This window comes from Lineus longissimus, chromosome 7 (genome assembly GCF_910592395.1).
Source record: "Lineus longissimus chromosome 7, tnLinLong1.2, whole genome shotgun sequence".
NCBI classification, from domain to species: Eukaryota; Metazoa; Nemertea; class Pilidiophora; order Heteronemertea; family Lineidae; genus Lineus; species Lineus longissimus.
This window is the reverse complement of record NC_088314.1, coordinates 20,673,667-20,796,667: the sequence shown is the minus strand read 5'-3', so window position 1 is coordinate 20,796,667 and position 123,001 is coordinate 20,673,667. Positions and strand designations below refer to the sequence as shown.

General features: G+C 42.3%; 7 protein-coding genes and 1 non-coding gene across 11 annotated transcripts; 4 read left to right on the top strand and 4 right to left on the bottom strand.

The window, feature by feature from the left end:
• The first annotated feature begins 1,079 nt into the window (after window positions 1-1,079).
• On the top strand, window positions 1,080-5,278 carry LOC135491341 (HAUS augmin-like complex subunit 7). Of its 3 annotated transcripts, none has more exons than XM_064777136.1 (10): window positions 1,080-1,140; window positions 1,776-1,882; window positions 2,122-2,198; window positions 2,484-2,545; window positions 2,925-3,043; window positions 3,381-3,557; window positions 3,787-3,886; window positions 4,105-4,314; window positions 4,540-4,642; window positions 4,838-5,278. In XM_064777136.1, exons 2-10 carry the CDS (start codon window positions 1,830-1,832, stop codon window positions 4,927-4,929), a joined length of 993 nt encoding a protein of 330 aa, XP_064633206.1. In that variant the 5' UTR covers window positions 1,080-1,140; window positions 1,776-1,829; the 3' UTR covers window positions 4,930-5,278. The 3 variants fall into 3 exon arrangements, with proteins under 3 accessions (XP_064633206.1, XP_064633205.1, XP_064633204.1); XM_064777135.1 differs by having other exon boundaries at window positions 1,086-1,219; XM_064777134.1 differs by lacking the exon at window positions 1,080-1,140 and adding an exon at window positions 1,231-1,379.
• A 344-nt stretch (window positions 5,279-5,622) lies between these two features.
• On the bottom strand, window positions 5,623-12,324 carry LOC135491333 (ankyrin-2-like). Its single transcript, XM_064777121.1, has 10 exons — window positions 12,173-12,324; window positions 11,584-11,764; window positions 10,213-11,443; window positions 9,790-9,972; window positions 9,483-9,617; window positions 8,948-9,224; window positions 7,608-8,596; window positions 7,052-7,353; window positions 6,669-6,908; window positions 5,623-6,355 (listed from the first exon to the last, which is right to left on the bottom strand). The coding sequence occupies exons 2-10, from the start codon at window positions 11,749-11,751 to the stop codon at window positions 6,122-6,124; spliced, it is 3,759 nt and encodes a 1,252-aa protein (XP_064633191.1). The 5' UTR covers window positions 11,752-11,764; window positions 12,173-12,324; the 3' UTR covers window positions 5,623-6,121.
• A 214-nt stretch (window positions 12,325-12,538) lies between these two features.
• Window positions 12,539-15,090, top strand: LOC135491322 (major facilitator superfamily domain-containing protein 3-like). The gene is made up of 5 exons (XM_064777101.1): window positions 12,539-12,637; window positions 12,985-13,721; window positions 13,928-14,075; window positions 14,278-14,378; window positions 14,664-15,090. The coding sequence occupies exons 2-5, from the start codon at window positions 12,992-12,994 to the stop codon at window positions 14,987-14,989; spliced, it is 1,305 nt and encodes a 434-aa protein (XP_064633171.1). The 5' UTR covers window positions 12,539-12,637; window positions 12,985-12,991; the 3' UTR covers window positions 14,990-15,090.
• A 9,299-nt stretch (window positions 15,091-24,389) lies between these two features.
• Window positions 24,390-24,463, top strand: Trnan-guu (transfer RNA asparagine (anticodon GUU)). Its single transcript has one exon. It is a non-coding gene; the product is annotated as a tRNA-Asn (tRNA).
• A 2,371-nt stretch (window positions 24,464-26,834) lies between these two features.
• Window positions 26,835-31,069, bottom strand: LOC135491072 (protein SPMIP1-like). The gene has a single exon (XM_064776718.1). It carries the CDS (start codon window positions 30,953-30,955, stop codon window positions 30,356-30,358), a length of 600 nt encoding a protein of 199 aa, XP_064632788.1. The 5' UTR covers window positions 30,956-31,069; the 3' UTR covers window positions 26,835-30,355.
• A 72-nt stretch (window positions 31,070-31,141) lies between these two features.
• Window positions 31,142-41,032, top strand: LOC135490826 (F-box/LRR-repeat protein 5-like). Its single transcript, XM_064776367.1, has 11 exons — window positions 31,142-31,230; window positions 31,976-32,196; window positions 32,399-32,516; window positions 32,966-33,113; window positions 33,345-33,539; window positions 33,747-33,919; window positions 34,173-34,286; window positions 34,675-34,757; window positions 35,075-36,751; window positions 37,143-37,387; window positions 39,460-41,032. The coding sequence occupies exons 1-10, from the start codon at window positions 31,147-31,149 to the stop codon at window positions 37,381-37,383; spliced, it is 3,054 nt and encodes a 1,017-aa protein (XP_064632437.1). The 5' UTR covers window positions 31,142-31,146; the 3' UTR covers window positions 37,384-37,387; window positions 39,460-41,032.
• Window positions 41,033-53,677: 12,645 nt separating this feature from the next.
• LOC135490783 (dual specificity tyrosine-phosphorylation-regulated kinase 2-like) lies at window positions 53,678-59,104 on the bottom strand. The gene has a single exon (XM_064776275.1). It carries the CDS (start codon window positions 58,918-58,920, stop codon window positions 57,226-57,228), a length of 1,695 nt encoding a protein of 564 aa, XP_064632345.1. The 5' UTR covers window positions 58,921-59,104; the 3' UTR covers window positions 53,678-57,225.
• A 2,901-nt stretch (window positions 59,105-62,005) lies between these two features.
• LOC135491233 (uncharacterized) lies at window positions 62,006-112,408 on the bottom strand. 2 transcript variants are annotated; one of them, XM_064776966.1, is made up of 14 exons: window positions 103,279-112,408; window positions 77,204-77,310; window positions 73,837-73,945; window positions 70,467-70,554; window positions 70,080-70,167; window positions 69,209-69,315; window positions 68,903-69,065; window positions 68,528-68,679; window positions 67,162-67,330; window positions 66,156-66,434; window positions 65,833-65,924; window positions 65,458-65,565; window positions 65,122-65,284; window positions 62,006-64,857 (listed from the first exon to the last, which is right to left on the bottom strand). In XM_064776966.1, the coding sequence occupies exons 1-14, from the start codon at window positions 108,546-108,548 to the stop codon at window positions 64,673-64,675; spliced, it is 7,080 nt and encodes a 2,359-aa protein (XP_064633036.1). In that variant the 5' UTR covers window positions 108,549-112,408; the 3' UTR covers window positions 62,006-64,672. The 2 variants fall into 2 exon arrangements, with proteins under 2 accessions (XP_064633036.1, XP_064633035.1); XM_064776965.1 differs by having other exon boundaries at window positions 68,513-68,679; window positions 103,279-112,407.
• Window positions 112,409-123,001: the final 10,593 nt, after the last annotated feature.

The window sequence follows — 123,001 nt, the reverse complement described above, 5'->3', positions numbered from 1 at the left end:
AAGCATTGCTGGTGTTTATTCATATCATCTCCTCGAACACCACTCGAGTACTTCTTGGGTGGTACCTGATACGAGACAACTAACTGAGCTGTAACTGACATGAAGTGCTGTTTGATAAGGGCACATGAGCTGTGTCCCTTTAGTTCGAAGGATGTGACACCTCACAGTGTCCAATGCAGCTCCTTGAGACAAAAAGACACTAATACATTCACAGGACTTTCAAACTGCTGTGAGCGTCCCTACAGCAGTATGGACAGTGAAGCGGACAACCCCATTGCTCCAGTGTTAGTCTTGGGGGTAACTGATTTGGCATTACCTGGTATGGGCAACTCGTCTTGCGAGGGTGCAGATCGTGTGTCCCTTGTACTTCGAAGGATGTGACATACGACGAGTGTCCAATGCAACTCCGCGCGAGAAAAAGACGCTAATACATTCCTAGGACATTTAAACTGCTGTGCTGGGGGCGTCCCTACAGAACAACGAATAGGAATAGCATGGGTGAAAACTCGATCTGTCTTCGATTTTTGGAACAACGCTGATAATCTGTAAATGTACTAGGACCCATCAACAGAATCTAAAAGCCGATCGCCGCATCTCGAAAACCTAAAAAAAATGGCCTCCACTCTTTGATCAAAATCACCTATTCATTTCATATAAAATATTTGCTATTTTCCTTTTTACCACCTCACTAAATTCCTCTAAAGTATAACATAGCGCAATTTGATTGAAAAATATTTAAAAACAAACAAATGTCAAGCCACCAAAGTTAGAGGGCCCCCATCAACATTTTCATCAGCAAATTCATCAACAGTTTACACTTTCCCCGATAGCAGACGATTTTAAATACCTGCACTTCAGTGGCGCCGGTGTGAATAAATCTACTTGTGTGAATGGTCAATGGCTCATAACGTCATGAAATAATTGCGTCACGAGGAAGGAAACAATGGGAATCACGTCCGACGTTGTAACTGTGGGTGCGGTGCGTCGTGAATGCAAGCTCGGCCAACGCGCGGCCCATCTGGAATGCGACAAACTGTACCGGAACCAGAATTGTCATGGGTCTGCACAAATTTTTTCAAATGGATATTTGAATTTTGTTTACACTTTATACATACCTAACCATTACACTCACTACGTTGTGTGAGTGATGAAATACATAAAGAATGTGTAACGATTACATGAAATCACAAAGTGACCGTGGCCGTACAGATCATGCAGGGTGCGCACCAATCCCTAGATCCTACCATTTAACGACAAAAACAACCAACGACGAAAAAAATCCAGTAAACATGTTTTCCCCTCCACTCAAAACCCCCGAAAGAACAGGCAAAGACATGAAGGAAACAAGACTTGCACATTCGTTTAAGAATCGGCTCTATGTATGTTCTCAAAAAGTTTCAATACATTTAATTTTTGCTTTCTAGAAAGTGTCGGAAACTGCTTCTTTTCAACGAATTTTTTTCATGTTTTCGTGAAAAACACTATTAAATACAGGATGTCCCAAAAGAAATGACTGCACTCTGTACTGTCACATTCCATGATTCATGTTCAAATTTAATATTTTCAGGAGCCTGTATGTCTCTTCTTTTCTCAGCGCAGGATTGCAAAGCCAGGAGTCCAGGACCTCGGCCTGTCGGTGTCTGGCTAGGTTTATTTTGAGCCGGCCATGGCCCATGCCAATCCACTGACTGACACTTGTGACAGTGACACTGACAGATGAGATTTCAGTGCCAGTGATGCATGTCGGGATTATGTCTGACTGGTTCTTTTTTCAGGATCTGGGTTGCCCGTACACAGAAGATGTTGATCCGTCCTGGATCACAGAGCTTATGTTCAAACCTGGAGAACAGAGAATGCGTCTTCTTCAGTGGCTTTTTGCGAGGTAAAGAATTTCAACTTGATTGAAGTGGTAGATGGCACTGCAATCCTGACGTTACAATCACAGCCAATCCAGATCTTGGAGAAAATTTTGTCTTGTGCAAGGGACGTGTCATCAAATTTGTCTGACGCATGACAAACTTTCTGAGCTTTTTTTGGCATTTGATGAGTTGGATACACTTCTTGAATCTTCCACAGGAGGGGAATTTGAAATATAAGGCTATTTTTATCATTATCTTGCAGGATTGACAGTCGACTCAACAACATGATTGAGGCACAATATTCATCCCATGAAGGAATCTCGGAATCGAGAATCAAAAGTATGAAGTCTTGAGTGCATGTTTATTTGCAATGTTTTTAATGATTAGTGATTGACATCTGACATGTCAGATGACCGGGGGGTGGAGGGCTGTCACTCCTGATGACATGTTTAGGGTGTTTGTTTCGGTCAGCGCAGCGAGACCCGGACAAGGGAAAATGGCCCCACCTCGTTCAATAAAGCCTAGCTATAAGCCGAGGGGATGATTTCAAAAGATACCTTCTGCACTAGGACAGAAATATTATTATACTGGCTATTCAAAGCAGCTTTATATGTTGTGTTTCAGGAATTCTGGTTGTTGCATCTACTTTGGGTTTGTGTCATAAGGACGACATCGACTTAATTCGGGTGAGTAAGGTCAAGCACACGCTGCTCATTGGAAACTTCCTATTCCCTTGGTGGGCCTCGTGCTGAACGGATGACTAGGTAAAGGCCTTACAAATGTCTTCATTGAAACTGCTATTATTCGGCTCAAACATTTCAATTCTCCACCATCGTGGGAAATCATTATCATGGCATTGATCTCGGCAACAGATACTCAACAGTACTGTTACATGTTTTCACAACCGTGCCCCTACGATATACATGTAGGTAGAAGAATTTACAATCTATATTTATAAGTGAGGATAGTCATTCACTTTATCTCTCGAATGTCCTGCCCTCAGACCTGTCTAAAGTATTTTCATCCCTGGAGATCTGTTATAAAATGTTTTCCTCTCATACTCAGGGTGTTGCATCAGTCTCCAAACAGACTGTGTTTATGGACCGCTTGCTAGACACAGTGTGCATCATGGACTCTGCTGCAGACCCACACACCAAAGCCATGCAGGACCCACGTGTTGTCAGGTAAGAATCGCACAACCCAGGCAGGTTTTGACATGCAAGAATCCCCCAAGTATGCCATGTATTATAATAAGAATGCCCTCCGCAAATATTGTCAGAATTGTTACTTGAAAAGGTAGGAAACAATGTTGATATTGTATCGTTCAACATTTCATCAGAGATTGTCGGTTCCTAGACTGCCAAATTGATAAGGAGGAGAAGTTACTTCTCATTGACAAATTCATTGACTTCTGAGCACACAAGGAGGATTGTGACATCACTTTTCCCCACCAAATTAAAAGTTGGTACCCACCAGGTCATGTACCCTCAATCAGTTGATGTGTTCCTTCTATCTTTCCAGTGATTCCATGTCCCTGAATGAACAGTTCATCAAAGATTGCCAGTTCATTGACTCACTGGCTGAGAAGGAGGATGTGACATCACTTTTTCCCGCCAAGTCGAATCTCTACCCACCTGACCTCGTCCGCATGATTGAGAAACAATGGAAGGAGAACGGCTACAAACCTGGAGATAAGAAGTAAGTACACGAGACACTTACTTTTTTTCTCTTGAAGGCCAATGTCAACGCAAACTCTCGTCCAGAACAGGCAGTGTTCATTCAATTTGACCTCATTAATCAGGACAAGAGGGGCTCTGTTGTACATTGTGATAGCATAAAATTTGCAACAGAATTGTTGTCTGCATGTCACTTTCAAACAGAAAAATCTGGAGAGAAAATGTTGAGATTGATGTGTGTTTTTTTGCAGCCTTCCGCTACCAGACATCAAACAGTTAGTGAAAGACGCCAACAGTGTTTCTCAGGATCTCGAACGAATGATTGAAATATTGGACCAATTGAAAAAGAAGGTGAGAAACTTGTTGATTTTATATCAATATCTGAATACCTTAAAATCTCTGTTTTACTGAAATGACCAAATGATCATCATATCTTCTGCATATGACATGCATTATATTGGCCATCTCAAGCCAAACTCTCATTTGTTGGCGGAGGGTAAAGAGTTCAGGTCAGTCCTGCTATCTGGTGGGAAGGATCTATACTACCCTAGGTTTTCATTCCCTTCCAGTTCCCCTACCCTACTGTTGACCCTCAAATGGATGAGAAAATGGGCCGGACGTTGAAACTCCTGCTGTCGGAACTATCGCAGTTGGTGACTGGCTTCTCGTATTGTTTTGAGAACGAGATGCATCATTGGTGTAACAAGTCTGCTCCTCAGCTCTCACAGCTCGGACCCGCGTTCAAGAGAGTCTGTGGCCTGCTCCAGATATTCACATCGGTAAGTTGTCAAATTAAAGGGGGACTATAGGTACGAGCCAGGTAGACCAGGTACTCTCTACCTATGATTCTATCAGGTCAGTGCATTAGCACTAGTCTTGCTTGTACAATATATGCAAGGGATATCTGGAAGACCTGGTTCCCTAAACCGTAATGTAATGCCTCCAAGAACCATGAACCTGTGACAGGTTATAGAAAGGAGGCCTAATCTGTTCATTTCTTACAGGTGCTACAAAGTCTCAGTACGGTGAGGGGAGGCTATGTTGCCATGTGTGGCAAAACCAGGGACGCTTTAAAGAATATGCCAACAGAAAAAAGTAACAATTTAGGTAAGGAGAGTTTTGACACTATGAATGTGCACAAAATGTTATCACTGATCACACAAATAGTGTGATTCAAACACATCGAATGAGTTGTGTCAATGACTTACTTTACATAACCCATTGGCACCCTCGAGCAGATTTGTACATCATTAAGAATGTTATGTTCATAATCTTACCTTAACCTCGTGTCTACTTTTGCAGCCAACATCAGCCAAGCCACGTGCGATACATTTCAAGATGTCATCAACATCCTTGACGAGACGATTATCAGAGGATCAGAAAGTTTGCCCTGAAAGGTCGTCAATTCAGCTGAACACTGCCATGAGTCCGGGGTCGAGTGAGAAACAGGCGTTTCTTTACTGTTTGACGAATTCTTAGGAATCGTTAAAACTGATAATAAAGGAATGGACAGTGACCTTTGAATATCTCTCTTTGAATATCAGTCATTTGAAAACTGTCATCATTGAATCTTCTCTTGAAATGAAGAGATGACATTATAAAGTGTTGTCAACCAAGGCAGTCACCGATGCCATGTCAACATGGTCACAGGACTAGGTTCTTGTATCACGAAATGTTGATATTTACATGTACTGTCTTGTGTAAATAGATTTGTATATAAACTTTGTATGTGCCAATAATCAGTGGTGATCAAAAATAAACATTTTCATTATGAATGACACTGTTGTTTCACTTTTTAGTTCAGGACTAAGGTAATCAACAATCTGGCATGCTAGTGGACGGATATCCGGATCCACTTCTAGTGACATATTGATCCGATTGAGAGGATGGCCTGCCATGTGCTGTCAAGCAAGTCATCCATCTTCACAATGCACGACATATACCTAGACGTAGGAGGTGTTATCCTCTAGAGACTAGGACCTGGATGTTCTCTAAATCCTCCATCAAGTTAAAGAAACGGTAGTGTCTCCGCATAAAGAAGAGATTGACACACTGTTATAAGAAAATAAACTTATTTATTCATCACATTTTAATCATAGTGGTACATGAAGTCGTTTATAAAAATAAGCTTGACCGTTTTTGTTCCGATTTCTGTCAACCATGCGATGCAGATTCAATGTCCTCCAAGGAGTAAAACATGTTAGGAAAGGATTTCTGTAACTCTCTATGGGACATATTAGAAACTATGAACAATAACATCAAAATGAGTACAAATACAAATAAATTACATGTTCATGGCACATTGGGGACTCCAGAAAGTGAACACAAGACTCAAATCTGAATGAGTGCCTCCCAACTAAATGTCTCTACCTGAGTGACAAACTCAATTCACCAAAATATCCTTGCTATGCTGTACATTGCTAATGCACTGCAGTACTTCTGATGCAATCGTTTAACAAATACTTTGCACACACAACACATTAATAGAGAGCTGGCTGCAACTTCGTAGCAGAGACCCCTATCAACCACTCAATGAATCTTAATCAGGCCCAATGGCTCCTGCATATCGTCTTACTTTATGTAAATTCAACCACTACCCTCAGCTGGCGCACCCTCTACAACTACCCCACTCGAGGCGGCTGCATCATAGTCATCCGTGCTAAACTCTTCCATGACCTTCATGCTGATACGACGTTGGAGACTCAGCCGACTCTTCACCGTTCGCCGCTGGTGTTTGTGCTTCCAAGACGCTTCGTATCCGACAAGCAGGCTTGTTAACTCGGCATTATGGGAGAATTCCGAAGCAGTTCGCCCTTCACCCTAGATGGACAGAAGATGGAAATAATGAGAAAAAATACAAACTAGCTATGCTAATTGTGTTCCGAATGTAACTCTGAATGGTTTCCTCCTTGTCTTCTCTACAAAACGAACGCTTCTCCAGATGCAGCACATATGGACAAATCTGTGCCATCGACACATTTGCCACCCTGTCCTACTTTTCTGATCTTGGAAACTCCAGGAGAGGCCTCACATTTTTTAACCAGTTCACAGTTTGAGCTTCAAGCACATACCCCCTGCTGTCTCACGACACAATGGGCCTTGGTCATTGTGTGTTGTCAACTGAAATATTTACCAGGGTGACTAGCATCGGGTCAATTCCGAGGTTGACCAGCTGTTTGACCACATCCATATTGTTCTCCTTCGCACTGAGATGGAGTGCCGACCAACCGCTGTCCAGCTGAGCGTTAATGTCGCAGCCCGCCTTGGCTAGGATGGCGATGACATCTCCGTGCGACTTGACGACTGCACAGTGGAGGGGGGTGTATCCACCAACCCCCCCTCGTGTCTCTTTGGCATCAAGCCAAGCACCAGCCTGAAATGTGTCAACGTAAAGTGGTGAATTATCATCATGTTTGTCAACCCATCAAGTGAAATCAATATCGATATGTCAAGCCCGAGGAAATCTTTTACGTTTAGGCTAATTAACTTTGTTTCACTCTGTGATTTCACACTCACCTCAATCAGCATCTTGACAATCGAAGAAAATCCCTTCTCCGCAGCGACATGGAGGGCAGTGAAGTCCGCTATAATGTCGTCACCGGTCTCATCATCATCCTGCGACAGCATCGCCTCTGCATTGACGTTACATCCTGCTTGAATGAGCTCCTCAACCATTTCCATCTCGCCACCTTTGACTGCCTGAATCAATGGTGTCATCAGTAAGTGTGTGCCGACATCAAAGTAGCACCCGGCCCCCATTAACGCGCGGAAAACACCAATGTTCCCCCTTGACACTGCCATGAAAAGAGCCGTTTCACCTGAAGAAGTAAAGTAGAGTCAGTTTTTAACAAATATCATAAATCCAGAAATATTCCCATCAATTTTCTTTCACAGTTTTTGTGAGACTACAATTTTTGCATACTTTTAATTGAGGCTTTTGACAACTTCGTAAAAGTCATTTCAATTAGGTTCTCATTTAACCGGCCACAAATTTTCTTGATATCTGCAATGCAAAAACGCAAAAATGCTTGATACAAATTGCTCGATTGACAATCTTTGCCTGACTGCTCACCTGCCGAGTTCTGTAGATTTGGGTCAGAATGACCCAGGAGGAACTGTGCCATATCATCATTTGAAGCGTTCCAGGCCGTGATATGAAGTGCTGTGACATTCTCAAGGTCATTGTTTGCCTCTAAACCACAGACTGCATTGAAATCACAACCAGCCTCCATAAGTTTCACTATAACGTCCTCATATCCCTTCCAGGCAGCGATATGAAGTGGGGTAGCATTCCGGAGTGTGAAATAGGATTTCACCCTTAAGTTTATATCGGCACCGCAATTGACAAGGTATGTCACAGTCTCAACCCTACCAAATGCAGCTGCGATATGCAGAGCACTCAACCCATTTATATCTAGATCATCAAGTTCACAACCGAATGTATTCACAAGTCTTAAGCAATCTGGATTCTCAGATTTGGCTATAGCTTGATGAGGGATCACCTCACCAATGAAATCTAATCCACTTTTCACATCAATCCCAGCCTGAATGAGAAGACGTAACAACGTTGGGCTCGGATGCATAGTCAGTGCGCCAGGGCCCCCAATATCTGCGCCATGTCTTAACAGCAGTTTAACCCTATTTTCATTTACAGAATCAGCTGCGTTCCTGAAAACCTCACACGCCACAGGTGTACCATCATCTGTGCGAGCACTCACATCGCAGCCGAGACGGATCAATTTCTTAAAGCACTCCAACGACTGATCTGCTGAGCCACGAGAGGCAAACCAAAGAGGTGACACATCGCGTGCGATACTGGATTCACCACTCGAGTATATCTCTGCGCCGAAATCGGCGAGTAGATCCACCATTTCTGTTTGTCCTTTATATGCAGCGTAATGAATCACGGTACCCTTCAGATAACGAGCGATCTCTCCGTTTGCCATGAGTTGGGCGCCGCGACGGATTAACACTTCAGCCGCACCCATTGCTTCAAAATAAAGAGCGAAATGGATCGGTGTTTCACCTCTTGTCGATTCAACGTTGATTTTGGCTCCAAACCTGAAATAACAAACCGATGCAATTCTTTCTCAATTGGTAAAGATGGCGGGATGATTTTTGCTATCATGGTCTCCTACCAGGCACTTACTCATTGCTTGTGACACTGGGCAGGACACTTTACTTTTAAAATTCTTACTTATTTTGAATAAGATTTCAGACCAAGATTTTTTGCACCTCATTGCAAGTTAACGAGTGGAAGCAAAAGACGTCATGAGAAACAGGAGTAGCTTGAGATAGACTCTCCATCTCTGGCCGAAGACGTCGGTAATTCTTATTGGTGACCAACCATAGAGGCACATGTAAACACACATAAAAAGATAACGCAACATTGACAATAATAACTGTAGATACCTCAAGAGATCTTTAACCTCTTGAACCTTGTTCAATTGGGCGGCCAGGTGCAGTGGCGTGAAGTCTCTCATGAACCGACCGTTTGGATCTGCCCCCTTCTCCAGCAGACGCCGCACCATCCTCACGTCTGAGTACTCGATGGCCAGAACGAGTGGTGTGAGTCTGTCCCGGTCTGCAACTCGGCCACTCTTCAGATTGACGTCTGCTCCGTGATCGATTAACATGTGAGCAACAACTTCATTGCCGTAAGTCAAGGCTGAATGGAGTGCTGTCAGACCTAGAGAGAGAAGAGTTGGGTCATTCTGTAGGCCATTTCACGATTGGTTGAAATTGGCTCGTAAAGTTAGTCAGTCTTTTGCTTCAAATTACTCTTCATGGTCAAGTGTTTTCTGATTTTGGCAAACTCGGTGTTCTAAGATATTTCATACTTTGACATTTTTGATGAGAGTATCTTTTGCAGGACAAACCTCGTCTGTGTATTGCAATGTGCATTTTCACTTCTGAACTTTGCTTCAAATGGCCACACTAAGTTCACCTTCATCATCTTGAATGTCAAGGTCACATCTCCTGGTATTGAGGAGAAGTCTTGTCGCCTGAATGAGTCCGTCTTCAGCTGTCCGCATCAGGGCCGTCATGTCATGGGTTTCGTCCTGTAAATTCACATCTGCGCCTGGAGAGAAATGGTAAAAATTGATAAGGAAATGCAATTCTACTTTCCTGTAGGGTTAAGTGTCTTTCTTGAGGAAATATAGATGGAACAACAGTGATCTGAGAGTTGCAGCGACAAACTTCTGATTATCAGCCTGGTGCACTAAAACATGTGAACTGAAAATCATGTTAACCTTTTTCGAGAAGGAACTTCATCAATTCGATGTTGGGACCTTCGACCGCCATCATTAGTGGAGTGATTCCCTCATTGGTCTGCGAATCCAGCGGCGTTCCAGCAACAGCCAGTATCTTGATCATGTCATTGCGATGATATCGTGAGACGTTATGCATGAGGGAGACATTAAGCTCTTCACCATCTGAAATTTAAAGCAAAGCGTATTAGTTTTCACTTGAACCTGATTCTTAAAGTTTTGCCAGAGGTTAGGACTTTTTGTCTTTGAGAGGGTAGAGGGGTTCAGAGAGATGACAAACTGTGTCTCTCGCGGCATCAAGTTATTTTGAGAGGATTTTTAATCGACCAAGTCACCAAGACAGGTCTTAATTACTTGATTCACCAAGAAAAGATCGGGAAATTCTCAGCAGATTTCTGTCCTTACCATTGAAGTTTATTTTGTGCCTGACGTCTGCTCCATACTTGATTAAAGCCTCCACAATCCTCGTCTGACCCAAGATGAGCGCGATATGTATCAGTGTGACCTCACGATGCAAATCACCATCCTTTTCTTCAAAAACAACTCGCTGATTCAACTGGATATTTGGATGCTGGATAAGCAGCAGAGCTATCTTTTCTAGTTCATGACTAATGGCATAGATCAACGGAGAAGAGGTCGAGCCATGAATACATTTATTGACACCAACGCGATCCTGCTTCAACAGAAACTCCACCATGTCTGTCCTTTTCAATATGACGGCACAAAGTAACGGTGTCAATCCAACGTTATTCTCTGCATTGATATCCGCATCATGTTTGAGAAGTAACTCCGCAATCTGGACGGAATTGTTTATCACAGCCAAATGAAGCGGACTCAAGTTTTCGTCTTTTTTCTTTTTCCAGCAAACGGTTGTCGGATTTGCATGATTCTTTAACAATATTTCTACACACTGCAGATGGCCTTTATGTACTGCAAAATGGAGAGGAGTTGCATCCCTCAAGGCATCTGCACCCTTCAAGAGCTTCCCCTTGTGGTTGACGGCAGATGCCACTGGCTCCACATCACAACCAGCTTCGCACAACGCAGCCACACAGGCTGATGAACCTTTCAGGACTGCGGCATGTAATGGGGTAAGACCTCCTGTAACCCTTTTCTCAACGCTGTAACCATTTCCTAATAGAATTTTCAAGACCTTTGAAGACCCATGTTTAGCTGCTGTGTAAAGAGCAGTAGCACCATTGTTAGCATAGACCTGTTTTATGATGTCCAGTTTGAGCAGGGTCGTCATCATAGCGTTGTTATCCACCATGGCAGTCAGATGTAACGGCGAGTAACCACCTAGAGTTTGCACGTTTAGGACAGCTTTGTCCAATAATAGGTCAAATGAGTCCACGTCATTGCGAAGTATTGCTATGTGTAGTGGCGTCAAGCCATTCAGGCTAGTACTAGAATCTATCAACAGGTGGGTCTCAGTGTCACAGCCGGCATTGAAGAGACATTCAAAGACTTCAGGCCTGCAGGCAAAGCTGACAGCCAAATGCAAACAGGATAGGTTGGTGTATTTGTTTGGTTTGTAGGCCATGTAGTTGACGTCTGCTCCTGCTTTGATGAGAAAGGTAACGACATCTAGGTTGCCCCTGGTGACTGCCAACTGGAGATATGACAGGCCTGTGCCCTGCGGAAGATAAGAACACAATATGAATGTTGTTAATTCAAGAATTTGCGATGTTTAAAAGGTTCCTTTGTTCAAGACTAGAAATTTGTAGATCAATTTGAGAATTTGTGATGTCTTTATGTTTCATGTTTCATACTTACTGGATGTGTGTAGTAAAGAGACTCATTCTTCCATTTTACTTTAACAGTTACTAAATCCTGTGACAGGATTGCAGCAGCGAGAGTGTCATCAGATGTCTTGTGTAAAGCAGCATCCAGATCACTAATGAATGCATCGAGAGAGAATGGAGGTCCGTCTTCAGCAGCCATGCTGGGTCAGTACCTGGAAGAGATGATAGAGGATAAAGTTTACTATTTGGCATCTTACTTAATCTAGACAAGTGAGCAATGATTTCATGACGTGTAATCATCCCCTCAAAGAAGTGAGGATAACAAAATCACAAAAATATACAGTGGAACCCTGGTAACACCACCACTCATGGGTCTAAGGTTGAATGGTCGCGTTACTGGGTAGGTCGCATTAGTGAAGTGTGAAAGCCCGGGGACAAAATGCATGATTAGGTTTTCCAGTGGTCTTGGTACCGGGGTGGTCGTGTTACCTGACTGGTCGTGTTACCCTGGACTATCGAAGATACCATACAGATGCCTGGTCAGGTGAATGAAAATTGAAAATACATGTATGAAAAAATGCTGCCAAAACTAATCTGCCAAGAAAACGCCTTCAAACTACCTCAACAAAGAAAGTAAACTGCCTAAGCTCCGTCCTATGCTTCTCCTTTGAACTTCATGTATCAACCATGTCAAGATCTGGGAGTGACATTTCGCAAAGCACGCAATATATCATGGTTGAAGGGCAGGTCACATTGCATTATCTTCAGCAATTTTGTCATTTGTTGACATTAGTGATGGTGTTGCAAAAATTACTTCCAATTCAAACTTAAGTCTTATAAACAGCTGAATAAGTATTAAAAGCAGTATCATAGAATATAAAATGACTTTATTTTGATAACTAATTAGTTGAATTAGGCAAAATTAAGCCATATAAATAAATATTTCAAGGTAGATTTAGTTCGACTACAAAAGTGTAGCGACATAACCGAAAATAGCAAAAAAATTAAATGTGGCAAATTTGCAGCTGATTTTTAGCAAATCTGTCCATTTTAAAACATCTTAAAGCAAAATATCTAGTGTAAAGGTAAAGGGCAAGTTTTAACGAATCCCTCAATACCAGTAATAACACTTTACAGTTTTAATTTCTTGTGACAATTGTGAATTAAAAGTGAAATTCTGATTTAGGTTTGAGTGCTGCCATCTGTTGGATATCAGTTAGACTAGCTAATTGGTTTCCCTGTCAGATTGGGTTTGCTAATTGGTTCAGCCAGTTGTTCTTCTGTTGCCCTTTTGGTGCTTTGTGGTGCCTTGTTGAAAATGAAAATAATTGTTTTAATAAAGAAGAAGGAGAAACTGTCTCACAGTGTCCCTCGGCCTTGCATAATTTTGAATAAACTGTCACTAACGAAATAATATCTTTTTGCATTGCAGGTCGAAGATGGTTCCATCCAAGAACATCCTCCTGTTGAGTTTCCTGTATTTTGTGCAAGGCATTCCATATGGCCTCCAATCTCGTTTTCTGCCAGTCTACCTCCGATCCAGCGGCATGTCGCTAACAAATCTGACATTTTTCAAACTCTTGTTGATACCTTGGTTATGTAAGGCTTTGTGGGCACCTTTTATTGACAAGTATGGGACCAAGCGTGAATGGTTAATCTGGAGTATGGCAGGGCTAGCCATGACGTGTGCTTTCGCATCCTACCTCTCCCAAGCAGAACTCATCGCCCTCAGTATCTTGTTATTCTTATTAAACTGCTTCACGGCGACACAGGACATCGCCGTTGACAGCATCGCTATTCAGATTCTCTCATCCAACCAACTCGGACAAGGCAATACGGCTCAAGTTGTGGGATACAAATTCGGTGCAATTATCGGAGGCGGCGTTCTATTATGGCTGGTGGACATTATTGGGTTGAAACTTTTATTTACGATGTTGACCTTGATTTATTTTCTCTCTGTTTTGTTTGTGTTCTCGTCACAGAGTTTAAAAGATGCAAGTGCCTTTACAAAGGCAAATTCTAATGCAGGACAAACAGAGAAAGATTCAGGAATGCAGGAAATGAAGGTGCTACAAGTGCAGGACATGTCATACTTTGGTATTCTTAGGGATGTCCTGAAACCACAGGGAACTAAATGGTTACTTGGATTCGTGCTCATCTATAAGTTAGGTGAGTTTAGACATTGTTGAGATCATCTTCTCTCCTCTATGTCTATCACAGACCTCATATGAGGTTTAGGCCTAAAGCATTTTTGTCACAGTTAATTCTGATACCTGTACTTCCTCATTGTATCCTGATATTGCTAGATTCGTTGTACGAGTGTGAAATATTACAAGTGGCACCAACTAATTGTCCATTCTTTTCTGTTTCTCCAGGTGAGCAGGGTGCCCTCAGTTCATTTCCACTCTACATGGTCGACCAGAACGTATCGTCTGCTGATATTGGGTTCTGGGTAGGAGTCCTCGGTCAGATCACGTCCATATTTGGCTCAGCTCTCGCTGGATTCCTCTTGTCCAAGTGCCAGTAAGTATTGGATATTTCAGTCATTAATCTTTAAAGTAGTGTGATTAAAATGGCAATGATGCATAGAGTTGCCTATAGGTAAATGCAGTAAAATCAAGATAGAAAGGTACATTTGAATGTTATTGGCTCAACAGGACATGTCAGCCTTTGTCCTCTGGGGGAAAATTGGTCTGAATCCAGCCTTCTCCTGCTCATTTTTCAGTGTTGCTGCACATTCGTTTCTGCAGCATCTCTTCCTCCTCCAGCTGATACCCCTGACTAGTATGTTTCTCCTTGTGTCATTCTGGAGACCCAGCTTCTTCTGTGAGTATCAAATTAGCTATGGTTAAGATTACAGATGTTACCAATTCTGGTGAACAAGACAATGAAAGACACCTCAACAGCCAGCCCAACAAATCCACTCCCTTGCTCAGTGAGAGTTAGAAAGTGCAATCTGTTGACTGGATTCAAATTCACTGGAGATTATATCTACAGCTTCACCATTGTCCATGATGATTGACTCTTCAGGACTGATGCTGTTCACATCCGATCTCGCAAGCTGGCCAATTTCCCTAAATTCTTATTAACTTCTTGTTATTTGTCTTCCAGTCCTCGGTGTCATCTGCATGAATGCTCTCCTCATAATCAGCGGCCTTGTCACCACGACGACCTTCACCTTCATGATGCAGTGCTCCCAGCATGCACCTGTCCAAATTCAAGGAACACACTACACGACACTAGCCACGTTAGAGGTTTTCGGAAAACTGACTTTTGCATCTTTATTAGGGCTATTAATAGATTTGTTTGGTTACAAAAGTATGTATCTATTTTTCATATTTATGTCTGTTGTCATTAATCCTTATTTGAAACAATGTCCAAACTTTTTAAAAGAAATTCATGAATTGAATACAAAATCTGATAATAAATCCAGGTGACAGGAGTTGAGCCTGCAAGAGGTACATTCCCAATCAGGTGCTGACTATTGATTGTGCATTATAAACATTGATTATTTAACATAAATACATTTATATGGGTTTGGTAGTCAATAAAATAGTCGTACTCTTCACTAGTGCAATCACTTGTTTCTCTAGTTACTGCTCAGTGGTGGAATTTATGCAGGTAGAGCATTGCCAGGTAGACTTGTTTGGGACAGGACTGGTTGTGACATTAGTGGGAGGACCAGTTTTGGACGTCTCCCATCTATTACAAGTTGGTTGTGCAATTGGCCAACAGACCGACCAGTTTAGGGTGTGCGGGACTGGTTTGACATTGGCAGTAGGACCTGTGTTCAGTCAAGGGGCATGGCAGAACTGGTTGTGACATTAGTGGGAGGACCAGTTTTGGACGTCTCCCATCTATTACAAGTTGGTTGTGCAATTGGCCAACAGACCGACCAGTTTAGGGTGTGCGGGACTGGTTTGACATTGGCGGTAGGACCTGTGTTCAGTCAAGGGGCATGGCAGAGCTGGTTGTGACATTAGTAGGAGGACCAGTTTTGGACATCCAGCATGTATTACAAGTTGGTTGTGCGATTGGCCAACAGACCGACCAGTTTAGGGTGTGCGGGACTGGTTTGACATTGGCGGTAGGTCTGCATGGTATGTTGGCTCTGACTCTGCTTGGCCAGGTCGTCGCCCAAGCATTCGCCCCCCCCCCCCCCACCCTTCTCGAAAATAAGCAATCTTTTTGATCCCTGCTCGAGCATCTGGGACCACATAACGCCATTGAATTCAGTTCAGCTGTGCCCAGGTGAGGCCACACACATTGAAAACCTGCCTCGTTGGTGCTGGATGGAAAGGGAATTTCGTCATCTCACAAACTTCTCATCTGTCTGTGTCTTTGTCTGTCTGGTGGTTTGTTTGTCTGGCAGTCTCGCTTTATTAAAACTACAAATTAGTATCAGCAGTGGCAAAAACCTGAACGAGACAATAACTGTAAAATCAGTCAGGAGCCGTTTGACCAAATGCTAGGTGTAACAATTTTCCATGTCCTGGGATAAAGTGTCGAGAATAAATGAATCTTCGGTGTTCATTGGCCGAGGTATTAGCTGACATGGGTCTCTATAGAACCACATCATAAACCGTCCCCATATAGTAGGGACGGATACTTTTCCCAGGAGGGACATTAAGACTGCTTCAACACCGTTTCGCACCCGTCCCTCTTTTAATGGTGTGAACTGGTGAATTTGATCAATCAAATTTACACCAATTAAACTCCCTGCTGCTGCAAGATAAATAATCCAGCGTTATTTGCTGCGTCTGTCACGACCCCCATCACCTTTCCATCACTTCTCAAGTTATCAGCCGCAGCCACACTGGCATGCAATGACAATATTAAAATAGAGGATTAAATGGACATTAATGCGCCAATTGTGCAAATTCCAATGACTTCGATTTTTCTTTTCAATTTACATTCAATGCGAAAATCAATGTCGTGAGCTGTGGGATTACAGATTATCATTTTAGTGAAAGTATAAATCCGCTTTTCGTCCCATTGTCAACGGTTTGGGGGTACTTGCATAATTATCATAATTTTGTCGTGACGTGGTACGTTAATCTGATGATGGGAAAGTCTTTTTCGTTGTCGTTGGAGACCTGGCCCACCGAAGTTGGGATAGGTTTTGAATCGAAAATTACGCTCCTCCTGTACGCAGCGGTTAAAACCTGTGATTGGCGAGGCTACACTCCTTCACAGTGGATGTCTGCAAGGTCGTATTTAGTAGATGAGATGAGTCTAATACTGTTTTCTGGAGGATGAATACTTGACCGACGCCTTTGCTTAGGGAGTGTAGGCCTACTGGATATAAATCAGACTGCCCAACATTACACTCCAGACGCAGTGGACTAGCCTCGTCCCGGATACGGCTCCCTAGAAGTAATGAGAAGAGATGAATGGTATGACGAAATGGACTGCCCCGGGAGTCTACCCGACATTGGGGAAACGTCACACTCCACGCACTGGCAACCTGCATGCACATACGGCATGAACACGCTGATGCATATTCTCAACAATTAAGAAGTTATTTCCAAGCAGAGGCACGTAACTTTATGAATTAACCATTGTTCAATTAATTAAGATTGATTCGCGATTGACTGAGGGGCGATTACAGGGAAGGGGTCGGGGTGGGGGGTTCGACCCCTTATCTAATTGGCCTGGTTTTCATGAAAGCCGCGCCGGTGCATGAGGTTTATGAAACTCAGCATGTAAATGGGGTTTCCATGAAAACCTTGCCGTGCGTGATTGATTTGCGCGGCGACCAATATGCACCACCAGCTAGCAGACGTTTGCAAAGATGACGTCACATCCTGTTGCCATTAACACCAAGTGGATTGCAAATTACCACAGTTATTATTTTTGTCATATAATGGTTATGCACGCAACATAGTTGTTCTGAAAGACGGTTTTTGCGGCCGATGTTGGTCACACGCGAAGAGTTTGAAGTCGATCAATGGCGTCGTCCGATGCCCTTTAATGTGTTTTTAAAGGATGATTAGGCGTATTTTGTCATTTGACTTTGAATATAATTGGGCCCAATTCCCAAATCATTATTCCAACCAGACACCTAACAAAGTTGGCAAATTGGCGTGAAATGGTGACTTTTGACGCTTGAAAGTTGGAAGAACCAGTTGGCGGACAGTAATCTAATGAGTTAAATACTGGAAAATCATTCGACGAGCCATTTCCGCTGGTCATCCGTTCCTAATATTAAGTGGTCGATCCCTTTTGCTGACGAAGCAACAATCCAAACTTGTGTCAGAAATTGGCGAAGATCTATAATTGGACCAACAGTAAATATACGTCAACGACCAGCGTACCCCTTTAACCGTCCAGGCACCAGTTGTTTTCAATATCCTCCGCCTCTCGATATAACGAAGAAGTATAAAAAGCCTGAAGCTTAGGATACTAACTGGTGTCATTTCGACATCATTTCTGGACGGATGTTGAAATCGAAGCCCGGCCCTGTGCACATCATCAATGCAATTTCAATCTCTCAGCAAAACCGAATATCATAATCACTTCGATTGTTGTTTTTCAATGTGATGTCTCTTTTGGCGCACGGAAATTACCCGAATGTTTGCTTAGCGACAACGCCGTTTCAGAGCTTAGAACACACTTCCATTGCAAATAGTGAATGCAAAATCAATTTGATTTCATGTTTGCGTGGAATTCCATTCTTCGGTACTATTGGTTCTCGGCCAGAGACTGCGATATATCGCATTGGTCCAGTTGGTGGTACATTATATGCCCGGGTTATGATGCTGATGACGTCGGAGCACCGATCAACTTTGCTGTGAAAACTTCTTCGCTTTCCTGAAGATTGGACCGGCCTAGTCGCCCGGAGTTCCAATTTGGAGTGACGCAATGGACTGCCCCGTACTTACGCCGCGCTCCCCTCTGCTGCCTTCGTGGGTCAGTTACTAGGAGTAACACTCCAAATCGCATGTCTGCACAGAGAACGGTGCAGAGCATCAATCACTTTCGATCGATTTCTTCCATAGAAATTAATAAACCCTCAGGCTTTGTCAGTCTAATCGGTGACGATTTTGGTTTGATGGCAAGACTCGGCCATTGAACGCTTAATTTCACCTGCTATAATAAACGGTAATAGTCCCGAAAACCATGGGGGGTCAGATTCTGTTTTGGTGGGTGTTTCTGTTGCGATGAAGAATCTGGTCCCCTAGACGGTGAATGAATTTCGCATTAGATTTGTCAAGATATGCTTACCCTTACGCAAACGTACGAGATCTGAACCTATCTAATCTCCCATTACAACTTTATCCTCGAACGAGGTCGAAGCGTATTAGAGCAATTAAAAAAACCTCTCCATATTTTCTAAATGGTCGTTTATGGAATCGATTAAGTTTGATGACTGGACAAACAGTTTCGACAAAGGTGGAAATGGACAAATCCAATAGTTTGTATTCATATCCCGTTCGGTCGAGAGCTATTATCGGATATTTTGATAGCATGCTGTTCCAGTAGTAAGGCACACACCCTTGATTATAAGTTTGCTAGTTTTTTACAAGAGGAAATAAGTCGTAGATGTGTCAAAAGGGGGCGTTGTTGTAATCGAAAATCATGTATCTCTCATCCTCCATTGACCTCTATAACTTTGATATCTTTGACCTCTTTGCCATCACCCGATTGTCACTTTTTCCTGTAGCCAATTGTGTACCTTTAAAGGCCCAAACCGTTCCCGCTCATTGTAATTCTGTGGCTCAAAGGTAAATTCATGTAGAAATTAACTTTGCCATAAGTGCATGCAGTTGTCATGACTGCAAATTTGCTGAAACTATCGGCATAAACAACATTGTTGAAATTAATGTTGAGAACGTACTAACACAACTGGACATTTGAACGAGCGGATTACACCTTTAAACGTCGGACTTTGTTTTCGTTTATTATTCTCATTTTTATATTAAAGATTGATCAGCGCGCTTTTTCACCAAGGTATGTACAGATAGCACACAACTGGCAGAGTTCTCTAATGGGAGAGCAGGAAATTTCCTGGCATTTCCAAGAGGGTGACATAAGCCGAATGATCGATTGATTACAACACTTCATTCATGATCAGACTCCGAGTGGCCCCCGCCAGTGGCACTCTCCACATGAAAATGTGCTTGTCCCTGTCAGCGCAGGACACGCCTGTACTTCAAAGTGGAGAGCGCATGTCGTCCAGAGACTCCTATACAGTCCATTTCGTCATCCTGATCGTCCTTCCTCTCGGGTGAGGAACGAGGCCGGTCCACTGCGTCCGGAGTGTAGTCCACGGCGCCAGCTGTTGATACATTGAAAAGGGATCAGAAGACTTTGTCTCAATGACTTGAACCTAAGTGAGGCTATGATAACATAAATTAATAACTCTATAAATGCGTCACTCCCGTCGGTTAACCCCTCGCCGCCTCCTTATTATACCCGTGGTGCGTCACTCTATCACGACATGGCGCTTGTGGTCACCTTTGACCTCATTGTTCGCCGTATCGATGTGATGAAACAAGAAGGAAAGGTGGAGTTCTCTGCACGTAGGGCCTACTCGATCAGTTTTGCACAAAGAGAATCTGGCTTAGACTTCTATGCAGTTGATTTCGTCGTCCTGATCGACTTTCCTCGATGTGGACGAGACACTACGTCCAGAGTGTAATCTGGCTTGGATGGAAACCGGTTGCCTTAATTAATGTTAATAGGTAGTAACTAACCATGGGTTAATCGCGTAAACAGTGGCGTTTCACATGCACATGGTCGCCTGGAAACCGAGGGCTCACATTGCGCGCCATGGCTGAAGACATAATAGAATGCGAATCCGACCCGGGTGTTCGTCTTTCATCGGAGAAGTCGCTGCACGCAGGAAAAACTATTGTAATCTACCAGGAAATAAACAAAATGTAAAATCTTTGATTGTATGAAGATGGTTTCAACTGCAATTATATTAGGTTGAGCTTCCTGAACTGTCGACCAAAACTTCAAGATGAAACATTTCTAATTGGACTGCCCGGGAGTATACTGCCGCTGAAATTTTCTGAATTAATCGTCGATTTTCATTGGGAGTCTTTTCGCCGGCATTGTAACAATAGAGTGCGGCCACCAGGGAGAGCAACAATGGTAATCATGGTCTTAAAGTTCAGGTGACATTTAATTAAAACCTATCAATCAATCAACATTAGTTGCCAGGCCGCATTCGATTTCATGAAACTTGATGAAATGAATTCATACCCGGATAATGAATGAATAAATAATTCCAGGGGTTATGAAGAGAGTCTGCTGGTATCCGACTGTTCACCGGCCATCAGGTGGAAGCACTGTCGGCGACTCATTTTGAGAAAACGACTATTTACCCACTCACGTATCAGGCACGTATGCTACCTCCAAACAAACAGTGAATGGTTATATTATTTATGCAAATAACAGCAAGGTCGCGCATCTAGTTTGTAGCAATGCTTTACCGGTATACCGGTACATCAATATCCAAAATAAGCAGTATTTCTGTGTATGCTCACATAGAAACAACCCATCATGGACACTCAGTCATCCATTGATACATTGGATATTTGCGACATTAGATATTGGTCCCGAACACTCTTGATGACGTGTCAAAGTGGAGCACACACCTTATCATTGTTGATAAGTTTATTCAAGAGTGAGCAATATTTACTGCGGTATCCATTAGCAGACGATCAATTCACTTCCGGTCCCGCGATTTAAATGGAAACAGCGCCTCGTGAACAATATGAAATGCATTAACATCGCCTGAGTTAATGTAATCAATAAAAAGAAAACCATTGGCATGGAAACCAATAAAACCTTTTGCGGGCCGCTACCATAAAGGGTGCTATCAAGGTAATGAAAAATTTCGCGCTTATTCCGGAAGTCAACAATAATGGCCGCCCTGATGGCCCTGACGGCCGGAAGTGACATTCCCATAGCCGCACGGAATGACGGAGTACTTCTCAGAAGAGTCCGCGATACCGCAGCGTCCGCCTCGGCAGCGTCCGCCTCGGCGCGGCCTTGGACGAATGGGCTCAGATTATCTGCGCTTGCCTCACTCTGTGTTTTGGTGAATTCAGTTTGTCAACAGAGCACGCAGCGTCGAACCATCTGTCTAGTACATGTTCTTTCAAGTTCAAGTGACCACCTGATGATAATGCTGCTTATAAAGTTATTGCAAACCCTTCACTGACCCCAAAATGGTTACAAAGACAACATATACTCAAAGTGAGCGCTTCCAGACGGTCCATATCGCAATTGACTAAAAGATGCTGAGTTCCGCTATCTCGATCTCGATCGCGGAAATCAGCCGGAAAGCAGAAGCTCTCTCATGCAGTTTCTCGACACGACGTCAAACAATTTGGAGACTTTGGGATGTGTATATAGTACTGTTTTACCACAGTATTTTCCACTGGGTGTGATTTTGTGTGTGTTTCTTTCAACGAATGCATACCACCCTAATCCAACTTGCCCTGAGGCACATTCATATCCCATTGAACCCAAGTTTGCACGACCGAAAGAAAAATAATCTCGGATATTTCCAAAATACACACTAAAAGGATTATATTTTCTAAGTAAATACTGATATTGAAATGTTTGCGTAAGGTCTCGGACTTTTGGTCTTACAAACTTGGCCCTTAGATTTTCAGAACTTGCTCTAAGAGAAATGGCTTCTTGTGTACTGACATGAGTGACTGTTGTTTTTGAACAAAAGAAATCAACAATGTGATCTTTGTTCTTCAATGAGACAAACGCCGCTTTTGTTCTTTGCTCTATCAAGCAACATTACGCCCCATATTACGCCCCATGTCAAGACTGAAGATCGGTACAACCCAATGTCCACAGCACTGTTAGCCAAAACGACCTTCGTTGCAATAGCTTTCAAATTCAAAATGCATTATAATAGTCAAATTTTGAGTAGGCCTGCTTGGCCTTTGAACAAAATAACGACAGATTCTTAGTTAGCCAGAACAGGCTAGCGCCAGACGAGCAGACAGGCAGGCCAAGAACCTTCGTCTGAACAACAACAAGCGGCACGAAACAAAATCGTCCCCAACACGAATGCCAACCTCACCCTGTTTTGAGCTGTCCTTTCCGCCAAGGGCATGTTTGGCCAGCGGTCTTTGACCCAACTTGGCCCGGGCGAGTGGGGCGAACGGGCGAACGAACTATACGGTCAAGTCGATTCGGTTCATGTTTCAAACGAAGGCGGGCAGGCTATTTCGTCCTTTCCATTTTAAACGTGTAGGCCTCTTGACAGAGCGGCTTCGGTTTAAGTCTTGATCATGTTTTGAGCGAAAAGTTTCGGAAATCTGCTATGTTCACACTCGCTTGTGAGAGTCGCTGACGGTATGTTTTGTCCTGACCACTTGAACATGTCCGTCCAGTCAGAGCGATGGTTTGCCCTTACCTGTCATGTCAAGTTAGTCTGTTCGTTTTCGCCCAGAACAGATTCAGAATTCGTCCAATTTCTCCCCACACCCTTCTTGAGTATCGGTCATAAAAGTAAAGGAAGTTATCGTTATTTTCCGGGCAGGCATTCAAAACGGTTACACCGGTGTAGAAGTTTAAAATGTCCTAGGATAAAATGTCCGGAAACAAAGGATTCTATTATGCGCTGAGCTATTGACAGCCATGGCCTCTATAGAACTATATGCCATAATCTGTTAGAATACAATAGGCCCGGACACTTTTTCCAGGGGGGACACTTTCTACTTTTACACCGGCACCTCAGCCCATGATTGACGTCATGGCGAACGCGTGGCTGGGTGCCACACAATGGCGATTTGAGGCTTGCTCGTGTGGTGGTCAAGGAGAGTATAGCAGGTGGACATGCCTCAAGAGGGTCGTTAAACAGATGACAATGATAAGCTGGGACAAGACAATCAAATCATTATGGGGTATCAGCATATTATGTGGGTCCGCTCATGCTGTGAGGACTGGACACTTTCAAAGAGACGACAACAATTGGTTCCATTTGATTCTAACGGGAAAAAGTCATGACAAAATCTGGTTGAGACATATGTGTGAGTGTTGTGACTGCTGTATACCTCTGTGTATGTCTTATAAAAAGTTCTCTGAATGGCATTCCCAAAAGCAAATGTCGTCCTCAAAATGCTGTCTTACGGACTTCTAAGTATAGGTTGTGATAACTGAATACGCAATATAACGTATCGTAAATCCCACGACACGCTTTGTGATTTCTATACAATAATTTCCAATTGAAGCAACGCCACCCGAAAGGATTTCTATTAAGATTGAGTGGGCCTATTTAATCCTGAGAGTAGGTCGGGTTATACCACACCAGGCCAAGGAACAACACTAGGACAAAAGTGTTTAAGTTGAATTTGGCTTAGATTGGAAGTATTATTTGCTCAAAGCCATGTAGGATACAATAAGGAAAGTGCAAAACTCATTTTAGCCTTGCGATATTTATAATCTTTTCTTATCGGTTTACATAGGCCCCAAAAGGCCTAAAAGCATACAGACATTTTGTACTAATTTCCGCAGACCTTTCGCAAACAGACATTCTACAGGCCTTGGTGTGTTGAATAAAGGACCCCTGAAAATCTTGTTGTGACTTGTTACCTGTCATTTCGCAACGTCACCCTGCAGTCAAATACTATGGGAAGATTATGCAGAACTGATTGACATAATTGCTCAGAAAATAACTCCGCAAATAACTGGTCGCTCATCAAGGAATGGTTGACACGAAGTAGTATTTTGTCCCCAAAATTGAAAGTTAAGTGTGTTGCAAATTACTATGTTAGATTATTCTTTAACACCCTGTACGCGCACTGTAGATATGGACGAGTAGAATAGCACTACACGCATGGCGGGTGTCGACCAGCTGTCTCTGTGGCGCAATCGGTTAGCGCGTTCGGCTGTTAACCGAAAGGTTGGTGGTTCAAGCCCACCCAGGGACGCATGATTTTTTTTGAAAGGTCGTTTTTATTTCATTACGAACACTCTAATTTTCTTTTTGTTTTTTTTTAGAAGTATTTTTATTACAATGAAGGGTTGGTTATTTTAACGAGACAGATTGAATCTAGTAAATAAATTCTGTACCGTTTGCACAAAGGCCTAAGATCCAAAATCTAAATTAAAAGTACATGTACGGGTATATGCCCAGGGTAATAGAGACTGGTGCATATCTCTTCAACAATCAATCCAGCGCATATAAACATAAATCTTCAAGTTTAAACCAAGGAGGATACCTTGAGTTTAAACGATTAAAATCCAGACAGTTCTGATATGTTTATCACCAAGATGGACATAAGCTGGTCAATTCGTGAATGTTAACCCTTTGTGAGTCAAGACACGGACTTCAAGTTAAAAATCCAGTCTATAGAAGTCGATGGTCATATATGGAATCATAAAACCAAACGCTTTCATATGTTTGACACACCCTGTAGAACGCACTTTCATATCTTGGTCAAAGTCAATACTTCGATATCTTTAATCGCAACTCTCCCAACATGTCCAGACAGTTATTGAGTTAAGACTGGAATGCCTTCTTGACGCGATCGGAGGAATAGTGGTCCCCGATTGTTTACATTCGGTAAACAACCCCTCATTATGTTCGCCCAGTAAATATATTGACAATTAACACTCCCAAGACGAGGTCACAATTGATCAGCCCTTAGACTCCTGTGCAGTCCATTTCGACATCCTGATATTCCTTCCCTGGGCGACAAGACGAGGCCGATCCACTGCGTCTAGAGTGTACCCGACGCTGAGCATATTTTCAAAAGCCTGATTGTGACTGCATGGAGAACAACTGAAAAGCTGTACAGTTATTCACCTCAAAACAGTTCTGACAAACATGAATCTTGATCCTTCATAAACGACGAGGTCACAACCAGTGCGACGAATATCCAGCTTCGTTGGATAGGTCAGGACACTTACAACCTTTGGTTGTGACTATATGTCGTGGACGATTCTGTGAAGCCATTTGCAGATTGTCACTCAAGGCCTCAGAGGGAGGACAATGTCACAATCTAGCCTACACCATGGCAGTCTTAGTTCAGTCACTTTGAGACGGTGGCTCGAACGCATCTCGACTAGTCTTCGCATGTGAAGTACAGCCAAACAAGGAGTTACGGACGGAGGAGACCCTCAAGCAGACCTCACATATTTTTACACATGTACCTCAAACGTACCCGGCCACTTTCCAAACGTCCCCAAGCACCACGTCCCCAATCGGAACATGTCTGGACATCTGTCTCCAGGGACGTAGAACCTGGGCCTTGTTGTAACTTAACTTTACAGAATATTCTTTATTTAGGATCTTATCTAAAATATTTAAACTTTAATTGCTCAGGCGAAGTACAGAATCAAAACCTGTATTTACACAGATCAGTAAGGTAAACTTAAGTGGAAGTGGTTGTGATAAGAGTTTAAGTATGTATAATGTAGGCATATAAAAGCACAGACAGTTCTGATCAATGGCTTAAATGAATGCAATATACCAAATTGAAGTACATGTTTCTTAAAGTGAAATAAAATACGGTTGTTCATAACAAGTTTTGATACTAACGCTGGCGCTAAGTCTAAGGAGATGACCACAAGTTAACTTCAACGCCAACGTTAGTGACAAAATTCGTTTTGAACAACCGGGCCGGCTCAACCTCGTTACACTCCCGGGGCAGTCCATTTCCTCATCCAAATCGGATCTCGCGACAGCGTCAGCTAACGTTGACGTTATCATATGGTTGGCGTTATCATTTGCCAAGATTGACCGAAACGCACCGATGTCCGCATTGCATGACATCAGGTTGTTCACCAAGCTTCCACAAGGACAATTTCACCTCAATCACATAAATCCAATGTGATTCCGTGCCTGATCCGTCCTGTAACACGAGACACGTGTCATCTAATGATATTCTCAACTTACAGAGACTTGTATTAATATTTTCGCAGAGGATGAATCAACAATCTCCCGGCTGGACAAAGGTTTGTCAACCGAGGGGACTATTTTGACAAACATTTTCGCGGATTCCATTGTTGTGTTTGTGAATATCATCTGGAAACTGATGACACGGCAGTCGGCGCTGGCAGGTGAACTCATGGAAAGGTGGGTTTGATGCGATCAGTGTAATCAGATGGAGATACGAATCAAGAGCCATTGTGTCTCGATACGACAACAATGGTGGAGTGACGTGACAGATTACGTATTGTGAGCTGTTCCGCTTCGTTCTGGTTTAGCGGAACGCAATGGAATCGGGTTGTGTTTATCACCTATAGACAAAGGGTGTGAGGGAACTAAAATCGAAATGAGCGAAGCAGAAAATAAACTTGGTTTCATGAAAATCTTGTATTGTGAAAGTGAGATCAAACTGTGGTACAAACAATTAATATTCTGTACAAAATTCATTTATAGATTTACAATGTGGTCCCATGGTTCGCTAGATTTGCATATATTCCCAACTCCAATCGATCAAAATACGATTACTTATTGGTGCGAGGTGCGATTAATGGTCTGTTGCATCAATGCTGAATTAAGCCTTAGAAAAATAATGGAGGTTAAGCAACAGTGCGGTTACGCTTCAGCAGACGCTAATGACATCATTATATCTGCAATTTTGCATTGACTTACTGTTGGTCACCTGATTGTGACATCATTAGCGTAGTGCTCGCGTAGGAGACCTTAACCTCACTAATATAGTAACCTTAACAATACAGGAACAACAATAGACAGCCATTAGCCTGCTGTTTGATACAAATGTCTTATTGAAAACAACTAATTGCAAATCTCCAAACCTTGTTTGTACATTTTGACAGTGTCTCTATCTAAAGCATAAAATACCAACACACAATCATAAATTATCATATATTATCATACGTTAATTAATTGACGTTTTTAAATTATTTACAATGACCAGTGAAGCCAAATTTGGACGGATGGCACTGATAAGTGGGTGAGAGTGATTTCATATTAAAAACACACCTCGACTTCATACAAACAGATTTACAAAACAATCTTAACAAATCTATTAAAGATTTGGACGTAACTAACGTTTTATGCATCTAACATTTCGTGGCGGCAATTTCCTTGGAGGTGGGGCATGGATTCCACTTAAAGAGTGCTAAGGATTCCAGCGCCGCTGTCCCAAAAGTCTGTGTGCGTTGAGTGTGCTGCACTTAGAGATGAATGGCTGTGTGCTCCCAGCTTCAAAGGAATACCTGCGACGATTTCTTTAATATTTTTAATTGTTTTTTGCTTGATGCGTAGCTACAGAATGTGTTATGTGTAGACCTTCTGATCCTGAACCAATGTATTCATCAAGAAGTGTCTAACCATTGACCCATTCCTTAGGTTACTTCCTACCTGATGTTTATATTCAAACATTTCATATTGTAATGACATCATGAATATACCATGTACAATGTACTTGCATACTGTATTCTTTGTTCAAACATACCCTGAATAGGTTCGAGTGACATACTATCAATATACACTCAGTCAAGCACATACATGTCGTCTGCCGGTTTTCGGATCGACCGGTTCAAACAACATTAAATATTCAGTTCGGGGGAAATACTTCGAAATACCACAATGACTCACGGACAGAAGTGCTTTTGATTTTTTTACACTGAGAGATAACCTGTGCTGTACTTGAGTTATAACTAGCGCTGAAGTTTTAAAGGTGGAGTCACAGAACTCAACGTGTCAGGGTGACGTCACGTCATTATGACGTCACTAATCACTGCTCTTTTGCCTTTTTGAGATTATTAATTTCTTCGGGGTACTGCACCTTTAAGAGCACCAGGCTAGTAAAACTCAAGATACCGTTATACTTGGCTCCCTCGTTCATCACAGACTGCCTGGAGAAGGGCGCGAAACGATACTTATACAAGGTGTTGCATAAAACATTTAGTAATTTAAAGTTTTGATGAATACAAACACATATTAATCTAGGATACCGTAAAAAATATTGATTTTTCAGCATATGCTATCTTTTCATCAATTTTTTTTTGTAAAGACTAACTTTATCAAAGTTGGACAGGTTTAATATAGTTCACAAATTTGACTTTGGTACAGGCCCAGTTGTTGACAACACAATACATGCGCACAAACATCAAAACAACGAAAACATGCAGTTCAGAAGAATCAGCAGTAGGCCTAATGTTCAAGGGCCAATAAGGCCGAAATAAAACAGCTGGCATGACATGATATGGACTATTTAACCCCCCCCCCCGCACAAAAAAAATATCAAAAATCAAAGCCTTGGCACACCAACTGCACAATCAGCTAATTAAATAATAAAAAGTGCGTACAATTCATCTGCAAATGTTTCAGTTTAAATGTTGAACATTTAAAGACTTTTACACACAAAGTTGTGTATAATTCTGTACACGTTTGCAAACCATTCTAAATCATACAACACTAATTACTCATGCGTTACACTCTAATTATTTACAGCGATGATTAAGTAACAAAAGCCATTTTTGGACGGATGGCACGGACAAGGGTTTGAGGGCGGTTTAATCAATCAATCAATCAATAATCAATCACTGATTGAATCAATATCAAAACCACAACTCGATTTCATTCAACAATTTACAAAATTCAAACCCGTGTTTCAGGATTTGAATCCGATGACAACAAAACGATCTATATATACATTAATGCCACCAGCAGACGATTCATTTTTTTAATTTGATCTTCTGCTGCGGCCTAAATCTCGTCTGGCAAGCATTCAAAACGGCTCAAAATGGAATAGCACTCAAAAAACAAGGCAAATTTCGTTCCAAATGAACAAAATTCACCCCGAGAATATCACAGAAAGGACGGTATTCCTCAAGATCATAAAGGAGTTCTCAAATGGGCCGACACTGGTTCATCCGGTGAAGTAGACATTTGACGGATATAATGTTGACAAAGAAGGCCTTTGAAAACAGCGAACAAGAGAGTTTCTGCAGGTCAAATCTCAGAAGCGCGTTCTGTCCTAGGTGCGCTCTTTTCCCCGCCAAAACAACGATGCAGCTTTGAAGCTGAACCGGCGCCTTTTACGCTTCGCCAAAAGGAGGGCGACTTCTCACATTTCGTGATGAAGTACAATACGTGTATAACACTGTTCTGACCCATATAACATAGATTGTTCATACTGTTTACTATTACCGTGCCCAATAGGGTGAGACGAATAATGCTCGGCTGATAATCCGATAGAAATGACGTATTTGTTCCTACCACTCAGTGCCCCCCCCCCCCCCCCGGGACACACACGATTTGTCTTAATGTGGAGGATAGCTGAAAATTATAAGCTAGGACGGCTATGGTAGACAATTTGCATCGGGGAACAGAGTGTAAAAATGATGTCAACCTATGATTACATAAGAGAGACACTAGCATCTAATAACATCAAAAGTTTTCCTGCTTCAGGTTTTATACATGTTGTAACCTAATTGTTCTTGATTGACAGGTGTGGTCTTCTCCCATGACATGATGTACTTTATAACAGGTGGCAATTTAATAAACGTGTTGCTAGGCAGCCGGTGTTGCAGCAAAGAATTTGTAAAGTCGTCCCAGGCTGAATAAACAGGGACAGAGTTTTAACCGAAGGACAAGTGTTGTTTGGGCTCCAACACTTTTAAGTTGTCGCCCGAAATCAGAGCAAATTCACGAAGTTATCTCACATATGAGACAGAGTCAGAAAGAAGACAAGACTTGAAGTAATGGTGCGACTCCTCTCACTTTTAATTCCTCTATGAAATGCTGATACGTCTTCACCAATGTCACATCGTTTGGAAATCCCTAGAAAATAATGTCCGGTTTACGGTTCCTCAGAGAAATACGTAAATTTTTCAGCTAAAAGTTAGTAACTTTGATTGACATGTAAATCAGGAATACCTGTTCTCGTGTAGAAGGTATCCGCTACAATTCGAGTGCGTCCATGCGTGGGTTTCTTGATCTCCTCTTTTCGGATCACGTCACTCAGCCTCCAGCCATATTCCCACGAACTGAGGATAGGAAACTCGTACTTATTTTCAGGGTTATATCCGTACCTATGGTGGAGATACTGGTACCGTCCCGTTCCATCCTTAGAGAAACCTTCATACAGAGATTTGCGTACCTTTGGTGTGACTGGCCTCATTTCCGTCAATAAGTTATCCGGGTCTCCTAATGCGTTAGCCTGTTCCGCTAAATTATCTGAGAAGTCCTTGATTGTACGGTGGTGTTGTTTAGCCTGTGGAATCTTTGGCAATTTTGCCGCAAGTTCTTCCGCGGGTTTCGAATGTTGCCCCTCAATCTTTTTCCGGAAGACTTGGTACTGTTTTGAGCCGCCGGTCTGGGCCTTGTCTGAGCCGTCCTGTCGTTTGTAGAACCACTGAAGACGAGTGTCCCGTTCTTTATTGTAAGATTCCTCAAGAAACTTTTGCTTTTGCGTATCCGCCGGATAATTTCGACCCGACATCGTGTGTATATGTTAAAACGTCCTGAATAAACTCCACTGGCAGTAGTTTTCGTTCAGTCCTGATTGTGACAAGTTCTGTACACACACTGGTTTCGCACGGCAATGGGACATCAACGTCGCCTGGGCAACGCTACGTCACAATCTCATTTTGGCGAGATCTCGCGACATCAGCGAGACAAGACATAATCAAGATGGCGCCGTATCCGGAAGAGTTGGACGTTTTCACAGTTCCTCACTCTCGTATGAAGGAACTTATCCATAAATATTGTGATATGGTCAGTGCTTATGAAACAGAAGATCCTAATCTTTCTATTAAGACCAAAACGAACGTGTGACTCGTCGTAGAACGGCCGCAATGTCGATTAGAAGATAAGCCCGCGGAAGTTGAGTCGTGACTGAACATCTTAATTTGTTCGTCATTCGTCATGATCATTTTTATTTACAGTCATTTTTTGACTTAGGCTCCATTTCATGTACTACATTACAATATATACGACAAGACTTGTCATTTGACTTTTCAGGCTGCTGCATATTTTGACTGGGATCTTTTCAGCTCCAGTTATGCTATGCTTTTGCAATAAATGAACAAGATGGGCGCTCTGTATAAATGTGTCACTTGACTTGCACTGTCAGCCGGTCGGTCGTCATGGACCACGTCCACAGAGACCAGACTCCACTCCACTCTCCAGCTAGGGCAGAGGCGGCGAGCCAGACCAAAGTGAGACCGATGAGAAATCAGAGACAGAGACAGCGTACCAAAGTCCAGAGTGGCCAGAGTGTGGCGGGCATGGCCGAGTGGGCAAGTCACAAGTCTGGTCTGGCTCGCTGCCTCTGCCCTAGCTGGAGAGTGGAGTGGAGTCTGGTCTCTGTGGATGTGGTCCACGACGACCGACCGGCTATGACTGTGACACTTACACTTGCAGAGTGTCCATCTTGTTCAATGACATGAGCTAACTAGCCCGGGCTTAGGATAGAATTGATCTTTGCAAGATTCTGCAAGTTGTTTCCCTTTCATTTCAGCTATCGCACACCAACTTTTCCAGTGGACACGAGTTCGGCAACCTTCTACAGAACCTTCACAACACATTCTCCGAGTTCAAAAATCATGAGGCGATTGAGAACCGTTACATCATGACGCAACTACGGAACAAACTTGATGCACTGTCGATACAGAATACGGCCGTCTGCAACTGTCATAAGGATAACCGATTGACAGAGATGATGAATATGTTCCGTGATGGGTACGTTATGAAATATGTTACACAATCAGTACCTTTCTTACATCATGCTACGAAACAATCCTGTGGGCAGGGCCAGTGATCAGCCTGAGGACTGGGGTCAGTGGCCACCAGGACCTCCTGGTGATGAGTGATGGCCTTTTAAATACGGAAAAGATGTAGGGTTCAAACTTTGTGTGATGTTGATGTATTTTCTCTCTTCTAGCTACTACTGGATGGACGACAAGACAATGAGGGAGAGGTTGAATTATGGCATCCAGTTGAAGGAGGCGCTCGAAGACTTCACCAAGGATTTTGTTCCACATATGAAAGAGGAGGAAGAAGTATGTATAGGTGGTGTCTTGGTTATGAAGGGCACCCTGATTTTGATCCTTGAAAATGAACAAGCTACGGATTTTGCAAAATAAATCAGTGTCAGTATTTCAATGTGTGATGCGAAAATGTGAAATGAGCTGGCCTGTGGTAATACTGCTTCCCAATCCTACTTTTATACAGCATGGCCAGAAACCCTTCCTGTTACATTGTGAAAGGCTGTACAGATCCAGGTTTAAGATTCAGATTAGAAGTTCTAGTTATCTGGACTGTTCTCCCTGTCTTCAGCATTGGCTCTGCACTGGGCTGTATCAGTCTCCAGGCATATTCCACCTTCATGGCAGAATGAGGATTTTTTGTATTCCGCTACCTTTGGGCTCAGGTTTATTGATCTAATGACTGTCTTTGACCATCTGGACTATGTAAAGCATTTAAAAATGCTATCTCGTTTCTTTTCCAGGTGTTCCAGCCGCTTCTGATGAAGTATTTTTCTTACGAAGAACTTCAGAATCTGCGAGAGAAGGTCATCAACGAACACACACGTAAACAGAATGAGAAGAAATATGTTTGGGATGAAAAGGAAGAGGTTGATGAAGACTATGAATCAGGTAAGATGAATCAGCGATGACTGAGTGATAAGGGAATGGATCCTTGGGAGGGACAATGGTGCCCCGTGTCCAAAATTGATCAAGTTGAGTGCAGCAGAGCAAAACTCTGTTATTCTCAGACTGACCTGCGTGTTTCAGCTCTATTCTTCAAATCCCCAGAACTTAAAAGTTGATGCTTTCACCAAATGCTATGAAGATGATCTTTTACCCTCATCAAACTATTCTTTCCAGAAAAGTCCAGTGAAAAAGAAGAAGTGCAGGAGAAGACATCAGTTCTCGATCTCCCACCAGAAATTACTATGAACATCTTCTCCCACTTGAGCCCGAAGGATCTTTGCCGGTGTGCCCAAGTCTGTTCCGCCTGGTCTGAGGTTGCAATGGATGGAAAGCTGTGGCAAGAAGTGTCGCCTGTCAGATGGGCACAAGGTTGGTTGATGAAAAATAGTCTCACTCATTGCTGAGAGATTTAGATTCCTGCTTGGCGTATCGGTGGTACAGCAGTAACAATCTGATGGCCTCCGTACATCTGTCACATAACAGAGGGTGAAATATGAAAAACAGGGAGTTGTTCATTTCTGATACCAGCTTATTAGATAGTAGTACACGTCATCTTATCATCTTACCAATTTCTAGGTGACTGGCGTTTCCATGTTGAAGATGAAGAAGATGATGATGATGATGATTCCAACGCTGCATTTGACGAGGATGAAGAGACTCGTTACGTCTGCTTGGACGAGGATCGCGACATTGATGAGTCTGAGAGTAGCGATGAATATAGTGAGAGTGAAAATGGGAATATATACTTGGTGAGAAACTGAGCTCTTAAGGCCTCCTCTGTGACAGTGACAATGATTGTTAAGTGCTTCCTCTTCTTCTGTCTTCCTTGATAACAGATCCAGGTCAATGAAAAGAAGGTATCATTCAATCAAGTGCAAAGCTTGCAAATTGGCAGTGGTACTGTTTTGCCTTGTCTAAATCATCGCTATCATTTCCTGCAACTATGAGTTTTGGCTCAGTTTTCATAGTCTTTGATATTCATGATGTTCCTTTCTCTTGCAGTTGAAGAGAGAGTCAAAGATGCTTCATTCCTTGGCCCGGTACATCTTACCCAGGGTGGGCTGGGGTGTGGAGAAACTCAATCTGGCCAACTCTAAGGCTCTTACTAACGCTCTAGTAAGTATCCATTCTCTAGCTTGGTACGTCTAACCAAGGTTGGGCTAGGCTTTAGTTTATAACCTTCATATTCTCTTTGCTCCATTCTCCGTAAAAGTACTTGTAATCACTTTAAGGTAAGGAATTGAAACCTCTCTGTTGGTATTGGTTGTTTTACCAAACTCTGTGATGAAGGCTTATGAGCTTTGCTGGACATGACAGAGTCTAAGAGGGCTGATTGGCGGGTTGTAGCTTGCTGATTGGCAGGTTGTAGCTTGCTGATTGGCAGGTTGTAGCTTGCTGATTGGCAGGTTGTAGCTTGATCAATCTCACTGGGAGTACTGCATTGTGGATCTTTGCCTGATTCTCTGCACGGATGACATTATATCTTATCTTATATCTTTTTCAGCTCTACAAGATGCTGTCTCATTGCCCGAACATAGAACATCTCCTCCTGACGCAGACAACCATCTCTGACAGCGCATTCAAAGGGTAAGAATCAGTGATTTAAAGAAGTCTTTTATAAAACACAACTGAGTAGGCTTATGTCTAGGTGACATTTCTATGTCTATGCTGTGACATCTTGCTCAGAGTCGTGGTATTTTCAGAGCTGGCCAATCGGAGCTAAAAATCTGAGCTGACCTCCAAATCACCTGATCCCACATTTGACTGAGCTGGTTGGTCCCCACATCTCGGTTCACACATCAGGGGGTCTTCCTTGAAATTCCCAGATGCCTTGATCCATCTGCCAACAAAGTTTGGTTCTTTGTTATCAGAATAATGTTGACATGCTCCCTTCTATTTTGCAGCCTCTTCAAGCATGCGACATGTACCAACCTGAAGACCCTCGTCCTCTCAGGTTGTGCCAACATCACCGACGTCACCCTCATCAGATTCGCAAACGCCACAACAAGAAATATCGAATCCGAAAACATGTTGCTGGATGAGGACAACACAGGGTCGGAGGATACTGGCAAAAATGATGAAGTGGTCCAAGATGGTCACAAAGAATTCTGGACGTTTCCTGAAGTTGATGATGATGCGCTTGGTTCAGGGTCTGAAGATTCTGGTGTCGTGTTTGAAGTCGGGACGGAGATTGAGGATGTTGCAAGTCACGAAGATGCCAACTGTTGTAGATTTGGTTGTGGATGCCGTGTTGGTTTGAGTCTTGGGACTAGACTGAAATTTGATAAAACTGTTGGTGTTGATATGGCTGAGTCAGGTGGTGTTGTCGATATTGGTACAGAAATATTGAGAGAAATCAGCCAAGTTCCTCTATTGTGTGATTCGGGTGTTAATCCTGGTGGAACCCGCGAGTATCCTGAATTCCCCGTTAAGAGACCGTTCATTCCTGATGCTGAATCCAAGCCCCCTGATTGGCCGTTGCTCGATTTGGAAGAGTGCGCTTCAACGTTCGTGAGGCAGAAAGATGGCGGATTACGACGCACCAGCAACTGTAATGACCCGCGTTGTTTCAAGTTTGAGGGAATGGTCGGCACCACTGAAGATGAGAAATGGATCAAGATTACAATGGAGGATGCGTATGTTGAAAACGCCCCACAAAACGTCGCAGGAGATCGCGACAAGGGCAATCTGACGTTTGAGATACCGGATGCCATATTTGTACATAATCACTATGAAATACCGAACGGGAATGGTGTTGATGAGTACGGGAGCAGTCCTGGTGCTATGGCAGCTCCAGGTGCTGATGTGTTAGGTGGGCCTGGTGCTATGGCAGCTCCAGGTGCTGATGTGCTAGGTGGGCCTGGTGCTATGGCAGCTCCAGGTGCTGATGTGTTGGGTGGGCCTGGTGCTATGGCAGCTCCAGGTGCTGATGTGCTAGGTGGGCCTGGTACTATGGCAGCTCCAGGTGCTGATGTGTTAGGTGGACCTGGTGCTATGGCAGCTCCAGGTACTGATGTGTTAGGTGGGCAGCCACCGGATAACTGTGATGATATGCGAGGTGCTAGCAATAAAGACAGTTCAAGAGGAAAGGTTGTGATTTGCCCAAAAGATGGCGCTGCGTGTGATGTAGTGAATTCGGAGGATGCTGTGTTTGTTGAGGCTAAAAATCCTGGTGATTTTCCGCTGTCCGTTTCTGTGGCGACTGATGGAATCTGCTGCAAAGTTCTTGAAGAGCTGCAAGCCCCGCAGTACGCTGCCAAACGCCGCACAGCACCAGCTGGTGGCCATGTTGATATACAGGAAAGTGTGGCAGCACAGCTGCATGAACCGGGGACACAACGAGATCCTCATGGTCACAATAACGCTTATCCGAACGATGTCCAGAATCATGTCACAACTGGACCTCGTTTGCTGAAACCAGCAAGACTATTCTCTGATGAGAAGCTAAAAAGGACGTTTGAACAAGATCCAATAAATACGGATCTCAGTTTTGGTTTTGAAATCTTGATGGCAAGGACCCCGAGGATGTTGGAACATCTCAATCTATCTGGCTGCTTTAGGATTACTGATGTTGGGCTAAGGTGCGTGTGAAGCATTCTTTATCTAAATTCATATTTATTGTTGTGAGGCAAGTTTCGTGTCATTGAAAAATCTGCTGTCTGGGTTGAAATCACTGCAACACTACTTCTCTGCCAGCAAACAGATATTTACAGGAGTAAAGCTGAAGAACGTGACAGTTGATATTATTATTGAATCTGTGGTACCATTAGAATTCAAATGGTGCTTTCAAAAGTGTAACATAATCCCAAAAGGAGGTTAAATGATGTCAAAACGATGACAATATCGAGAGTCTGTGTCACATCAATGCACCACCCCAGTGACAGTGGTGACCTAAACCTCCGTGGGCTACCGGCCTGACTGACATGAATAAGGTCTTCACTTAATGAGATCACCTCTCCTTTCTAACTTCAGGTCACTTGGAGAAGATAGCGGTCTCCCTAATCTCCGCTACCTGGACCTCAGTGGCTGCTCCAACGTCAGTGCTGCAGGCCTGACTGACTTGATCCAGCAATGTCCACTCCTTGAACATGACAAGTTCTACTATTGCGACAACATCACTGACGGACCGTTGGCTTCCTTGGCTAACGGATGCCAGAACTTGGCCTGTGCCAAGAGGGTCTGTTGCCGCTCGGGATTCTACTTGAATAATTAATAAGGTAAGAGACTATTGGGCTGCTGATTAGTACAGGAGTAGACTCTACCAATTCATTTTCAAGACAGCTATGTTTCTGCTGCCACCTATCACCAGACTATCACACTAGAGTTTGTTGACATGTTACCAAGCAGTATTGCCAGGCTGGGTGTTTGTGTACTGGTTGTACGTGTGTTTATAGCACCAGCGAGGATTGTAGGTTAAGGCTGAAAGGTTCCACGGCAAGATTTGACATAATCAGCTTTTGTTGGGTATTATAGATTGATGTAATGATTAGAGTGTTGGAAACTAGTATAGTCTGTCAAGAAATTGTTGGCTTGAAGAATGATGTGATAAGATGTGAATGTCAACTTACGGACTGTGTAGCCCACTCACTGAGGTAAAAAGTTCAAATGCAGGATCGGGGGGGGCACTCACTGAGGTAAAAAGTATTGGGAATCATAAGCTCAGCATCTTAACTTCCAACGACAGTCACAAATTGAATGAAGGTGTGAAATTAAAGAAGAGTCAATTCAACTCTTGTCTTGGGGTAACAGGGGTAAACATTTTCTGGACAGCCTATAGCATTACCAACAAGACCTTGTAATCGTAGGCCAAAATCTGACAGCTTATGATAAGAGCACAACACATTGGTATTATGTAGTCATTTGAATGACTCATATGGTCGTCTTAAAGCTTTTTTAATGACTTATTTAGGTATATATTCCGTGGAAAACTAATGAAAGAAATCTTGTATGTGGAGAATTTGACATGTTTATGACGGGTTGTGATTGAAGTGATGAGGTGTTTGTAGCTTGGCTTGTATTGTGGTCTTTATTAAACCAACCTTTTAGAAGCCGATTTGAATGCGTTTTATACTCAATGGTCTCTTTCTACTATATTACTAGTTTATTTTACTTGATGATCCAAATAATATAAAATGAAAGTTTTCACATCAGGGCGATGTCACGTATGATGTTTAGATAAACCAGTAGGTGAACTGAATTTATGACTTTTTATGCGAAGGTTATGGATTTTTGGCGATACCTTGACTGTGTCTGCCATTTGTAGGATTCCTGGAGACAAACTTGGTCAGATCTGACAATACAGTGTGGTATTTCAGGCTCATTTGTGCCACTTTGACTTGACAAGTGAAACCCTGTCCAACCCTGTCATGCCTGTTATCACTGACCCCCCCCCCTTTCAAGGTCTGTTTAATGCTCATTATTGCTGCTCAGTGGAGCCATGACGCTTAAAATTGGTAAATTCCTCCAGCACCGTTGGCCTTTGCAGTAATATGGCACTTTTGATTGCGGAACTTCTAATAAGTTGTTAAAACACCCGTTGGAGTGTTAAGCCTACGTCAGGATTGGGTATTATTCACGAAAACGAATTGTTGTTCCAAGACCTTCTGACGTCTTGCTGATTTGGTAGAATTACTAAAACTGTTATGCGATTCATTCCCGAAACTTGCTGAAGGGAGAAAAGTCTAATGGAGACTGATCAGCCAAGCAGTGCCAGCTTTTAGCCTTACTTGACTTAATTCATTGAGTTTATTCATTAACAAAAGTTTGGTAGTTACTAATAAATGTCCCCGATAGCTTGGTCATCCATTTGTGAATCGTCATACAGACTTGCATACAGTCCTAAATTGGTAATCTCTTCATAAATCGACAATCTTTCTCTCTGAGCACGTATTCTCTGAACTGAGGTGAGACCAAAAGTGGCAGGGATTTGTCTTTGACGGCTTATTTCCCTGTGATAGTGCTGGTTTCTCCTGCCAATAGACAGTGTCTTCAACTGCTTATTTCCCTGTGATAGTGCTGGTTTCTCCTGCCAATAGACAGTGTCTTCAACTGCTTATTTCCCTGTGATAGTGCTGGTTTCTCCTGCCAATAGACAGTGTCTTCAACTGCTTATTTCCCTGTGATAGTGCTGGTTTCTCCTGCCAATAGACAGTGTTTTCAACTAGCAATAGCATGTTGGTAAGAGTAAACAAAACAAGTGGGATAAAGACGTGTTGACTCTTAAAGAGACATGTCACATCTCGGTGTCTTGACGGCCGACTTTCTCTGACGTATTTCTGTCTCATTGCAGGTGTACCATGTATAAAGTCACAGCAAGATGTATCCTTTGACGTTAGACAGTTGAAGTGTTCTCACATGAGTGTGTCAGGGATGTCCGCCCCAGTGTAATCAGCAGCTCTACCACTTATACTGAAGATGGGGCCTGAAAGCCTCTGTGCAAGACAACATAATCAACACTTTGATAGCAATTCAAAATCATTTCAAGGAATTGATGCCTTGATAGGAGGTGTTGGTTGTCACTGCTGAGTGTGGAGCTAAGTTGTAGGCTTGGACCAAAGCTCCTAACTGATATTCTAGGAAACCCAAATGCCGGCTCCACCCAAGGCATGTTCAGTGGGGCAACCAATACCGACAGTGAGGGAGCCACTTCTCATCTAAAACACCTTGGATGAAACATTGAAATGAGATTTCGGCTGCTTTTTGACCGCTTCCATATTTTGTACCAACCCAGGTGGTTATGGCTGCTGATTTCTTGGGCTCCGCCATTCCTGACTCCATTCGTAATTAGCCTGAAGTGCCAGCTGCTAGTGTGTCCATGAGATGTCCAGACTCGACTATGGATTGGTTCCCTAGGACTGGTATGCAGCTAGCTCAGTTGTAACTCAGATAGGAATTAGTAATAAGTGTTCTGGCCAAACATGAGGCACAAAAGACTTGGAAGATTTTGAATAGGAAACATTTGTTATTTCTGTTGAAAGAACTGCTGTGGTTTTTAAGTACTAAAATTGATTTTGCAAGTCTTGATTTTCATTGTTAAAGATGAATATTCTATTATTTTCTGACTCTTTATTATCTCTGCTTGGATCTTTTGCTTGTATATTAATGAGTCTTTTATAACCCCTTCCCCCCCCCCAAGGATGACCCTGGGTGAAGTGAGGCCAAGAGAATCTCTGGCCAACTGTGGGAACTGGGGACCTATTGACTGATAGTCTAACACCCGAGACACGACACCACTGCAACTACTTAAGTATTCTGACATAAGTAGGCCCTTTTTAACTCAATGGAAAAGCATGCTAACCGTATCAGGACTCAACAGCATAAGTTATGGCTGTTAGTATAGTAATCATTGCTCTGTGGTTGGACCGGCAACGAATATTATTAAAGAGTGGAACAAATGTATGTATTATGTGAAGAGCTGTGGTATGTACAACAAGCAGTCAAGTGCTGTCCACAGTTACACACTGTTAACATCACCCTACCTACTAAACATTTGCGTAACTAATTGTGTCCGACCACGCATGTATATGTTGTAAAAAAGTCAACAAGATATCGTGTATTTAGTAAATATACAAGCATATAGCGCAAATTGTCAAGGCTTGTTATGAAAGATTGCCTCGAGGCTCACGTACTTTGCCGGCTTTGATTAACCAATCTGGAAGAACTTATTGGATGACAATCTTATATATAACCACAGAAAGCTGTCATGGATGTCCCTTATTCTACAAAGAAGAAATAATGTCAAAGTTTCTAAAATGTCTTTTTTGTGTGTTCTCCACATTATAGAATATTTGAACCATATTTGCGTTTGAATCGACTCCTAAAACGCCCAAAAGACGTTTCAGTTGTGTGCTTAATAAACCTGTGTATATCGACAATGTTGTTCTCTCGTTTGATTTGTGTCGTTTTATGGTGGTGGGTCTTCTTTGTTGAATCCTTATTGGCAAATATGGAGAGAGGAGAGAAAAAAATGTGCCCATTTTGAAAGGTGTGAACTCCCAAGCCCCCAGTCTGGCACTAGCAGGTGACATTCATAGGCTGGGCAATTCAAGATCATTTCATCTTTTTCTGAAGGTAACGGGTTGTGTATGAAACCTGTGGAGAGCTTTTAATAGTGACAGTTGTTATGAAGCACTTGGGTGCAGACGAGCTTTAATGGTAAAGCTGTTGACATGACCATTCATTGGAAAGATCCAAATGGACACTTTCTGATGGTACCGGTCGTAAACATGTTGACTTGACTATTCATTGGAAAGATCCTAATGGACACTTTCTGATGGTACCGGTCGTAAACATGTTGACTTGACTATTCATTGGAAAGCACTTGCTGCCATCAGATTCATGGATAAGTATATTTCTTCTATCTGTCCTCAAAAGGCCCTAACCTGAGATTCAGAGCCTATTCCTCCTTACCTCCGACCACAGTAATGCAGGCATGGTAATTAGGAGTATGTCACCGACACCGGTATAGGAGGATGAACATACCCCAGTCATTTTCAGGACAATATTCATCTGATAAGATGTTATTGGAATGTAAATGATGTGTATTTCTGTCACGAATCTGATGAGATTTGGTTTCTTCCCATCCATGGTGATATGAATAAAACATTGGTGGAAACAGTCAAGTATTGGATGCTGCTCAATCATGAGAAGGAGATTTGACGTCAAGGCAGTGGAGTAATAAATGCATACTGTTGACGGGTAATGTTCATGGCCATTGAAAGAAATATACTGATGAAAGCTAAGTGTGTGAGTTTCCCTATTTCATCATCAATGAAATGATGATTTAATCAAGCTTGTCAATGTGAAAGATTTTCTTTAAAAATTTGTCGACAAATACCAAGAAGGTATATTTTTAATTAATTTTTTTTTAATTTTGTGGTAGATCTATCGTCTTTCAGTTGTTCTGATCAAAAAAAATGTCTTTACATAAATTTTTTTTTCCAACAAAGTCTTGTGACTTTTTGACCTTTCTTAGAGAACATTGTAGACCGACCCCTCCCATGAAACGAAGCTGGGGGCCGGCTCACCTTTACTTGCTCTGATCGTTGTTCTGAAGGAAGTCCGCATGCCCTGACAAGTGTTAATATGGTTTCTTGGAACCAGAGTTGTCTTCCTCATTGGGTAGGGTGAGTTTCTTGGAACCAGAGTTGTCTTCCTCATTGGGTAGGGTGAGTTTCTTGGAACCAGAGTTGTCTTCCTCATTGGGTAGGGTGAGTTTCTTGGAACCAGAGTTGTCTTCCTCATTGGGTAGGGTGAGTTTCTTGGAACCAGAGTTGTCTTCCTCATTGGCTAGGGTGAGTTTCTTGGAACCAGAGTTGTCTTCCTCATTGGCTAGGGTGAGTTTCTTGGAACCAGAGTTGTCTTCCTCATTGGGTAGGGTGAGTTTCTTGGAATCAGAGTTGTCTTCCTCATTGGGTAGGGTGAGTTTCTTGGAACCAGAGTTGTCTTCCTCATTGGCTAGGGTGAGTTTCTTGGAACCAGAGTTGTCTTCCTCATTGGGTAGGGTGAGTTTCTTGGAACCAGAGTTGTCTTCCTCATTGGGTAGGGTGAGTTTCTTGGAACCAGAGTTGTCTTCCTCATTGGGTAGGGTGAGTTTCTTGGAACCAGAGTTGTCTTCCTCATTGGGTAGGGTGAGTTTCTTGGAATCAGAGTTGTCTTCCTCATTGGGTAGGGTGAGTTTCTTGGAACCAGAGTTGTCTTCCTCATTGGGTAGGGTGAGTTTCTTGGAACCAGAGTTGTCTTCCTCATTGGCTAGGGTGAGTTTCTTGGAACCAGAGTTGTCTTCCTCATTGGGTAGGGTGAGTTTCTTGGAATCAGAGTTGTCTTCCTCATTGGGTAGGGTGAGTTTCTTGGAACCAGAGTTGTCTTCCTCATTGGGTAGGGTGAGTTTCTTGGAACCAGAGTTGTCTTCCTCATTGGGTAGGGTGAGTTTCTTGGAACCAGAGTTGTCTTCCTCATTGGGTAGGGTGAGTTTCTTGGAACCAGAGTTGTCTTCCTCATTGGCTAGGGTGAGTTTCTTGGAACCAGAGTTGTCTTCCTCATTGGGTAGGGTGAGTTTCTTGGAACCAGAGTTGTCTTCCTCATTGGCTAGGGTGAGTTTCTTGGAACCAGAGTTGTCTTCCTCATTGGGTAGGGTGAGTTTCTTGGAACCAGAGTTGTCTTCCTCATTGGGTAGGGTGAGTTTCTTGGAACCAGAGTTGTCTTCCTCATTGGGTAGGGTGAGTTTCTTGGAACCAGAGTTGTCTTCCTCATTGGGTAGGGTGAGTTTCTTGGAACCAGAGTTGTCTTCCTCATTGGGCAGGGTGAGCATAAGACATCTACACCAGCCACTCCATGTCAACTCACACCATGTCTGGTTCAGTGCCGTTCTCCTAAGACTAAGAGCCCCTTGGATCCTCTTCCTGGTGGCCTCCAATGCAGAACTTTGAGCAAGGTCAACCATAACCACCCAGTCATTATCAACAAATCTACAACTATTGATCAGTCTATTGGTTATGTCTCCATGGTGTGTCATTTGGTTCCTCCATGGTGACCGTGGTTCTGACATCAGACTCAGAGTGATCTTAACTACAGAACACCATTGAGTACACACGTTGATGTAAGATCACACAAGGTATGACATCATTGGTAGATGACATTAGCAGTACAGCCAGGAACCCCAGTAACACGACCACTCATGGGACTGAGGTTGAATGGTCGCGTTACTGGGGTGGTCGCGTTCAAAATTGTGAAAAATGTTCAACAAATTTACAAAATTGAACCACTAAGTCAGATCATTAAATGCTATGCCTGTTGGGCACCCAGTAAAGAATTGTGGATTAATAATATCAGTATTAGTATTATGCTTTAGGGGTATTACTTCTGCTTGATGGATTTCATATTACTGATATTAAAGGCGGAGGCCTACCCCATTCATAATTGGCGCGCACAACCACAGTCCAACTCAAGGACTCGGTGATACTGGAGTTCTTCCAGGCTTGTTGGTCAGCAATCCTGAACACTTCATTCACTCTCTTCCCTGATTTTCATGTGACGATGCACCTTTAATAACTGTCCTATATCACAACCAATTTAAGCTTATGAATTTATCTATTCATGTTTTGTGACAAATCCGTTTTCAAACGGTTTGAAATCTTGATACCTTCACAAAAGCAATCAAGTAGTTGTCACAATCTATGGCCGCTGGCTGGTCTGGGTCACAAATGTCTCAGGTGTTCTTTCACATCCAGTCAGACCAGTGCATTCACTGGTATGTCTTTATCAAGGACAGTGTCTCTGGCATCTTGGCAGTTCTTTCTTTGGCAAGGACAGTACAAATAAAGAGTGAACAACACTTCTGACACGAACTGTACGTCTAATCAATCATCCAGCTCTTATCCTAATGAAAGCATTCCCAGCAGTCACAGCACCAAAACACTGCTGATCATGCAGATATGGGCGGCCACCAGTTCTGTTTTCATCTTTTAGCTCCGAGCACAAATTGATTCTGTTTCAAACAACATAGGGGTATAATAGTATTAGTATCCCGCAATTCTCATACCATGTCATATGTGATCAAATATTAAACTGTTTATTGATTCAAACATGAAAACAATGAGAAAATAATGATGGCGGCAGTTTTTTTCAATTTGTTCAAATACTGTTACAACTTATAATCAATTTGCGTTCGTTTATTTAGCTATTAATAATCGTTAGTAGGATGATTGAGATAATCTTGTTTTTGCAAAACAGTGTTGATTGATAAATGACAACGAGGATTTTTTTTAAATGAGGAGGTTGTTGATGACAGATGCAAAGGCAATGTCTGGTGATTGTGAGTGTGAAAGTTTTCTTCAGACTGTTGCAAGATAAGTGAGGATTATCAACTTGAAACAAAGAATGGGGACCTTTTCTTGCATAGGAATCGTAGCCAATCGTAGTATTCTGGTCCGGAGTGTTGTGAGGCTTGCTGGAATGACCAAAACACTTGTCTGATGACGTCACAACACAGTCCATGTGTGCAAAATTGATTAAGTAAAGCTATTACAGGAACTTGGTAAAGGAGACAATTGTGTTGAATGGTTGTTTGAAAGTGTTTGGGGAAGATGGTATGCTCTCATTATTGATGAAAACTGGGTCCACGATTTCTACCGGCTTGATGAGGTAAAAGACTGTACTAGGATTTGGTCCGACTTGGAATTGAACCCAGCACCCGGGACCTGACAGGTACTGATGTCCAGCACAGATATCAATAAGGACATCCCGCTACAATGTCGATCTTTTTAAGGTCGAACACGCATTGCACTCTCGTTACTCAAGCAAAAGGTACACGATTTAGTTGGCAATCACTGTGTCTCTCTTGGTGTTATAATGTCAACTTTCGTCTCCATGGTGTTAGATGGAAATGTTCAACAAAGCAACGCCGGTTTATTGAGAAATCGTAAGCAATGTGCGAAGGTTTGATGGCTTTCTTATGTACTTTATGCCACCACATCTCTCGCCTATATGAGCATTGCCAACCGCGAATTATTTATGTCAGTGTGTCTTCTAATGCATCCAGATAGTTCTATGACCTTTAATAGTCGCAACCAAGATTTCTACTGGGGGGTGGCAAGGGGGGGTGGGGATCATTTGCCAAGTTTTCTTGACGGCATTATCATATTCTGTGATATCTTGCATATTGCTTCACCTGAATTAATCATGAAGAGTGTCTCGTAAAACAATCCTGATTAGATTTTGCAGAAACCTTTATTAAGTGCACAAATGCAGTAATGGGATTAGACTTTACATTCAGTGTCACGATTGCACAGGCCAACTATCAGGTTGTCTTTCGGTCATTTAACAAATGTTCAAAGATCATTGCTAGCTTTGAGAATGTCCAAAAATAGCGACTGTTCAAATATTGTCTTAAAGTAATGAAGTCCAAGTTAATAAAATAGGACTTAATTTTGTAAGTTAACAATCGCTGTGTAATGAAACTGTGTATTTCAAAGCCCAAGGCCTAGTTGTCAACACATTACCCCACATCTCCATGGTGGAGACCATGTTGAGTCCTAGCTGCCTTCAAATATTGACAGTTTTCTGTTAGAAATCTTGAAGAAATCACTTAATATATGCTTGCTTGTCCAACAGGGCAAAAGATTTCCTTGGACTAAAACCAATACCGTTTCTGATCTAATACTGCCCTGAATCCTTGATCATTTCCGTGGATTAGGCTTTTGACTTGTGTTGATTTTGGCTTTGTCGACCGACATTCTTGATAGACTCGAAGTAACGATTAAGAAGATTTCTCACCAAACTCCAGGGCCTGGTTGTTAAAAGCCTGGTTCGTTAATCGCCAGCTAAGTTTTAGTGACCTTCATATGGAAGAAACATTTCAAAAGTTGGACATGTGCCTGGTAGCCGGATCATAATGGGCTTATTGTTATTAGGCATATTTTTGCAGACTAAGACTTCAACCCCATTTAATGAGTCCATTGGGTGATAATATGATAACCGCCAAGTAGTTGCAAGACCCTCGGGCCGTCAAACTCTTCCCCTATTGATTCCCAAGTAACGTTCATTACTCTGTCAAAACTCACGACTAGACGTTGCATCTTGGTGAAAGTATGCTCACATTTACAAAGAGCTTAGGTATGAATATTTGTGGCAAAAAGTCAATTATAATCTGTGTTGGGCTTTCAAATCCTGCTTCACGGGGCTCTGATTTGGGTGGATGTTTTCTCTTCTTGGGAGGGATTTAGACTTCACTCATGACCAGTCCTGAGTGGGAACACTGCAGACTAATTAGGTTTGTGGCTTAGATTCTAACACCAGTTCACCATCTTGCATTCTCCAAGCAGATTTGATTTCACCATTTCTTGTAGCACAATCCCTACATTGACATGATCACCTCCCGCTGCCAATAAAAGAAAGGTCATACATTTCATTGATTGGCCAATATAAATAGCGTCTGCCTCAATCGCCGCTCTGTTTACATTTGCTGGTGGTTGTAAATCCCTTCTGATCGATCGATGGATGAATATTTATGGTTGTCGTGATCAGATATTTGTGTATCGACATTCGCCGTTACGATGGGATGGCTGGTGCCCTAGGATGACGTCATCATCATGCTTATCTGATTTGCGAGATGAAAACGAAACATTTGTTTCTGTAACATTGTTTTGTTTTCTTTATTAGAGCAAAATAGATCGTCATTATGCGTAATGGAAATGAATGGCTGCCGTCCTGATGTATTATTCATCGTTTATGTTTATCATGTGATGGTTCTCGTTCTAAATCAAGTTATTTCTCTGAGCAGTCAGGATGATCAAATGTCATTGGTTTCCTCAACGTGACATGGAGGCTTATGACTCTGGTGCTCAAACAGCAAATGGTAAAGTGACTTGTTCACCTCCACCTTTTATAACCGAGATGGTGGTTTAACCATAGAGTTCTTCCGGGCTTGAGGCGGCATCATCTTCTTCCTTGGTCGGTGGATGTCAGGGATTTGGCGGTAGCCCTCAGGTCCTCCGATGGGTTAGGTATGGCATTACAAGCTCATACCTCAGCATTTCATTGATAGCACCCTCTGTAAGCTACTCTTTTGTAAAGGTGGAACTGTTTTCTGGAGTGTATAAGGAGTGGCACAAAGCGCTCAGATTATAGTGATAGCATATGGTTTGAAACATTTTTCTGGTATTTTCCTGGTACCTAAACTTTTTCTACAATGCTCCACTAGGCCTAGGTGATAGGCCAATGAATGGTTTCAACTGTGGGTTTAACACTTCAGCAAAATATAGTAACAGCCAATCAATTATTCCATGAATGTGAACAGCTAGATTGGCTAAAAATAGGAATAAATGGCTCCTCAGGAGTGCTCGAGGGATCGAAAATTGTCAATATTGTCAGCTGTTGGTACTGAACGAGTCAGGAAGGAAAAAAGCCAGCCGACCTGGTATATGAATTGAGAGTATTTGTATGTCAGTCTGCACAACATCATTGATTACATTCAGAAGGTATCAGAAATATTCAAATTTAGCTTAAATTTAAGTTTGAACCACGGACCACTAGACTGCTAACTTAGAGTCTGAGCCACACATCTACCAGACCGCAGAGACTGGGTTAATGAAGCTTTGATCTGGTCAGAGTGGTCATTATTGATCATTCTTCATCCCTGTATTGATTGGATGATTGTGCATGCACACATCACTTCCTTTGAGAGTCGTCCTTGCCCTCATCTTCCATCAAGAGAGGTTTCCTCGGGACATATCACGTACATCCAGTTTCCGTAATCAGATTATGTCTCTTGTTGATGCGTCTTGTAATTGGTCATGTATCAGCCGGGGAGGGGATGTGCTAACTACTCCAGGGGGAGACGAGAGACTAGAATAGAATGGAAGCAACACCAATGCTTCGACCAGGTCATTCTCCACCGTGCTTCAAACAAAATTCAGCAGTTCAAGTCGCCAATTAGCTGGTCTTGTCTTGCCGTTGAATGATTAATGTCTGTGACTACTCTATTATTCTGAATGAATGGTGATTGGCAAAGTCAGCTGGCCAGATGATGCTTCATAAACCCTTAGCTGATGTGGCTTCTAAAGGGCATATACATTTATAGTGGTCCTACAGTTCTTCAACATCAGTGAAAATCACTGCAGACGAATGACCTCCCTTGAAAAGGCACGAGGACACCTTTAGAAGCTATCAATGTGATGTTATGATGAAGAATGATACCATATGCTCCCCCTTTTCCCCATCATGCTTGCATTTACAAACATTATGGTCCCCACCCTTGCAATCCCTATATTCTACCATTAAGCCAACAAATGCTTCATCCAACAGCTAGCTATCTTCAGATGGTTGGAAAATTTGGAAAATATTTGGCTTTAGGTTGTGAGGCATTCACCTGCATGAAAACATCTTGTTCAGTAATGAGGCATATATCATATTTCCCAAGATCCCACAAAATCAATTTCATAGTATTAAGTAAGCACCAAATTAATTTCAAAGGTAAAAGCCAACCAGGTTATTTCCGTTATAAGATTAAGAAAGTGACGTGTCGCTTTCACCTTGTCAACATCTCAAAGCCAACGGTGGCATTCTGATTTCCAAGTCCAACGCAGCGTTTCCGTCGGTAGCCTTATTGCTCAAGGATTATGCGACCATGTCATACTCACCATGGAAATCTTACAAGATAACAGAGAATAGTCGGCGTACCTTACCAGTAACAAAACTCGTCTCTATGACAACCTAACTGTCAAAGAATTTTTCCCTGAATACGGAGGACGTTGCTGGGTGTCTCTTTTGGTTGCATGTTTCATCAAGATGAAAGGGAATACATACTTTCCTTTTTACATGGCATAGTAAGATAATGGGTTTAACCCACCGGACCGGGACAATATTAATTTACCATACCTCACGTAAAGGAAAAAGAGCTAATACTTGGATTTGGCCATTACAATCCACATTCCCCGCACACTCACACCCAGGTGGAAGGTGAATGAACAGGAACACTGGTTGGTATGGTAGAATTATGCCATCAGCCTGTAAGTCATTTGTTGATGTGGCCTGGGGTCCAGGACATGACGGGCAATAAATCTATACCAAGTGCTGTACATTTCACTTAGCTTCCACCTGAGGGCGAGCTTGGGGGTAATGTTGATTGGTGAAATCAGCCTAATCTGTGTGGTACACCAAGCCACACGTCGCAGTGAAGGCTCTCATGGTCATCAGCCTACAGAACAACTTTGCCCTTTACATCTTGTAAACACCACACGAACGTCTCATGAAATTCTTGTGACACGCCCCGGGAATACATCAGTCATCTGATGTGGTTAATGGAAGCTGAGCTGGATGCACTTTTGTCGGCAAGCAGCCGCGGTGTCGTTAGTCAGCGTCTACTGATGGAGGAGTATGGTTGGCTCTTAGCATTTTGGTTGGCTCTAACAATTAGCATTTTGCCAGTCTCGTGGTCAGGCAGACTCCTCCTTTAAGAGAAGACTGTCAGTTCTTGCCTATAGTTCCCCTTTCAGTAGCCTCGCCTTAAAAAGGTTAAGGGTTTATGGGCATACTTATCAAATTCCATCTGATAACACTTTTATCAAATTGGATTTGATAGGTATTAAATGAAAGTAAAGAACTTTATTGAATTTTGGACAAATCAATATATGACACATGTGGGACCAGCCAGTCTTATAACTGTGTACTTATAGAAATGGTAAATCTATTGGGAGGCTTGTACTTTAGAGGTGGGCCACTGCCACTGTTAACCCTTAATGTAGGAAAGGGCACTTTTGGGATGATTTTGATAAATCTATGATCAAATTATCATCTGGAGTTAATGCCAGGCTTGTGGTGATGACAGTTACTGTTTGTTGCAGGCTTAAACTGTGCCTTGTCTGAAAAGGGGTTAAGCCAATCTTCTTCCAATATCGTCTGGCTGTCTCGGACACCTATCAATACATTAGCACTTGACTGTACCTTCATGGCGGTGGCATCTCTCATACTAGTTGCAATCTAGACTTGATTATAGCCGATAATGATGGTCATCACGTCAATATGATGGAGTCATTATAGCCATCCAATCATGGTATGCCAGAGAGAGTATGTATTACCACTGAATACAGACATCAGTGAAGACATCAGTGAAGACATCAGTGAAGACATCAGTGAAGACATCATACTCGAAAATGTGAAGCGTTTCTTGACTTGCTTATTTCCATTTCGCTACCCTCACTACTGAGATTTAATGGTTCATGAATTGGATTTAAAAAGGGTGGTTAGAAGGAAGGGGTACGGTCAGCAAAATGGCCAAAAACAGATTTGTCACGTTTTGTGATGAACTCATGAAGCCCTTCTGCCCGTTGTGCAGTGACTAGTCAGTCACATCTTTATTCGCTTCAGCGTCCCAGGCCTGATTAAAAACATATTGCAATATCCCACGGCAGACGGAGTAGCTTATCAAATATTGATTGGTTGATGTAGCCACAGCTGCTCCATTAGGCGGCCATCTGCAATCCAGAGTGGTCGACTCGCCACAGACAGCAACAAGATGATTGAGACGCCAACAGAAATGGTGGCGGAGATTGATTTTTCATGTTCGGAGGGTGTACTCTTAGGATCTCAATTGTACTTTACTCAGATCAAACTCCGGCTTTACATTGAATACATGTCGTCACTAGTCCTTCATGGTTCACATGTTACTTGTCACCGAGACGTATTTCCAAGAAGAACACATGAATCTCATCTGAGACGTTTCGATTGCTGAAGTGTTTACAAACAGCAAGCTAGTTTATTGCATACATGTCTTTCACTCAATATTCTGCCTCCAGACCCATTTTGTCACGAAAGAGTTCAACCCGACTCCAGCCACATTAGATTAATACATGGCAGTGGTGGTTGGCGTCCAGGCACTCAGACCAGGCAGAAAGTAACTCTGAGTTGTCTATTGCAGAGTGAATATCAGCTGAAGAGCAGTGGCTCAGAGAGGTTTCTACAGTAGTCAAAACAAGAGTGATGCCAATCTGGACAACCGCAATGGTTCGCTCTGTTGGCACAAGATTTGAATGTGGGTCAGTACTTTAACAGATGTACTCAGCCTTTAAACCTTCAACCTGCTATTGGATGTTTCAAGCTATGTATTTCCAAAGCAACTGAGAAGTTAAGGTAACCTTGATAGATAGATTCCTATTGATTGTAAAGCTTATTTTACCTGAACATGCCTCGCCTTGAGTTGCTAGAAATAATCAATCTTTGTGGAGAAATGAGCCTAATTAGCGATAACTATGTGTTGATGGTTGTAAATAAATCATGAGGTATTTACGAGGGCTTGCCGCGAGAAATGCAAGATGTCTATAGTTTTGCATAGGCGTAACCAGGGGGAAATGTTTTAAATTTACCGTGAAAAGCCCTCCTGAATCCTGAATCCATGGCTTGGAATGATAATCAGCTTGAAGAGTGAGAGGTCAAAGTGAAGAGATATGAGGCACCCCCAAAGACAAAGTCACATCCAAAATCTCTCCACCTTAACAGTTGACTCTTCCAGCTGGTTATCATTCTACATCACAGATGTAGGATGTGACTTTGTCTTAAGTCTGAGACTATCATCAAAGTTCCTGAGACACTCTCACCCAATCTAAGTATCTCTCGAAGTTCAATCCGTAGATGACCCCCACCAATCTATGAACTTGCTACACTGATCAACAGGTATGTGAGATTAGCATTTTTCTCAGCTGAACAAGGATATCTATCAGAGTATTCAGGTGGGAAGGATTGGCAAGCGGTCATTCCACTCTCCAGCATGAGAGATATTGCAATGGTCCTGGTGTGAGGGCGCTTTCATTGGTCTGATTTGCCCAGAGACCTCTTCCCCTGGACGCCTTCTCTTCATGGTATCGAGCACAGGATATAACTGGGTGGCAGCTGCTTTCCCCGGGTAATTTAGCAGGTGCAATACTGCTGGTAAGTATAATGAATGCATAAGGTGTGGTGTAACAGGCTATTAGGGAAACAAGCTGTTCTCTATTTCCCAGTCATTTGCATGATTGGTAGCACTGCCTGGATGCTCAGCATACAGGATGGGGGTACCACCCTGTCTCTTTAGTATTGGACTTATATGCACCTGACAACCGGAGACAGGTTATGGAGAGAACCGGAGACAGGTTATGGAGAGACACATGCCGTCTCTTTGACAGATTGAAGCATTGGACACGATGTCTCTTGTTGGACAGATTGTGACACTGAGTGCATTGTCCTCGGAGGTGACATTGTCCCTGGGGCAAAAAGCTCAAGGACAATTTCGTCTCCGAGGAGCAGGACTCAGGGTGGACAGCATGAATAGGTGGTCGAGGGTCACTGCTGCGTGGCAGCCTGCAGCTCTTCCCAGGGCGTTATGGTCATGTGTTGCCAGTGGACCACTCCTCCTAACTGCCTTGTGCTCCCCTCGGAGGCCCACTGATGCTCGCTGTGTGTTGGTATGAGGAACAACCCTGTCCCTTGCATATTGGACAAATCGTATCACAGATGTTCAGAGGCACATTCCTGAGAGAAAGACACAATACTATTCCAATCACATTCAAATGTTTGTGTTGTACAAAACCCTAACGTTACTTGGGTAGGGATCCCTACGTTCTTAGCCTTCTCAAAGTATCTCAGTTGTTGACTTGGAGGGTTAATCAACAGAACCCCAGATATATATTTGGATATCAATCTTCCCCAATCGATTCCCAAGATAGGAACACAATACCATAACCACTTCAAGCTGTTGTGGGTTTGTTCATGTGACATTTATCAATATCTAATGATTCCATTGAACAATGTTGAATGATGGGCTGCCTCCAGGGACGGACAGCTGTGCGGTATAACACTAGGTGGTGGTTCTGACTGGATGTCCAGCACGGCAAAGTGCATTCTAGAAGACATTCAAGCTTGACTAAAGGCACAACAAGTTTGGCTAATATAGAACCCACTAGCTGAACACCCTCTCTTTCAAGGGATTAGACGGCAATTTCCATATAAAATCACACTCAAACAAACTCTGACAACAAAAGTTTTCAATGTTCATTTCACTTTATATAGAAAATTACTTTAATCAAGGGATTAGACGGCAATTTCCATATAAAATCACACACAATTTATAAAACGTCCACATTTACGTGCAGGCATCAGAAAACAACAGGAGATAAGGCAGTCCTTAAAAAGTTGAAGAAAAACTAATTCTGTAATTTTTCTTTCCTCCTCACCCCTCGGGTTACCATGGTTACATCTAACAAACAATTCTTTAAGAAAAGCCTTACTTTATAGTCGTTTGTGGAAATCTAGTTTTGAGTCACTAAACAATATTTACAAAAGCAAAATCACAGTGAGTCTCAGAATATATACAACATACAATTTTTCTTCTTTTTTTTCTATAACACACAGTATCAGATAAGCTGCTTTGTTGCAGGACTTTTAGACGACAAAGACAACTATTTCGAAATCTGCAACTAAATCTGTTCCAACGTCACTTTCATCAAAATAACACTAAATCTGTAGTGCGAAGACTTCACTCTAGACGTTACACCACAAAGTATTGAGTATCGGATTCTCCCCACAATATCAGAAACAGAAGATGGAACTGTGGCCCAAAAAGCCTGCAACAATAACTTTCCAAGTGCCCTGTATCTGCCACAGGGTTCAATGTCCACACCAGCCCACCTCACACATGGGATCTACTTGTTGGTCCAATTTCACATATATTTACAAAATACTTACTCAAAATAAATAAACAGACATCTTTAACTCCCCCTTGACTAAGAGTCTGACTTTTGTACAAAATAGCCAGTGATCAAAGAACAAGGGGTTAACTCAAGACAACTGGACTTGAGAACACTACCGAGGTCACTGTCACCATGGTAACCATTTCCATAAATAAATCTCACTTGTTTACATGTACCAGCAACAGATAACAATAAAGGAGGGTTCTTGTCTGTCAGATATCTGGTTGCCAGGGACAACATTATAGTGGTGGTGGTTCCTGCAGGCGACAAAATGATTATGGGTGTACACTGTCATCAGTGGTAAGGGAAGTTGGCATGATAAGCATTTTGGACATTGATTAGATAGCCGAGATTGGCATGAAATGACCCATGTCCTGGATAATCAATACAAGTACACAGCCAGTTGGACTCCCCGATATCAAATCTTCAACCTCATCAACAGCATCTGACTAATCCCAGCAACATACAATAAGTCATCAATCAGGATTGAAAACCCTGCAAGCTTGCCTATATTGATGTTAATAAAGACCATCAAGGAGAGACTCCCCTTACAATTGTAATTACTGTATTATAGTGTGATGGTTAGCTTCAAGCTGTACTAAATGACTTTCAAAAACAAATAAATAAGTTAAAATTCATTCATAATAACTTAAACCAGAACATCAACAAGGGTCCCTGAGTTTACTCCTATGATGATACAAGTACGACTTGCTGACCAATTGATGATGATGATTCAACTGACAGACTCCACAAGTGTTAGGCCTCAAAGTGGCTTGGGTTACCAATGAAAGGAGTCATGAGTTTTAAACCATTTCTTTTCCCGAGATTAATCTCACCATAGGAGTAAACCACAGAGACGACTCAAACATTTCGTCCAGGCTAGCACAAGTTGTAAAATGTTTAGCTTCAACACACATCAGTCACATCTGTTGACTTTTCAAAATAAATTAAAAGCATAACAAGAAATAACTTAGCAACGGAGCGGAATTCACATACCGGTACATTCAACTGGAGTGGTAACAACATTAGTATCCATGGTAACAAATGGACTCCTCAACTGCACTGCCTGGCCAACATCAGTCAAAAGCTTATCAATTATTCATAAAGTGCTCTGCAATAACATGTATTGTATGCCATGGACATACAATACATGTTCAATAAACATATCGAAAAGTCTACATATTCTAATCTAATTCTTAGCCATCATAAAAAAACTGAATTTTTTTCATGGATTCTTTTTGTGGAAAAAATTGTTGGAAGTTATTGCAACCACAACTTTCTTTCTGTATAAAGTGCAATGAGGTCTCACAGCAGACTACTGCCTTACTGTCAATAGAGATTAACAGGAGAACGACAATATACTTTACCCAACTTTGTAGCTTAAAAATCAATAGTTTGTCTCGGCTGGGCACATCAGGTGTGAATAACATCTCACTCAAAGTAACAGTTCGTTCTGTTAGTTTTTACCATGGATACCGATTACTGCTATTTATAACAAGGTCTCCAGGTTTTACTCAAACTAGCTTCTGTTGGACAAGACAAGATGGGAGCTGGAGACTTGGGAGTTGTCCACCTCACCAACAATCAACCAACATAAACGCTTCACTTTCAACTGTAAACCACAACAATTGAGTGAATGTCCATTTGAAAAGTTCTCACCAGTGCAGCCAACTGCACATAAAAAACATACTAAGCCTACATTGTAGGCCATAAAGACTCAAGTTCAACAAGTTTTGTTTGATAGACCAGCAGCAAAACAGTCCCAAGTTTTCAGAAACTGAAGCCCTGTTCAGATGTTCCTCAGACATCCAGGCAGGCTGATCTGAAAATGCCGACAGATGCCAGTGTGGGCAACTGCTTTTACCAAGTAAATGCCCCCCCCCCATCTCATTAAGATCTTCGAATGCAAACTCCTTGCACAAATAAACACACTCTAATCTAACCCATTACATAAAATGACCACAACTAACTCAAGCCAATCGGTCAGGACGGCAGAAATCGCAAAACGTTAAAATGCAAATTTTGGTACCTTTCCGTTTTCTAATCGATTGACAATTCAGAACCGGTGCAAATATTAGGAAAACTAAAAAGCACTCACTATACAATGTCACATCATTCATCAGTAGACTAAAACAAGTATTGTGAACTAAAATGTCATTTGTGTATTCATAAATAGTGATCTTCATAATTTATGAGTACCGTCACAATTATGATATGAAACCATGAAGCATGCAACATCAGAGTCCAAGACAAGTTTGAAATCCAGCTTCACTGTTTTAACCCCTTAGATTGGGAGCGCACGGATCACATGCATTAAAGCTACAGAAAAGCCAGTGAAGTGCACGTAGCTCATTTGCAGACTAGTAGTAAACATTATGATATCGCCACTGGGTTTGATATGAATTCATTCTGACCACCAAGTAGCACACACAAACACTAAAACAATAGATTGCAAACTTGATACTGTAATGTTTCCTCAGAGAATTTCAGAATAATCCACGATGCCTCCTGCACGTCTTTGTGCGATATCAGAACTTGGCACATAGTGCATAGCGTCTGAGAAGCCGACATCGATGTATCCCATTTTGTGATTCACTTGTAAGCCAAAATTGTTTAGGCACCACACATGTTCATGTATCCATGCCAATTCTTTAACACAAAAATATAACTTACAAGGAGCAATTTGTCATGATTCCGATTTCTTATGTTTATCAATATTTTAACATCACAGATAGTAACATTAACACAGTGCATTTCATTTTTTAATTGGTCATTTTTGAACATCACATGGACGGCGTAAGGATTTGGTCTCCACATAAAACTGTCCCTGACAGTCAGAATTATATTGTGGATCCTATCTTAGGCAATGTGGTGCGAGTGTTTAGTGCTGGCACTTCATCAACAGCCATCTGATTGGTCTTGCCACTTCCTGGGTTGATCTTGTTGTAGGCACGGTTACCTGACGTTCGCCGATTGATTGCAGACGCATCGTTCTCGTTCGGTGGCGGCTTAGGCAAGCGGCGTCGCAGCCAGGCATGGCGGAGAGCCTGACCAGGTGACATACGCGTTGCTGGATCCCAGTCAAGACAACGCCGCATGAAATCTAAGAATAACGGATCATCGCATCCCTTGAGGCCGGTCACCATTTCTTTGGAGCCGGGCGGGCCACGTGTCTTGCCTCGTCTCGATCGTCCGGGGCCCAAGACAGTGCTGCCATCAGGTAGAGTAGTAACAGTACAATATCGTGGATATCCTTTCGAGCTGACGAAGTTCCTGGCACGTTTTGATTGGTCCAACAGTTTCTGCGATGGCATGCCAAGTAACTCGATCACACAGGCCAACTGGTCGCCCTCGTCTTCTCCAGGAAACAAGGGGTAACCAGTCAGCAATTCGGCAAGAATACACCCCAAACTCCACATATCAATAGGCATACCATATTTGGCACCGAGAATCACTTCAGGAGCTCGATAGAATCGAGACTGGATATAAGTGTAGATCCGCTGATGTTCGTAACAACTGGAGCCAAAGTCAATGACTTTTATTCCACTGCGACCTTGCTGTTTTAATAGAATGTTCTCGGGCTTGAGATCACAATGAATGATTCGGTTCTTATTGAGAGCGTCCAGACACTGTAATATGGAATGAGCAAACTTCCTCACGAGCTGAAGACTGAATCCTTGGAATTTGTTCTTCTTAATCAGTTCATAGAGATTCATACTAAGTAATTCAAATGTTATACATATATGATTCCTGAATACGAAGTGTTCCGTGATATGAATGATATTATGTGTATTGTCTTTGTCCTGTTTTTTCAAATGTTCTAATATCCTGATTTCCTCCTGCGCCTGTCGATGAAACCGCTTCTCATTTCGAACCATTTTCAACGCTACGTGTGTATTTGTCCTATGATCATACGCCTTAACGACCTGGCCGAAACTACCCTTTCCAATCACCTTTAGAACTTCGTAACGATATGAAATATGGTCATGAGGAATATGGACGTATGAACCTTGTTCATCATCGTATCCATTATTATTTGGTCCTCCGATTACACCCTGTCGTTTCTTGGCATTGTGTCCAACAAAATAGATCTGCGGATAGTTGAAGATCTCGTGATGCTCAAACGATGAGAGTTTATGCATATATTGTTTCATTGCCGTCTCAGGACTAACGGCCGATGACCTTTTCCCAGAATTTTTGTACAAACTGCCAGCACTCGAGCTGGGACGGACTGCAGGCAAAGCTTGTTTTGTGTTTTCACTGGATTGTTGTTGTTGATGGGCGCCATCTTGGTTTTCTCTGTGGTGATGGCTACTGTCCCGATGTTTGCCGTCTTCATACAGTTGTTGCACCTTTACGGAGCCGTGATTGCTGAGATGGGGTGCATGCTGTCCCCCTCCCACTGTCTGGCTTGTCAGGGGAGGGAGATGGGTCGACGGAGGGGCCTCCAGGCTGTACAGATTATCTCCCGTGGTGGTTGTCCCCACGAGAGATCGAGTTCGTTGGACTGGCAAGGGCTTGACACGGGTGGTCATTATTTTCTACGCTAAACTCACCCTCCTCGGTTCCATGCGAACCTTTATCCGTTTTAAATCTCCTCTACGATATATCCATGTAATGATTATGGGACAGATTGATGACATTGGTCCCCAAATAGGACGATATTGGCCAAAATAAACGGAAAATTTCAGCTCGGTTTGTTGGTGTTTTTCCGAGGCTGCATAATGAACCCGTTGCCAGGCCGAGACACGTCATAGATGACGTCAGAGGGAACCACCGCCTAAACATTAGCCAATCAAAATGCTCAATTTCGATTGCGTTGTTCTTTTGTTTGCAGGCGACAACGAGCACCTGTCGACATTCTCGTTACCAAACCCAAACATTTCAAATACGAACAAAAATGTACGTTGAATGTACAGAAGATGCAATAGGTCAACAAAGGGCGACGGGATTGAATGAAGTGCTAAAAATAACTCTGCTCTTCCAGACGGGAAGACTATGACACTTGCACAGTGCATTATCTCAATTGGAAACCCATATCTCACCAAAATGAAGTGTTAAAAATAGATTTAAAGGGCCTGTACAGGCGTGAATGATACGCGCCTTTGGGATTATACGGCCAAATTCTTTATCACTCAACAGGTACCGAAGACATGTCTAGACAACTACACCTCAAACAAAGTATCTTCTTAGGCCTTTATATCATTGCAAAATATCACAAAAGCATATTACATATAGGCCACTGCATGATAGACTTGGTAACTGGCTAGCAAGAAACGTGGAGACAATGTTGATGGGGGTCCTAGTTCAAATCTGTTTGGAGGCCATGCTTTGAAATGGCCCCCAATTAAATGATAATTCATGAATTATCAAAGGCATAAAGGATGAGGTATGATCAGAGTTAGCTCTCTGTGTAATGGTGAACTGGAGGAACAACCCGTTTTGAAGACAGGTCATACTGATCTTCTCTCCAGAGTACACAAGTGTTTCTTCAGGGTCTGACAGGTCTTCCCTCTATGCACCATCCAACGACGGAGTCTGTCGTGTCCCATTATGAATTTGTCTCTACAAGATCGATGTGCCATGTAATCTGTACACGGTGTACCTTGTCTCGACGAGATGTGACATGATCCAGGTTGTCCTTCTTTATGTAGCTGTCCATCTGACGGAGGAGAGCAGGGGTCTTGATCATGAAAATCAGAGAGATTTTTATGTGTCAAATTGACCAACTTATGTCTGTTAGTCACACACTCACCGAAGACAGTCACAACCCTGGAGGAGACACTACAAATTGTATTTTGCTTCATCATCGGAGACTGACCCATAGATTACCAGCTCAAAGTCAGCAAGTAGGATCTGATATGTTTAACCAGTCAACACTCAATATAAGAACATGGTTGATCGAATTCTCCGTCTCATCCTAGAATCGTGCAATGTAGATCCGACACAACAGCTCGACCCTGCTACAGAGAAGACAGTTATAATGTATGTCTTCGATCTTCAGATTGAGTCTTGTGTGTTTGAAAGATTCTTGTGCTTATTGGCAACTGACTCCCACCTTCCCGATATTATTGTGTTGTAGCCTGACTATCATTGTGACAATTAGGTTACAGTCTGGTCTACCTGAGGGTGAGACACCTCGACGTGACCACAGAGAAGACAGTTCACAGCCTTGCTGCCACAGAGACAACCTGGGAATGCAGGACCCCATACAATAGTTGTGTATTATCAACGAATGTGGTAAATGGTTTGGTTAGGGTTAGCTACATAATCATCAACAAAGGAACTCGGCGACTCTATTCACTTTAACAAAAGGACCGATTCCGGGGGACTTGCATCTCATTTACACTGGGACTACTAGTTATTTTCCTCACTAAGAGGTGGCAGCATAGACCATTGACCTGCAACGCACCTGCTACGTATGTGGGGTTAACACCATGGATGTAATGCCGAGAGAATTTGCACAGTATATAAGGATCTCGATGGGTAGTATAGTAATAAGATAAACCACAGATTAAACCAGGTTCATATTTGCTTTGACTCAATAAATGACGGATCTGAGGGAGCTGGTTCAGGGGTTCTAGCTGTAAATCGTCCCCCGCCCTAAAAACGGGCGATATTTTAAATTTTTCGTAATTGCCTAGTTCCATTTTCTTAGCTCAGATGGCAGCACCTGACAGTGACGAATAATTTTTAAAATGTGACAGTTGTCATACGGATTCACCGTGGCTGCTGGGAAGGACCATGTTCTTCAGAAGTGACATTTGCCAATGAGACACCAGACTGATCAGACCAGCCTGGCCCTTCCCTCAAATGGATGTTCCTTTTCGCTAACTGGTGCGCCTTGTCCCCAATGGTGTGTCATTGCTCTGATTCTACATTGTACCCCATGTCTCTTCTGGATGTGCCCTCCCCCTTCATAGCGCGCCATGTTGCTACAGAATGTACCAATACTTTTTGCTGGATGTACCATGCCCCTTTACTAGGTAGGCGTACACTCGATGTGTACTCTCCCAAGGTTGTGCACCTTGTTTCTACAGAGCTCTTGGCGATGGTGTATTTTGGGGAACAACCCATTTTGAAGACAGATCAGTGCAAGCTCTGGGCGATGGTGTATTGGGGACACAACCCATCTTGAAGACAGATCAGTGCTCACTCAGGGTGATGGTGTATTGGGGGAACAACCCATCTTGAAGACAGATCAGTGCTAGCTCTGGGCGATGGTGTACAGTTCATCTTGATGATATATTGGTCTCACTAGCCAGTAGGGTGGACACATCAGGGGATGTCGTCAAACATCCATCAGGCAGCCTTGGAAGAGCCAGGGTCCAGCACGGGGCATCAGGGGTATTCCAGTTGATAGCCAGCCTTGCCTACCCAGGACAGTCTACTTTTGTCTGCTCAACATCGCCCAGATGTTTTGTTGTCAACTTGGTGCCAGTGAAATATGATGCTGATATTGGGAGATCTCAGTGATTCAGTAGGCGGCTATACAATTGAGAAGTGTACGCTTTACTATAGAATTTACCACAGTAAACTGGGCACCGAGTTTTGGTAGGCATTCTAGCACAGACAACCACCATGTGGTACTTGAGAAACAAACAACACCAAACAAATACATCAGCAAACAAAATGCTTTATTTTCTATGAAAGCATCAAGATTGTACACAAAATTTGATTGTAAATTATTAACACCATTGCTTCAATTCTTGATCGGTTTGGGCCATTCTTCCTATACATCTTCCACCTAACATCCCCAAGTTGCTGAAATGGTACGACCCATACATGTGAACCACATGCTTTCTGCAAGCCTTATACTTTCCCAAGAGGGGTTACAGCTGGGAAAGGTAACAGTATGGCAGCTGTCAATCAAATTGGTTTCTAATTGTCCATTTCAACAAGTTAAGGATAGGAAGCTTACACACATACAAAGCGACAGAAATGGCAAATCCAAAAACTGAATACAAAAGAAACTAACATGAACGCGGTCATCATCTGCTGACTAAACAACTTGTGACATTTTATCAACCTGGGCCCAGTTGCTCAATCTGCGTCAGAAACAAAGGTTCAACTATGCACTGTCTCCTTTACTAAATATCATTTCTTTCACAGCAGCAGCATTGGGACGTAATTCCAAAGTTACTGCCAACACAAATTCAACCACACTTGCTATAGTCCAGACTTGGGAAGAGTCTACACTCACTAGGCCATAGGCCCCAAGGTACGGGCGAACACCTTCCTTCAAGAGCGGATTACGTGCGCTGCACATGAAGCTGGGTAGCCGACATAATCAACCAATCAGGATTCGTTGTAACACGTATCAGCGAAGATTTAGTATTCCACGTTTTACTCACTTGTTTTTTTACAATTTACAATTTTAACATTTGATTCAGCATATTTTAATTTTTGCTCCAGGTAAGGTAAAGTAGCACAATTACACCCCTACACTGTAGAAAACAGTCAGCAGTGCACCTTAATGCACATCGGCTATAATTGTACCACTTTACCTACCTGTTTACCAATTAGCACAAAGAACCTATAGTCGGTACTAAATTGACAAGCTTATCATTATGACTAAAGAATGGAGAGAGGAACACAATAATTACAAACCGCCGACTGACAGAAGGCCCAAGTTCAGCCAAAAGCAACAGGAGACGATGTACCGACTACGTAGAGAGCACGGCCATCTAGAGAAATACCTTCATAGGACAAGCATAACTCACAGGGTCAAAGATCACACAACTGGGTCAAGGTCATGATCAACTGTGCATCAAAGGTCAAGGTCAACTCCTTCAAATGGAATGCGAAGTGACCAACTCCTCACAAATATTAATCATCGCGCACTTATAACTACTCAAGAAAATGTGCTCACCATTTCTCTAATAACGTGAAGCCTCAATATTGTTAACCGTTCAAAACTCCTTTGAGGACTTTGAATCAGAACGGTGGTCACCAGAAGTTAGAACATAATTAGTTACACCTTTGCATGAGTAAGTATCTCTTGGCCATAGCTTGGTGACACGTGTACTCCCATGCAACAGGTGGACATATGGTGCCCGACCCCTGTTGACCTGGTTTGATTCAAAGGCCTCAAAGGAGTATCTTGGAGAAACATTGAATTTATTCCACTTAAGCAGAAAACAAATTCAGTGGACATTGAATGTCCTGCCATCACAGAACCAACGTTCGTCCATTTGCCTGTGTCTGGGTCCCTAAGAAGCGAATGGTGTCCAATGAATAAACATGTGGTAATATATAATAAAGCCAGATCTAACTGGTCACATGATTGACATGTGACATAGATAATGGTGGTGTTTATATATAAATGCTACATGTGACTTAAATGAGATGATGACATTGATACATTATGAAAATATGACAACATTACGCAATCAAAATCATAATTTTGGTAACTGTTTCTTGGAAATGTTGTAACTCAATATACAGATGATGAAATAGTGACACTTCGGTTAAGTATGCATGCAAAGATGAACCAAGACTGATATTTAGACAAAGACATGCATGTGCATATCATATGCAGTATTGAGAGAGCCACGAGGGGTAACCAGCATTCAGAGTGTTCCCCTCTGCCAGTAAGCTACAGCGTACCGCCATGGCTGACGTCCAAGCAGAGATCAAGGTTGTAACGACCCCCCCTTTCTGTCAAATGAACAAAAGACACAGTTTACTGTACACACTTTATTTTCGTGCTGCAAAATTTCACCAAAAAGCAAACTCGATTTCTCGACCAATAGTCTTTCAATGGTGTTTTGAACTTCAAGCCAAAAATGAGCGAAAAGACAGCTAATGAATTGAAAATAAAGATTGTACAATATTGGTGCTAATGGGTTGTCAGTATCGATGAAGAATCATTTGTTAGTGTTCGTACAACCAGCGTTAAAACACCTGGCAAGATGAACGAACACATGTCGTTACACAAATCCCCGTAAAATGCCTCATTATTCAACCATTTACAACATAATCATTCATATCATATGAACAAAAGTAAGACTTTTCTCAAATCTGCCACAAAAAGTAAGCTCCCCATCAGAAATATTCCATGATATTCCTTCCATTATTTCCAAAATATTGTCCTCGCTTAGACTACAAATGCATTTATCGTAGAAACACTTCACAATGGGTCTTCCTGGAGAAACTAATGTCAAATTCCACAAAAAATTTCAACCAAATTTTTCTGTTGCAAATTCGCGAAAAGTCACAAATGTCAAAAGTGTCCCGCTAAACGAAATGCCAAAGTGTATTCGAATCCTCCATGTTCGATGGTGGTTATGAGCTCAACCACGGGTGGTGGAGGCAGTCCTCAGCAGTGGCTCGCTTGGCGGGATCGAAGCACAACATAGGCTCAAGAAAGTCTGCGAACGACTGGGCTTTTTCTGTCGGCCATTCGTACTTCTCGCAGAGGACCGACATCATATCCCACGGCTTCAGCTTGGTGATGCGCCGCAGCTCACCTGGAATAGAAACACCAATAATGAACAATGGAAACCTGATGTCTTTCCTACAAGACTTCAAGATCAGGGAGGTGATAGTGCTCAAAGCAAAAAATCCCTGAGATTGTATCTAACTTGCAAAAATATACCCTCCAAAATGCTTATTTTAGGTCAGATTCAGGTCAAGTTCTACAGAGTACTGATGGATGAATCTTTTGATTTCTGCTGTCAAAGTCAACTCTTTTGAAGAGAAGAAACAATGGAAATCCTTCAAAACTTTCTCACCTCGTTTGTTGAAGAATTCTCTATAATATTTCCCCGACATGGCAATGTGTTTCGGGATGGGTCCCATTAATTCGATAATATGAGCTAAATGGTCCTCATCACGACTGTAATCCTCGCCAGAATGAGGCTCAAATAGGTAATCACCCGTCGCGAGTTCAAATGCCTGAAAATGATAACACATCAGCCATTACAACAGAATGATTTAACCAAATGTCTACTGCTGACCAGAGGAGGGCCTGACCGGTGGAGTTGTACACATATTCTTTACTTCTGACTCCAAGTTACACTGCTGCATCTTTAAACTATGTTTATACCCTGCCTGTCGCTAGTACTTACCATACAAGCTGTGCTCCATATATCGGCCGGTGGGCCATAGCCAGCACCAATAAGAACCTCCAGACAACGGTACTGGCGTGTCTGGATGTCTTCAGTGAAATGGTGATGCTGAAAATGGGAGGAAAGATTGCGATCACGAAAAGTTGAAACGAGTATCACCATCGCTGGAGATTTCACAAATGTCATGTTAAAGGGGAGTGTGTTGGCAGGGTAGATGGCTCTTATCCCAGTTCACAACATTACATACAGATGTCTCTGCCATGAAATCCGTTCTCTTTTCATACAAGTGGATCAGTGAGTTCCATGTGAACCAAAACCGAGGTGAGAGGCGCTCATGTTTTCACTGTGCCTCTCCTCATCATCAGGAGCACTTACCGTCCAGCAAGCATTGCCCAAGTCTGCAATCTTCACGATCATATCATCACCAGTCAAAGGGTTCACTCGCTTCTCCTCAGCTTCAGGTGAATCTGAAACAAATGTGACAATTAGAAACGAGATGGTCAACCATCTCCAGAGTCGTAATCATTTGAAGCTTAAAACGACAGCATGATGGATAACCCCTTAACTGTCTCAACAAGACTTGTTCATTGAGCCTTGACAGAGAATACCAAGTGCCCTAGTCCAAGGTGAGACTGGTCCAAGGATCAAAGACAGAATGTGTCATTACTGGTCCACCAGGGATCATCATCTTGACATACCCGGGGAGTCTTCAGACTTGTCGCCGTCTTCATGTGGTGGTGGTGCCTCCTTTGATCCCTCGTCCATCTCACACTCCTTCTCCTGGTTATCACCCTGAGATTCATCGTGACCGTTACACAGCGCCTCCTCTTGAGCATCCTCAGAAGCGTCAATGAGTGACGAGTTATTTTTAACAAAGTCTTTTATTTCACCACTCGCGTTCTCGGCAGTTTTCGCGGCGTTGGTCTCGTTTCGTTTGTCTGTCTTCTCTGGGTCGTCTTCCGTCTCATTTTGATCTTCTGCAAAAACAATGGACTCGATATATGAGGTCAGTTCCACGACCAAATGCTAGAAAGCTCTCAGTGACCACGTTCTGATGGTACCATTGGTAAACCTATTGACATGACCTCTCAGTGACCACTTTCTGATGGTACCATTTGTAAACCTATTGACATGACCATTCATTGGAAAGCTCTCAGTGACCACGTTCTGATGGTACCATTGGCAAACCTATTGACATGACCCTTCATTGGAAAGCTCTCAGTGACCTCTTTCTGATGGTACCATTGGCAAACCTATTGACATGACCATTCATTGGAAAGCTCTCAGTGACCTCTTTCTGATGGTACCATTTGTAAACCTATTGACATGACCATTCATTGGAAAGCTCTCAGTGACCACGTTCTGATGGTACCATTGGCAAACCTATTGACATGACCCTTCATTGGAAAGCTCTCAGTGACCTCTTTCTGATGGTACCATTTGTAAACCTATTGACATGACCATTCATTGGAAAGCTCTCAGTGACCTCTTTCTGATGGTACCATTGGCAAACCTATTGACATGACCATTCATTAGAAAACTCTCAGCGACCACTTTCTGATGGTACCATTTGTAAACCTATTGACATGACCATTCATTGGAAAGCTCTCGATGAGCACTTTCTGATGGTACCATTTGCATCATATTTAGGGGCGAATATTCAGCTTTCTTTCGGAAACATCTCAACCTGATATTCAAACTCACCAAGCTGATTACTATTGTGTTCCTCCTCATTCTCCTGCTGCCTGTTATTGACTGGTTTATTCTCGACGCTGGGCGTGCCGGCCTCGCTGGCACTGCACTCCTCCTCCTCATCATCATTCCCTTGGTTTAATTGACCCTCACTACCCGACTGGCTCATGCGCTTGAGTGCCTGCAAACATAGGTCACGAAAAACGAAAATAAATATCCAACAACTCATGCAGACGGCACTATTGCCCACACTTTCTCCCAAACTAAGGTGTGTGGAGGCAATATTTGAAGAGAAGTTCATCATAACAACCTTCTGAACAAAATATCTTCTATTTGATCAAATATCTTGCGGGGTTGAGCAGACGACAAAAACCATGTGTTGCTTTCAAACTGTGCTCAAGAGCTTTTACTGAAAACGCTATTTACAGATTTTAGAGAACTGCACATGGAATTGTTTGCTTCTCATTAAACTCTTTTATCTTTTAAAGTGCTTTCATTTTTTTACTTTAATGAAAAAAAAATTAGAAAAAATTAGAAAAGTCAAAAAACAGTTGCTCGTGCAGGCAAGTATATTTTAAAGACTACTAGCTAAAAGAGTTATATTTGCAACCAAAGAATCAAATTCAAAAGAAAATAGTGAAGAAATGTTGCAAATAATTGAAAGTTGCCAAGTGAACCCAAGGTTTGAACAAGAAACTGCATTCATATTTGTCCTCCACCTTTATACCCAAAATCAATATCTCACCACCAATATCGCAGAAAATGCAATAACTGACTTGTTACTTGACTTAAAATAACACCTTTATTGGAGTAACACCACATCTCTGAATAGGCACCAAGCTACCGGAAAAATCCTAATACGATATTTCCCACTGGTTATCTGATACTGGAGTGCCTGAGAAAACCAGATACGACCATTTTTTTAGACTTAATCACTCTGGATGACATGTTCTTGTCAACTCATTGCCGTGGCTTGAGCTGATTAGACAAGTTGAAATAGGATTTCTGAAGTAGACAGCTAGGTCCAAAACCCGCCAAGGCTGTAATGATCGGATAGGATCTAACATTGGTAGCCAAGTGGTGGTACCCCTGTCCAAAGTTCCCCATTAGTGTTACTGATGACATCATGGAACCAGGTTACATTGTGAGGTGTTTAGTTGGTTTTGTCAAGAAGCATTTTTGAGCGGATTATGACACATGTCTGTCCCTAAGAAAGATAACAGTCAGATGACTGTAGCTCCACCTGGTTGACACACAAGGCAACTAGAATGCCAGGCGTCCAACCACTGCTCCATATTTGTGAGCATTGGTGCCCTGTGCGTACCCTTACCAACAAAATAAAAGATAGGTTGCCGATACATACATCATCATCACCAACCTTTTCTTGTTCCTCACGCTCCAGCTCCTGTAGATCTTGCACCTGCTTCTCCAGCAGCTCCTGTTGACGCTTCATCTTCTTCTTTAACTTCTTCTTCTTGTTCTTGGACATTTTGGAAGGATCTGGAGGCTTCTCTTTTGGCGCGGTACTCACTGGAAAGAAAGGAAATACACATCAAGTCTCCTCCAATTTGTCTCTTGCCACAAGTCTCAAGTTTCAGCTGAAGACTTCAAGCCTCAAACGAGCAAATGAGCCAAGGCAATAAGTCGAAATTCTATTCTTTGAAAAGATCTTGTCACTTGCACAAAAATGCCTCTAAAATGCTTATTTTTGGACCAATTTTTCAAACATTTCAGTGTCCCGATGATAGCATACCTGCAGATCCTGGAAGTTTCATGCCCATCTTCTGCCACTCAACAGCATCATTGGCCAGCTTCCGAACATGGTTCTCATCAACGCACATCAAGATATTCTCTGGTTTGATATCCGTGTGGATGATCTTGCATTTTGTGTGCAGGTACGCCAGTCCCTCCAGGACCTGAAATGGAAAGTAAATCACTGTCAAAGAGTGCCAACACCCCTTGCTGTCTGTCTTCATGGATCAGCCTCGGAACACTCTTATCCTAAGATAAAGCCTGCGCTAACTGAACACTGAGACCAATCAAATAAGTTAGTACTCACCTGTCTGATGATTGACTTGACATTCTTGATAGGGATGCCTTGATAATTGGACCGAATGATCAACTTGAGTAAATTATTACCTAACACTTCAAACACCATGCATACATCTGACGAATCGTTAAGGAAACCTACGAAATCTTCTTCATCAATCAATCATGGATGATAATGACGCATTAAGAGTTTCAGCAGGTGGTCAGGACCGATTTCCACACACCTGCAAATGCTGGAACGGTTGTTCCAGGTCGGCTGAGTCAGAATGCCCCAGACACCACCCACTTCAAGGTATTGGAGAGTTCAAGGCAGTTTCAACTGGCATCTGCCACAGACTGGCTTCCCCAACAGGTCTACAACTTCATCCTAACTCATACAAAACATATTCAGATAGATGTTCCCGATATCAATGCTCATTTTTAGGTACCAACCCAAACCTTATGCCAATGATTTACCTCCCAAAGAAATTACTCTCCTGCCATTAGAGACATTACCAGCGAATCTGTGAACGACACAGTTATTTCCTCTAACCATCGATCACACCCATAAAGTTACTGAACCAAAAAACAACATTGCATCAATATTTTTCAACTTTGAGGAAAAAGCTATCTTTGTGCAAAAAACATCACCAATGACGCACTCTAGCTGATTAATTCATCGCTACGGAATGACTAAGGAAGTCACGCACATGTCTGGCGAGTTAAATGACTCGCATTTGGGGGGCGATTTGTGGAAGATCAATACAAGGAAATGCATGATTGGTCAGCCGGTTTGTCTTGAGCAACAGTTCCCTACAGCCGTACCGGGACATCTACTGGACATCTAAACTGAGACAAACATACCCAGTCACGTCAAATAACTAATTCAAGCTAAAGGATACGAAGTCCATTGATGCCGGAAATCTTGAAATCGTCTAAGAGTTGCACGGTCTTCTCTCGATGAGGGTCCTCCGCGTCACTCTCTCGAACCTGCCAACGAAAACAAACTCGTCATCAGAGAAGAATTTTAAACTATCAGCGCACTCTCCATCTTTCCATGTTTGTTCTTGTGAGCTTTCATTATCTGCCAACAGGTAGAGCTATAATGACCTAAAGGTTATCACACCTGCCTAACGAGCAGTAGGACCGGGGCCATCAGGCTATAAACCGTGGGTGATGACGTCTGGCATGGTCAGCAGGATGGCAATCTCCATCAGCATTTACGTCAGATTAGTCGGGTATTTTTCTGGCTCCTGGATCTGCCCTATAGACTGATAATGTATACTTACACATCTAAGTAACTTGATTTCATCTAAAGCGGTTTCTGTGTAATGTTGGGCACTTTTAACGACCTTCAATGCCACAAATCTTTTGGCTCTGAAAAATACAAACACATTTGTGGATGAGTTGAATGATGGTGATAGAAGGATGAGCATGGACATATTGTGTCCATTTTGAAGAATATCATTGCGTCCCATACGAAAGTAAAAGTTTAGCAGTCTCCATCATCAAATCAGGAGAACCTGCTATCTTGCAACCCATGACCTTAGACAGATATATCCCTGTGAGGTGATGTAGGTTATTACCGATCGAATCATCTCCAGAGTCCATTAGCCCAAACATTCGCCATCTTTACGAGGAGATTCCAAGAAATATTCCACACAGCGTCTAGACATCAGTGTTATTGCCAGCAAGGGATGGCAATATCATGATTGCGTGATTCAGGACCAGTCGGAGAATAAACACAATTAAGGCGTCTGCGCTCATCACGTTGTTGCTACATGTACTTCAAGGGCTCTACCTCAAGGAGGGCTGCTGCGATCAGCGATGATCAAATGAATTTCCCCAAACTTATGGAAGAAAACGGCAGAGCAAAGAGTGTAGAATATGATGGATGTCTGGTACAACCATTGATTGCCCAGAACACTCATCAATCAAACAAAAACAACATTTCCCGACACAAATTATTCACCACTTCATCACAGCCAACATGCTGTCATGTCCGTATAAAAAACACATCATCTCTTTGTGTAAAGAAGAGCGCATTCCTCTTTCTACGCTTTCTGCCTGCTTGGATATAATCTCTTCTGATTGGACAAGAACTTAGCCAACCAAACAAGCAGATCAGTCAGGCGGAATTTCATAACGCGGAAATCTCCAGAGTGAAAACATGTTATTCCGTTAAAAGGCTTTTTGTAATGTTGATCACTCTGTCGGTCGGTTTCTAGTTTCAGTGCAAATACGCCAGTCTGCAGCAATATGATATGTGATGAAAAAACATCCAGGAACCTGTCTGTTGTCGTTGTGGTCGACAATGATTTTGTCACCAGTACAACCGAGGGCACCCAGCCACTTTGGTCAGTTGAGGGGGGATATTTCTACCATGTCCCTCTCATCTGCCACCTTAGACGAGGGGTATCACCCAACAGTAAAGGAGAATACCTTGAATGACCACAAGGATTGTATATATTCACAATGATAGTATCTATATTTAGTAAATCCCCTCCCCTCGTGGCTTCCATCAGCTTCAGTAACGTAACACCATTGACATACAAAGCCAATGGTTCCTCAAATCATGTGGACACCCATCTTAACATATCCGCCACTGACGGCTTTTCATGGCAAGCCCCTCATCATAACATACCCTCTGAGAGTCGTTCAGATGATATTATCCTCACTTAAAAGTTGCCTTATAGGCTAAGACTCCATTCAGAATGGTCTCATGTTTTCCTCTGGAGAATGTCATGATACCCTGGTTAAGAGTCTGATGATAGTCTTCTTGTATCAGCAGGCTCAGCCATAAGGGAACACTCAGAATAGATACAACAGACTTTACATTCCTTTACGACATGTAAGAGGTCAGAGATCAGACTATGATATGCATGTAAGACACAGGTGCTGTGGCCCTGAAGCACCCAGCAAGGGACCCCATGGGTCAGAAGAACCGTATGAGAATCGTCAGTACGACAGTATCACCATCAAACCAACAACAGCAACACGCCTCACTGGAAACAAGTCGATTATTCTTCCTATTTTGAAGTAACAAGATCAAAGCGATCATAATTTGTTTCCCCTAATTAGATCATGTTTTGATTGAATTCTGATTGGCTTGGGAGTTGCTGGCTAATTAAACTATCATGGTGAGTTGATGAATTGATTTCATTGTTTGAGATGATGAATTGATTTCCTTATAGTTGTAATACCAAAGGTGAATTTAATCGCCATGAACATGGAGCAGATATCTGGCAGCTAGCTTCCGATGACACGGCTTAGAGTAGACCTGTTGTTGCCACAGATGCTAGCATCAGACACCATGAACATGGAGCAGATATCTGGCAGCTAGCTTCCGATGACACGGCTTAGAGTAGACCTGTTGTTGCCACAGATGCTAGCATCAGACACCATGAACATGGAGCAGATATCTGGCAGCTAGCTTTAGATGACACGGCTTAGAGTAGACCTGTTGTTGCCACAGATGCTAGCATCAGACACCAAGAAAGTCAGGTGCCGTGGCCAGCTTCCCTCTGGTGTATCAAATCCACAACGTGAACAGTGCCTCCATCTCATGGTGGCCATGGGTACTAATACAGTCAGGAATAGAAGATGACTCATTGTCAGAGCGGGTATGGTTTGGGGTCAGTTTGCTGACCTTCTTTGCACCCAGTGACTTAGCCATCCCTACCTCTGGACTAATGACGACCGTCAGTCCTGTGTTTATAGTGACTGAATCTGTATTTACTAGTCGGTAAAGAAAACCATCGAAATTTGAACTCCAAGCGACTCAAACTAGAAATAATTCTTTATATCTGTCTCTGCTGTTTGCCTCTCTGCAAACAGCTGACTTCTTCCTTGCTTACTTCCACCATCATTCTTCATGAGGTGTACATAATCACCATTCAGCCATCCAGGAAATACGAGAGATTTTCCCCGGAAGCATTTTTGTTTTTGTTCCACGACTTCAAAGGGGTCGTTATTGGTGATCAGTCTTTGCTTGACTCGGGTAAGCCATGTGTTGAGCGAATCAATTTCAGAAGGAAATTGTGAAGCTGATCACTTGGCTTTGCTGCTTGTGGCGTGGAAAAAAGTCGGCACAATTCAGCAGATTGTGATTTATAGAGTTAGGACCCCCCAAGAAAGTTGAATGTAGTCAATGCATGAACATCATACTTCACAGACTGACCCAGTCAATTACTATTGCTGATCTTTTTCGAACACAAAAGGTAGATGAGTGCTTTGATATCAAAGTTCCAGGACCATTAACATCTAACAGTTGCACAGGCCCTCTGAGAGTGTCTTCCTTGAGATAAGACACTGACATTTGATGACATGAACAATGGGTGGAGATCACAGACAACGCCTGAAATGTCAGAGGGCCACACGGCCGATACATCAATAATCCAGTCGGGAGCCATTGAGATTAATAGATGTAAAGAAGAATCCAAGCAGGGCGTATACTGAAACGATATCTTCTTTGATGAACCGGTAGCCGACACAAACTTCATCATCTACACAAAGACGAGAGCGTCTGGAATTAACGACCATTTTTCAGTCTATAATGTAGTGGGTGGTTTTGCATGGCGTCAGATTATGGCCCATTTGGAAAGCGCTTCAAAAAGAAGCCAACGAAAAAGAATGACTTGATCACTGTTGTTTACTTACTGAAGGTCCCAACATAACCAGACTGTAGAGAAGTGTCCCCATCCTAGCTTTCTTACTACATGATATCTGTTGTTGAATAATGCTCCAATCTTCACTGGATGGTACCCGCCTGCAAAGACAAAAGAAACATATCTCAGCACATAAACCAATCAAGACAATCTATTTGAGGATGAAATAAAGTGCTTCATTAAGTTAAGAACAGGTGACCAAGGGTGACACTATTTATAGTATTGTTACTGTCTAAAATCCTCAGCATAAGGAGTGTATCTGAACACTCCAACCTTAATACATTTCACCAAAACATGTCACTTAACTATTCAAGTTGCATCCCCACGTCCATTACATACTTGTTACTCTGGATAAGTAGGCCATTTGTAAGCAAGGAACACTGTGATAACAGGTCGTTAGAAGGTTGCCACGGTCTGGGAAGTAGTTAAGATGTTCTCTGACAATGGGAGGGACGGGAATACGACAGACTCCTTCCCATGGCTTGCTGGAAGGTCAGAGCCATGAGCACAGAGAGATCCATGACCAGCTATTGGACTCGGCAGGCCAGAGCCATGAGCACAGAGAGATCCATGACCAGCTATTGGACTCGGCAGGCCAGAGCCATGAGCACAGAGAGATCCATGACCAGCTATTGGACTCGGCAGGCCAGAGCCATGAGCACAGAGAGATCCATGACCAGCTAGGGGTGTTATATATCTCCATATTGGACTCGGCAGGCCAGAGCCATGAGCACAGAGAGATCCATGACCAGCGAGGGGTGTTATATATCTCCATATTGGACTCGGCAGGCCAGAGCCATGAGCACAGAGGAGTCCGCAGAAGGTGATTCCCTGGCCGGGATTGAGACAGGCAGGTCTGAGTTTTGAGCCCTGATGATCAGTCTGTGAAATTGAACAAGCAAACTTTCTATCAAATGTTTGGCATTTCAACCACTATGCAACAGGGCTTTCACTTTCATACACTGGCAATCAAACCGGACGTAATCTAATGTGAAGCAAAGTACCACGAATGTACCAATGGTACCTCCCCAGCCATCACCAGACCACTCCATCCCCAAGGAGACCACCACTCCACTCACAATACATCATTTATGAGTCTGAATATGAGATACGATATCTTATTCACATGAAGATGTAGCCTACCATCTCTATTGCACTTTAATGGCCCTTTAGATGATTCTTTCCTTCTGACAGATGAGACAATGCACCAAAGCTGCTTCAGTCTGAGGAGGCCTCAATGACAAGGTGGAGGTTGAATAAACCCTGGGCAAGATATGAGACAATGCACCAAAGCTGCTTTAGTCTGAGGAGGCCTCAATGACAAGGTGGAGGTTGAATAAACCCTGGGCAAGATATGAGACAATGCACCAAAGCTGCTTTAGTCTGAGGAGGCCTCAATGACAAGGTGGAGGTCATATAAACCCTTGGCAAGACTTCAGCCTAACCTTAAGTTCATCAGAGTCAAGAGAGCTTGCAGAAACCCTACACATGTGCCAGTCATCAGTGTCATCTAAGGTTCTGACTACTGCCGTATAAACCCTTGGCAAGACTTCAGCCCAACCTTAAGTTCATCAGAGTCAAGAGAGCTTGCAGAAACCCTACACATGTGCCAGTCATCAGTGTCATCTAAGGTTCTGACTACTGCCGTATAAACCCTGGGCAAGACTTCAGCCCAACCTTAAGTTCATCAGAGTCAAGAGAGCTTGCAGAAACCCTACACATGTGCCAGTCATCAGTGTCATCTAAGGTTCTGACTACTGCCGTATAAACCCTTGGCAAGACTTCAGCCCAACCGTAAGTTCATCAGAGTCAAGAGAGCTTGCAGAAACCCTACACATGTGCCAGTCATCAGTGTCATCTAAGGTTCTGACTACTGCCGTATAAACCCTTGGCAAGACTTCAGCCCAACCGTAAGTTCATCAGAGTCAAGAGAGCTTGCAGAAACCGTGACAACTGCCGTGAGCAAGTACACCGTCAAATTATGATCATCAGAACATCACAAACTTTGAAATGACTACTTTGCTCCCTCCTGATTATTCTGCCTGATTTGCGAGAGACGTGCTCCGAGCGATTGTCTCGTATAGCATCCTTTCCCTGACAAGCAGACGATCTTCTGACCAAGTAACCCATTCATGTCTACAGGCTGCTCAAAACTTAAATCATGATTTGAATGCTACCCTGAGAACGTGCTCTTTCACGGATGGTCATGTGGAAAGGTTTGGAAATGATCACTTGGGTAGAAGGCACAAGCCTGCTGGCCTGGGTGCACAGAAGTGTGAGTCCATTTCAAGCATGTTTGAAGATCTATTGAGGAAATGTCGGAATCCACATTTTGACCACAAAACACATTAACAGCTTATCTTCACAAAGAAACCATCAACATGCCGAGGTAAACCACATCTGATTAATGTTCTCAACCTCATCCAATAAGCACATTCTTTCCGATATCTCAAATTCCGTCATTTTATATTTCATATGAAATCTTAGCAAATTTGCCAAATATGGCGATAGTTGTCATATTCGGAATGCTGCCCTAAAGCGCAGATTTTCTCTGTGTTCTGTTCCAACACAGGTTGGCTGGATCAGTGCATGCTTTGACCTACAATACTTTGTCCTTCCACATAGACCGTCATCGCTTATTTCGGAAAATAGGGAAACTAAATCGATGCAACAGTCTCGGAAGCATTTCTTAATGATTATCATCTTCTCTGAAGATGTTGGGCTCTCCGAGGTGAGTGTTGTGTGTCTGGTAATTTTCTCTCTGATATCATCAAACTCGCCTGAAACGTCTTGATGAATCAGTTCGTAATTAATTGCTTTCTTGCAAGGCTTGGGAGACCACATCTAAACACATTGCCTTAACCCTCCTGCCTTGCTGTCCCTATTGATTCTGCCTGCCGACCCCACCCAGGAATTATACCTTATTGAAATATATTAGCAGTGATGCCAATACATGTCAATCTGTCAATATCAATATAATCAATGCATGACTAAGAGGTGATCACTATTGTATCTATGTCGAGCTTCAAAATGTTCTCAAAGGTTTCTGAGAGAGGGATTGATGCTCGAAGAAAGACCAACAACCATTGAGATGTTGCCAGGCCTGGAGCTAGCTTGGGATCAAAGAACCTCCACCAGCCAGCAAATCAACCAACATCAAGTTTCAGGTTACCCTAGGGAGGGCATTTGCCCCCTCCCCTCAACTAACGCCTTCTCTGCATTGATTTTCAGCACTTGGCTAACAAGAGGAGATCACAGGTGTTTGTGTCTGCTCATCACTCCTGCTGCCCGATGTCAGCCAATGACGTCTTGTGAAGAGAATCCTCTCTGTTCTCCAGTGAAACTGCTGATGGCCTTACCTTTACAGTAGTCTTTGGGATCCTCCTGCTCGTCATCATCAGAACCAAGGATCTCTTCCTCTTCATCATCATAATGTGTGCTCTCACTGTGTTTAGGGGGCTCAGACCTATAATGAAAGAAATGAGAGATTCCTTGAATATGTGCGAGAATTTGAGCCAGAAAACATTCAAAATATCTCACAGAGAGCATTTACATGATGAGAGACCGCATTCAGGTAGCAAGTCTCTCGAAAAAATACTCGGTGATGAATCTGCAAAACAGATATGAAACCTAAATCAGCAAAATCAAAAGATAGTTTAAATGTACATCATAAGTCATTTGGAATTCTGAATCAAAAGCAGTAAATGTCTTCACAAAGTCAATGTATCGATCATGCAATCAGTGGATACTCAAATTTTGGCAATCGAACCAATTGTGTGGTTGTGGGTGGTAGTGTTTTGATAGTCCTTGTTTTGACCATGACAACCTCACGAATATCACATTCCTTCTCACGATCACTCTGATCAACATATAGCCCCGCATTAGCTTCCCCCACCCTGTAATTATGATCTCCCTCCAAGGAACATCAGGTCCATCCCCCCATATTTCCTGACCCAAGATGGCTCACATTAGCGATATCAACACCCTACTTGACCTTTGGGAATGGCCACAAGAGATGACTCAAAATGACCTTGTGTCGCTTTATCAGGTAACAGCAGTGATTGAGCTAATCCACTGAGAGTCATTGGTTTCATCTCCTGCAAGCTGATTGGATTCACAGTGCAACATGTTCGAAGAGAACTGATCATGAATCGTACCAAAGAAAGGAAAGGCAAATTCTTATATATTGAGGAGTGCACTTACCCACTCTCCCCAGCCACGAAGCAGCAAGACCAGCAATGAGTACACCAATATTGATAGGTCTTTGAAGAAGGTATTGATTGAAATAGATACCACCTGTTCCCATTAACTAGAATCCATGTCTATTTTTTACCACCCATTTGTTCCCATGCACAGGTAGACTCCATGCATTGGAGGGGTTTGTGGTTAGTACATGGAATCTGAAACCATTAATGATTCATTTCATCAGGTGAAATCAACAACATTCTGCTTGGCTGTTTTTTGATGCAGACAACAAAACCACTCGAGTGTGATTTCCAATAGAGCTGAAGTGATTGGTATTTAGCTATGGAACCCATCTGATTGGAGGTCAAGGGGATGTCGAGGGCCAAAGACAAATCACAAGTGTATTCTCCTCACTCTGACTGAAATCAAACCAGGGATCTTTTACAATAGTAGGCCTATTGTTGTTAAGGCTGCCCAATCCTGTGGCACTTTCATTGTTTCATGTCCTTGGACCTTAGACACCACACACAAAAGGAACCTTTGTTTGGCTTATTGGACTTTCCCATTGGTTGTATCAGCAAACATGTTACCGAGACAATGGAAACAATGCCACACGCTCACTGCTCACAAACAAACAGCCTGTGGACTGGGCTTATGGCAATAAGGTGCCTGAAGGAATGAACAAAGCCAATGAACAAGGTGTCAAGGAACACAATGGCCTCTGACCAGTCAAAGACAAAGATATAGAACTTGGTGGAGAGGGCAGATATACACTAAACACATCCCTTAGAACTGAGTACACACAATCGTACCAATCTGAAGTATAAGCTAAGTACAAATACGCTGATGGAGCCAGGTCAGCCTTGAACTAGGCTTGGGAGACCTTGGCCAAGGAACTAGGCTTGGGAGACCTTGGCCAAGGAACTAGGCTTGGGAGACCTTGGCCAAGGAACTAGGCTTGGGAGACCTTGGCCAAGGAACTAGGCTTGGGAGACCTTCGCCAAGGAACTAGGCTTGGGAGACCTTCGCCAAGGAACTGGTTGATAAGGGAGAGGCACTACTAGGTAGGACCAGGTCAGCCTTGAACTAGGCTTGGGAGACCTTGGCCAAGGCACTGGTTGATAAGGGAGAGGCACTACTAGGTAGGACCAGGTCAGCCTTGAACTAGGCTTGGGAGACCTTGGCCAAGGAACTGGTTGATAAGGGAGAGGCACTACCAGGTAGGACCAGGTCAGCCTTGAACTAGGCTTGGGAGACCTTGGCCAAGGGGAGAGGCACTACTAGGTAGGACCAGGTCAGCCTTGAACTAGGCTTGGGAGACCTTGGCCAAGGGGAGAGGCACTACTAGGTAGGACCAGGTCAGCCTTGAACTAGGCTTGGGAGACCTTGGCCAAGGGGAGAGGCACTACTAGGTAGGCCAACTCCTCAGTAGCATGAAGCAAGTAGAGAAACCAGTGATGGGGTATGATGATGTTACACCTTGGAATCTGACACCATAACTGATTCACATCTGCCTTGGTTATGCAGCAAGTGCAACTCAATATCGAGAAGCAAATTGTCTGCGTAGTATGCAAAAGCACCATCCACTAATCTAAGCACTTAGGCATCAAGTAGTACAAAGAAGTCGACCTATACAACTTCACCAAAGCACAGGTAACAAATTACAAACCACCTGTAGTTCTGATGTCAGACAGATACATAGAAAAGCAACAGAAAAACACTGAGACTTAGCATTGTTTCTTCAAGGAGCATCCGGCTCTGCAAGGTCATGCAGCCATGTCCCAGACACGGCAGTAGCAATGCTGATGGAAGATTGGTGGACGGTAATTTGACGGACGTGCAGAGATGCCATCACAGCCAAAGACGCCAGTTAGGACATTGAAATGGCAGTAACGGCCGAATAAAGATCAAATGTATGATTCCTGATCGGTGAAGATGGCTGATACAGGATGCATGATAACTTTGATGGGGACATGTGCTATGACTTTCACCTACCTTTGTGCCTTCCCACCCCGATACTCATGAAAATATCTTGGTCGTTCGAAAATAGGATCCCTAACATGCTTGCCTCTCCAGTCCTTAGAATTGGCGAAAAGTCTTGTGCGATAATTATATCTTGATGGGATGTACGTGAAGTAATCGATTTTGTCATTATCCTCTAACAACAGTCGCCCTCTATTGGTACTTTTATTATGAATTGGGTCCTTATTGTTGCCGTTACTGTATGAAATGTAGCGAGGTTTGTTGTCCAGACTGGTTGCAGTCTTATAACTGTTTAAACCCAGCACTGATGGGTATAGTTTTGATCCCATGGCGACAGGGCTTGTCAGTGATCTTGTGTAAGGTCTTGGTATTTTGGACTTATATCCAGAATCCAATGGTTTTGATCCCGAACGATAAGAATCCGACCGTGGTTTCAACGAGCTAGTCCCAGATCCATAATTTGAACCAGATCCAGAAGCATAGTTTGAGCCGGATCCAGTACCATAGTTAACGGATCCAGAGCCGTAGTTAACAGATCCAGTACCATAGTTAATGGATCCAGTACCGTAGTTGGAGCCGGATCTGGATCCAGGATCAAAAGCTGAGCCAGATGTGTAGGCTGAAGATCTGAAAGTAGGTACAGACCCACGAGAGGCTGTTGATGGTGACACTCCTGACTTGTATCCTATGTAGGAATCATCCAGATGGTACTGACTTCGCGACATCACCAATCAGAAACACCCTCGGAAGGCAAGCTTCAGCAGACGCAGAGTGCTTGCTATAGCTTGTGCTCAGTTGGCGAGCTGTCCGGAATCAACTTTTGATCTTGGTGACTCATGCACAAAGTTAGCGTTATCTAACTTTATTTATCAACAGATCCAGCTAAATTCAACCATGACATAGTGGAGTTACTCATAGAGATGTCCTGCCTTCTGATAATCCAACAGAGTCGAAAACCGAAAAGCCGGATACTACCAGTCAGTAACTAGAGCCTCAAACTATATTCAGTAGAAGCTGAACTCAAGAGAAACACAAGCCATTCCTAAAGACATCCTTCGTGCTGTAATCCTCGAAAATCATGAAAGTGAGTGCTAGTTCCAGCAAGTGCACACAACAGGTTGAATACGATTGCGCATTACCTCTGCGCTTCAGGCTGGCAGCTGGCTTTAGCTATAGATCAAGTGAAGATTCATGCTATCAGTACTCCGCGTAGTGTTGCTATACTTGCCGTAGATCAAGTACGAAAATAGCTAACAGACCTAGCTAACTGAACATCATCTGAAGAATCCAGAGGTGCTAGCCTCAATATTGGCGGGCTCAGGTATATACCGGTGAGATTTAATGTTACCACTTGCATTAACTAGGATCAAACATCATCGAATACTTGCATCAGAATAATCTATCCTCTCAACTTGTTACCTTGACTCAGTATCAAGTATCATCATAACATACCAGCAAGGCAGTTTATACTGACAAAATAGGCCCGAGAATCATTGTTCCAATCATGATTCACTAACCAAATCAAAATTGGCATCTAACTATGTCAGTGTGTTAATACCCCAAGGAAAAAGTTGGCTAGCCAAATATGTTTACCACTTGTGGACTGTAATTTCTCTAGGACATGAGAAGGATGTGGACAGAATGGAAAGTTGTTTATGTCAGGTGTCCAATTTGATTGTCACTCAAGTGTACCCTCGTTGTTGGTGACACAGTCCTAAGATGAGAATATGAATAGAAATTCCTTTGACCAGGACAATATGCATACTCGAAATCCCAATACCTGGATCCTGACTAGTTTGGCCTATCCACTCTATATCCTCACTGTCACTCCATTCATACTCAGGAGAGGCAAGCACGGTATCCAATCGGTAGGCCCGTCAATAATAACGAAAAGAACTCTGAACTAATCTACGTGTTGCAAGACGAACTCATACAAGATGACTGATAACTCTTGTGAGAAAAGCATGCACGGGAAATAGTATTCGTTAACAAACAACAATGCGCTATTTTCACCTATACTGGGTTCCCTCCTGATGATGTTTCTGTCCACCTTAATGAACAGTTAACAAAATGCATCATCTATGCATTTGTAGTGAATATGTTCGTAACGTAAGGGTGAACCACACTTCGATAGGTAGTTTCCCCTGAAGACATCCGAAGGTTGCAGCTGCCTATTGGTATTCTACTGTACGGTGCAAGGAAGGTTTATCATGCAGCGCAGGTCTAGACTCTTGTGGTTACGAATACAGATGTCTCCACAGAGAGATGCATCAGGGTAAGTGTTCTTATACTTCAGGGAAAGTGTTCGTCCCAATTAGTTTGGACAACTTGAGACGTACCAACAGTTGATGAATATAGCATTCCTTTGACGTTGACGCAACAGGTAACCATAACTGTCCTTGTGAAGTTGATGTATTCAATACTGATGCAAGATCCAACTGATGTACTCCGTGAGGTATTCAACAGTCGATGTGAGGTCCATGATGCTCTTACAGGTGCAACTGATGTATTCAACAGTAAATGGACTAATCGATGTAGAGTGCAACTGATGTGCAAAGAAACACATCCAAATCAGACGAACATCCAAGTCAGGACACTAAACTCGACAGGGAAATTTGTCGCACCAGAGAGGGTCCTTCTCGACTGAACACTTCTAGCCTTTGAGGAGATACTCCTTTACCCCCCTGAGGCACCATAGACAAGATTATAGGCCCTAACTTGCAAGAATCAAGGGGGAAAAAGGCCTTAAAATCACTTTCTGTGATCTTTATGGTAAGACCATTACTTGAGGCGTGAAACGTGTCAAGGGCCTTTACATGGTCATTTAGAATTATCTTATTAAAGGCTTGAGTAGTGGGTAATAATGTTTATTCAGCTCCTTGGTTGAGCACACAAGTCATAGGGGGCTTAGGCCCTTGAAGAGCTAGGCTTACCTTTGATTCTTCCTAACAACAAATATAATGCTGCCTTGACAGGATTTTGGCACAACAAATACTGACATTGGAAGATTAAGACGGACTATGGCAAAAGATCACTAAGTCCTTCTAACCATCCAAAATGAAGCCATTTCAACTTCAGCATTTAGTCATCCAAACGACACTAAAGAAACGTGATGATATCCTCAAAGTAACAAGTTGTGTACGGCAAAATTCCAAAAGGCAGAAAACCGTCAAATTCAGCATTGATTCCAAACGTTACAGATGAATTCCTGAACGAAACAGGCTGCTGATATCAACCTAAACATAGAAGGCAAGTTCCAGGCAGGAACGAATGCAATGGATGACGGAAAGCAGTTTCACCATCAGTATACACTGAGTGCACACTCACTACATTACTATTCTATGCCACTGCTGACCGAAATCGGCCGTTCATTTGGCGGGACAACAATAACAGCTCTAATTACACTAACGACCAGCACTGAACATTATTATTACAAGGCAGTGGAAACCTTAATTTGTGTACAGATAATGATAACATTCGATCAAATTAGCGTGTAGTAAAAATATTTGGTCAAATTAATGCATACTTGCGTCACTTAGACTCAGCCTTGTAAACTTATCCAACAATTCCTACAATTAAAGTTCATTTTCTTTCTCCCCAAACCTAAGTTTGTGTTATATTCCACCCAAGTCAACAAAACATATTCACAGGCACACTGCATTATTATTTTCCTGCCAGGTTTTGGGAGGGGTGGGGGGCTGATGACATATCCCTGAAAAAAAGGCATCGTCTTTAAGGCCACACTACCTTGAGATCTGAGAGACTGTGTAAGACTTCCTGCGATGAAAGCAACATGGATTCACGACTCCTTCCAAGAGATAACGGACACAAAACATCTTGACCCAAGGTACATTCCAAACATTTTGTGACGCAATTGGCACTCAGCTCCGACTCAAAATCTATGCCAAGTTCGGGGACCTGGATCGCGGGTCTGTAAATCGGTTCCTATCCCAAGGAATACGAAATAACAGCAACAGGTGAACACAGTTTAAAATCAAATTTTTAATGAAATCGTAAAAAATTTGTTGGCCCCGCGGGGAACAGTCCGTGTATCGTTTCTAATGGCCACACTTTGATCCGTTCTCGAACACTGGCCACATGGCTGGGTCAATAATGACACTATGCACGATTCTGATTGATCGACTAATATTGAATGTTTCTGCCCCTGGGCCAACAGATGGGCAAACATAACATATTGGTAAAGTGCTCATCATCACATCTCATAACTCTCACTGAAACTGATTAAAGCCAAGCGGTGTCCGTCTAACATTGGACATCTATAATTTGAATTTGAATATATCAGTTGTGTTCAAAGATGTTAGAAACCGACACAAGATGGTAAAGTACACTGTGACATCTCTATCAGCAAACAGCAATATCAGAGAACTGGAACATAATTGGCCCTGAACACCAAACCAAAGGGATAAACACTCAATGTTATGTCGACAAGTGGAGACAGTACAATACACAACAGATGGTTACAGCCATAGATCAACATAATGAGGAATCAATCAACATAATGAGGAATTGATCGAGAATGAAAAGATAACCGAACTGTCATTCATCATCGGGCCAAATCTGTCTCGGACGAATGGTTTGACGTCAGAGTGTCTTCCTGATGAGGCGGGTACATTGATGAAGCATGCCGAGGAATGGTGTAGTCTAGTGGGTGAGGAGGTGGAGAGACAGGATCAAGACATTGTAGGTTCAATACCTGATACTAATGCAGTGTTTAGGGCCTTTGGCTTGCAACTTTGTATGACCCCCCTACTGGAACCAAACCTTGGCTGCTACATCAGAAGATGAAGATCGAGTGGGGGTGGGAGGTCTTCATGCACATGTACAGCAGTCGATTTAGACAAACAGCTGTAAACTGTGTTCATTTGGACGTTATTTATAGCCAAAATCACCTGCTATCTGTCTACGATCAATCAAGGCAGACATGGAACAAGGACTGTTTCAGACCTCTCTTAATATATTTATCACCAAGATCAGCAGATAAATCTTGATTGAAAGGCTGGCAGGGGGCTTTTAGTCACCACTTCCCTGGAACCATTTTAGTGACAATATCACGTGAGATAAACACTGACAGCAACTCAGTGTAACTTAATCTGGCTGCACTGAAGGTTCTCAATTCACAGCCTTAATAATCTCATACCAACAACTCCCAAATCCTACAAGTTCAAACTCAAACTCATTTCAAAGCTGTTGAGCATACCTCCCAAATCCAACAAGTAGCAACTGTTAACTCATCTCCAGCTCATGTCCGCAGTATATTAGCTGTTTATTGATTTTCCTATCAGACCCAGGTATCCTGTACGCCTTGGTTATATGGATACAGCGCTGCATTGCCATAAATCCCAGCAGGATGACGCACCACGGGAAGATAACCGCACAGTAATCACAAAACTTGCTAATGGAATTGGATGGAACTGCAGAGAATGTCCACACGCTAGAACTAGCGGTAGTCCTAGTATTAGCTTAGAGTATTGACAACGAGCGGACGTTTTAAAAACAGTAACATCCAATATCATACCATCAACAATATCAACTTACCCCGTACTCGCCGTGGTTCGTTGGGCCTTCCTCGGTTGACGACGTACACAGAATACATCCCATAGTCGCTGCAAGCCCTCGCTCATTATAACCAAATTAGCCATGGGCACATCGGGGCAAAAGATCCAAGAGTTTTGTCTTTGAAACCCAACTCATAGTCACTAAAGATGAACTGGGAACCACTGAAGTTAACATCATGGCTTTTTTCATATTTTGTTGTGAAGTAGTTTCTGTTCTACGCAAACCTACCGCATGGTAAAACCTTTCCTATCTGTTTTGATGATACCTTGTATCAAACACGGTTCATATGTTACAAACACATAGCGTTTGCTTTCATAGCCCAAAGCACCGTCTCGAAGAATGTTTTTATCCGCAAGAGAGTTATTGTTTCTGAAAATAATCAACCCACAAGGTATGTCTTAGATAGTATCCACATCATGGTCATCTGGCATTCTCTACATCGATTAGATCTTACTCAGACCATCTGCAGGAAAACCTTTAAAACTTAAAGTTCACAGAAACATCTACAAGTTATCCAAGCAGAAAGGCACAAGATAAGCCACTATCTGTCCAAAAATGTGAACGTGTGGTCCCTAGATCCACTGCAATAAAGCCTTTCGAGATGACCAATCCAAGGGTTTGAGATTCAAAACAGAAGCCAGAGAAGATATCCTCAAGAGAAAGGCTGTCAACGAAGGTTTCATTCTTGGACGTGTTCTCCTACTGGGCTGCATATGACATACCTCCCAATCCCAATCCTGCACACAATACGTTTAGAGGCCAAGCCTTTCAACGCCGACTGAAAACTGAGCTCACCTACGCTCCCTCTCCTACCAGAATCATCTTTGTAAACAGTCCCCAGTCAAATTTTTTTGTTATGTCAACTGAGCCTACTGCTGCGAGTGATGTTAATCAACGTGAAAGGTCAAGGCACGATTTGTCAATAACGTCCTACGGAGCAGGGGAAACTACTCCCTTCAAAAGATCATCAAAGGGAGGTTTTTACCAATGGACGTTTATATTGACGACGTGATCAATATTTTAAAAGGAAATAACGTGTTTGTCAACGGGGCACATTTGTGGTCTTTCAGAGAGGGAACAACCTTGAAACGCCTTCTGAAGGACATCAAAGTCGACGTTCTTTACCAGTTCACATGAGATTTATGTTGATGATATCACTCTACTGAATCCATAACGCCACAAGAAGATCCCTTCAATGGTGAATACAGAACAAAACTGACAACTAAAAACCTCAAAACTCTCAGTGAATTCTCCAATAATTCCAGTGGATTCTCTGAATTATCTCCAGGAATGTCCACCCTCTTCTAAAGTGGCCCATCCTCCTTCAAGGAAGTTCCCTTCAGGTGGCTTCCTTCCAATAGGAAACATGAAGATCAACTTCCTGACACTATCAATCGAGGAATATTTCGATATCTAGGGCGGGCTGTATCTGGAAGCCACAAAATCCATACTAGATCCTATGATCAATCATCCATGTGACACGCTCGATACGCCAATGACTGGATGAAGGTCAATGAAACATCAAGGTCATCACATCCGAACCAGACGAGAACCAAAATTGTGAAATGCTACAAGGCCGTCATTGGCTCAGAATGGTGCACGCAAGTCTACATGACTTAGCCAGTCAGATATAGAACAACCTACCACCATGAACCATAAAGGTGGCCATAGATCAATCAAAACATTCAGATTCAGAGTTCAATCGAAGCAGAGTCAATAAGCAAACGGTCATCAGATGAACTGTTCATGCCAGTTCTGAATCTGTTCATGCCAGGATGGGCAGCCTTCAAGGATACACAACCTGTAAGCGTGGCCATAAATTGATTGCGAGTTCAACCATTCACCATTCAATCAGCTAATAGAACCCAGACGAACCTTACAACCGGATATGAACGCAGATTCCACTGTTGAATGGAAGAAAGAAGTTATGATGGTATGTTGATTGGAACACTGCATCAATCATGACAACAGGAGACCAAATCAAAGACTGACAGAACGGTTTCCTCTAATACACTCCCATGTCATCTAGGTACTCCTCCTCGAGTTCCTGGATTGCCACGGTCAGGGTGCCAACTCAGCCTGGCTGTACTTTGAATCATTGCCACATCTCTTCGCATGAAGATCATCAATATTCCACTCTTGCCGAAACCAGAGTAACTCGGTTAGCATCAGATCCCCATACTACAGCAGTTGTTTTCACATGAGGTTTTGGTGCATGGCATCATCACTTAGAAAGACATGCCTGGTTTCAATATCGTGGTGAACAGACTAGTCAAGGGTGGAACAACTCGACTCTTTCTGAATCCGTGCTCCAGGTGTTGGAGTAACAAGCCAAGTTATTGGGCCTGCTTCTGGTGAGAATGACATCACATCAAACTCAACACGCAATAACATCATTTTGATATGATTTTTACAGAAGGAGACCTGATAGCTCGGCGTAGGCTGGCCACTCCACCAACAGGAGAACTGACTGATCCATTATCAACAATTCCTTTAACCATCCATGAATGAATATCGACAGTATCCCCAACACACCGACATAGCCCAGTCTTGCCCATCTTTCAATCCATGGAAACGATTCACAATCTCACACCAGAGGAAGAGAGACAAGATCAGGTCGAATCGGATTTCATAATCTGGCAAATAACAAACATCAATTGCTCAAGACGCACTGCACTTCATACCTATTTCACCAGGAAAAAGCCAAATACAACCACAAAGCTGAGCAACGAGGACAGCAATGATGGTGTCTTCTTCAAATTAATCTAATGATGAGATACGTCCGATGAGCAGAATACTATTAGCAGTCCTAATCGAATTCCAGCAATAACTTCAGCTGGGTCACTCACATGCGACACAGCAATCAATGTGCAGCCCAATGAAAATGAGACAGGTTCACTTCTTACATGCTCTAAACTCTTGATCAACCAAGCATTGAGAATGAGAAATCGGCCAACCTATCAATCAGCCAAACCCATCAATCAATTAACTCATCAATCAATCGATCAATCACGCAGATAATGAAGACGTCTGTTGTCCAAAATAACCGACATCAACCTGAGGTGCAGAATTTAAGAAATTTCCCCTTTTTGAAGAATCTACCAAAACACTGCCTGCAATTATTCAAACTGGTGTCAACCTTTCCAAAGGTGACACTCATCTTTACTAGGGTGTATATGGGTCCAAACTCGGACAAAATTGACATCTCATCTATCCATTACTCTCCAGAGTGGTAATATTTCAATCCAACTTGTTGAAAGATGTTCGTATTATGAACGGAACCAGCTTCTCCTCTTTCCTAAAAGACGCTGAATCGTAAGAAATTCAAAATCAGCTCTGTAACGAAAGTTCATCTCAAGTTACATAATCCTGTCAATACAGAGTTGTTTGTTTCCAAGAATGCTTCGAAGCACGTCAACAGCTTGCACATGGTAGCATGGAAACAGGCACAGAGATCCCTACCCCATCACCAGGCTGAACCTTATGGTGAGAAAATAATCATGGAGCAAAAACACGCAGCAGAACGATCAGAAATTCTCCAAGTAGTGATTGAATAGTGCGAAAAACTCATCGAGCGACGATATCAGGTGACAGCTATTCACTTAGCGATATGAACATCCAAATTTAGCAGAATTCTATCCACATAATGGTGTCTGTCGCAGATGGGGACCAAGTTTCGGAAGCAAGTGGGATGAGGAGATGTTTATGGGGGTACAATGACCTTTCATAGTGAGAAGACACGCCATTGCTGTAATCAGAGGCGGCTTGACGTCAATACTCTGACGAGAATAGGACCTAGTTACTGGTTGTCAGAGACATGTTATGGTTGTTCAACACAAGTTTGGCTACAGTACTAATGCTGGCGATAACTTGATGTGATCTTCTTCAGTTAAGTTCAGTGCCGTGAACATTTTAAGGCTTAGAGCATAAATAATTAGACAAATCTCAGACATGCTCGTGACATTTGAGCCATAAACTACTGCTTGTCAGTTTCATGCACCCTGGTAGTGTGATCAAGAACCACACCAGTCTATTCTATAACCACACCAGTAATGCTTACTAATAGCTCAAGTCAAATGCAATCTATACAGCTAAGGTTTTTAGTCGACTAAATGTGCACACATGAAAAAACTTTTATAAGCTCTCAATTTGTCAGCATTAGGAGCAACACAAAATCGGTTTGACATTAATACGCTCCCTTTTCACCCACTCAATCTCAGCACCGATGCATTTTCCTTTTTAAGACGCAGTGCTAATGGTACTGATAATAATGATTTATCTTGCAACTTTTCTAATGGGAATCGCCGAGTTTGTGACACTATCACCAACACATCACTGCTTACATTTACAAATCTTAGCCAAGAGTGAGCTATGTTTTATAATGCGAGGTACCTTGTGACTATTTCTAATGGATGTCTTAGCTACGCTGGCTTATTCGTTAAATCTGTCACCTTGCATCTTAAAAGCCGTGAATAAGCCAGAACAAAGCTTTTGAACGCCATGAAATAGTTTTAACGCTTACTTGATATAGCACAAGTAAAGTGATACAACCTTGGACCAGAGTCATGATTTACAACAAGGAAAAGGAAGCCAGCTATTATGCCCAATCACACCAGCAGATTCTGCAGAAAACAAAGAAGCATTAAATGAAACTGAGTTTCTGGGTGGACATGATGCGTAGCAAGTCAGGATCAGGTGAATGGAGACAGAACAGTGATTTCTAACAGAGAATGGTATAAGAAGACACCCATCTTGTAATCTGTCAAAGGTAATCGCTCTAGTAGAATGCGCGGAGAAAGAAACAGTAGGAGATACCACCAATGTTAATACTGTTTGACGGGTGTTTGACTCAAGGACAACATGCCTTTCCTTCTATACGTTGCTAAGATGCTGGAGCCAAGTGTCGCCCAACATCTCCACGATCCTAAGACACCAATACTTATGACTCAAATATAATCCTCCTTTCACGAATTAGAGCTCATAATCAGATTGCACACTCATCATGGCTCTATTCACCACCAGCGCTAACACCCAAAATATAATTCCCCGCCAAAATTGCTATTGATCTGCTCAGTCGTATTGAGAAGTTTCTCTTTCTATGGTGAGGTTAATGAGGTTCTTGTCGAGTATTATAAGAAGTGACGCGGTGGGCCACCGCTATGGCGCAGAAGGCCACCTGCCAAGATCTTAATGACGAATGACGGCAAAATGTTCTATCCCATAATACTCATAGAACGAACATGCTTATTATGTGTTTTTTCTATCTGGTTGCCCGCATAACCATTGCATACATCAGTGATGGAGAAGACAAGTTGATTTTCTAGACTATCATTGAGGGGGAAACACCCAATACCGTGTTACACGAAATACATGTTAAAACAATTTGTCACATAAATGATGTAACGTCAACAACACAGCAAGGCAAGACCTGGTCCTCAAACCATGTGTCGTCACATAGATGATGTAACGTCAACAACACAGCAAGGCAAGACCTGGTCCTCCAACCATGTGTCGTCACATAGATGATGTAACGTCAACAACACAGCAAGGCAAGACCTGGTCCTCCAACCATGTGTCGTCACATAGATGATGTAACGTCAACAACACAGCAAGGCAAGACCTGGTCCTCCAACCATGTGTCTTGGTTCATGATTTTCTAGAGGAGTACAATACAAGTAAGGTCAATGTTTCTGCTGACATCACAATCCCATAGACAATCAGATATGGTACGCCATTGCTATTCATTGTCAATCAAGTGATTAGAGGATTGGGGATTAGATTTGCTGGCATTCATTCTCTCTGATTGTCTATGTGATTCAATGGAGCAACAATACACACATTCAATAGACCTCATTGATCATTTGGTCCACAATAATTCTGCACACTGCCCATAGACACTGTGAGCTGCTAAATAGTATTTCATTTTCTGACATTTTTCTTATGAAAGTTTGCTTAGGAGAGTTTAGAATGACCGGATAAAACGGGAAGGCAGGAACAGGCTCTCGTTCATAAATCTGAGCAGCGTCAATCAACAAATGTCATGTCAGATGAAGACAATTCTGTAGCATTTCTTACACAACATTTCAGTTGAAGTGCTCGCTGGATTCCTTTGTCTGTATTATGACAGGAACACTTTAAAATTTGACTCCATATCGAAATGAAGTCAATTGTCGCGTAGTCAAATTTCCATCAATTATTCTATTGAATGGCACTAATCGCCAAACTTCTAGACAGTCGTTGATCGATATGACATTCCATTATCTCTTTAGTTCCAGGAGTCGATATCGATAGCCTGTGATCAGGAGAAATCCATACGAGAAGATGGCCAAAGACTTTCACATTATCAGGGATTTGAAATGGGCCCGGGCTTGATATTCACTTGTTCTTAGTCATCATGGCGAAGGCTGAAGAATGGGTCACAAAGTCTTTGATGATAAGAAGAGAAGTTGAGGTTGATAGTCTATCAACAAACCCAACTATACACTTTAACCCTTTCAGCAGAACTCAGAGGCGCTGCACACAAACCTGAGAAAACCTGACAGAGATGATTCAGGCATGCAAGGCAACGAGACCTGCCTAATGTCTTATGCCACTCATGAGTATTGAACCACCAACCTGCTGATCAGTAGTCATGGACCACTGCAGTCCTTACCCATCACAGGAACCATCTCATTTCCTTCCAGCATGTACCATGAGGCAGGAGACACAGTTTGGTGAAGAGCTCTTTGTCATCATTTGGTCAGCAATAATGACCCGACTACCAGAAGGCAAGTTTCGCCTGATTGTATTCAGTTGGTTGAACCGGCTTATTTCCCCAGGCACTTGGTCAACAATCATGTCTGGACCAGAAGCAAAGGTCTGCTGTTGATGGCAGGTCAATCAGCCGCACCATCCATCAGTAGTCCTCACTACCAGTTGCTTGTCGGGAACCCATTACAAACGATTGCTTGCCGGGTACCTATTACAAGAGGTAAAGAATGGTTGCTTACCCATTACAAGTAGAATGCCAATCTCCGCATGGCACACAGTAAAACGAACCTCGACGATTGACGTAATAGATACGATCCATAACACCGAACAGATCAAACCTCAAAGAAGGAAGAAGAACTTTTCCACATCTGATATACTCCTCATCTGAATCTCCTTGGCACATGGTGACAACATCTTCTAAGTTAGGTCCTCGTGAAAGGTTTACTTGATCCAGTCAGTCACAGAAATATTCTAAAATGGACATGATGAACAGTTTGGAACAGTTTCTCCAGTCAGTATATTAGACATGTAGATCTGACTCTTTCCTAATCGCAAGCTCAATGTTTGTGCAAAACCGGATATCATGTTATGACCAGCAGATATGATTCGTCTTAATCTCTGACGAGGTCCCTCTCCCAAAATACTTGGCCCGATGAGGAGAAATGTGTGTGAACTCAATGAAACTGATGTAGAATTCCATCTGCGATTTTTTACGCAGGAATGTACAGAACACAACAACACAATCAGTACCTTAGAAACCTTACGGTTGATTGACCGAGACAAGATAGCTACTTCTCACCAACATATCTCAATGGCAATACACACTAGTTGGTATCCCTATATCGAATTTTGAAAGTAGCATCTTAACTAAACAACGAATTGATACTTCATATCGGTTGACATATAGCTGTAAAGTTAAAGTCTGCTTTCTTAAACACTTCCTCATGGACAGGTGCTTTCTCAAGGCCTTTGTCATGAGGCGTTCTGGGAAATGTTAAGGAACTGCTTCTTAGTGCTCACTTGAACATAAATTTAACAAAAATTTGAACCCATGACCACTTAGTTAAGAATCCAGCATTCTAACCACTATGCCACTGCACTCCCTCAAACAGAACTATTTTGAAGTAAATACTGAAATCGTTTGAATCGAAGCAGCCAAGTTTTAAGGTTGTCATTCAACCAAACGTCCAATCCGTCTTGAAACATATCCTTGAACAGAAATTGATGTAAGGACGAAAAGAACACACAGATGATTGCAGTTCCATCAAACCATGGCACAAACTGATCAATTCCAGGCTTGGAGAATAACCTTGAATGATGTGACGGGCGTAAGGAGTGAAAGAAACCAGATACAACCAGCTACTCCATAGTTCTTTTCTTCCCACTGGAAGGAATACCTATGAATTCCAACGATACATTTTAATAGGAACTGACTTCAACATATTTCCATGCTTCAAGTAGCCTAAGTATGCTAAGAATAACTTAACACCTTTCCATGCATATACCCCCAGGGAAAAGGAGTTTTCATTACTGCTTTACCAGTTTGCAAGAATATCGAGGCTCCCAGCAAATCCTAAAATAAATCAGCATCATTTATTGATATTAGTGCTGATATTTTCTACAATATACCGTCTGTTAAACGCTACGGGGATATCACCGGTAGATAAGATGTCGAACACGCTGGAACAGGATGCCAAAACATACGGCCGGCAACATAAACAGTTTTATACACCAAGAATTACTAAGTCCAGAAATGATGAAAAGATCTCCAGCCAAATTTTCCTGCTTGATTTATCACGAGCAGGAGCAAGGCCAGGCTGTCAGGTGAAGCCAAATATTTAGGCAGGATGAAATTAAAAGCGTGATGTATGAGGTTTGCAAGACCGGTTTACCTTCAAAAGTGTAAGCTGAAGGTACAATGTACATTGCAGCAAACAATTTCCTCAATCAATCACTTGTTAGCTTATTTCAACAAACTCAGTCATTTCAACAAACTCAGTTGACTGGTCTGCACCAGCCAACCCGCACAGTTGACTGGTCTGCACCAGCCAACCCGCACAGTTGACTGGTCTGCACCAGCCAACCCGGTCATGCGCACCCCTCTCAAACCATGCCACGTCTTCTTTAGTCCCCACCATTGCATTCGACCACAGGTTGAAATCAAACGCTTGTAAATGAGTCACAATACATGGTAATCCATGAAAGGAATGGGCAACTACACCTCCTAGCATAACCTTTACATCATGACCATCTGCTTTTGAAAGCAGCTCCAGTCATACCTTACCACATACTGGGACAATCGAAATTAAACCTGAAGCATATTTCATGTGAAAAAGTCAGTTTTTTGGAATTTTTGGAGAAGAAGTCTGGCTGTGTCATTTCACAAACCAGACATACTTCAAGACAAGAAAGAAGAATGCCTCTCTATTACCAGTATCACTTTCCCTTCCTTAGAAAGCTAATACTTCATTTGAAAGCCCCTACCAGCAAATTATATTAGCCTCACACTGCTCAATTTCCTGACAAAGCAGCCGTTGTTTTTCAGCAGGAATGAGTGAGAACAAAGATCTGGGGTAAGAAAAACTATCACCTCACAGCTTTCCGAACAAAAGTGTGAAATTTCCGTATTTTGAAAATTCTGAAGCGAGGACATTTTCTTAGCAGAAAGAACATTTCAACATGACTCTTCATGTAATATTTATGTACCCTGCCAAAGACAATCCCGGTGAACAAGTTTGCAAAGCTTTGAAACTGTTCTTCAACATCAACAATTTTTAACAATAAATGAAATGAGAGATATTTCAAGAATCACAGATTCTTCAAAAGCGACTTCAAACTTCACTGCAACCTCATTTAAAAAGAAGCAGATTCTCAAACTACCCGAAATAGTTTTCAAGATTACCATAAGGCCATATTGTCAAATCCTTTTCCTGATTGTCACATTTTGTCGATTTAAAGACAACTATATTTCAAGAGTCATCAATTTCGATACGCTTTGAAGCCTCATTCTTTAAGACCGAACTTGCCATCAGCAAATTTCAAGATTATTTCGAGATTTTTTCAATTCAATTACTCAGTGGAATTGAAGGAAGTCTTATTTATATCAGTATCCATGGCAACAATCGCTAGATCAATTTCTCGAGCGTAGAAATCTTGGCAAGTCTTTGAGACTTTTTTGGACCTTATGACAAATGCTTTAAAAATATCCCGATGCGCTATACTGATTATATCATTTCTAAATAGCAAAGAGCATAATGAGGCGTATTTAACGATAATGAGTAACAAGAACTCACAACTCAATTAGTATGTAAATATGGCATATGACTTCTCAATCATTCGCTCCAGCGAAAGTGAAATATCTTGCCATTTCGAGTTTGGAAATTTTAGCAGAAGCGATACTTTACCACTGGTGGTGCCACCTACAGTGAGTCTGATGAACACAATCTACTCTAGCTGATGGGATTAGTACTTACCTGAAATTAAAAAGATGGAGAATATCGATTAGTTAATTGTAGAATGGGAAGAAAAAACACAAGATAGGACCATAATACATCTGAAAAGTCACAAGCAGGTTTATTACTTGACTAAGGATGACGAGAGTGAAAAGTGAAACGTCACAAGTGGCCCATTCATTGGACATGACTTGTTCGTGACAACGTAAACTCAATGTCAACCAGGCCACTTTAACTTGCACTGACATCGACAGTCTATTTCTGCAGGATTCACAGACAGTGAGGAGCAGAAGACCACAAACTCAAGAACATAGCATATGGAATCAGACCCCACATCTCCCGTGCAGCAGTCCCCCTTGACCCGCCATACCATGCCTTCCCTTTCATTAGGAGCTCAATTCTGCATCAAACCCATTTCTGGTGAATTCAGCATTTTTTCCAAAGATTCATTTCAATTCCAGGATGAGATATTTGTCTCCACGCCGAATACCAACTCTTGATAAAGTGATTGGATCATGAATGCAATTCTAGACGGATATCGAACAACGACGACAAAAAAACGGTGCATGATTGATCGGTGACGCTGTACGCCAGTCTCGGATGGTCATGTGACTAATGATGGATAGAAACGGCCGCGGCAGATGCTGTCAATCAACCAATATTGACTGGTCCCAGAAGGAGCTTTCAATTGGTTCTCGATCAGACGTCAACGGTAACCCTTTCAAGGCACACTTCAGGAGACACAAGATCGATAGCAGACATGACGCGCTCCAGGCTGATTTGATCAAGCAACATTATTAAAGGGAGAACAGTACATTACTACCATACCGGTACAGCGGGTTGGCCTCTTGTGTCATAATTCAACAGACATTTGTGACGGCTGACATCAAGACACCTATCGCTCGATCTGATATGATTTTGACCCCACTTATATCTGAAGAAGGAGTCTCAGGAGCTCTGATGTAGAGGGCACATCAGATCTTAAACCTCTACCAGTATGAGTAAATGACAAGTTCCTCATAACTGAAGAGATATCATCTCAGAGGTAATGCACAGTAAACTGACTCTTGGCATCAGATGCGAGTAGTTGATAGGTGTCAGCACCTTCTTCCTTGTGATACCTATCAACAGGTAGGCCCCAAGCTACTTAATTATGATCTCACTGACATCTGTAGATGTGTCTTCAAAGCACATTCTTTGACCTTTTGACTCTAATATGGAAGGAATATTTAGGACCTCTCAGTCAGGAACCAACACCGCAACACCATGCACTTTTTTCAGAACTGGCGATCCGTGAACATTTTGGTAAGAGTCCAACCAACTTGCCTCGCTCATCTATCACCTCTGATATGCCTTTCCTAAAGTCTCATCTCAAGCTACCAACACAATTTCTTTCACTGAAGATAAGATCCAAATCAGATGAGAAATGTCTTCTGCTGAGTGATTTCTCCCGCAGGAAACGCTTCTTAGAAAAGATCATCATTCAAATAAGCTCGCATGCATTCCAAATTGAGGTTTTCTTGCAGGAAATCATGTCAAGCTCAGGAAAGACTCAGTACATGAGTTTTGGAGTTGACAATGGAACAGCTGCCACAAACTCTGTGCACGATGAGCATGAAAGTTGGGGGAGAAGATTGCTGTCCTCAATTCTACCTTCACCTCTTGCAAGACTGAACATTGGTCATATTCCCTTCCGCCTAGCACCTAAGAATGACGGATTATCTCCCCTTACCACAAATTACTCCTTGTCACTAATAAATCATGATGATTCTAACCATTCTAACCACTTAGTCGACATTGATGAAAATTTGGTGCATGATTAACGAGCCAAGCTGTCGGTGGTTGCCTTTGATCTCAGCGGTAGAAGCAACCTGCCATCTACTTCATGCCCCAAAGGAGACGGTCTACCGCTATTATCAATATCAGTTACCTGTGCTTGATTAGATACAGTCTCTTTCATCTTATGGGGGCAGCCACCCGTACTAATTTCTCTGCAACATTCGGTCTTAACAATCTCACTCTCAGCAAAATGTGGAGAAGGAGGGATGGCAGTGGCTCCTGACCAAGATGATCCAATGTCATTATCGAGATCAGTTACATATGCATGATAGGATACAGTTTCTTTTTATATTCTGGTGGCAGTCATCCATAGTAAATTCTCGGCTACATTCGGTCATTTGTGAACATGGCTGGCATGACCTTTCAACACAAGCTCAAGCCAATACAGTACCCATTACAATTTTCCAGAGTGGACATGCTCTCAGCTTCATTTATAATACACCCACTTGGAAAAGGTGGAAGGGAGGTATTTGCAGGACATTCATGAGAGCACACACCAAATTTTGATGTGTATGTAAACTGGTACACTCGAATGAGACCACAATGAGGATGGACCGATCAAATCGGGATGTGGTTTTTAGGAGTGCATGTAAACGCTCCTATTATCATTATTATCGGCATTACTGTAAAACCATTACTGCAATATTTCTAGACAGCAAGGGAGTCAATGAAAGAATAACATATCAGAACATAGGAACATTACTATTCACACTGAATAAACAAACCATTAGCCAGATACCAGACGATAATGATGGCACACCAAATGATTTTTCGCTGGAGAGATGAGCTCAAAACCCGATACCCAATAATGCCCAAATCCTGAAATAACATGTCGTCGCTGAAGCATTGGTGATGACTACCCCACAAAACCACCGACCCATTATCCTGTATTAACACAGAGACGAAGGAGACAAACAGGTAAGGCACGAGTTGGAAAATTCAGGTGCTTTTTTCATTGCGGTATCAGCAACAACAGATGGCTTGACATTTTTTCATATCTCTGCAATAGCATGGTTCATTATCTCCATAATAACTGTATATATGCTGGCAATAACGTGTGGCAAGGATAGTCACCACACAATGCTTCGAAGGATACTGGACCAGTCATGAAACAACCGGATATTCATTTGGCCTATGTCAGATGGACAAGCAGCAAGACATGATGTCACATGTGGATTTGCCTTGCTTTTCTAGAATCAGAAGAAACTAACGCAAGCTCTGAACACAATAGCAATGTACTATTACAATACAGTACAATAGAACACAGCTATTTCTCAACATCCTCCCACTCACTCATCTAACTTTCTAAGAAAGAACACAAAGCAACAGAAAAGAACCTGCTCACACAATTATAATCCTACATACAATAGAAGTAGATGTTATCAGTCATGTTATACCTCACCAGACTGGCAGGTGGAATGTACAGAAAAGTCTCAATACAATACAATGCCTCTAACAACTCTATCATTCTAAGAAAGAACAGCAAATCAACAGAAAGTAGCTGCCCACACCATACTTTTTGAAGAACAATACTTCTGCTACAACGCTGACTTTGTAAACTGTCTTCTCTTTTTGGTTAGCTATCATACTGTGGAGGAAAGATTGCAATTGAGCAAGCAGAGGTAACAAACTTCAAAGCCTGTTTGCCAGAACTAGCAGAAACTGAACATCCTTACCGAGTGTTGGGCCTATTCCTGTTTTCTGGTACCAACCAACAGACACGCTTCGCATGGCCCATCTTACCACAAGCCCAACATGGTCGGTACTTGTAGCGACATTTCTCAGGGTCGTGTAGACCCTTACCACATCTAACACATGGCTTGTATTCGAGGAAACTTTCAAGAATTAGCGACATCCTCGGTCTGTTCTGCTCTCCATTTGAAATCTGCACAAAATCTTCAATATCCAGGTTCAGAAAACTTCAATGAATACAACACATCCACAACAGTACTGACATATAAACAGTGTCTCAAAGTCGTAATTGTCAGACACGTTTTTCAAACTTGACACAGTGCAAATATTGTAAAAAAACCTCCCAAGCAAACAGTGTCTGAAAACACTTGTTGGCTATCACACTACCTTAGACTTTGTACAGGAGATATTCCTTCACTAATCCTCTTGACTATATTACAAGGCTTTTAGAAGGTGCATGATCACACTAATGTTGATTCACTGTCTGTGTCGAAGATCTGGCACACAAAACAAGGCCAGGCAATTATTGTTTAATATTAGCCTGATCATGCCTGGATACATCATGTCATTTCCGTTTGGCCAGGAAGACCAATTCTAACAGTGACAATGTCTGTCACAGTTCCGGGAGAAGCAAAAGCCATCTTATTCTAGACTGGTTTCTGCTAACATTTCTTAAGGGATTTGATACCACCAACACCAACAGCTGTTACTCGAACTAAACGTCACGAAGTCACAACTCAAAATGGCGGCAATCACAAGGTACCTCCACACACCAGACCGCCACGACCATGTTCCACGATGGATTTCTCCAAAGATTCCCTACCTCTAGACATTTCCACCAACACCTTCTCATTAAGAATTCTACCCAACAACTGGCTGATACACATTTGTCTGGAGGAAACCTGTCGGATGTAAGCCATGATTTTGGAAGAATTCCAACGGTCTTCTCAGTTTTATTTGCCAACAAAGCAAAAATCAAACCACTTTGATCACTCGTCACTGGTCCTGAAGAACTACATCTCAAAATGGCTCTTAATCCAAGCAGCAAACATGCCGTGACATTACCACAGCCACCTGTCCATTAACAACTCTGTCCGATAACTGGACCACAGATTTGTCTGGAGAAAACCTGTCCAGTGAAAGCCATGATCTGGAAGGCTTCCAACTGACTTCTAGGTCTTCTCGGTGTGAATTTGCAACAAACTCTATGCCATAATCAATGAAGAGGTTCTGGGACTAATCATTCGCTAATTGACTCAACATGGGCACGAATGATCTCAAGTCTTTTTTGCATTGTCCCCTTCAAAACCCTTCACAGGACACACCGAGCAGAAGATTGTTAACTAAAGCCATTTCATGTTGGAATCTTTAAATCTAATGGACGCACACCCAAACTAGGTTGTGTTTTGCCCCTCACCTCACACAGCACCACAACTAAACCATGATTTCTTTACCAAGAGATGGAAAGGGGAGTGGCATCAGACACGAGACACAATGAATTCAGAAACTGGCTTTGTTCTGTGGTCAGGTCACCTGTAAAGCTATCAGCTGGTGAGTTCAAAAAGACAATACAATGATTTTCACTTCAGCCTTCTCCCTGACTCAACATCTTTGTCTTTTGCGTAGGGAAAGATGCTGCTAGGCTGAACTGGAGTTAAGATCAATCATATTGTGAGGCAAACTAATCAGGGGCAACTGAGGAGAGGAACGTTCGTTATTTCCCGAACTTCTTTTCTTCACATGTTCGTTTACTTCAAGCGCTGGTCTGGAATAAGAGCAACAGTTGGCCATCAAGATCACCATAGCAATCATGACAAGCTAACATTTCAGTCTGGATCAGAATATAACTCGTCGGTATCCATGGCAACACATTTCATGAATACATGACTAAAACGACGATAACCACGAAAATGCCAATGTTGGTAACACAATCGCCATAAATGAGGAGACATAAGACGGTTTTTAGACATCGTGATACTTTGAGGGGTGATTTAGAGTGGGGATTAGCAGGTTTTTAGGAGACTGGCAGAAGGGTAATATGAGCGCAAAAAGAAATGAGGAATGTCAAAGGTATCAGTGCCATATCTTTGATGGACGAGAGTCTGGCTTGTTCGGATTGGGTCTGATAGTAACATGAAATGGTATTATATGGGAAAAGATGTCCAAAACTACTGAGTATTATACAATAGCAAGAGAAAAAAAGTGGCAAACCATATGTTGGATGGGTGAGTCCTGTATTCTTTGTAAGGGTTAAGTCTGAAAGTTCCGCAAAAGTGTGTGTGAAATGAGACCCCAAACATATCAGATCAACAAGGACCTTGGTGGCGGCCATATCTTTGATGTAGGAGATTCTTATTGGTTTTTATTTTAGATTGCGTCCAGACTGTCTTGCAAAAGGTTGCAGACTAACGAGACGATCTAACCATAACAGGTTCCCGCATGAGAAACCAAACTCTCAAGAAATCTTCCCAATTTTTTCCAACCTGCTCAACGTCAAAAGCTATTAAAACATCATGTGAAAATATGACATGCAATAAGAGTCAAAGTCTTAACATCACTTCGGTTTCGTAAAATCAATTTTTGTTTCGTCGAATGCATGGCGTCTGGTGTAGCTGTAGGATACATGAAGACGGATTCTGCAAATCTCATGGGAGACTTTGCCCACATCTTGCTGGCGTGCAACAGGAAAAGCTTCAAAGTGTAACATTTGGATGAAAATCAACTTCAATCTGTAAACAAGGCAGCACTTGATTTTGTACTCAACTCACAGAAGGATACCCGTGTTACATGTCACTACATCAGAGGTGCTGCATATTGTAAGGAAGTCGGAAAGCATACATTATTGGACCCAGCGCAGCATGATCATTTGACCTGGACCAAACACGGTTTCAAAATCATGTCTCAATCTGCTGAAAGCAGAGCAAGTCTGAAAGGTTGAAAAAACAGGATTGAAAAGAACGAATAAGTTTTACTTCTAAAATCACAAACAGCCTAAGCCAAATGGAGGAATTACAACATAAGCATGGAATCTCAATCGTTTAAAAGCAGGTAGTCTTGAAAGCTGTCATCAACAGAACAGCTCATACTCTTTAAGAAAGAATGTGAAGGAGCTGGCAAAATAACAAGACGGTAATTGATTTTGGAGATGGTAACTGTGTGCATGTGTGACTTGGCTTAAGGAATTGAACCAGTGGCAGAGGTTCATGAGTGACCACTGAACACAGCACAAGTGGTCTTACGTCATTGGCACCATCCTTGGCCGTCAAATATTACTTCTAGTCCAGTTCACCTGAGTCATTCACACAGCTGGCAAGGAACCAAATCAACAGTGTTCTTCACCATAAAGTATTCCTAACCATAACAACTGCCGTATCCTACCAAAACACTCAACATTGGAATGAAGCTTGGGGCGGTTGTGATATGAGTGGTAGAGTAACCCACATGACAACTATCTATAAGCAGGAAGGTTCAAGCTGTAAAATGGAGATCTGGCCACATTGGAATGAAGCTTGGGGCGGTTGTGATATGTGTGGTAGAGTAACCCACATGACAACTATCTAGAAGCAGGAAGGTTCAAGCTGTAAAATGGACATCTGGCCACATTGGAATAAAGCTTGGGGCGGTTGTGATATGAGTGGTAGAGTAACCCACATGACAACTATCTAGAAGCAGGAAGGTTCAAGCTGTAAAATGGAGACCTGGCCTGCCGTGGTTATGACCTGAACAACGACAAGGCCAACTGAACTGAACAAGCCTCAACCCTCATACAGTACAACTACCCACAAGAATTGTTCAATTCATCAACATAAGTTAATGTGAACCAACAAACTTTAAACTGTACCCTGGTCCCGTTTTCGTCACATCTCTACTGGGTTAGGGCTTACAACATTTGTCAATTGGTCGTTTCACTACCACGGCAGGAGAGAAAGGAGAAGAAGAGACAAAGTGGTACCTACTCAGAATCAAGAGATGATGATACTGTCTCCCAGTCTCCATCCACAGTCTCCTCTGAGCTACTGTCATCGCTCGACGAATATAAAACGTCGTCAACAATTTCCAATGACCTCCTGACATCATGTCGCTTCCATAATGATAGTTTAACCATCTCCAATGCGATCTCGGTATCCCTTTCTGCCGATTTAGCAGAGAGCTTGTACCGTTCGTTTCTCGGTTTATGTTCAGTTTTGTTCCTACGCACAGCTTGTGCACTCGAATTTGAATCCTCTACCGTGCGCTCTGGTTCTGGACAATTCGTCACAACATAATCTTTCCACCCAAAATCATAGTTTTGGGAATGGTCCTCCTCATAAACATTATCATAATCACTCGACCTTCGCGAGTCTATATCTCGACCCTTACGACCATGGAGATCAAATTGATCATCACCCCAAGATTGTGACATTCTCAAGTTTTCCCTCTGGACATAATCCAACGCTGAATCGTAGAAGTCAGGTTTCAAGTCGTACTGTGACAAAGGGCGCTTGGGGTTTTTCTGATGGGAATAATCCACAGACAGATCATCACAATAATTCGCATATTCACGGGTTTTTTCATGAAATTGAGCATATTTATCACGGGTGTACTCTGGGTCATTTCGGTAATGGAGTAGATCATATTCAGACACAGGGCGCTTTTCTTGAAATCGCGACTTTTTATGTCGGACATAATCTGCGTCTTTTTCAACATCAGCAAATAAAGCATCCAAGTCTATAATCCTGGCATCACCTTCACTGATTGGTGAGACGTCAATACATGCCTGCTTTAGCTGGCTTAGCGCATCAGTGAAGAGAACATTGCAACTATCAACCTTTGACCCATGGGGCTTCTCCAGCCCGCGCACAAAATCTCCTTGCTCTGTCTCCTCGACAAACTCGTCACCTTGAACAGAATCCTCATCATCAAGTTCAAATGAAATGCCTTTGCCTTCAAGAGAGCAGCCACTGTTTGGGTCATACCCATGCCGGTGGAGTTCAGGCTCATCGACACCCAAGATATCTCTCCCATGCTCCCTCACCAACTCTGCATCCTCAAATTCCATCGCCCCAATATCTGCCTCGGGAGAAATATCATACTCTCCATAATCCGATTCACATCTCCCGCCCTCCAAGTCCAAAATCACGTCATCGAGACGCAAATTCAAGTTCAACTCCTCCTCCTTGGTAAATTTATCACCATATTCCAAACTATCGCTTCTTTCATACTTTTCAATATCAGGCAAATCAAGTTCAGAGTTGTGTACTGGCCTAATGCGACATGGATCAGGCAAGTTCAGATGGTCTGGTCTGTGACCAGAAGAGTCGGGCACTGGCTTAACATCCGTTGAATCAGGCAGATGCTGATGATTTGGTCCATGACCGGTGAAATCATGCTCATGTTGATGAATACAGGTTCTTTCTTGACACATTCCAGGCATAGCAACAAAGCCTTTGTTTAGAAAACCAACTGCAGTGGCTTGTGTTGCAATACTATTTTCTCTAACGCCAGAAACTGAGACTGAGTTGTCCCCAAGGAAAGATTGTTCGGCAGTAGTTTTGGCCACGAATACTGGCTCAACATTGGCACTGGCCACTAATACTGGCTCAACATCAGCATAGGCCACTAATACTGGTTCAACAGTAGTTCTGGCCACTAATACTGAACTGTTTTGATCAGCATTTTTTGTTTTGAGATCCGATTCACCACCAGTCAGATCTGTTTGACAATCGTAAGTTGGCTCAACACAAGCCGAAGAGGCGATGCCAGTCTTTTCAAGAGGGGATTTATTTTCTGTTAGATCAACTTCACTTTCCAGAGAGGAGCCAGTCAGATTAGTTTGATAATATTCAGTTAGGTCAACCCAACCTGAAGAAGCGATGTCAGATTTCTCAAAACCGGGTGGATCAAGTTCTGTTTGATGAACATTATCTCCCATTTCAAGAGAGGATTCATCTTTTTGTTGGTGAAGAACTTCCTTACAACACGGTTCAACAGTGTCTATTACAGATATTTCTATATCTGTGTTACTTCTCTCTGGTCCTGTGCTACTAACCCTTGTTTCATCATCTCCTGACCCAACGTCGTCTGCGAGTTCAATCACCGTATCTTTAGCTAGAACTGTCTGATAAGCTTCAGCTTCCACAACCCTTGGCACAACATTTGTGAGATCAATGCTCGTGCCTGGTGTAAGTTCTTCCCCAGCTGCAGATTCAACAAGAGTACCATCTTGTTCCAATATGCCGACTTTGGCATGATTTGGTGTTGACTTGTCAGCATCCTTTTTTACAGAATCCTGGTCAACTTTTGGGAGAGGTTCCTTCAAAACAACTACATTCGCATTGGCGCTTTTGAAGGCATTATGAAGTATCAAATCCTCTTCATCTCCATCTTGACCAAGGACGTCATGCTCCAATATCGGGATTATTGCCTCATCTGGTGTGATGGAGGCCCGGTCCATCCCAGGGAATGGATCGCGTATCCCACCCCAAGCTTGTGGTAGACAGTCGCTCCAATCATACACAGGTACTACTTTGAACTCATCATGACCAAGCTTGACCTCATCAGCTTCAGGTGAACTACTTTTATCATTATCCTCCTCATTATCTCCAAGTGAACCATCTTCGTGTCCATCATCAAGTTCACTACTACTAGACCTCGCCACTTTCTCTTCTGGCACAAAAGCCTTATCTAAAATTTCTCCAGGAGTCGTTGGGCTATCCTCATGGCAAGACAGATTCGCATCGCTATCAGATGATGTCACTGTACCATCAACAACGCCATAAAAGGTATCAATGAATTTCCGTGACACCGGTACAGTCGTTGGCCTTTTCACAGGTCTATTTAAAGAAATATCGCTACTGGTTTTACGCACATCTTCCAATTTTTGCAAAAATTCCGGATCAGACGGACCAGAGTCAAGAGAATTGATCGAAGTGGACAAGATTTCTTTGAGCTTGTCTGAGACTGATTCAGCAGCTGATCTTAGCCTCTCAGAATCTTCAGGAGAAACCGATATGGCAGAGTAGGAATCTGTCGGCGAAAGGTCCTGGTCATTATCAGAAGCAACTAAATCCTTCAATTCATCTGACACGGCTGAGAGCATGGAATCAGGATCAGGAGAGATATCCTGATCATCTTCTGGTAAGGATGGACTACGGGGAGAATTGGCCATAACTGCAGAGCTTGTTTCATTGAGCTCTTCAATTGCACTATGAAACATCTCATTCCATCCACACGACACTGGGACCACCGGTGCATCAGGGTCCATAATGGCTGGCTCTTCAATGGTGGTCTCCAAATAGTCTGGAACAGGCGGGAAGTCCAGAAAACACGGCAAGGCGTCATCTTCGACAGAAGAGTCAATTTGTTCCTCAACAGTGCTATAAAACATCTCTGGAAACTTATCATCTAAGTGTTCATCTTTGCCTAGACTTGAGTCGGAATTCTTCGGACTTTTCTCCTCAATGGTACTGTAGTACATCTCACCTTCGTCTTCCTTTAGAAGTTCAAAGAAGACATCTCCGTCTTCCTCCATGCCGTTTGAAAAATGGCCGTCAGCAGAATATAGAACTTCATGATCAGCAGAGGAATGACCTTCAGAGGAGTGACCTTCAGCTGAGGAGTGACCTTCAGCTGAGGAGTGACCTTCAGAGGACTGACCTTCACCAGAGGAATGACCTTCACCACTGGAGTGACCTTCAGTACTGGAGTGACCTTCAGTACTGGAGTGACCTTCAGTACTGGAGTGACCTTCAGCACTGGAGTGACCTTCAGCACTGGAGTGACCTTCAGCTGAAGAATTAGCTTTATCAGGAGAGTTACTATCAGCAGAAGAGCGACTTTCAGTTGAGGAACAACTTTCAGTAGGAGGACGACCTTCAGCAGAGGAATGACCTTCAACAGAAGACTGACCTTTGGAATCACTATCACCTTGTTCTGCATCCACAGAACTGTTTTCGCTCTGATATTCCAAAGATTCGTTACAGTCCGAGAAAATATCCTCAATTACGTCACAATCAACCACATCACAAAATACATCTGCATCAGACTCTGTCGATGTGCTTTTCAAGATGACGATTTTTGGCAGATCTGGCCAACGCTCAGATTCGCACCCGTCAGAGTCTGACAACACGTCGTCCACTAATTCTGATGCATCCCCAGTCATTTTCTCCAGAAATGAACTGTCATCGTACATGGAGGCCTCCTCGCTGGTCGCACCAGTTGAGTACAATAATTTCTCCTCCGTTGGACTACGATTGGGCAAAGGTTGTCCGCCTGGACTGAGCAGCGGCTGACCATCGGGCGCAAAATATATTCTATCACAATGTTCAGCGCCAGATGCAATATCTTGACGATCAGACGGATAAACTAACTTCTCCATAACTGGACTAGCATCGGGAGAAATTGGAGTGTCGTTGCGTAGACATTCAAGCAAGATCCTTTCTAAGAGATCATCATCCAAGCCATCATCGTAGTCCCTGGCTTCGGGTAAAACGTCCTCAGTTATAACATTACTATCATCCATGACTAGCACATCTACATCACCAACACCAGGACCTAAGTTGAAATTGACATCCTCTGATATTTTCGGGTCCTTTATTTGGAATGTACATTGATCTGCCAGACTATTATCCAAGTCCTCGCAACTGTCCAAATTACCCTGACCGGAGTCAACAGAAATGTCTCTACTCGTAGCACCACAACCCAGGGTGTAATTCTTATTGCTATCGCGGCCACTATCCATGCTATCTATATCCATACTCCAAGCATTTGAAGAATTAGAACTTTCCGGCGACTCTGAATTACTACTTCCATCAGGGGTTATCTTATTTTCCATGCCGTCACGAAATTCACAAAATTCTAAATCCTGTTTCAATTTTGAAACTGATGACATGGTATCCCTATCCATAACCTGATCAGTGACCACAGTCACCTCAAATCTACCTAATTCCTCAAACTGAGCCTCTAAGTCCTTAGATTGAGCTTCAACACCCTTTAAGTCCTTTGAATCAGCTCTAGAGCTAAAGTCTTCAGATTGATGGCTAACAAGAGCAGTTGCATCCTTTTCATCTTTTGAGTGGTGCCAAGTTATCCTTCGACAAAATAACGTCTGTAGACCTAAGTATGTGTTGATCAAGTAAGAAAGACGTACGCAGGGTATACAAATTGGAGCGTGTTCACGTTTATCAGAAGTGTGCCCTTCTTGGTCATAGCTGGACGAGATGATTCTAAGACTACAAAACTTCCTCATAGCGAACCGATGATCCTGTAATGTGTTTCGTACACATTTGTTCGTACATTCTATAAAGCTAGCAGTAGTATATCCACAGGTTACCTATGCTAGAACCCATAGCAAGATCACTTATTCATCTTGAACCGTATGGTTTTTTCTACAGATATGCGATATAATGTTCATGGCATTCCACCCCATCCATTAATCAGGCGATAAAGAAACTGGACCTTTAGACGAGCCTGAAGTCATCAAAGTCAGAATAAGTTACCCTTGATACGTTAGCGATCATCTGAGGGGGAAGCGTTACCAGAGTTATCTTTTGATAGACCTTTACCTTGACATTGAATCTCCTGATTTAAGCTTTCTTCATCGCAAGCAAGAAATCAAAGTTGAAATTAACTCTTGGCTATGACCAGACTCTGTGTTCCTATCTCTATTGCAACCTATGTTTATTGTGTATTCCTCTTTGCTGTTGTATTCCAGTAGAGTATTCGTTGCTGAATTCCTTTATTCCTATAGTGTTGCACTCCTTTGATCGGTTTCTCTACTAATCACTACAGTACTTCTCTACTTTCCTCTTCTTTCAAATGTATCCCCAACAACTAACCATGGTCAATTACATTAATCAATCGTATCCAAGGCCAGAGTAACTCATATTGCTAATTAGTTAACGTAGAATATCCATACACTGATCTGGCGCTCGCCTACCTTAGTGAGTAATATTCCACAAAACTGTTCCATGTAGGAGAGCGTCCATGGTATTCTTCTCCGTAGAGAATTGCCGCGCAGTAGATGGAATGAGCCAATATGTTGATATCCACCAGAATCTAACGAGTTGTTCTCCTTTCAGACGTTACACACAATCACCAGTGCATCGGAGTATGCTTCAATCCCCAACGCATTCAACAGAGAGCGACTTGCAATAGACTATTCAATTAAAGAACTGTTCGCATCAATCACCTTTGACAAGAATGATTTAACAGAATAGCAAAGTTCTTAATATTGCTGTGCAAAACCATTACTTTTGACAAGATTGTTCAAGAAATTGGCAATGTTGTTTTGACTACGGCTAAATAGTGTACACAATGAGTTTTTATCAAAACAAAATATGTGGAAATCCCAAAGTCGGAGTCATTCCAATGATGAACGAGTCGAAAGCGTGAATATCTCCATACTCTATGAGGTACCATCAAGCCTTGAGCTAGGTGCCCTACTGAACACCTGTAACAGGTGAGTTAGATTTTGCTCAAGAAATATACATGACCTCCTCATTGATCTAAAGAAATGTACAACCAAGAGTCTGGTTCACCTTTGCACAAATATCCACACATGAATTTCAATAATCAGTTGGCATCCTAGACGAAGTACCTCACTGTTGACATGAATTGCAATATTAGTATTGATATTAGTTAGACGCAATATCCGGTATATAGAGAGACACTCAGACCATGCTTACAGTTCAGAATCATATACTACACTTAAAATTCCAATACTAGGTATCGTTGACTTTCACGCAGCAGACGGAATTGATGTCGAGTTCAGTCCGGGCTCGTTGTACAATATGATGTATGAAATGTAAAATAGGCAGTTCTTACTTGAATACTGCTCACATACTTATCGCACAGAGAAGATTCTAGAATGATGGCCCACAACTGATCTGTCTTGAAAGATGACATGGAAATTCCTTTTGATTTTGTCCTGGCTTGTTTTTACTGTCATACTGATCCAAGTTGAGAGATGGTAACGCATGAACAGCACTGAAAAAACTGACTATTGAATCGTGATCCTGCGTTGAAAAACCAGTTGAGTTTATAGCCAGACTTGTTGTCTGATGCATGAATGGCAAAATGGATAAAACGGAGTCAGATCATGAACAGAGTTGAGTGATGAATGGATGAAACATGACAGACCCCAGTTACTGCGTTATCCTACAATAATGACCAGAAATGTACAGAAATGGCACACAGCTGATCAATGTTCCAGCGTTGAAATACGAGGCAGAAATGAAATTCTGTCACAAGAGTACGCACTCCTCACTGAACCACCAACAGTTTCTCTGTGCTTGCTTGATTCCAATTCCAATACTACACAGGCTAGCCTAGAGCTAAATGTCTTTCAGACGCAATGTAGCGTAGACTGATCAAGCGGTTCTACACACTGTGCTTCACTCCCCTTAAGCCGGAGCTCAGCAGTTCCTCTTGTGTCTTCACCGGCTGGGCTCTGCGCAATGAACATGCTCCATTCCAATAGTCGGCCTGGAGTGTGCGGGGAAATCAATTTGTGCACGGTATCTGCTCTTGGGGAACGTCAATAGCTTCAAACACAATCCATAAAAGTGTCAAGTTTTTTGTCTTTGAGGATCAACCACAGACACTTTGACGATTGCCTGCAAGATGGGCATTGTCATGAAAAAGTGTTTTGTCTTTCGTAGCTACTGTCGGTGGTATCCATAGGCTGTGCTCCAATATCGATAAAAGTGTCAATATTTTGTTTTAGAGAGGGAACCATTGACACTTTACATGATCCGTTGTCTAGGCACAGGCACTTAATCTTTCGTATCTGCCCACATCCACTCTCAGGAACCATCAATAACTCCAAACGCTATCCATGAAATCATCAAATGTTTCTCTTTGAGAAGGAACCATTAGCAATTTAAACATTGTCCATCAGCTGGGCACAACACTCTTGTCTGGTAGCTAATGACACTTACCAGTCTATCGTCATGGCTCCCTTGATAAATTAGTCTTTAAGATGTTTGTATATATAGCCAGTTCACACAACATTTCATTATGGGAACTTTCGATATTTAGTAAAGTACATTTACCACGCTCTGTAGTTCTTTTCATGAGCAGAGCAGCAATATTTCGTATGTTTTATATACACTCAGTCATCTATCACAATTCATTTGAAGTCAATGTGTGTTCCATTCATTGGTGAACAGTTAGCAACTACCATGGTGTGAGTACGCTCTTGGTCAATATCACCAATTATATTCTGAAGAGAAGGTGTTGGGATTTTCATATGACAACCAAATGAGTCATGAGGATAAAGTCTTTCTATGGACTGTTTTAAACTGATATTCTCGTATATACAGTTAAGACAGTCAGTGGTTCAAGAAGTGGCAAGTCTGATAATCGCTCTGCAGAGTCCTTCAAACGATGACATCACGTGTTTTACTGCTAACCTGTTAATGTTTGTAAGTGTCATATCAGTCAGCACTCACAGTCGTTTAGAAGGTCCATTTCATCCAAATCAACTCAATAAACGATTAACATGAATTGATGACCATTTGAATCCCAGGAGGTGCTTATGCCATTATTGAAATAGTTCAAACATTTTGCCAAATGATGCTGTCCAGACCATTTCACGATTCAGCAATCTGCAAATATTCCATTATGAAGGTTTTCTCCATTCATGAAATGCCAAGGATGATGTCGCTGAATGCGTACACTTCCGACACATGATTCCGGCAGGAAAAAGTAGTCCACATCAGTCCAACAATGAGATACCAGCGCACAATACACCCTATATACCATCAGACATCGGAGAAAAATCTCATCATTCACACACTCCTCCCCAAGGCAGCACACACAAAAATGATTTTTATACGGATATTTCCTTTCAGATCGAAAAAACTTCAACATATGTAAATGTCAATTCAACTCAAAAGTTGATATTCAGAAATATAACTCAGTCATTTCTGAGTCACCCTACCAACTCTCTGAGGCTTTTTTGTAAATCCAACATTTCTTTTGTCAACATTACCAATACTTATTCCACAAGTTTTCCCCAGGCAATCGCAAGCATTACGCATGTCAATTAGCCCATAGATATGGCACCTGTTCTGTCATGTCTCCACCATTCATAAAATTGTAAACAGTCCACACAATTCATATTTTTATCCATCTTATGCCATATCAAGCATTTTTCTGTTCTGACACCGAAATCCACAAAATTATCATTTGTAAGGCCGAGAGAGAAAATTGTGTGTTTATCTGTCAACAAACTATTTTCACAATTCTGAATTCTTGAAAGTTGTTTTTCTTAACATTGCCCAATGCTTCAGGTGTTAATAGCAGGGTGTTTTGGCTTCAGGTGTAAAACCTTGTCCAGGGTGGCCCATTCTTTACTAACGGCTACAAGGAAGCCAACTGAATCATCCACTGCTCATTTTTTTGGTAGAAATACACATTTTCGTGAAGCCACATAAATTATGCTGCTCTATACATGGTGTGAATGCTGCCAATTGTATTCATTCTGAACATTCTGAGGTTGGTCGTTTGTTGTATTTATGCAGCCATTCATGACTAATCGTTGTAAATATTACAATAAATAGACAAAGTCTGTCAATCTACGGCACTGCACGGTGACGAGTTTAATCCCCTTCTATATACTCAGGCCGACCAAGCATGTACAATAAAGGGATCATAAAAAAGACAATACAGCCAGCAAATAGCACATCAGTCAGTAAAAACATGAAAACAATTTTAGACATGTTTGGAGAATTCGGCAACAACATAGTTTTTAACAGATCCCATAAATCAGTAAAGTTTTATACCGTTTTCGTTGAACTGAACTAGAGGCAGGCAAATCTTATGAAAGACACAAGGAAGGGGAGTGTGTGAATGAACCATGAACATTTCCGATTCAAATTTCAAATTTTCAACTCCAAATCTCATATTCAGTAATATCCCACAGTCAGCTTATTCAACTCACGAAGCACCCACTCGCTATTTGAAATACACAAGAAAGCTCATTACATCGAATGATAACCCACTCACACAGACGTCTGGAATTCAAATGAAATTTCCAATGATTTTTTAAACAACACATTGAGGATGCGACGATGTGCAGTGTACATACGCAAAACCTGGCACACGGTGTTACCACACACAAATAGATCAAAACAACTGTACGAATCAATGTTTTAATATCATCCAGGCCGTTAACTATAGCTTTATCAGATGGATAACCCTCCTGTTCCTCCCACACTTGCCTGACAAAGTATGAAAACGTCAAAGCTTGTTGATTACATCGATAGATTTACAGCTATATTGCGAAGATCAAATAACAGATACGATGCCAGATGAATCAAATCGGAGGCTGAAGAAGTTATTTTTAGAAATGTTATTATCAAAAGCAATTTTATGCCATGTCATGAAAGGCGTTTATCAAAAATGTTTTCCAACATGAACTTTTTTAACCTGCCCAGCCAATTATACTAAAACTTCTTTTTCATTTCTATCAAAACCAATTCAATGCGCTACTTATACAGGGTGAGTCTACGACCGTGTATCATAAAATATGCAAGTACGTGTTTTATTTTAGCGGATTTTGCAAATAATTACTATTTGCAACAGAAAAATTGTCAAAAATCGGGGCTTGCAGTGTCCTCCAACAGAACCTTTCCAATGAAAGCAAGACATAAACACAAAAGATAGAAACACTGCCTCGAATTCCTCAACAAATCTCATCCATAATGCATCATATTTGCACTCTAGAAGGATTACCCAAAGGCTGCATGGAAAGAATTCAACCATACTCCAATAATACAGGCGCCACGTGCTACCGAACAAAGCAACCACATTACTTTTTCAAAAACATAAGATCTTAGCATACATGCTATATAGCCATAACTAGCCAAAGGGGACTAGGAATGCCCAGTCAACAAATCATATTGGAAATTGCAAACTTTTCTTGCATGAGTTATTTTGGTGGATTTCACTAATAACAAGCAGGCAGCAGACATCCACCGAAGAAATTATTCCAAATTGAGAACTTTTTTATCAGATATTCACTGCGTAGAACTTTTTCTAATATTAGCCAGAGGAAGGGATTAGTAACAGATGGATCAATAGACAGGTTTGGTCTGAAACCCATCGAGACTTGCTGAAAAAGGCCCCAGAAAGCATTTTTTTGTTTCTCAAAGAGCGCACATTTGTTTCGGAGAAGTTGCTGATAAGTTCAGCGACAACTGACAGTCACCTCAAACAAAAGGAGAGGTCAAGTCTCCATTTATCGACTGCGTACAGAGCACTGCAGACTCCAGCAGCACCTGAAACTAGGGTTCCATCCAACTGCTTCCAGCGAATCTGGACTGGTGTTCTTGGTGACCAAATGCCAGGGCACATTCCACGAGATCATCCCTTGATGAAAGGGTGAAACATCTACAATGTGTCACTTTCTCAATCTGTGATGACGAAGCCTCTCTATTGTGTACTTGACTGATCTTGAAACAGATCAAGCCGTCATATCCACATGGTGAAGTTATAAGTTATTGAAAAACATCCCAGCTCGGCGAAATTAACATGAAATTCTCATTAGACGGATAACAATGGGGCGGAGAATAACACGGCAGATTTCTATGAATCAGACGTTGGTGTGGACCGACACGAGGTTAATCATCTTGGTGTGAAAGGCTGGATACTATTATACGAGGTTTCTCATCTAGAGCCTGTACCAGGGCAAAGAAGGGACCACTTACAAAGGAGGAACAGGCACAATTTGTATGGACTGTTTCTCACTGGGCAAAGATGGAGCGGCCCGAATGAAGAAGTTCACACAGCGCTTTTTCAATCCTGACCAATGCGCTTCATCATCCCGAACCTTCCAACTCAAACGTGGAAAGAACAAAGAGACTCAGGAGGGAATCGAATTCGCAACCTCCTGGGTCTGAAGACTGACACTCTTACCACCATACCACCACACTTCCCAATACTTCTGAACAGTATACAAAATGCAGGTACGGCCTCAGTTTTTCTTCGTGAAACATTACAATTGCAGAACACATCACATGTGACTTATCACGAACATGGAATACAGATGAGATCTAATAATATCATCAAATATTTAGCGCGGACTATCATGTTATAATAGACGTCATCTCATCTCGTCATGGAGGAGGCCACCTGATGGATACAAATAATCAAATGCGATGACACACAAAGGATGAGAAACGTGTAAGACGGGATCTTGAGGTATCGTGATGATCAGGGAAGGACAAGCGACCACAAGGGCCTCGCCATTCCCGTGCAGGCTGAACCTTGTTCACACAGGATCACCAACGATCAACTTGAGATTTAGGATTAAGAATCATCCCGAAACAGCCAACGCTGCTGTGACTTCAGCAGCACAGTTTGAGGGCACATGCTCTCCAATAGACACCAAAACGTGATTTTCATGCAGTTTTGGCCAATTCACAGACTGACAGAGACTTGCACTGTCATCAGGACCAGTTGCACCATCACTGATCCTTCCTCAACAGATGACACTGTCATTGTGAAACAAAGCAGCCATCTCTGTCGATGACTCATCGCCATTACGATGACAGCGTATGGCGTCTTCACAAATTGGATTCTGGTGGCGAGCGTGCATGATCTCGCCTCTTTCTATCCAAACTGTTGCCTTAGAGATTACCAGCGCATCACTGAAGTGATCCATCAAGACCTGGGAGCGCCGGAAAATAAACCCTTTCTGGTCTCAATATTTTAGAGAGATAATTCTTCTTCTTCTGTGTTTGGAATTTTTTTAATTCATGCCAGACAGTCGGTGTGTTTTTGGTAATGAAGTCGGCTCCTAGAGCATTTTTTGCCACAGAGCCTTAGAGGTTTGTGGTCAGAGTGGTGTCCTTTGGCCAGTATTCCTCTCTATTCTTCATCAGCAAGCAGGTCGAGAGCTTTGTGGTCATGGACACATCACACGACTTTAAACCAGACAGACATCTCAAGAACAAAGCAAATCAAAGTTATGTTTTTGTGTCAGGCACAATTACAGCTTTTTTCAAATCTTGGCTCTAGAGAAGTCAAAAATTTACTTTTCAGAAATCCAACCAGTGCAATGTTTTTTTGCACAATTGGCAAAAAATAATGCAAAGAATTTACTTTTCACACTACTGCAGCTATAGGTTTTTCCTTAAAGAAAATAATATTTCCACTGACTCATCTAGCGTTCAAATCACACACTCCCTAGTCATGCCTCCAGGGAATCATTCAATGTAATAATCAGTTTTTTTCCGACAGGCGGAAGAAACAATACTGTTGGAAATGTCACGCAGTGAAGTTATTCGCTATGTAGTGAGAATAATGATGACACGACAGCCGTTAAAGATGACTTTCTTTCGACATTTCTTTGAGATCTAATGCTACAGCCGTGTTCATTGATCGAGAAAGTTTTCATCAAAGGTGATGTTCGTTTCTTTGGAAATCTGACGACAACTTGATTGTTTTAATAGTCAGAGTAAGGACTATGAGATTAGGACGGGTATCCAATTCTCATTGGGATAATGTGGGCTCAACACCAGAGACAGACATCAGTCCTGTAGGTGATAAACAGGAGACTGAACTGCAGAAGTTATAATCAAATGATTTGATGAACATATCAACCTAATCAACCGTGTCCACAACATCAGCATGACCCACGAAAAAACACAAAACTGCCAGCGCATCCGATTATTAATCCATCACCAAAGGAGACAATGTCAGCTGGTTCAATTTTAGCATCACTGTTTCCAAGGTAACCGCATCTTAGCGGTCAAGTATTCGAATAAGGCGCATCTACTGACGTCTGATTGATTGATAAACGCCTCTATATCTGAAGGTCAAAGGTCGTGACCAGCCCCTGATGGATCCCAGAGGAAGTGACTGTCAACCTGTAAGAAGACGTCTGAATATCAGATCATCGTCTTCTCATCAGGCTAAAGAGGGCAGCACATTCCAAGTGAGGTCACTTTCTTTGAAAGATGACGACACATCAGTGATATTTTGGGATGGTGCAGAACCTGAACTAAGACTGACATCTAAACTATTTACAGAGTAATGATTCCATACCAACATATTAACATCTTTTTCAGGTTTTCTTTCCAAATTCCACTTTGGAAATCGAGATCAATCAAACAAAAGTGTCAGATGGCCCAACAGTGGAACAGGAGGACAACCCAAGAAGAAGAATACGAGACAGGACTACAAATAAAGCCAAACTAATTTTGAAAGGGACTTTTATTTCTGTAGTATAAGTGGCAGACAAAGGTGAAACCAAGCCAGACTCAAAAATGTGGACAATAAACGGAAACTACAGCTGACAGAACCGACCTGACAGAATTACAGAACCAAAACCTACAGCAACAATCACTATGGAGTCATTCCACCCCAAGTTGCAAAATACACCCATACATTCCATAGGAATCATTGTGTGAAAGGTGGGTGAGACCACTTGGTCCATTTCACCAAAATAAGCCAGACTCCCAATACACTTCCTAACGAAATTCCCCATCAATGTTCAAGGAACTTTTGGCCAACTTGGGGCGAAATTATAAAATCAAATCGTACTTACATTGAGCAAGACTATAGATAATCACGGACAGGACTAAATTTAAACGTGTGCCAGGTTTTGTATTTGTATTAAATCCCAAACAAAATCAATCACCGGAAACAAACTCAATAAATCCATGACCGAATATGTGAGAAATCGTCTCATGGCGGCGGGCATCAGCAGAATCTACACAAGAGTGGGTTATCACGCGATGCATTCAGAAAATACCAACTACGACAAGATGTAGCATAAACGTGTGGATTTCGACCATGCGTATTGATGCCAAGTAGAAACACATCTCCCAGACACACACAGGAGTTTACCATGCGAGCTCGAGACCAGTGTCGTTGAATCAATAATTCCTATAAATTGCTATCAGAGTGGATTGGTTAGATCCTGTGAGAGGCGCTCGGGACTGGGAGGTAAAGGAGAGATGCAGTGTCACACGCCGAGAAAAACTCAACGTTACTGTGATTGTCACGGATAGAGTAATATGGGCTATATGCTCTAAAAGGCTATTGCTGTGCAGAGTGTCCTGGCCTGATCCTTGGAGTGATTCTCTAAATCAAGATAACTAGTGTTACAGATTCACTAGGTGAACCTCTTCCACTATACACCCAAACCTTTCACCTCTGAACGTCTTATTCCGAGAGACGTACTGGGAAAGAAAACGATAGTTGCCAAGTCAAGAGCCAGAAACTATCAACAACCCCAAGGTGTTTGGTATTGCCAGGACTCACAAATTCATCGGTTGAATTAATTTTCGGAAAATGATCATGAATATTTCAAACGGGAATAAATGAACCTATAGAGAAGTATTCATGTGATGTAGAGCCAAGCTCTGATTATATCACCGAGACCTGCATTTTGACTTGTGTAAGGTTTGATAATGTAGACTTTGAATATCGAATGATATTGTTTATCAGGTTGGCCTGGGCGATTTGCAATATTGCCATGTAAGTTAAAAAGCAGTATCTAGGCAAAGTGTTCGAGTTCATCAAAAATCTGCAAAAAGTAAAACATGTGTAAAAGTTTGTTGGTTCACAGTAGGTATGGGATGAGGATATCTCGCATGCAATGAACGCCTCCACCCCATGGAAGCAGGCAGTGCAGTTATACAGTGATAGGTATTTGATTGATTCCACCGAGTGATCAATGTGTAATTGTTCAATATGTCGTCATTAAGTGGGTGGAACAGATATTGATGATATTAATGATTCTAGGATATTCGAAGCCTTCAGTATTGGGTACATTGGGTACAGTCTCTGGTAATGATAGAAGGCTAATTAGGACTGCATTATAGCATTACATTTTCGTTCTGAAATGTCACAACACCCTGACACTGAGGCTTCACGTGATCGATACCAGTAGGTCAGATCTGAGGAGCCTTGACCCGCGCCTAGCTACACGTAGCTCTCTGCTCGGCTGATCAAGAGGTCATGCAAATCCACTGCGCCAACAGACACACAGAGCCATCTATACTATACAAGCTACACTAACTGACAGCAACATCAATTCTAGAGTCACCAGATATCAATACACAAGCGTGCCGACACTATTGGTAACCTAATTCAGACACTGAAGCATTGGAAGCGGATTGATCAATGGATTGGATCAATGGCGATGTCACTCAAAAGTATCTGAATCTCAACACTCCCATAGGACAGCGGGAACAGTGGTAATGGTACCATACAGAATGAACACCATAGAAAGGGGGGAACAGTGGTAATGGTACCATACAGAATGAACACCATAGAAAGGGGGGAACAGTGGTAATGGTACCATACAGAATGAACACCATAGGAGGGGGGGGGGGGGGACAGTGGTAATGGTACCATCCAGAATGAACACCATAGGAGGGGGGAACAGTGGTAATGGTACCATACAGAATGAACACCATAGGACAGCGGGAACAGTGGTAATGGTACCATCCAGAATGAACACCATAGAAAGGGGGGAACAGTGGTAATGGTACCAAACAGAATGAACACCATAGGACAGCGGGAACAGTGGTAATGGTACCATACAGAATGAACACCATTGGAGGGGGGAACAGTGGTAATGGTACCATACAGAATGAACACCATTGGAGGGGGGAACAGTGGTAATGGTACCATACAGAATGAACACCATAGGAGGGGGAACAGTGGTAATGGTACCATACAGAATGAACACCGAAGAAGAAAATGTCTGCATCTTACCTTCCCCGTACCTCAACTCTCAACTTCTTCTTGAAAAGACTAAAGAACCTCACACGTGCAGCAAAGGCGTTCATATCCTTACACAGGTCACTTTACTTGCATTGTAACATCCGTGGGGAACAGAATCAGTGCGCAAATGGTTTCATGACAAATAGCTAAGCAAGAGCTTTGCCACATTCTAATGTAAGGACAATCCTATGAGGGACAATTTCTGTCCCAAGGAATAGTGATAGACTGTTGATCAGAACATTGAAAATGTGAGAAATTTTGAGAAGTTCAACACCAGGTTGCTTAATGCAGAGAATCCCAGAGTGATCCGAATTAAAGTAACAAAATATGAAATCCTTGCAATTCTAATTTCCGAATCCTGAACTGCACAAACTGAGTGGTCGTGCACAGCCTGAAGACGACTCACCATGACCGTGTCTCCTATGAATTAATCAAACATCCCACATGTCCACATGAGACATATCTAACCAAGTTATCGCCATTTGGCCAAATCACTCGCTATGCAAATCTATTTTGCAAACTCCTTGCAAATCAACAGTTAGCCTGACTGGTTATTTACGATCAGTGTTTGTAATCAGCTCTGGTGATTTATTGACCGTGATTTCCCCAAGATTCCCAGTTGGGGGTCCCACATGACAATGCAGAGTTTTACTCCAGGCCAAGTTTAATTTATTTCTCGGTTTTGGGATTTTCAAGAGAGAAACTTTTTCAAATTTGAAGTTTTGAAATTTGTAAAACTCACAAAAAGCTTGTAAATAACCACTATAAGTTGCAAAATGACTTCCCTGTCGGGAGAGTCACCTTAGATTTGGTTTGAAAACATAAGCACTGCAATGTGAAATACACTACATCTTAATCTAATTGGTACGGCACTGGCAGAATCCTTTGAAATTACTGCTTTTCATCTACTCTCCTAACCACCCAATTATCAATTTCAGGAGCCCTACAAGACCGTAATCCAACAAATGTAAAACGTGTGGCCTAATTATCTCAAAGGACAAGCTGCCCGGGGTAAGATTTGATGTGAGATTCTTTTGAATATAAAAATTTTCTATCAAATATGATCTATGACTATTATTGACTGTTGAGATCTGAATCTTGGCAACCAAATGAATGTTTTAAGTAAATATCACAGAAAAACCAGTACCATTGATAGTGGAATTATGATTTTGGATGCCATTACTGATTTCATTGAGTTCTGAGGCCAGGGCCAATCAGCATAGCTTGATAGGCTTTTCATTGGATGACACCAGTGTCAACACTAGTTCCACCTATACAAAACATCAGGAACCAACCACTGCATGTAAACAGTAAAGTGACCAAAAAGTGCCATATGGCAATATTGCCTTGAACAGTGTTGCACATGAGTCATTGGATTCAATGATAAAGAGTGAATTATAAACGGAACTCCCTAATGAATAATCTCAAGAGAAAAACAATTCATACAAGTTGACTCCCTTTGAGAAAATCATAGAGAACTTTCAAGTGGAGACACGGCTGCAGGCCAACGAAGAATCTTGTATTGACTGATATGTTCATCATGATCGTGTCAGCAGTAATCTATTAATACGACTCTAAAAATAGTCTAACACGACAACGGCAGTATGATAATCATCGCTACATCATCACAACAATAGATACAACTGTGATACAATGTAACAATATGTCACCAGGAGTTTCAGATAGCTGTGAGCGTATGAGTGACATTAGTCACACATTCTGTGAAAATAGATCCCAGCAGGACATCATCATCGGGTGACACAACATGCAGACATTCTATGTGCACCTGGTAACTTAGCAAATCTATATCCAATTCCCATCATAGGACAACTCAGAGCACTGGAGGGTCAGAGAGAGGATGGGAATAGCAGCAATAAAATGTATTATCTACTTTATGACTTTGAGGCAGTCATCTCTCCAAGCCCAAGTCCTTATACTAACCCCTCTCAACCAATGGGGGGAAATGTCTAAGGGGGTTTTTGAGCAGGGCTGAAGAAGCGAGCATTAAACCCTGATTTTCTCAGGACAATAGTTGGATCAATCAATGAAAAACCTCAACAAAATTGTAACAGAGGTTTTTTACTAGAACCAGTGAAACTTGTTAAGTCGACTGGATCCTCAGGTATTGTCTTCTTTAGCATGTGGGGCTGAAATCCCTGAAAGTGTGTTCGTTAGGAACACTCGCTGACTGGCACAGCATTGATCAACCACCTGCCAATACTTCCATGCAGAAGTGATTGATCTGTGTATTACAGCTACTGCGTATGAAAACACCCACAGGGAATTGCCATTACCACTACCAGTGAAATATTGCAATGTTACAATACTCTGATTCGGCATTAACACCTTAGACTCGAAAGAAATAAATGTATTAGCACTGTCTTTTGCATGTACATGCAAATATGGATTAATCTATATTTGATTGATGTAGGCAAGCAAGGGTGGATGTAACATTGTGGTCATTCAACTTCAAGGAACATGTGGTCATTCTTGTTCCAAGACATCCCAGGACGACCCTATCTGTATTGGCTATGTCATAAAAGACTACAACCTTAAACAAAACACGCGCTTGAGGTTAGGTTTGATATTACATCTCTGTGCAAGAAGCTTGAAAATAAACCATTACTTTGACTGACAAAGGTGTCCCAGCACCGCACACCAAGCACAGAACACGAAAAAGACGAGAGAATCTAGCTTGTACCAAATAAGCTGCTGCTAAAGCCTCACATCACAATTTTTTCAAATATTTGTGAAGACAACCTCAGAAACTCTCACATCTTCAGCCAGAAATAGCAAGTCTAATCGCCTCCAAGCACAGAAAACCTCATCAATGCCTATAAACACTGCAAACCCCAGTAGAGAAAGCAGAATCAACAATCTGCTGAAAGGTGCATATCTCGCTGTGAATCATTTGTAAGATGTCTTTTTTAATGAGCTTGGTTTGCATTGATCAAG

Excerpts from the sequence above, each read along its gene's own strand:
- LOC135491341 (XM_064777134.1), top strand. The coding sequence starts at position 1,290 with ATGTTTTCCCCTCCACTCAAAACCCCCGAAAGAACAGGCAAAGACATG. Across the intron at positions 2,546-2,924 it reads ACGACATCGACTTAATTCGG|GGTGTTGCATCAGTCTCCAA; the intron begins GTGAGTAAGGTC and ends TCTCATACTCAG. Across the intron at positions 4,315-4,539 it reads TGCTCCAGATATTCACATCG|GTGCTACAAAGTCTCAGTAC; the intron begins GTAAGTTGTCAA and ends CATTTCTTACAG.
- LOC135491333 (XM_064777121.1), bottom strand. The coding sequence starts at position 11,751 with ATGGCTGCTGAAGACGGACCTCCATTCTCTCTCGATGCATTCATTAGT. Across the intron at positions 11,444-11,583 it reads CTCTTTACTACACACATCCA|GGCACAGGCCTGTCATATCT; the intron begins GTAAGTATGAAA and ends TATCTTCCGCAG. Across the intron at positions 8,597-8,947 it reads GAGGTTAAAGATCTCTTGAG|GTTTGGAGCCAAAATCAACG; the intron begins GTATCTACAGTT and ends TTGTTATTTCAG.
- LOC135491322 (XM_064777101.1), top strand. The coding sequence starts at position 12,992 with ATGGTTCCATCCAAGAACATCCTCCTGTTGAGTTTCCTGTATTTTGTG. Across the intron at positions 13,722-13,927 it reads CGTGCTCATCTATAAGTTAG|GTGAGCAGGGTGCCCTCAGT; the intron begins GTGAGTTTAGAC and ends CTGTTTCTCCAG. Across the intron at positions 14,076-14,277 it reads TTCCTCTTGTCCAAGTGCCA|TGTTGCTGCACATTCGTTTC; the intron begins GTAAGTATTGGA and ends CTCATTTTTCAG.
- LOC135491072 (XM_064776718.1), bottom strand. The coding sequence starts at position 30,955 with ATGTCGGGTCGAAATTATCCGGCGGATACGCAAAAGCAAAAGTTTCTT.
- LOC135490826 (XM_064776367.1), top strand. The coding sequence starts at position 31,147 with ATGGCGCCGTATCCGGAAGAGTTGGACGTTTTCACAGTTCCTCACTCT. Across the intron at positions 31,231-31,975 it reads TCCATAAATATTGTGATATG|CTATCGCACACCAACTTTTC; the intron begins GTCAGTGCTTAT and ends CTTTCATTTCAG. Across the intron at positions 33,114-33,344 it reads TGATGAAGACTATGAATCAG|AAAAGTCCAGTGAAAAAGAA; the intron begins GTAAGATGAATC and ends TATTCTTTCCAG.
- LOC135490783 (XM_064776275.1), bottom strand. The coding sequence starts at position 58,920 with ATGACCACCCGTGTCAAGCCCTTGCCAGTCCAACGAACTCGATCTCTC.
- LOC135491233 (XM_064776965.1), bottom strand. The coding sequence starts at position 108,548 with ATGAGGAAGTTTTGTAGTCTTAGAATCATCTCGTCCAGCTATGACCAA. Across the intron at positions 70,168-70,466 it reads AAATCAAGTTACTTAGATGT|GTTCGAGAGAGTGACGCGGA; the intron begins GTAAGTATACAT and ends TTTCGTTGGCAG. Across the intron at positions 66,435-67,161 it reads ACACAATAGTAATCAGCTTG|AAGATCAAAATGAGACGGAA; the intron begins GTGAGTTTGAAT and ends TTGTTTTTGCAG.